This window comes from Mobula birostris, chromosome 31, assembly GCF_030028105.1.
Source record: "Mobula birostris isolate sMobBir1 chromosome 31, sMobBir1.hap1, whole genome shotgun sequence".
Taxonomy (NCBI): Eukaryota; Metazoa; Chordata; class Chondrichthyes; order Myliobatiformes; family Myliobatidae; genus Mobula; species Mobula birostris.
The window spans coordinates 3691867-3836045 of NC_092400.1; the positions used below are offsets into that span (position 1 = coordinate 3691867).

At 42.5% G+C, this 144179-nt stretch overlaps 4 protein-coding genes across 5 annotated transcripts; 1 reads left to right on the plus strand and 3 right to left on the minus strand.

The window, feature by feature from the left end:
• Window positions 1–9090: 9090 nt before the first annotated feature.
• LOC140190811 (solute carrier family 2, facilitated glucose transporter member 11-like) lies at window positions 9091–48368 on the minus strand. Of its 2 annotated transcripts, none has more exons than XM_072247677.1 (13): window positions 48224–48368; window positions 40870–40998; window positions 36560–36658; window positions 36314–36474; window positions 32733–32857; window positions 31311–31440; window positions 29413–29561; window positions 22274–22461; window positions 20730–20840; window positions 18362–18463; window positions 15620–15695; window positions 14697–14821; window positions 9091–12079 (listed from the first exon to the last, which is right to left on the minus strand). In XM_072247677.1, the coding sequence occupies exons 2-13, from the start codon at window positions 40876–40878 to the stop codon at window positions 11927–11929; spliced, it is 1428 nt and encodes a 475-aa protein (XP_072103778.1). In that variant the 5' UTR covers window positions 40879–40998; window positions 48224–48368; the 3' UTR covers window positions 9091–11926. The 2 variants fall into 2 exon arrangements, with proteins under 2 accessions (XP_072103778.1, XP_072103777.1); XM_072247676.1 differs by having other exon boundaries at window positions 14697–14824.
• An 8254-nt stretch (window positions 48369–56622) lies between these two features.
• Window positions 56623–85556, minus strand: LOC140190706 (solute carrier family 2, facilitated glucose transporter member 11-like). Its single transcript, XM_072247524.1, has 12 exons — window positions 85551–85556; window positions 84674–84772; window positions 84428–84588; window positions 81651–81775; window positions 79710–79839; window positions 76237–76385; window positions 73255–73442; window positions 70590–70700; window positions 68172–68273; window positions 66684–66759; window positions 65761–65888; window positions 56623–56796 (listed from the first exon to the last, which is right to left on the minus strand). Exons 1-12 carry the CDS (start codon window positions 85554–85556, stop codon window positions 56623–56625), a joined length of 1449 nt encoding a protein of 482 aa, XP_072103625.1.
• Window positions 85557–93098: 7542 nt separating this feature from the next.
• Window positions 93099–104760, minus strand: LOC140190769 (phospholipase A2, minor isoenzyme-like). Its single transcript, XM_072247603.1, has 4 exons — window positions 104727–104760; window positions 104471–104630; window positions 103654–103778; window positions 93099–93214 (listed from the first exon to the last, which is right to left on the minus strand). Exons 1-4 carry the CDS (start codon window positions 104758–104760, stop codon window positions 93099–93101), a joined length of 435 nt encoding a protein of 144 aa, XP_072103704.1.
• Window positions 104761–122107: 17347 nt separating this feature from the next.
• Window positions 122108–130515, plus strand: LOC140190790 (phospholipase A2, minor isoenzyme-like). The gene is made up of 4 exons (XM_072247627.1): window positions 122108–122141; window positions 122240–122399; window positions 123091–123215; window positions 130397–130515. Exons 1-4 carry the CDS (start codon window positions 122108–122110, stop codon window positions 130513–130515), a joined length of 438 nt encoding a protein of 145 aa, XP_072103728.1.
• The last annotated feature ends 13664 nt before the right edge of the window (window positions 130516–144179 follow it).

Here is a 144179-nt window from a genome sequence, read left to right on the forward strand (position 1 = left end):
ATTCCGTCTACTAAAACTGTTAAGCAGAAGTAGAAATGCTTTAAATAGATACAACCATAGAAAGTGGTATTCCGGTGGTGAAAATAGAGAGGACGGGGCTGAATACAAAGTGGAATTCAGGTGGTGGGATTAGAAACAACGGGGCTGAATACGACGTGGTATTCCAGTGGTGGGATTAGAGAGGACAGGACTGAATACAAAGTGGAATTCCGGTGGTGGGATTAGAGACAATGGGGCCGAATATAAAGTGGTATTCCAGTGGAGGGATTAGAGAGGATGGGACTGAATACAAAGTGGAATTCCGGTGGAGAAAATAGAGAGGACGGGACTGAATATAAAGTGGTATTCTGGTGGTGGGATTAGAGAGGACCATGCAGAATACAAAGTGGTATTCCAGTGATGGGATTAGAGAGGACAGAGCTAAATACACATTTTAGCCCAAATGACCAATTAGCCTACCAACTGGTATGTCTTTGGACTGTGGGAAGAAACCAGAGCACCCTGAGGAAACCCACACGGCCACAGGGAGAACGTACAAACTCCTTACAGTCAGTGGCAGGAATTGAACCTGTGACACCTGTACTGCAAAGTGTTGTACTAACCACAATGCAACCATGCTGATCCCTACTGGGCAGACATTTTGGGTCTCATTCACACACCGCAGTCAGGAGCCTATTACAGCTTCCATTCTCAACACAAAAATATTCATCACAGGAAGGGACGTGGTCTCCTAACTCTTGGGGATGGGCCATCGAAAGGTCAATTTCAGGAACACTGGCAACTCCCTTCATCCAAATTTTCTTGGCCAGGTACTTTGGTTTCACAGCTCTCAGGGGCCATACTCTCATATATAACTCATTTTGAGGGTTTTAGCTGCTCCTCTACTCAAATAAATGATCATACAGTCACTGTGAAGAGCAAAGAAAAAAGTTGCACGGTGAAGTGTTTCACAAATCTCCATGCAGTCACGCTGAATGTTGTATCAAACACTTCTCAAACTGTTTCATTAAAATGATCCATTATTTTGGGAGTGATAACTAAATCAGCGATGGAGCTAACTAAGGTGGCTTGGTAATCCCAGCTCATCCTACTGGTCCTGGTTCCATCATGGTATTACTTGCTCTGTCACATTAATCTAGAGAAGAAGATGGCGTCAGCAACCAACGCGATCAAAGACGATGTCCTTCAGACTGTTCACAACTCTACTTCTTTACTTCTTCTTTCAAATATGATTCTGCTACGAAGCTGTGTGTGATTGGAACCCGTGATGTAGACTTTGTACTTTATAGTTTCGTTATTCATTAACTCTCCCCAGAGCCTTGCTGCTCCCTAGTAACCTGGGGTGATTCATCCATCCAAAATGCATCCTGCTTGAGATAAAGTCTGAAATTCATTTCCTTGTTCACCTTCCCAGTCAATGTAAATCCTACTACAAACTCTGACTGCCTCCTTCGCCGTTCACTACATCACCAGTCTTGGTATCACCTGCAAACTAACTCATCGTGCTGCCTTCATTCTCTTCCACCTCATGGTGAACAACAGGAGACCCACCACCAATCCCTGCAGTTTACAATCTGTTACAGACTTTAGTCAACTAAAGCTAATTGTTTCCAATTTTCTACCTCACCCCAAATCGCATATGGATCAGCCTACCAAGCACGACCCTGTCTAAAGCCTTACTGAAGTCCTATATTCACTGCCCTGTTCTCATCATATCTCCTCAAGAAATATTAAATTTTTGAGACATGATCTCCCATAAATGAAACCATGCTGGCTATCACTAATCAGCCAGTTTCACAGTCCTCCAGCTAGAATAGGTTCCTTCAACCACTACCCTCTGTCTTCTTTGGGTAAACAAATTCCAAGTCCAAATGGCAAATTCACCATGGATCCCATGCATCTTAATCTGAGCCTCCCATGAATAGCTTTATTAAATGCCTTACTAAAATCCATATAGACATCCACAGCTCTACCTTCATCAATCACCCGTGTCAAAGAACTCAATCAAGTTAGGAAGACACATCTTTCCTACATAAAGCCTTGCTGGCTCTCCCTCATTGGGCCATGGTTCTCCAAATGCTCATAAATTCTATCCCTAATAATTCTCTCTCATAACTTCCCTACCACTGATGTGAGACTCACTTGTTACAGTTTCCAGGATCATCCCTGGATTGCTTCTTGAAAAATGGAACAATAATAGCTACTTGCCAGCCTTCCGTGACCTTTGCCTCAGGCGAGAGAGGAAATGAAGATATTGGTCAAGCCCCAGTAATCTCTTCACTTGCCTTTCTCAATAACCTGAGGTACATCCCATCAGGTCCTGAGGACCTATCCACCTTAATACTCTTTAAGAGCCCTAGCACTACCTCTTCCTTTAGGTCAAAGTGCCCTCACATATCAATACACTCAGCATTGAGCACCCCATCCTCCACGTCCTTCTCCTTGGTAAATATTGATATAAAGTACTCATTAATGACCTCACCCACATCCTCCACATCTAAGCATTTATTCTTGAATGATCCTACCCTCTCCCCAGTTATCCTTGTGCTTTTGATGTGTGTATAAAATGCCTTTGGATTCTCTTTAATCCTACTTGCCAAGGCCTTTTCATGCCCCTCCTGGCTTATTCCCATACTGTAAAAGCACTAGATGGGATCAAGTTTGTCAAATGAGTCCAAGAATGTTTCATTAATTGGTACGTTGAAGTCCCAGTGAGAGATACTTGATCTGCTGTTAGGGAATGAGACAGAGCAGGTGACAGAAGTTTGTATAGGGAACACTTTACATCTAGTAAACACAATGCCATTAGTTTCAAAGTAAGTATCCAAAGAGATGGGTCTGGTCCACAGGTTGAGATTATAAATCAGAGAAAGGCCAATTTTGAGAGTGTCAGAAATGATTTGGCAAGTGTGGATTGGGACGGGCTGATTTCTGGCAAATATGTACTTGGTAAGTGGGAGGCCTTCAGACGTGAAATTTTGAGAGTACAAAGCTTGTCTGCAATTATAAAAATGAAAGATAAAGATCATGTGTTGGGAACCTTCGTTTTCAAAAGATATTGAGGCCCTGGTTAACAGAAAAAATGGCGGTGCTAAGCAGGTGTAGGCAGATAGGAACAAGTGAGGTGCTTATGGAGTATAAGAAATGCAAGAGAACACTTAAAAAATAAATCAGGAGGACTAAAAGACGGCATGAAATTGCCCTGGCAGACAAGGTGAAGCAGAGTTCTAAGGGATTCTCCAGATATGTTAAAAGTAAAAGGATTGTAAGGGACAAAATTGGTCCTCTGTAAGATCTGAACAGTAATCCATGTGTGGAGGCAAAACAGATGGGGGAGATCTTAAATAAATTAGTTGCATCCATATTTACTCAGGAGACAACACCGAGTCTGTAGAGGCAAAGTGGCATCAACTACATGGACCCGATGTAGATTACAGAGGGTGGGGTGTTTGCTGTCCTGAGGCAAATCAGGGTGGATAAATCCCCAGGGTCTGACAAGCTGTTCCCTCAGACCCTATGTGAGGCAAATGCAGAAATTGCTGGGGCCCTAGCAGAGATATTTAAATCATCCTTAGCAACAGGAGAAGTACCAGAGGATTAGAGAATAGCTAATGTTGTTCCACTGCTGAAGAAAGGCTCTAAACATATACTAGGAAATTATAGGCCAGTGAGCCTGACATCTGTTGTGGGAAAGTTATTGGAAAGTATTCTAAAGACCAGTTATATAAATATTTGGATAGACATGGACTGATTAAGGAGAGTCAGCATGGTTTTGTTGTGCTGGGTTATGTCTAACCAATCTTATAGAGATTTTTGAGGAAGTTACCAAGAAAGCGGATGTTGCCTACATGGACTTTATCAAAGCATTTGACAAGGTCTCGCATGACAGGTTGGTCAAGAATATTCAGACGCTTGACATTCAAGATAAGCTAGTCAATTGGATTAGACATTGGCTTTGTGGGAAAAGCCAGAGGGATGTAGTATATGGTTTGCTCTCTGACTGGAAGCCTGTGACTAGTGGTGAGCCATAGGGATCAGTGCTGCGCCCATTGTTGTTTGTCATCTATTTCGGTGATATGTGGTTAACTGGATCAGCAAATGTGCAGATGACACCAAGACTGGGGGTGTAGTGGAGAGTGAGGAAGGCTATTATGGGTTGCAGAGGGATCTGGATCAGCTGGAAAAATGGGCTGAGGAGTGGCAGTGGAATTTAATGCAGACATGTGCGAGGTGTTGCACATCGGTAGGAAGAACCAGGACAGGTCTTACGCAGTGAAGAGCTGGGCACTGAGGAGTGTGGTAGAACAAAGGGACCTGGGAATACAAGTCCACAATTCATGGAAAGTAGCGTCATACACAGACAGGGTTGCAGAGAAAGCTCTTGGCACATTGGCCTTCATAAATCAAAGTACTCGGCACAGGAATGGGATGTTATGTTGACAGACATCCCACCTCTCCTGAAAGTTCTGGGAGTCTCCCGCATATGGATAGTGGCTCCCTGATGCGAGGAAATTATATACAATATCCCGGAAATAGATTTTTTTGAGAGGGAGAGCGAGCATCCTGATTGGTCTCTGTTTGTGCTAAGAGTAGTCCCAAACCACCGGGCAGTGAGGAAACAATATGATTTGGTGATATGAAATTATATGAGTCAGCTGCACCTTTCCTCATTCCCTGAAACGCACTGTTGAATTTCAAGGCACGCAAGGTCATCAGTGACCCGAGACGTGCAAAGGAATGGGTCCGTGACCCATTTGTGAATGTCTCTGGTGAATCATCCATGTCAGCGCGGGAAAAAGATCAACTCCTCGAGCTTGCAAATGACGGTGGGCTGAAAAGTATATTTGACATAACATCTCTGCTGGCATTCTGGATCAAAGACAAGGCTAAATATCCTGAGAGAGCCATGGAGGCACTGAAAACGTGGCTTCCATTTCCAGACATCCCACCCTGCAAAAACTCATTTCAGGGAGGTAGCATCCCCGCCCCCCGCAACCCCATATCCCCCCACCCCACCAAGGTCGACTTCCAAGGGTGTATATAATACTTTGTTTAGGGATTTTATCTAATCTGTAAGCCAAGTTGGGTATATGCAGAAATGTGACATTAAAATATGTACTTATATTATATTATATTATCATGTTTATTCTTTTACAACTTTAAGCAAGTCTACAGGGAGTTTGGCCTCATCACACAGGACATCAATAGAGTAGCTCCTTGGCAGCCGGCCAGCTAGTTTAAATAACGTTAGCTGCGCTAATGAACGAATGACACCTGTTAAACTCACCTCAACCTGCCTTTTACATTTTAACCCACCATGGGCAATAGAAAAGTCACTGTTGCAAACAGTGCAGCGAGCAACACCGTCATCATTTTTGAGGTCGACTGTAAAGCCCGCCCACAGAGAGAACTGATAGGTCTACTTAGCAGGGGTCCGCAATTGTTTTTGCACGGCAGACCAGTTTAATATTGACAATATTCTGGTGGACCGGCCGACTGGGGGTGGGGTGTTAATCACAACCAGAATATAGGTGATAAGTCAATCGCATCATAACATTTTAAGTAATGTTTGGATATTAAACACACAGCGCATATTTTCCCCGTATGAACATATAGAATCATTGCAACACACCAATATCGCTGAATCAGTGGGAGCCCTGGGCTTGTTTTCCTGCAACAAGACCGTCCTATCGAGGGGTGATGGGAGACAGCGATACTCGAAGGGGGTTCCTTGTGTCCAGTCTATTCCGCAATTTAGTTTTAGTTGCATTCATTGCAGAAAACTCCGCTTCGCAGAGATATGTTGGAAATGGAAGCAACGTTTTCAGTACTTTCGTGGCCATCTCAGGATATTCAGCCCTGTCTTTGATCCAGAATGCCGGCAGAGATGTTATGTCAAACATACTTTTCAGCCCACCGTCATTTGCAAGCTCGGAGAGTTGATCTTTTTCCCGCGCTGACATGGATGATTCACCGGGGACATTCACAAATGGGTCACGGACCCATTCCTTTGCACGTCTCGGGTCACTGATGACCTCACGTGTATTAAAATTCAACAGTGCGTGACAGGGAATGAGGAAAGGTGCAGCTGACTCATACCGTTTCATATCGCCAAATCATATTGTTTCCTCGCTGCCCGGTGGTTGGGAACCACTCTTAGCACGAAGAGAGACCAATCATGATGCTCGCTCTCCCTTTCAAAAAAATCTATTTCCGGGATTTTGTATATAATTCCCGGGCGTCAGGCAGCCACTATCCATATGTGGGAGACTCCCGGAACTGCCGGGAGAGGTGGTATGTCTGCATTTCCAACATATCTCTGTGAAGCGGAGTCTTCTGCAATGCATGCAATGAAAACAAAATTGTGGAATGGATTGGACATAAGGAACCCGCTTCGAGTATCGCTGTCTCCCATCACCCCTCGATAGGACCGCGTTGTTGCAGGAAAACAAGCCCAGGGCTCCCACTGATTCAGCGATATTGGTGTGTTGCAATGATTTTATATGTTCATACGGGGAAAATATGCGCTGTGTTTAATATCCAAAAGTGACAGCGACCACGAGCGAGAGCAAGAGCAAGAGAGTTCCAAAAAAAATCAAGTGTCAGAGTGTTCCAAAAAAAGAAAATATAAAACGTACGTCACCCCAGACTACATTAAAGTGTACCCCTGCCTAATAGGGGTCAAAAATAATGACAGTGTTGCTCACTGCACTGTTTGCAATAGTGACTTTTCTATTGCCCATGGTGCCCGTGGGGGTAGGGAGGATATGGGGTTGCGGGGGGCAGGGGCTGCTACCTCCCTGAAATGAGTTTTTGCAGGTTGGGATGTCTGTGTTGAAGTTGTACAAGACATCGGTGAGGCCTAATTTGGTGTACTGTATGCCGTTTTGGTCACCTACCCACAGGAAAGATGTAAATGAGGTTGAAAGAGTACAGAGAAAATGAGGACGATGCTGGGTCTGGAGGACCTGAGTTATAAGGAAAAATGGAATAGGTCATGATTTTATTCCTTAGAACGTAGAAGATTGAGAGGAGATTTGATACAAAATTATGAGGGGTATAGATAGGGTAAATACAAGCAGAGTTTTTCCACTGAGGTTGGGTGGGACTATAATCAGAGGTCATGGGTTAATTAGATTAGATTAAATTAGATTCAACTTTATTGTCATTGTGCTGAGTACAGATACAAAGCCAATGAAATGCAGTTAGCATCTAACCAGAAGTGCAAAAGAATACCATTATTTAAAAAATAACTGTGAATAAAAAGTAAGTGCTACAGCACACAAATATAAAAGTACTGAGACAGTACAATATGGGTGCAATACTGCTTGGCGCTGAGATGTGAGGTTCAGCAGGGTCACAGCCTCAGGGAAGAAGTTCTTCCTGTGCCTGCTGGTGCGGGACCGGAGGCTCCTGTAGCGCCTACCGGATGGGAGGAGAGTAAAAAGTCCATGGTTAGGGTGAGATGCATCCCTGATAATGCTTTTCGCCCTGCCCAAGCAGTGTTTATGGTAGATAATGGTGGGCAATTGGGTGCCAATAATCTGCTGGGCAGTTTCCACCACATGCTGGAGTGCTTTGCAGTCTGATACGGGACAATTGCCACACCACACCGAGACTCAGTTGGTGAGTATGCTCTCAATGGTACAGCGGTAAAAGTCCGTCAGTATCCTGGGACAGAGGTGAGCTTTCTTGATGCTCTGCAGGAAATAAAGGCGTTGTCTGTAAATTACAGTGAATGGTAAAATGGGGTATCACAACAGCGTAGCAGTTAGCGTGATGCTATTCAGCTCAGGGAGTCAGAGTTCAATTCCGATGTCATCTGTAAGGAGTCTGTACATCCTTCCAGTGGAATGCGCAGGTTTTCTGTGGGTGCTCCAGTTTTCACACTATAGTCTAAAGACATTCCGGTCGGTAGATTAATTAGTCATTACACGTAAATTTTCCCATGATTAGGCCAGGGTTCAATCGGGGGTTGCTGGGGTGGTGCGGCTCGAACGGCAAGGAGGGCCTACTCCATACTATAACTCCAAATAAAAATGTTTGGTGCAGTGTTTTTCAAGAAAATAATAACCCACCCGGCGCCCTGCCATTGACGGTGGCCCATCTGCTGCACAAGCAAGAATGCTGGCCAGTGGAGTGTTCTTCTCTTTGAAAAAATTGCTCAACAATCCAAAAATATTGACTCCCCTTTGTATCTGTTTCTTGTCCCCTTGAACCACGCTTTCATCGCAAACAGAACTAAGAAACAAAGATTAGTTGCCTGGCAAATTTGACTCACCCAAATGCAGAACAAATTCTCTTGTCCTAAGAATGTTGCACGTCTTCCACAATCTTCGACATTTCATCTATTCATCTTTGAACGGTTGTCACCGAGTGGAGTTGTTTTATTTGGTTTGGTGGCCTAACCCTACTCAAAACCTCTTACAGCTGGCAGAATCAGTTCTTCTCTCTCTCTCTTTCATACGCACACACAGACTCTTTCATTCTACCATCCTATCTCCTATTTCTTCACCCTTTGCTCACACCGTAACCTCCTGTTCTCACTCTCCTTTCTCCCCACTCATATAAAATGGCTGGCAGCAGAGTGAAAAGGTGCTTCCATGGCATCAAGTATGTCTGTATGGGATGTTGAGCATGCACCTCTTGTTCCCCAAGTAAGGTGGGTGGGCAATATTGCTCCCCTGGGGGCAGGAGTTTCTAAGACTGCAATAAATATAAAGGGTTCAGGTGGTAGCAAAGGAGGTAGTCTTATTCAGATCCAAATCACTCCAAATCTTTCACAATGTACCTAGTCAGCATTTGTTTCAACCACCCAATCCCTTCACCGCAAATCCTTGTTTGTTTTAAATAAACTGCTTTTCCATTAAAAGATAAGTCACAAATTATACTCTTCATTGGAAAGAAAACCTAACTTTACTGTAACTGATGTATTATAATACTGGTGCTTGGCATCGTTACAAGGAAATGAAACTTTAACAAATATTCCTTAATTTCACACTGTTCAGTTGATATGTTCATTGTTCAGAGGTTGGCTTTATATCCAACCTTTCAGAAATTATACTTTAAATAATTTAACGTTACAATTACTTCAACAGGCACTTCAATAATTTATTGATGCAGGCATTGAGGATATTGATACATGTGGTAGGCTCTTCAAAGGCTATTTTAGTAGCAATTGGCATAAATCAGGAAGGTGGCAAAGTTGAAAAATTACATCTTCAGCTTCACAATTCCAGCATGCTTCAGTGCAATGGCTTATTTACTAAACGCCACTTTTCATTCACAGATTATCTATATGTACAGCACTGCTAGAGGTTCTTTCCCATGCACTTGTGTCTTCTAATCTATGATTCAGCTTCTATGCTTTAAAGAACACAAGGAAGACTACAGTGTGCTTAACTTGTATAATTTAAAATGTATAAATAATATTATACAGTTTTATTGGTATTTTATACTGTGCACCATATAAATGTCCTTACATTTGGAGAGAATGAATTACCATTTTCAATGTCAAATTTTGATTGTGAAGCAATTGGTTTTCCTGCTGTTATACAGATTCTCCCAGCATCCCAGAAGTATGAGAGTCACAGATCATTGTGAATTGAGCTGAGCTGTGGCCAGTGGATTCAAAGCTACTCAACTACAGATGCTCCCAGCTAGCATGTCGTGGATTCGCATGGCCCCATCATCAGCTCACGACAAGCTTAGTGTCTGATGCCGGCGTATCCACCTCTTGGGCTGAATTGCCAAGTATTATGCTGAAGGGTCCACCTATCTGACTGAACACTGAGTTGTCCTCACCGAACTCACTCAAACATTCTCCAAGCTGCTGCCCAACTTCATTGAAATATTTGAAAGTTTAAAACAACTAATACAATCTGAAAAATAAGCTTACAAGTTGTTCACCTTTTTTGAAAATAGATATTTCAATATTAAAACATCACTAAGATTATTTGCTTTCTTGATTCAAATCATCTTTTCAAGTTGTATTTATTTTTCAGTACTTGATTTTTATCTTTTTAATGATATGTTTGAATGTGCATTTAATAAACATTGAAATAATTTAATGTTTTTATGTGACTTTGTACATCAGAGATACTGAAAAAGTTTTCATTTTTAACTATATTGCTGAGATATTTAAAAATAATACATTCTAAAAGATGAGGTCTTTGGAAGCACTTTGATTGGTTTGCCTCCTTTCAGGGTCTATCAGTAAGTTCCAGAATTTCGGGTTGTGGCCTCACTGTGGGGTCAGTCAGACTCTGTAAATGGACACATGCATCTGCACCAGGCCAGTATAGGAACGGAGAGTGCAAATCCAGATGTAAATTGAGCACAATATGGCCCATCTCATCTTCAACAAGTCTTCTAAACACCTGCCATCTCTCTCACCCTTCTTTTTGACAACACAATGCTGAGGACCACTGTTGAAAGTCGGATAGGTGTACTTGGGCAGGTAGAAACAGAGATATCCCTTTGAGGAAACAACAAGCAGGAAAGTCAAAGGAGAATCAGTGGATGTTGTTGACTTGGATTTTGAGAATGCCTTTGTCGCTGTGGGGCTCTAAGCAAGGTAAGAGCCCATTGCATTACAGGATAGACACTGTCAAGGATAACAAGATTGGCTGACTCGTAGGAGGCAAAGAATGAGAATAAAGGAGGCCTTTTCTGGTTGGCTGTCAGTGACAAAATGATGTTCCACAGGGGTCGGTGTTTCATATTATATATTAATGACGTGGGTGACAGAGTTGATGGCTTTGTGGCCACGTGTGTGAATGATACAAAGGTAGGTGGAGGGGCAGGTAGGGCTGAGGAAACAGGGAGTCTGCAGAAGGACTAAGGCAGATTAGAAAAATGGTCAAAGTGGCAAATGGAATACGGTGTAGAGAAATGTATGGCTGTGCACTTTGGTAGAAGGAATAAAGGCATATTTTCTAAATGGAAAGCAAATTCAGAAATCAAGGTGCAAAGGGACTTGGGAATCCTCATGCAGCATTCTCGAAAGGTTAACTAGCAGGCGTAAGGAAGGGAAATGCCATGGTAGCATTCTTTTTGAGAGGATTAGAATATAAAAGCAAGGATGTAATGCTGCGGCTTTATAAAGCATTAGACAGACCACATTTTGAATACTGTGAGCAGTTTTGGGCCCCATATATAAAAAAAGATGAGCTAGCATCGGAGAGTCCAGAGGAGGTTTGTAAGATTGATCCCAGGATCGAAAGAGTTGATGGATGAGGAATGTTTGATAGCTCTGGGACTGTATTTGCTGAGTTTAGAAGGTGGAGAGATCTCACTGAAGCCTACTGAATATTGAAAGGCCTGTACAGAATGGACATGGAGAGAGAATTTCCAATAGTGGAGAGTCTGTAACCACAGGGAACAGCCTCAGAATACAAGGATGTTCCTTTAGACCAGAGAGGGGGAATTTATTTAGCCAGAGAGCGGTGAATCTGTGGAATTCATTGCCACAGGTGGTTGTGGAGCTAAGTCATTTGTATATTTAAAGCAGAGGTTGATAGGTTCTTGATTAGTATCCATCATTGTCAAGAAGTCCTTCATGACTTTGGATTCCCCATTATAATTATTGCCTAACCAGATGAGTATTTCCAGCATTTCCTGTCATTAAGTTCAAAAGCTACAGAGGCTCCCAGGCTATGGATGGCCTGATTTGTGGAAATGTGATGTACATTTGTAAAACATTTATCTAGATAGCAATAATAATGTTCTGTGGTGACGTGTGCAGCAAATCAGCCTCCACAGAAGCACATCAGTAGAGACTTGCTAAGATTCACCAGCCTCCAGATGATGAATTTTCTTCTCTCTCAAGTCCTGAATGTTTAAATCCTTATTTTAAGAAAGGAACCCTTGGTTGTTTATGTTTTGACAGGCTTTAACGTAGTTTCTTTGCTTTATCTTCACCGGTCTACTTGAGCCCTCTGGCATTTTGCTTATGAAACTCTTTGGAAATTTCAAGAAAGGTCTTTCCTTTTGTTTCGGGCAGGAAAATTCCAATAAAGACAACGAAGAGGAAGCTAAGGAAAAGGAATGGCACATAGCAGAAACTGCCCAGCCCCTCCTGAAAGAGAGAAAGACAGGGTGAGGGCAGCACAACAGATTTTCATTACAGAATCAAAGCAACTTCATCATTTACTACTGTCTTTTTGCCTCACCCTTAAATGATTTTTTATTAAACTTTTTAATTTTCTGGAATCTGGGCATTACAAGGAGGCAAGTTAACGCCTATTTCTAACTGCCCTTGAGAAGAAGGCAGTCAGCTGCCTTCTTGAATAACTGCAGTCCCTCTGCTGAAGGGGAGAGAAGTCCAGCATTTAGACACAGCAGCAATGAAGTGCCAGTGATATATTTCCCAGCAGGGATGGTGAGTCTTGCTATTCCTGTTCCTGTTCTTCATACAACCCAGCAACAATAATATAATTTGCATCAGGATTGAATCCCCTTCAGATGGCATGTTTTCCAAAGAGCTGGCGGTGCGGTGGGGAAAGAGAGCATTTTATTTTGAATAGACAAGGATTGATTACAAAGATCCTGCAGAATTCCACAAGAGCTTTTGTATCCCTGATGATCTTATTCCATCTTCAGCAGAGGCCACTGCTTCATGCTGTTACACCCCGATCAAAGGGGATCAGTGTAGATGGATGTTTACAAAGGGCCTGTTTCTTTGCTGCTCAGTCACCATCACTCAAGAAGGCATTGCTGTTTAGGTAATTGACCTTGCCTTGCAGAGGTTCTACACGTGTTTGTTTTAACACAAAGTAACACACAAAAAGTGCTGAAGGAACTCAACAGGTCAGGCAACGTCTGCAAAGGTGAATAAGCAGTCAGTGTTTTGGGCCGAGACACTTCATCAGGATCTTTATTCCATTTCTAATATCTGCAAAAGCTCCTGTGTTTTCCCTTTTTAACAATTCTTCTTACCTCCCCTTGAATAACATAGTCACCACTGAACCATTATTCCATCCTCCTGGACCTCTTCCATCCAGAAATGTCACCCTTCATCTCACACACCTATCTCTAATTCTTTTCTAATATCCTCGAGCATCAGCCTCATTGGAGCTGTTGACTTAGCTTATTCTGGCCTCGGCTTTCCTTCTGCCTTAACTCTATTTTACAAAAAAAAATCAATGTTTTCATATTCACATTCTTTCCATATCCAGGACATGCTCTCTTTTCCTTATTACCACTGGGGAAAGAGAAACAGGAGCCTGAAGACTCATGCTAAACATTTTAGGAACAGCTTCTTCCCCTTTGTCATTAAATTTCTGAATGACCTAAGAACCTCTGAATGGTACCTCGCTATTCCTCTTTTAAACTATTTTTTTCTTTTTTGTATTTTACACAGGTTGAGTACCCCTTATCTGAAATTCCAAAATTCAAAAACCTCCAAGATCTGAAATTTTTCCGAGGACTGACATGACATCACCAATGGAAAGTTCCGACAAGGTGCTGGGAAGGTTCCCAGGCGATGTGCCAGTCTCTGAGCACCACAGAAATTTCAGAGAAGTGACCTCACGTATGTAATGAAGAGAAGTTAATGAAAAATAGGAAAACACCGCATAAAGTGAACAATGAAGATCTCGACCATGAGTGGATTCGCCAGTGTCTGTGTGAACATATGCCTCTTAATGGTATGCTGATCATGAAACAAGCAATGATCTATCACGACAAACTGAAAATTGAAGGCAATTGTGAATATTCAGCAGGCTGGTTGCAGAAAGGCACAGCGTTAAATTCTTACAGATTATCTAAAGTTGAAAAGTCTGCTGATCATGAAGCAGTAAAGAAATTCATCGAAGAGCTTTGCTGATGAAAATCTAACACCAGAACAAGTCTACAAAGCTGATTGTTTTTATGCCTGGCATAAAACCTAAAAAAATACAAATATAATGCACTATAACATTTTAATCAAAACATGACATCATAGGTGGAGACTGAAAACCTGTTGTTGTTTGTTGTTGTTCAACAGCTGAATCAGGAATTCTCCTGCTGCTGCTTTTCTTACCCTGCACACATATATTTCCATTTAATGTATATTAATTGTATAGAACAACTTTTACTATTAAGTACCCATGTGTGATGAGCAAGTGCAAGACAAGGATTGCTTACCAGTAGTACACAAATTCAGAGTCGGAAAGGATGGCAATCCCAAGCTGTCTCATTATATATTAAAAACTCGGAAACACTCCCGCCCCCAAGCATTTTGGATAAGGGGCACTCAACCCGTAGTGAGTTTTATGTCTTGCATTGTACTTCTGCCACAGATTTCACAACGTATGTCAGTGATAATAAACTTGATTCTTATTTTGTCCAAAAGAACTTCACAGCATAACTTTCCAGACTTGTTATCTGCAACAGTTTGACAAGTGCCGACAATAGTTGCACGATTCACATCTACTCATGCACTTCACCCATCCTATTATTACGCTTGCCGTTCATTAAACTCACTTAGTATCCTTTCTCTTTCTTCCTTCTCTTTCCCAGTACCCTAAAACTTACCACTTCCTATTTTTCCCCATCCCGATGAATTCTCATTGACCTGAACTGTTAACTATTTCCCTGCCACCATACCTGGTCATTTCTCATCACTTTCCATTTTTACAATATAGACTATTTATAGAGATAAAAATGATTAATTTGTTCCAATATTAAACATTGTTAACATTCATGATACTTACAACAAAAAATGGGAACGTTAACCCAATAATAATAAAATTTATCCAGAAAAGGAATCCACTGATCATATAAGCTGAAGGCCTTGCAGTCTGGTCAAAGATCTCCATCGGGATGATCCCAGTTACCCCTGCTAGAGGCAGAGAAATCACAATAATGTTACTCTAAACATAAGGACATCAGTAACTCCTGGCAATTATTCAGATTCTACTTATCACATGCAGGAAAGAATAAACACTATTATCACAAGACTGCTACATCATTAGCAACACCAACTATACAGTTAATAATTACGCCATCTGCAGCCGTCTAGACACTTCTATATCAGGAGACTGAGAAATTTCAGTGCAGGGAGTAGAATACATCTATTATTAATCCTATACTGGGCAATGAGTTGGAGGTAGAAATATTCTCAAAATAATTTTTTTTATTCAGAAAAAGACTATTTAAAAGGCAGGGGGAACAGAAACTAGAGCTACTTTTCCCTATAAAGTGGAGGAATTTAATCAGAAAACAGTGAGTGAAGGACAGGTACATACAAATTATACACACTAAGTTAATCACTGAGCCTGACTGATAGGCAGCCTAGCCAATCATCTCTACTGTGGTTGTAGCACTGATACCTCATGCATTGAATACATCTTCCACAAAGTGCTCACTAACAGATCAAGCAGGTCAAACTGGAGGATGCAACATGGTTTTTTTCCATTAAAATGGTTACACTTGATTCATCCCTCCCATCATTTCCATATTTCTGACCAAAGTATCTTCAGTAACTTCATCTTTTATATCTAAACTCCACAAAAACAGCTCACTTATTTTGCAGTTTTGAAGGACTCACGATGAAATATTAACTTTTAATGTCAGCAACTGCTGCATTTTGTCAACAATTGGAATTTTCTTTATAGACTATAATACAGAGTCTTACCTGGGCCAATTCCAAAGCTTAAGATGGATGCAAAGATGGAAATGACACTCACATATGGCATCCAGCTAATCTTGTCCTAGTTCAAGACAGATCACATGAGTTAAACATGCAGGGTTGTTTTTCCACTAGTCATTAGACAGGTTAATTCTAACAGTACAACTGAAAACATGATCAGGGATGAAGTTCAGAGCCCTCAACTGAATTTGAGTTCCTTTTCTTGCAACAACTGACCTACTCAAGCTTTGGTTCTGTTTTGATTTGGTTGTGCTAGCTATGGGAAGATATGCAACAATCAGTCTTATCACCTATAGTTACCATTATTTATTTGTTTGAAGATACAGTGTGAAACAGGCCTTCGAGCCACACCGCCCAGCCACACACTAATTTAACCCTCCCTAATCATGGGACAATTCACAATGACCAATTAACCACGCGCTCTCTCTAGATACCTTTCAGTAATCAGTGCTCCAGCTGTCATTCACTAGATTTAAGAAAGTGGAGTAGGAACAAACCTTGAGATCCTTCAGGCCTGATCCGCTACTCAATGAGATTGTGATTAACCTAAACTTGAATTTGGCTCCACTTCCCTGCCTGCTCCTTATAACTTTTGACTATCCTACATTTCAAACATCTGTCCACCTGTGCTTTGAATACATTCAGTGATTCAGCCTCCATTGCGCTGGGGTAAAGAATTCCAAAGAAATAATCCTCATAAAGAAGAAATACATCCCAATCTACATCCTAAAAAGGCAATTTCTGAAACTACTAGTTCTAGATTCTAGACTCTAACCTGTACATCTCCTTCAGAGTCTTTCAGATTTTCAATGAGACTACATCTCATTCTCCTGAATCTCAGGATACTATATCATCCAATCTGCTTAGTCTTCACTAATATAATAACCATTTAATCCTAGTAAATCTCTTCTGAACTGCCTCCAAAACAAACATATCCTTCCTTAAATAAGGAGCGCTAAACTGTAGCCAGTGCTCCAAATCTATTCTCACTATTGCTCTGTGCGCTAACAGCACAAGTTCTTCTATGATGGCTCCTTCTGTTTGCTTTCTTTACATCTGGGACCATTTCTCAAGAAATAAATGCAACCGGTTAAGCCCTTACCCTGCAGCCACCCATCACACATGTAAAGCCTGAGTGAATGCCCTGTTAACAACCTCCCCCTCCCACACCCTGCACTGGACACTTTTCACTTTCCATTGCTGCTGTTGCATGGCTGAATGACATAAACTGAGGTGCACAGGGACTTGCGAGTCCTCGTGCAGGATTCCCTGAAGGTTAATTTGCAGGTTGAGTCAGTAGCAAGGAAGGCAAATGCAACGTTAGCATTCTTTTCGAGAGGTGAGGCCTCACTCGGAGTATTGTGAGCAGTTTTGGGCCCCTTTTCTAAGAAAGAATGTGCTGGCATTGGAAAGGGTTCAAAGGAGGTCTACAGAAATGATTCTGGGATTGTCATGAGAGGATCATTCAATGGCTTTGGGCCTCTACTCACTGGAATTTAGAAGAATGAGAGGTGACCTCATTGAAACCTATTGAATGCTGAAAGGTCTTGATAGACTGGATGTGGAGAGGATGTTTCCTCAGGTGGGGAGTCTAAGACCAGAGGACACAGCCTCAGAATGAGGGGGAGTCATTTTAGAACACAGATGAGGAGGAATTTCTTTAATCAGAGAGTGGAGGATCTGTGGAATTCATTGCCACAGGCGGCTGTGGAGGCCAATTCATTGGGTATATTGAAAGCAGAGGTTGATAGGGTCTTGACTGGCCAGGACGTGAAGGGATATGGGGAAAAGAAAGCAGATTGGGGCTGAGAGGGAAAATGGATCAGCCGTGATGAAATGGCAGAGCAGACTTGGTGAGTTAGATGCTCCTGCAGCTTATGATCTTAACTTGAACTGTACGTGATGCCACTCATTTTAATGAGAGGCAAAGCTGGAAGAAAAGCAATTCAATTGTTTTTAAGTGTTTTCTTGCATAATGTGTTTGTTTTTTTATTTACTATAATTGTTTTAATAAATTTGAACACAGTTGTAACATAATGATTAACTATTTTTTCATGTTTCTGACGTTTAGAAATGTCTGAGATTTTCACAAACATTTGGGCAGCTTTACAGCTCATCAGCCATTTCAAACAGCTTTCCCAGCTGTCGGTGGGATTTGCACTCAGGAGATCTTGTATTATCATGCACAACCTCATTCATCAGGATTGACCTGAAGGTCTCTGTTCAAAATGAGAATGATTTCAGTAGGTAGGTGAATGAGAAATTCTGGATTTTTAAAAGTAAATTGTATAACTTTCAATCTGAATGACCTGAAGCACAAGTTTTTTCCCCCTTGTTTTCCTTTTGGGTTAAATACATAAAGATTTTTTTTAAAGTCAAAGCTTCATGACATTGAATGGTTGAACATGCTCCTCATTACATTAACCTGATAATCAACCCCAAGTTGCTAAACATGGAGCTGGACATTAAAAGCCCTGAAGAGATGTCAAATCAAAAAATTCCTCAACTTCTTTATTTTGGTGTCATTCTAGTCAGCTAGATACCATGAGAACTCCTGGATGGGAATTTTGGTATCAATGCTATTCACAAGTTTTTCTACTTCTAATCACTTTAAATAAAGAAGAATATGGAGATAAAAATTATCTCTGAAATAGGAATCACGCCCTGAAAATTGATTAATTCCAACCTGACTCTCCTTTTAACTCTGAAAAAGAGACTGTGACTCACTTGGAGAGCCAATGAGATGGTGAAAAATATTCCACAGATGACCATCAGACCGTAACCTCCCATAAGCAGCAGCCTGCGCCCAACTTGGTCAACGAACAGATTCTAATGGAGGGAACTCAGATGTTAGAACACGTTAATAATACATCTGCAAGAAAGAACCCTTGGGCATGACGTGATGACTCTGTCAGAATCGTGTATGCTGCCCATTAAATTGCAAAACGCACAGTGCAGCATAAAGCCAAGTCCGTGGTTCAGCTGGACCCTGACTCTGAAGATCAGAGTGATCTGCCGTCACACAGGGTCTGGTATTGTCATACAACATGGAAGCAGGCCCCCCTGCCCACTACATCGATGCCGACCAGTGGAACTACCCTTGACAAAGCCACCTGGCTGCCCTTAATTACTCCCTTTTACCCAGATGTCAGGCCTACAGATCTATAACTACCAGGCTTCTTCCTGAAAACACGGACCACATTTGCTGTCTCCCAGTCACATGGCTAAAGGAGATTTTAAAATTTCAGCCTGAACCCCAGCAATCTCTTCCCTTGTTTCCCCACAGTATCTGAGGATAAACCTCATCTGGCCAGAGGGTCTACCTTCAAGTCCACTAAGACAAAGTAGAGGAGGCTGCATCGGGAGTACTGGACACAATAGACAAACCCAGCAGGCTCGCAGATAAAGTGTTGCCTCATGTGGAAGGGCTGTTTGGAGGTGAATGGGCAGGTGTAGCACTTGGACAGCTTGTAGAGATTGGTGCTGGGAGGGAGATTGGGCAGGGACGAAAGGACAACAGAATCACGGAGGGACCGATCCCTGTGGGAAGCAGAGAGCGGGGGGGGGGGGGGAGAGAGAGGTTAAGATGTTCTTAGTTGTAGGATCCCTTCGAAGATGGAGAATGTTGCAGAGGATGGTGTGTTGAATGCTGGCGCTCATAGGGTGGTAGGTAAGGATAAGCGGAGCTCTATCACTGTTAAGGTGGCAGGAAGATGGGGTGAGTGCAGATGTTCGTGAAATGGAGATGTAGATGAGGGCAGGATCAATGGTGGAGGAAGGGAAACTCCATTCTCTGATGTCCTGCAATGGAAAGCTGCGTCCTGGGAACAAATGCAGCGGAGATGAAGGAATTGAGAAAGGGGAATAGCATTTTTACGGGAGACAGAACAGGAAGAGGTATAGTCAAGATAACCATAGGAATCGGCAGGTTTATAAAAGATGTCGGTAACAGTTTGCCCCCAGAGATGGGGACAGAGGTTGAGAAAGGAGAGGGAGGTATTTGTAATTGTCTATAGGTCAGGTTGGGTACAGAAAAATTGCAAACCTCAAGGCTTCGGTTGGTATGAGTCAGACATCTACCAACCCAAGTTCCACTTTTGCAGATTAATTTTACATATTGTTTTGACATTTTCTTTGTCCCTAACAATTACAAATCCCTGTAAGATCTTCTCTCAGGTGAACGTCTTTCATGATGAAAAGCCCAGTCTCTGCAATCTTATAGCACACACACTTAAAACTGGCAACCTACCCTTAAAACTGACAAACAGCTTATTCTCCTTGTCTGGTAAATAAATGCAAGCTGTGGTTTCATTGCCTCCAACTTTGAATCTCTCTCTCTCTCTCAGGTCACCAAAAGCCAGCCAGAAATTGGAATGTAACTGATGCACTGAGCAATTTTATCATCATCTCCTTATAGAACAGCCGACTGTTTTGACTATTTAAAATTCCCACTGGCTTAATTGATTGCAATCGGCAGCAGGTCTCTCACTTTGTCTTTTCCATCCACATGCTTAAAATCTTTTAGTGTCATTTGCGGAGGTAATTCCTGCTGAGAGAGAGATATACACCCGTCCTAAAGCAGCTTTCATAGTAACATTTTTTTTGTTTTTATTCGTGGATTATCCCATATTCAACTAGAGCGGTTCATAATGTAATGTGCACCACCTTTGAATCTTCGTTTTACTCAGAGCTCAGCAGAATCACATTTGTATTATTCTTTAACACTTTCCAGACTGTTTATTATCTATCCTGCAATGTGTTTCACACATTTTGAGCAATGCACTTCACCCAGTTAATTTTACTGCAGGTATTCCTTCCCTCTTGGATCCCTCCTACACATTACACACTTGCATTCTTCAGCCTATATATTACAGTGTATCACACACTTCATTTCTTTAAATTGAAAATTAGGAAAGATCTTGGAGAACTTTTAAGTTGCTTGCAACTAATCATAAGCCTATATAAAAAGTGGGAAGGTGACTTTACCCTGGGGCTATTTGATTCTCTCTAATTTGTGTATGAATGGATTTGAAGTATTTAATAATAGGAGTCAAACAAAACAATGAGAACCTTAATTAAAAAAAACATTACGCACACTTGTCAATGCAGTAACAAGCTCACAGCACCCAGTTCCAATAGTGACGTACGGGATGTTTTTGTCAGAAATTCCCACAGCACGAAACACATATGCAGCGTAGTAGTACATCTGTTGGGGCAAAAGGAATCAAAACTCTGAATCCAACCAGATATAACCTGTTTCTGCTAACACGTCAGACCAGGCAAATAGTCATAGTCATAGTCATACTTTATTGATCCCGCGGAAAATTGGTTTTCGTTACAGTTGCACCATAAATAATCAATAGTAATAGAACCATAAATAGTTAAATAGTAATATGTAAATTATGCCAGTAAATTATGAAATAAGTCCAGGACCAGCCTATTGGCTCCGGGTGTCTGACCCTCCAAGGGAGGAGTTGTAAAGTTTGATGGCCACAGGCAGGAATGACTTCCTATGACGCTCATGTGTTGCATCTCGGTGGAATGAGTCTCTGGCTGAATGTACTCCTGTGCCCAACCAGTACATTATGTAGTGGATGGGAGACATTGTCCAAGATGATACAATCACAAAGCCGATTTGCTGTCCCCATGAAAGAGTCTATTAAGACTTGATATATAGTGTGATTTGCTCTCTCCTGTCATACACAGTGTTATGTAAAATATACATGCTCAGCTAATTCAAGTGTTTATATTGTTATGCAAGATGCCCACAAAATACTATTCACTGTAATATACGGTGTGTTATATACTATATGGTATATTCTAATGTATTCGATGATCTATTCTCTGAGTTGTTTGATGTCCTTTCACTTTAACAGTTGATGTGATTTTTTTGCAATCTTGTTCCCAGGTAGTTTGTGTTTTGAAGTTTTTTGACTCTCATATTGGTCTCTTCCTTTACGGCCATTCCTCAGAAACTCCTTGGCAGGTGGGCGCCGTGAACGTTGAAGTTGAAATACAAATTTGATACTAATTTATACTGAAATTTCCTTTCAGTCACACGTAAACAAAGTGGGCAATAGTAAGCCAAACCAGTGAGACACACTTCCAGACAATAATGTTTTGTCCATTTTTCTGTACACTTTGCATCAAATATCAATTCCTTTGCCAACACAACAGAATCCATTGGAATTCAAGTGTGTCACAACTACAAATATATCTCTTGTTGTAGATCTACATATTAATCCATTTTAACATGTCCATGCCTCACTGAATTCTAAATACGTCGCCCTGAGGGAGTCCAGCAGAAGCTCGCAGATCTCTCATTCACATCCTTATCTTTTTGTGCTGCCACCTTCAAAGAGATGTCTTTGTGAATGCCGAGTTGTTTTGTTTACCCAGCCCATAAAGTTGTACCATTTGAGGTACATTGCCTCTCTACTGGTGCCCGTCCTCAAAGCCTCCCGAAATGGAGATGTAAAAGTGCCTTGTGAAATGCAGTCATGCAGTCCTGCATCCAGCATGTGCTTGAGAAAATGGAGCTTACATTTTAATGCCATCCATTTGATTAACGATTAGACAGCCACTATTGCTATTATATATTTCCAGTGTAAAACTTCCTTTGGACCTCATCCTACTTACAGCGTCATTCCCACATAACTGTATGGCACAGCCCAGCACAGTGGTGATCATCAGCTGCCTTCGGACACTACGGTCTAGGAACATGTCCCATATTTTCTTGACATTTTCACCTTCAAGTGCAGATTGCTCTTCCAACATTTCATCTATTTCTGACGTCAGGTTGGCATCGCCATGCAGCTGTCTTAGCGCTGCAAAAATAGAGAGGGTGATGTTACTGGCAATCAGAGGGCCAATCATGGTCTGAGGTATTTGCCAATGGTCATGCATTGCACTTCTCTCACATGAGGCAACTGTGAATGTTCTACAGGATGGGCCAGGTCCTGCTAACCCAGAATTTCCAAATGCCGTCCCCCCAGTTAATCTCACTAGCTTTGTGCACCGTACAGGCCAGAAACACGAGGCTCCACCAAAGGACTCTAGAGGAAGTTCAGCCGCAAAGCAAAACTAACGCAATGCACGCAAGTCAACAAGTCCTTCACTTCCACATGTAGCAGTGGACACACAGAAGTCCAGGTAAATGGCTTAATGTGGTGAGATCCAGCTATTAATAATGAAATTAATTTCTCTTCCCTATAAAAAAAACAAATGATCTAAATTAATTAATTTATTTATTTACAGAAAAGATCCTTCTGTCTCAACAAGCTGCACTGCCCAGCGACCATCTATTTAACACTGGCTTAATCACAGGACAATTTAAAATGACCAAATAACCTACTAACCGCTACATCTTTGGACTGTGGGAGGAAACCAGAGCACCTGGAGGAAACCCTTGTATTCACGGGAAGAACGTAGAAACTTTCTTACAGAGGATGCTGGAATTGAACTCTGAACTCCAACGCCCTGAGCTGCAATAGCGTCACACTAACCACTATGCTACCGTGGCTTCACTAGTGCAGGCTAGTTTCATTGAAACTAGCCTTAACAGTTTTCCATGATGAAGAGGGTGCCAGATTTCAATGATGCTTTGTGTGAACTGTCCCCTCATGAGGAGTGACTTGTTAGAAGCGTACAAGGTATTAAGAGGCATAGAACAAGTCGATATCCAGACTTTTCCCCAGTGCAGAAATAACTACTATGAGGGGCACAATCTTAAGGTGATTGGAGGACAGTACAGGGGAGATATCAGAGGCAAGTCAGAGACTGGCGAGTGCATGGAATGCTCTGCCAGGGGTAATGGTAGAGGCAGATAGATACATTAGGGACATTTAAGAAACTTTTAGATAGGTACATGGATGACAGAAAAATGGAGGGTGTGTGTGTGTGTGTGTGTGTGTGTGTGTGTGTGTGTGTGTGTGTGTGTGTGTGTGTGTGTGTGTGTGTGTGTGTGTGTGTGTGTGTGTGTGTATACGTACATTGATTTTAGGTTAGGTTAAATGGCGCAACATTATAGGCCAAAGGGCCTGTTCTGTGCTGTAATGTTCTATTTTATCATCCCTAATTCTGAATTCCCTCTCCAAACGTAGCAGTTTCTCCTTATCTTTCCTACTAACCCTTCAATATGTTCAGTTTCTTTATAAAATGTTAAAGGTTGCTATAATCAGAAATTTAGGCACTTCAGCTCTCTTCATAAATTACTTCTGGGAGATACTGTGCCTTATAAAAGCATTCAGCCCCAACCCTTTGTTCATATAAATAAGTACTGCAACCAGGGATTTTGATCAATTTAACTCAGAATTTGTATTTGTGAATCACCTGCTCTTTTTTTTCCACAATACTGCCCAAAAACAGGAAAAACTAAAAAATTCAAAACCTGTAATGTCAGCATTTCAAAAGTATTCATTCCTCTTTGCTCAGTACTTAATACAACCAAGAGGTGGTGGTGGGAGGCAGAAGGATGGTTACAGCATTGCCTTGAGTCAGTGGACTGGCCAAGTCAGCTGTGGACGGCTGTGTCCCAATGACATCATTCCATACTTCCTCCGATCAGAAGCCCTGGATGAACAAGGAAATCCAGAACCTGCTGAGAACCAGATCAGAGGCATTCCGATCTGAAGATCAGGAATGCTACAAGAGGTGCAGGTATGATCTCTGGAAAGCCACCCCTCAGGCAAAGTGGAGATTCCAGACAATACTGGAATCAATGAGGGATGCTCGACAGCTGCGGCAATGTTTGAATGCCATAGTCTCCTACAAAGCTAAATCTTGTGACACAAGGGCACAGAGCTTTGCATCCAGATGAACTCAATGCCTTCTCTGCTCGCTTTGACCACCAGAACAGTGAGGAACCATCGCATACCCCCATGTCTCCCAATGATCCTTTGGTCTCAGTATCTGAAGATGTCTTCCAGAGAGTGAGTCCAAGGAAAGCATCCGGTCTGGATGGAGTATCTGGCCGAATGCTGAAGACCTGTGCCGACCAACTGGCTGGTGTATTCACGGATATCTTCAGCCTCTCACTCCAGCAGTGTGTGGTACCCACCTGCCTAAAGCAGGCTTCAATCATAGCCAGTGCCCAAGAAGAGCATGGTAACCTGTCTAAATTACTATCACCCAGTGGCACTTACATCCACAGTGATGAAGTGTTTTGAGAGGCTGGTGTTGAAGCATTTCAGCTCCTGTCTGAATGGTGACTTGGATCCACTCCAATTAGCCTACTGAAGGAACAGGTCTACAGTGGAGGCCATCTCATTGGCTCTTCACACAACCCTGGAACATGTGGACAGCAGAGATGCATACATCAAGGTGCTCTTTATCAATTACGGCTCAGCATTTAATACCGTCATCCCCTCAGAACTAATCAGTAAACTCCAAGACCTGGGCTTCAATACCCCCTTGTGCAATTGGATCCTGGATTTCCTCACCTGTAGACCCCAGTCAGTTCGGATTCGCAAAAACATCTCCCCTGCAATCTCCATCAGCACAGGAGCACCACAAGGCCCTGCTTTACTCATTTTACACCTATAACTGTGTGGCAAAGTACAGATCCAACACCAGATACAAGTTAGCATTCATTTCAAGAGGTCTAGAATACAAGAGCAGGGATGTGATGCTGAGGCTTTATAAGGCACTGGTGAGGCCTCACCTTGAGTATTGTGAACAGTTTTGGACCCCTCATCTTAGAAAAGATGTGCTGGCATTGGAGAGGGTTCAGAGGAGGTTCACAAGGATGATTCCGATAACATAAGGGTTATCATACGAGGAACGTTTGACAGCTCTGGGTCTGTACTCGCTGGAATTTAGGTTGAGGGGGAATTTCATTGAAATCTTTCGAATATTGAAAGGCCTAGATAGGAGATGTGGAAAAGATGTTTCCCATGGTGGGGGAGTCTAGGATAGAGGCCTCAGGATAGAGGAGCGTCCATTTAAAACAGAGATGCTGAGAAAGTTCTTTAGCCAGGGGGTGGTGAATTTGTGTAATTTGTTACCACAGGCAGCTGTGGAGGCCAGGTCGTTGGCTATATTTAAGGCAGAGATTGCTAGGTTCTTGTTTGGACACGGCATTGAAGGTTATGGGGAGAAGGCTGGGGAGTGGGGCTGAGGAGGAGAGAAAAGGATCAGCCATAATTTGAATAGCAGGGCAGACTTGATGGACCAAATGGCTTAATTCTGCTCCTATATCTTATGCTCTTATGGGTAAAGCCCTCACAACCATTGAGCACATCTACATGAAACGCTGCCCATCCAGGCCATGCTCTGTTTCTGCTGCTGCCATCAGGTAGAAGATACAGGAGCCTCAGGACTCGCACCACTAGGTTCAAGAACAGTTACTACCCCTCAACCATCAGGCTCTTAAACAAAAGGGAATAGCTACACTTATTCAAGAACTTTGTTATATTGTTATTTCATGTTCAGTATTTATTGCTATTACTTTTACTTTGAACCGCCTTGCGTCACTATTATCAGCCAGTAGTCTCTTTGGATAAGTCTCTAGTAGCTTTGCACAACGTGATGCAACAAGACTTGTCCATTCCTCCTTGCAAAATTGCTCAAGATGTGCCAGGTTAGGTAGGGAGCGGCAGTGGACAGCAACCTTAAGGTCTTGTCAGAGATGTTCAATTGGGTTAAGCTCAAAACTCTGAGTAGGCTACTCAAGGACATCAATTTTCATCATTTGAAGCCACTCCCCAGTGGATCTGGCAGTGTTCTTTGGGTCGTTATACTGCTGAAAACAAACTTACTCCTCATTTTAAGCTTCCTGGCAGAGGATAGCAGGTTTTTATCCAGGATCTCACTGTATTTAGCAGCTTTCACTTTCCCATCAATCCTGACCAGACTTTCAGTCCCTGCTAGTGAAAAGCATCCCCATAACATGATGCCATCCCCACCACTGTCTACCGTAGGAATGGTGTTACCCGGCTGATGCGCAGTATTAGATTTACACCCTATGTGCTGAGGTAAAAATAGTCCACTTTAATCTCATCCAGCTACAAGACCTTCTTCTACATCTAAGTGACAATCTGCGAAGATTTTACGAGCAAGGATATGTTTTTTTTAAAAAGCCAGGGCTCCTCCCTTGCCAATCTTCCACAAATCCCTTTTCTGTGCAAGGCTTCAGAGATTGTGGAGCCATGAACTTCATCTTCAGTTGGAGCCAATGACTTCGGCACCTCACTCAGCCTGACTGCTGGCATCACAGTAGCCTCTTTCACAAGGGCTATTCTTACTTATTTATTTAATATCTTACATCCAAAGGAGTAAAAGTCTTTATGTTGTGTCTCCATCACAATGTCCAAGAAATAAAGAGGGGAATGTAGGAGGATATTGGCCAAACTCTAAGGTTGTATACATGTCTGTACAGTCTGATATGTGACCAGTCAAATCTAGCAGCCTCATGAACTGCCTTGAGGATATAAAGTGTTGGATGGCACAAAACTTCTCACAGCTGAATGAAGGCAAGTCTGAAGTTGTCCTATTTTGCCCCCCTGACTCCATCAAAGTGATTACCAACAGTCTTGGTAACCTGTCCACCCGTGTCAAACCCCACGTTAAATCCCTCGCTGTGATATTTGATTCCGCCTTTAAGTTTGACAAGCAAGTTAATGCAGTAGTAAAAGCCAGTTTTTTCCAGCTTCGTACTATTGCCAAAATCAAGTTGTTTCTCTCTTTCAAAGATCTCGAGAAAGTCACCCACGCCCTTGTATCCTCCCGCTTGGACTACTCCAACTCCCTGTATACTGGGACTAGTCAGTCGTCCCTCTCCCGTCTGCAACTGGTCCAGAACGCCACAGCCAGGCTCCTGACAGGTGCCCGGAAGAGGGACCATGTCACTTCTATCCTGGCCTCTCTCCACTGGCTGCCAGTGTGGCTTATAATTGATTTTAAGGTTCTCCTGTTTGTTTATAAAGCCCGAAATGAGCTGGCCCCCTCCGATATCGCAGACCTTCTAACCCCTTATTCTATTTCCAGGTCCCTCAGGTCGGCTTACTTGGGGCTCCTGGCTGTCCCGCGATCTAAATTTAAGCTCAGGGGTGACTGCACCTTTGCTATTGCAGTCCCTGGACTGTGGAACAGAATTCCCCTCCCTATCAGAGCTGCCCCCTCTATTGACTCTTTTAAATCCAGGCTCAAATCTTACCTTTATTCACTAGCGTTTGAATCTTCCTGATGTGGCTGATTTTTGGCTTGTGCCTCGGCTCATGTGTTGTTTATTTTGTGCCTATAAGCTGTGTGCCTCGTTGTTTATATCTGTGGTTCTTGTATTTGTGATTTTAGCTACCTGTTATGCTTTGTACAGCACTTTGGTCAACATGGGTTGTTTTTAAATGTGCTTTATAAATAAATTTGACTTGACTTGACTTGATAAATCTGATGGTCTGGTGAGAGAAGCTGTCTCTGAGCCTGTTGACCCTCACCTTGATGCTGCCGTACAGTTTGCCAGACAGTAGCAGCTGAGAGAGTTTGTGTTCGGGGTGGCTGAAATCCCTGATGATCTTCCAGGCCCTTTTTATGCACCAGCTGCTGTAAATGTTCTGAATAGAGGGAAGTTCACACCCACAGATACACTGGGCTGTCCGCACCATTCTCTGCAGTACCCTGCGATTGAGGGAAGTACAGTTCCCGTACCAGGCAGTGATGCAGCCAGTCAGGATGCTCTCAGTTGTGCCCCTGTAGTCCTGAGGATTTGGGGACTCATGCTGAACCTTTTCAGCTGTCTGAGGTGAAAGAGGCGCTGTTGTGCTTTTTTCACCACACAGCCGGTATGTACAGTCCAGGTGAGATCCTCGGTGATGTGTATTCTGAGGAATTTGAAACTACCCACTCTCTCAACTACTCTGGAAACTAAGTTTAGAGGGGTGGCCTGACCTAGGCAGAGTGGCTGTGGTTTCATACTTTTCCCACTTCTTCACGATGGACTGCACTGAGCCCGAGGCATGTTCAGTGCCTTAGAGATGGCCTTGTACCCTTTCCCAGATAATCATTTCCCCAACTTGCCTTGAATGCTTTTGTCACATTGGTTTGACCTGTTGAAAATCTACCATCCTATTGGACATTACTGAGAGAGGGTGATCCTCCAGTTTTCTACAATCAGCAAAATGGGTGAGTTGGTAAGGTGAAATGCAGTCCTGCACCTGAGGAAAGTTAGCGCAGTATTTACAAAGGGGATGAATACTTTATCAGCTTCACAATGTTGAGTGTTTTTAGTTTTTAGTAAATTGTTGACAAGTTTTGGAACTTTTCTTTTGATTTCACATGATGCACATGCATTGTGGATTAGTTTAGAAAATCCTACTTGAATATATTTCAAATTTAGAAAATGAGGCAGTAAAGTGTGAAAATAGTTGTGGGGGCTGAATACTTTTTTCAAGGTACTGTATATGTCTTAATATCAAGTGAAGCTGCAGAAGAACATCAGAAATAGGAGCAGGAATAAGCTACTTGTCCCTCTCTTCACAACTGATCTGTGCTGGCCTCAACTCCTCCTCCATAACCTCCAAAAACCTGAAAGAGTAAATGCCCTTATCGTCTAATACGTAGAATGACCAGTCCAAAGAGTACATGAAGACCAGCAGATGAGGTATCAAAGGGCTGGTTGATCCCACTGGACCCATTCACCATCAGGACAAAGCTTCCTGCACTAGAAAATGAAAGCAGCTTCTTTTACTGTAGTACAAGCCATGCCTCTGACCACTGGTTATCCAACTTTCTCCATCATCCCCAAAGCAAAGGATAATGGCGTATATTCTCTTAGCATTTCTCACCCTTCATGCACATATCCTTGTCCTCCTTGTTGATCAGCAAGTACCTGGGACTTTCTGGGCACCACGGAAGAGTGGCCAGCTGGATTAGAGCTGGTACTGCAGAGGCTGACAGCAGGATGGGCCATGTTTCTTCCCTGCCAAGTACCTCACTGCAAACATAATTATAAAATGACTTTACTTGCTTAAGAATACAAATAGTACCGCCAACCAACATAGCAGCAGCATGTGAAAAGGGTCATCAGTGGTTCTGGGTCTGTTGTTGTTTGTCATTTATATTAATGATCTGGATGACAATGTGGTAAACTGGATCAGCAAATTTATAGGCAAGGCCAAGATTGCAGATGTACTGGATAGTGAGGAAGACAATCGAAGCTTGCATCAGCTGTAAAATAGCAGATGGATTTAATTCAGTCAAGTATGAGAGTGTTTGGGAGGGCCGACCAAGGTCGGTCTTACACAGTCAATAGTAGGGCACTGAGGAGCGCGGAATAACAGAGGGATCTGGGAATACTGGTCCATACTTCCTTGAAAGCAGCGTCACAGGTAGAAAGGATCATAAAGAAAGCTTTTGGCACATTGATTTATGAAGGCCAAGGTATTGAGTACAGAAGATGGGATTGTTATGTTGAAGTTGTGTAAGAGGCAAGGCCAAATTTGGAATATTGTGTGCAGTTTTGGTCACCCATCTACAGGAAAGATGCAAGTACGATTGAAAGAATGCAGAGAAAAAATTTACAAGCATGTTGCCAGGACTTGATGACCTGAGTTATAGGGAACGGTTGCAAAGGTTTGGACTTTATTCCCTGCAGCGTAGAAGATTGAGGGGAGATTTGATAGAGGTATACAAAATTATGAAGGGTATAGATAGGGTAAATGCAAATAGGCTTTTTCTGCTAAGGTTAGGTGGGACTACAACTAGAGGTCATAGGTTAAGGATGAAAGGTGAAATGCTTAACAGGAACATGAAAGGGAACTTCTTCACTCAGAGGGTAATGAGAGTGCAGAATGAGCTGCCAGCACAAGTGGTGGATGCGGGATCAATCTCAACACTTAAGAGAAATTTGGATGGGTTCATGGATGAAGGGGTTATGGAGGTCTATGGTCTGGGTGCAGGTCGATGGGACTAGACAGATTAACGGTTCAGCACAGACTAGATGGGCTGAAGGGCCTGTTTCTGTGCTGTACTCTACCTATGACAGGCATCTGGGAGTGTATTAAAGACTGTATTCTAATCTAATGCCACACAACTGTTAGTGAGCACGATGAATAGCGCAGCAGGATTCTCTGGGGATTGGATAGTTTGTACATTTACACTTTAGGGTGTAGCTGCAGCTTTTGCAGTTCTTAATCAAAAGTTCACATGTTGCAGGGATACAAAGTGAGAAGATCTCTTTTTTGGTGCCTTCATCTTTTCAATTAACTTACTTAGCAAACAACTGCATTTAAATAACAATTTTTTAATATAATCAAACATCCAGGGCCATTTATGGAAATTGCTATCAAGCAGAGTTTGACAATGTGAAAAAATGAAGGTGACAGATGAGGCAACCAAAACCTCTGCCATAGTAGGAACGTCCTCAAGAAATAGAGACACAAAGAGAGATGGAAAGATGGAAAGGTTTCCCGAGCAAATTCCAGAGTTTGGGCACAGACCTCAATGTTTAGTCCCTGGGTGTACTGGGGCTGAGGAGAAGAGGGAAAAAAAGGATCAGCCATGATTGAATGGTGGAGCAGACTCGATGGGCCAGATGGCCTAATTCTGCTCCTGTGGCTTATGGTCTTACACTCTTCTTTACAACTACATTGTGAGCAATAGATTTTATTCAGGTTTTGACATGAGCATTAAGGTACACTAGAGCAATCATCTATATTGTAAATAAGGAAATGGTAGAACTTACCTAAGACCTAAAACCTGCCCAGTCACTAATCCCGCTGCAGTGAACGGAGCATATGACAAGGCCACTGTGCCTCGTATCTTCTTTGGTGCACTCTCACCGAGGTACATGGGGTTGATATTCACTCCCACACCTCAAGAATAAAAGCAAACGTTAGTTGCATGAAGTACAGATTTTAAAATAACAAATTTTACAACATTTGTCAGTGATATTAAAACTGATTCTGGCAGAGATACTGAGCCCAACAGAATTGGATATTTCGGTCTATTTTTATTTCTAGTTTTCCCCAAGTACAATTTTCCATTAATATGTTCTATCTATAAACCAATTCAACAACCCACTGTCTTTACAATTTGTGTGTCAGCTTTTGTAAATCATCTGCACTTCTTTCAACCTTTCTTTCTCCTTGTTGGAGCTTTTCCCTGCCTCTACTGAAGGGAAGATGATTCCTCATGGAAAGTCTTAATGTTAATCCATTTAACCACATGGAGGAGAAAGAGATCACAGCACGGTCCAGACAATGTCCAGAGAAACCCCGTTTCCAGCAGTTTCAGAGGGCATTGATCATGACTGTGAACAACCTCCCCAACGGAATTTACACAGTTCACAGAAAAGTACAGTACAGAATAAGACCTTCAGCACACGATGTCTGCGCCGAATATGATGCCACATTAAACTAAATATCTTCTACCTGCAACTTATCCGCCTCATCCTCAGGCCAACTGCTCCTGATGACTTTTAAATCTAGAAATTCCATACAAGGAAAGGTAGATTGTCTCACACCAGACCAGAAAAGAGCAAAGGGTCACTGTGGCTGAGACGTTTGACAAAATTAACAGCCAGGTGTTTTTTTTTCCACATTGCCCTACAACATTAAGGGAGGCCATTTGTCCCAGCAAGTCCATGCCAGCTCTCAGAACAACCCTTTCAATCACATTCACTCACTTGTTTCTCTCTCACATGTCCACTAACTTCTCCCTGAACCTCCAATTTCCCATCTAACACAAAGGGCTACAATTAACCAACGTGTCAAAGGAGAAATGCAAGGGAACCAGAGCACTGGGGGAAACCCACACAGACAGAGGAAGAACGTGCAAACTCCGACAGTGCCAGAGATCAGCATTCAACCCACCTAATTGTGCACTATGCCACCCATTATGAAGATATTCTCAAGTGAGATAGAGTACTAAACTTTAAAATCAGCCACGACAGTGTGTCTAACTTACATGAACAAATTAAAGAACTGGTTAACTTACCACAAAACTTAATTGAACTTTAGATTTCAATAACTTGTAAGAAAACTGCGGTGTGAGAGCAATCCCTATCCCATTCCCACTGCTACACCAGCCTATAACATCAGGTACATTTCCTCTGTAAATAAGTGGCATGAATAAAAACTTAATATCCCGAAACAAAAGTGACAACCTGAGCTTATTCCAGTAAAAAATCTCCCAATTAAAATCATTTCAAAGGATTTGGCCATCTTGCTCAGTCCCATCAGCAAAGTACCAACGAGCACAAAAATATTGCTCAGTAGCAGCGAATTCCTCCTGAGAGAAGAGAAATGGAAATCAGTTAGTAAAATGTGTTGGCAGTGTTGTTATGTTAATAATAGCAGCAAACATGTTCTGCTCAGAGCTAGTTAACTTCATACTGCAAGGTATGAATGGTAGTCTTGACTCGCTAACAACATAGCCTACAACCAGGAACAGGCCCTTCAGTCGGTAATGTTGTGCAGAACTAAATTAATAATCAAATGTCCAAGTAAACTAATCCCTCCTCCCTAAACAATGCTCCTGTCCTAATTCATGCACCTAAGAGCGTCTTAGAATGTCTTCAGAAGTCCATTCACCAGCCCTTCACAATAGTAATAAACGCTGAACAATTTTCAGCAAAATACCTGACGACAAGTAGGTGAGAAAGTGCAGGCCGAAGTAAGCTACTCAGCCCCCAACCCATTCAAATATTAATGCTCAAAATCATCTGTGCCAATTCCCCATAATTCAATAAAATGTTTAAAAAGTATATCCCCAGTTTCTACAAGTCTCAAGAGTACAGAATTCTAGAGACTCATCATTCTCTGCGAGAAGTTGGTCCTGTGGAGTTATAAATAACCTCATAACCATCTCCCCCTGTTCAAGATTTTCCCACTGTGACATCTACCCTGTCGTGCTCCCTAAGGGTCTAGAATATTTCAGTAAGATCACCCCTCATTTTCCCGAATTCTGCAGAAAATTTCATTTGCCAATTGTGATAGGATAAGCCTCTCATCTCGGTAATTAGCCTTGTGGATCTCCTTTTCACTGTCTCTCTAATGCTTTCTTAAATAACACCAAAACAGGTGTGGCCTCACCAGTACAATGTATAATTATTATCAATACTTCTCTGTTTCCAATACACACCCTCTCGCAGTCAGGGCCAACATGGCATTTGCCTTCCTAAGCAGTTGCTGTACCTGTCTGCTAACGTCCTACCATCCATACACAAGAACACTCAGATCCTTCTGTACTTCATTCATCTACAGTCTTTCCCAAACCATCAAAAGAGATGATATTCACTTGAGTCGGTAATGGACTAATTTACTCACACAGATGAGAAAAGGAAACATCTCACAGATCTCTAGCAAACTGCCAAGGATAAAATAGACAGTACAAAGTCAGGTTTGGCAAGAAGAGTATGCATATGTAAGACAAGTTTTTGCACTGTACCTCGATATGTGTGACAATAATAGAACAATTTAGCATTCATATTGTCATGGGTATGACTGTTGATTTATAAAGGACTGCCAGAGATCTGTACATAGATTAAACCATGTCATCATCCAGCAAGTTGTCTAAAATCAGTTAGAATTAAAGAGAACTGAACAGGTGAGTATCATTTAAGGTTTAAAAGGAACTGTGTTAATGGAAATAGCAGATTAATATCTAATGAGGTGTAGCTTCAATGAACTATTGGAGTATTATGATCTTTGACCTGTTTTACCTCATTTGGAAGGTTTCAGATCATATTCAGAACGTGTAGTATCAGTGACCTATTGCAGAAGAAATGTCACATTTACCAATCAGTTACCTGCATATGACCTTTCTGGAGGATAAGGAAGGAGCAAAAAGAGGAATATTACCACCCAATCCTTCAAAAGTCCATGAAGGTAGCATAATCTCAATACCCAAATGTCAGCAGATTATCATAAACAATTGCTCATGAAAGAGAAAGGTGTGAGAATAGGAAATAATTACGAATATATGGAGTAAAAAGTCGGAGACAAGCAAACAAATAATATCTTCCCTACAATCTGAGCTCAATCTGAACTTTAATTTGCGGACTGTTGACAGATACAGGATGGTCACTAGCAATGCCAGGCACTTGTGTTTTCACACAATTCATAACTGTACTCTAATTCCCTGGTGCTCAGACATGTCTTGAACTTTCTGGAGTGTTGTTAAATGACATGGAAGGTGAAAACATTCACACTGGCCTGCAGAGCGTTGGTTTCCAAAGCTGGGGCAAGACTCTTGAGCTGATTGTGGGGCAGTGAAAACGGGCCACCAGATCTGCTCTTTCAAATAACACTTTGCAGATCTTATCACTGAGTGTTATTGGTGAACTTCATACCTGAAAAGACTTGTGCAGGCTGGGGGAGAGAAGTAAGAGGAACACTATCACCCAACTTCCTAACCTCGATTAGCTCACTCTTTCTTGCTCAAGTAACATTCTCAGCTGCCAACTAGCAGTGGGAGAGAGAAACAGGCCACTTCAACAGACTCAGCGAGGACAATTTAAAGCCCTAAAAGCAGCTGGTTTTGGGTTGGGTAAGATGTAAAGGATTTCAGATCTGACTCCAAACTGTTGTGAACTCTCCCAGTTCCAGCTTTTACAAGTGTGGGAAAGAACAGCAATCTAGTAACTTGCCCAAAGTGGTTGCTGGATATTTTATTGAGGCTGCTAGTGATTATAGAAAAATAGAAAATAGGTGCAGGAGTAGGCCATTCGGCCCTTCGAGCCTGCATTGCCATTCAGTACGATCATGGCTGATCATCCAACTCAGAACCCTGTACCTGCCCTCTCTCCATACCCCCTGATCCCTGTAGCCACAAGGGCCATATCTAACTCCCTCTTAAATATAGCCAATGAACTGGCTTCAACTGTTTCCTGTGGCAGAGAATTCCACAGATTAGTCAGCTATCCCAGGCCAAGGGTGAAAAGATAAACACCAAAAGGTTACGTGGACCTGTACCATCTTCCAGAGTAAACAGGATTCCCGTTCTTCCGTCCCTGCATTCATTATTCCAGACTCTAGACGTTTGTTCCAACATTGGACCTGTCTGTACCTGCCCTTTATGCACAAGTAGTATTCTGTGCCATCTTTGAGTACTCGTGAATTTTCTGTTCAAATATGTGTCATCATGAAATTGGACCAGGCATTTACTGTCATAGTTCACCTTTACAGAAGTTTTGGTTCCCCATCCAGTTTTGTTGATCACATGATTCAATGTGTTGGCCTCATTTTAATAGTATAATAACAGAGGATGGATAAACAGGACACACAGTACAACCTTCATAAATAACTGACAAAGAACCAAATTAGTGAAACCTACAGAGATTACAGTCACTCCCTGTGAAATTGTGTTTATATACAGCCCTGTTTTAAAAAAACTCAGTAGTAGCAACCCTTTATAAGTTATGGTGGAAGTCAGCAGACCCTCCATCTATGACACAATGCTGTACTGATTGCTGGGGACGATTGATCCATGTGCTCTTACTCCCTCTCTTCCTCATTTCCCATTACTCCTAGATTCCATCATCTCCGTGGCTTCCTCAGGGAAAAAGATGTGGCATCGGGACGACCTTAAGTCAGCCACAGAAGAAAAATCAGAAACTCGCCTGGCTCTTGGTCCACATTCACAAATTAACACTTGGCCATGGGGAGGTCATTCCACCACTCATAAGACATAATGATAGATTTCGTTGGGTAATAGTTAAGCCAACATTCCTACTGCAGTTCATACCTGCCACAGGTTATGGCCATGGGTCCAGCAATAAGTGCACCGACCACTCCTCCAACACAGAAGGCAGTTATGATGATAGTCCAGAGCAGTGTGATTACTTCGCTTTCCAGAGGTTTGCCATAACGCTCAATCCAGGTTTCATTGATGAACATTTGAATAAACTGCAATGGTGAATTAAAACAAAGTCCAATGTTGATTCTGCAAGTGCTACCAATCATTTCAAGTTGACCATAGCTCTGGACTCACGGTTGTTGGTGCATTAATGATCGTCAGGTTCAAGCCAAACTGGAAGGTGCCACCAATGCAGGCAGCAAAGATGGTCAGGAGGAGACCCCTCATTTGCAGCTAAAAGGAATAAAAAAGAAAATGGAAAGGCTTACTTCCCAGCAAGGCTTATCCACACCTACACTCAGAGTTTCACTAACAGTATCGTCAGAGCAACATTATCAGGTGATTTGTCCTTCTCCATGCTCATTACTGCCAAGTTTGCGAGTAATCAAGTGCGAGTGGGTCACAAACTGTGAAGCCGCTGAGTCTGAGGGTATAACCTGCTTCAGTTTCACCACTCTTACAGCTGCACCAGCAATGAGTCTCAGTGCTTCAATTCCAACGTTTGGGAATACAAGAAGCTGCAGACAGTACTGGCCTCCACTATGCCTCTCATCAGGGGCACATCCCTTCCCCACTATCTGTAGTAACTACAGGAGGTGCTGTCTGAAGGCGGCAACATCTGTCAACAAAGATCCCCATCACCTGGGCCATGTCGTCCTTTTGCAACCACCATTGAGCAGAAGGTATAGAAGCTGCAAGTCCCTCCCACCAAGTTCAGAAACAGCTACTTCCCTTCAACTATTTGGTTCTTGAACTAACTGACAAAACCTTAATCATTACAATTTATCTGCATTATGAACAATTGCCACTAAAATAGACTTTTTTTTTGCTCTAATTGTAAACCTGGTAAGATGGCGGCGCACTCAGATGCAGCAGCCTCTTGGGGACCAAGGATTTTTCTGTCTTTTTTGCACAATTGCAAGATAATGCTGGACACCAAGAACTTGAAGCATGACAGGTTTACCCCATCAGAAGCTGGTCACTGGCAGAGAAGTTGGACTTGGCGCAGACTGTGTTACAGCCTGCCAGACAGGCATCAGTCAGTGCGCGAAGGCAGTGTGCAGTCTAACAGAAAAGATTGTCTTGGATGTATCTCTTGCAATCACAGACCCTGATGGACATCGGTAATGTAAACTGGTGCAAGTCTGTTTCCTTTGTTTATTAGTGAGACAGACGGTGGCGGGAGCCGTGTGGCCTCAGTTGTAGCATGGACTTGGCCTCAGGCCGTGGGCTTGCCTGTTGTAGCAATTCAGCAGTGGAGACACTGAAGGCAGTGCAGCGAGGTATCCATGTTGAGTTGGGGGCCGCACCCTCTCACCTGTGCTGCCAACCCATGTTCAGTCGGTGGAAGGACAGGCTGGATTGCGTATATACGTCCATCTGCGGACTGCTGAAAACCACTTGCTCCTGCTGATAACACCCGTGCACCATCAAGTTTTCAAGACATACTTCTCAGTGACTTGGGCCATATAATATTTTCTGTGTGACTGTATGTTTACTTGCTATCCTATATGTGCCATGTGCTGTGTATGACCGTTGATAATGTGTTTTGAACCTTAGCCTAGGAGGAACACCGTTTTATTTGGCTGTATTCATGTGTATTCTTGTCTGGTTGAATAAAAAGTTTGACCACTTGCAGGGATAAACCAGGCAGAAAACTAATTAATAACAGGGAAGTTCTTAGAAAGTAATCTGAGAAACAGGATTGAAAGATAGAGTTAAATAGACATAGCCAGCATAGTTTTGTTGTGATGGTGGGGCAGTTTGACTCAATTTTTGGAAAAAATATGTGAATGTCTCCTATTGATTACAAGAGGCAAGATTTTTTTTTGTGATTGGAAGCCTCTGGAGAGTGAAGCACACAGTTTTCTCACTGTTATACACATTAATGATTTAGATATGAATGTAGGAGGTATAATTTGTGTTTGTGATATTGGTGATGTTTTTGATAACGAGAGTGGTTAAATGTTGTAGAATCAATTGGAAAGACGGGCAGAACAAAGGCAGATGGAACTTAATCTTGGTAAATGTGGTGTGATGCATTTTTGAGGGCCAGTCAGACGAGGCCATGCAGAATAAATGGCAAAACCCCAGTCAGTACTGAGGAACAGATAGACCTTGGTGTTAACATCCAAGGATACTTGTAGGTATCAGCACATATAGAGAAGGTGAAGGTGGCACATGGTATACTTACCTTCATATACAGAAAACATAAGAGCAAGGTGTTTATGATACATTTGTCAGGCCAAAGAAGAAGCACTGTGTACAGGTCTGGTCATCACACCATAGGAAGAATGCAATTGCACGGGAGAGGGTGCAGAAGAGATTCACCAGGATTTCAGTTGCAAGGGTGGACTAGGCTGGGTTTGCTTTCCTTGGGATGAATGAAGCAAGCATGCAAAATTGCACAGCTATATATAGGGAAGAGAATAAGAAACATTTCCTCACAGCAGAGTTGTCTAAAACTATAGCCATAAGTTTAGAGGAAACATATGTTTCACCCAGTATGGTTGGAATGTGAAACATACTGACCGGGTAGTGGAGGCAGATAATTCTAAAACATCATAGTGAGTTCTTGTATCACCAAGGCTATAGACCAAGCACTGGCAAATGAAATTAGTACAGATAGTCAACATGGTCACGTTGAGCTGAAGGCCCATTACTGGGCTCTATGAACATGACTCATACGCAAAATTGGTGGGTCACACTGCTGATAGTGGATCAAACATTGTAAAATATTTAACACATCAAAAGAAACAAGGAAGCAAATAATGAACATGTACAATCTTGACATGAAAACGTCTGATTCTTGCTCATCTCATCTAGACAAAGGGAAAAGCAACTGAACGATGAACTCACAGTCCCCACCTTACTCAGTATAAGATTGAACCCCAAATATTAACATGTCGACTCCTCCAACATGTGATCCGTGAGTGACAACAAAACACTCCTACAGTATAGAAGCAATCTGATGGTAAATGAGAAGGGAAGGAGAATTCATGTCAAGCTGGTTAAAGTTTTAACCCAATCTTGTATCCTTCCAAAACTTTGCTCAGCAGTATGATGTAAAAAAAAGCACTGACCCCTTATCAACTGTTAGATTTAATAATCTAGTGTAAATCTAGTATTTACATAACAACACTTTTGCTCTATTTCACTAAAAGCAATTTTACTTCACAACTTAATCAAGTATACAACTATCTTTTACTGGAATGGCCCAACTGATGTATTAAAGAGGAGGGGATGTCTCAAGCTGTGTGACAGAGTTTTCGTGGCCGCTCTGCAGCGCAGAGATGGAGTTGCCAATTACAAAACCAGATTGTTTAGACAGCAAATACAGTCAAAATTGTGCAAATCATTGGTGAGTTTGGGAAGGCAATAAACTGCTTAAGTGATAGGTAAGTGTAAAAAAAGTATTTTAAAATTCATTCCTTGTTATTTTAGGATACAGCGGCAAGAGGTATCGGCAAACAAAGGAGGCAGCACTGTAGGTGTTTGAAAGACTATCAGAAATTGCTTTATTAGAGTGAAACAAAGAATACAGAAAGAAAGAAAAATGACCCTCACTCAGCAGTAGTCATAACCTAGCCTAGAAAACTTCCACTTGCATAAAGAAATTGTCCCTTTTTAAACATAACATAATGTTATGTACTTTTCCTAGCAAGTACATTTTTTGCCACTATCTGCATTCAAGGCTGCAGACTGGTACTCACACCACTTTCACATCCCAGACTAACAGCATTTTGTCTTCCAAGCATCCACTTGCTGTGAGCCATTTTAGCATATACCAAGGAGGAATCAAATTTAACTCTTTCTTCACAGTAGGGCGACAGTACACGAGAGTGGTTACATCAAAAGCAGTGAATACAGAGCAGTAACTTACAGTAAGCCACTGTTTCACCCATGAATTATCAGGGTGAAAATTAAAAGCTAGTGATAAATCTCCTATTCTTGCCTGTAAACGTAGTACGGGGGGCGGGAGAGCAGGCTCTAAATGTAATTGGGCAGACTGCGATAGCGGGAAGGGACAATGCATTTGAAGTTCCAGTACAAGATGAAACAGGGCGGTGCGTTTTTTGTTCACATCACACTTACCCTTCCACATCCAATTCATGTCTACAATTACCCACAGGACAACCACGCTACTGATGTCTCTGGAATTATTATGTTTCACGGCTCAAAAAATGGACTTTCACTTAAAAGTCTCCCTGAACAAAGCTCAATGACTCAAAAAAATGGACAAAATCCTTTATTCCACAGACAGAATAAAGGATTTTGTCCACTTTTGAGCCATGAAACATTTGGTCCATAATAATTCAAAAAGACATCTGACTTCTCAAATGGCATTTCTAATACATTTTTCTATTTCTTCCATTACTTTAATATTATTAATCTGACATCACCACTCAATGTAATTTCCATCAATAGTTGTACAAATAACTTACCAAATCCATTTATAGACTTTTCCTGCAAGATGGTTAGGTGAGAAGTCAAGACTTAAGGAAGAGGCAGCATCAAGGCTAAACAAGAAGCAGGAAAATCAAGCCTCCTTTATAAATCCAGAGCTGAATGACCTGTTGTATTAAAGACAAAACACTTGAACTTGAGAGAGATGTTGAACACTATCTCATCTTCAAAGCTGTAATGTGCATTCCCCCCGTTGCCCAACATCCACTGAATGGGTGACAAAGACAAAAAAATAACACGCTCCTCCACATTAAATCACCACCTAAACAACCCCCCAATATATCATCCCATTGTGTTTCTTATTACATAGATTTATAAACTTATAATGACACAGGAGACCCTTTGACCCAGAGGAGCAATCCCGTAATCCCATTTTCCCTCTTTATTTCCCAGAACCCTGCAACTTGCTTCCTATCACACAGTTAACACACTGAATGGTGATTTTACAGTAGCCGTATGCTACTAAATTGTCAACAAGTGGGAGAAAACTGGTGCCCCCAGAGGAATCTTTTGGTTACAAGAACATGTGTAACTCTGCACAGACAGTGCCTGAGAAGCAAACTCTAATCCCTGGGACACTAACTGCAACTCCAATGTACAAATGTCTTTTACAGATACTTGTGAAAGAGATGTTCAATATGGCAGGAACCAAATTACTTGCGACATGAAAAGAAGGCAAAAGGAACTAAAATGACTTAAGTGAACCAAATGAACAGAAAAAAGGTCATTTGAACCTCTTCTACTGCAGGGACAATCTGTACAAAAGGGATGGGCTACATCTTAACTGGAGGGGAACCAATATCCTGGCTGAAAGATTTGCTGGTATGACTCGGAAGGTTTTACACTAGCTTGGCAGGGTATGGGAACCAGTATAGCAGGTCAGAAAGTGGAGGAATTGAATGGTAGGTAGGTGTCATGACCAGTAAGAACAGGCAGGAGCAAAGTGATGGGATGGATTGGTTGTGGTGTGTCTTTCAATGATAGTATTGTGGGTAAGGGTGATAAAACAGAGCATGGATCAGTACATGGGACTATGAATTTGTCATCATAAAAGAGACTTGGTTAAGAGAGGGACAGGAATTGTTGCTTAATTGTCCAGAGTTTTGATATTTGAGAAAAGTAGAGAAGCTGGTAAAAGGGAAGCACAGGTTGCGCTATTAATCAGGGACAATATCACAGTCGCACTCGGTGGGGACATAATGAAGGGTGAAACTCAAAAATATGAAAAAATTAAATGACTTTGATGGGATTGTACTACTGATACCAGCCACAACCACCACCGCCACCTTAAACAGCCACTGGGATACTGAGAAACAGACACGCGGGCAAATCAGGGAAAGATGGAAAAATGAAAGGATTGTTGTAGTGGATGACTTTAACTTCTCAAATGTAGACTACTGTAGATAACCCAAGAGGATGAGGGGTCATACTGGATCAGGTGTGTGACCTTTCAGTGAAAGAACAGTTTGGGAACGGCTTTAGGGTAGCTGTAGAAAAGGATAAGTGTGGACCCTGCAGGAGAGTACTAAATTGGAGCAGGACAAACTATGAGAGTGTTAGGCAGGAACTGAGATCAGATATGTTTTTTCAGGATCAAGCAATCCAAACATCTCCCTGTCAAACCAACCCAGGATTTGTGCCTTGCCTATGTGACTGCAGAGGGCAATTCCTATGATGCACCAGATCTCTATTCTATTCTCAACCATATAACCATATAACAATTTCAGCACAGAAACAGGCCATCTCGGCCCTTCTATTCCGTGCCAAACTAGGCAATGGCAAATAATTAGTGAAAAATATGATTTTCCATCAGCTATCAAACTATTCTGATGACATTTGTAAACACTGTGGAAGTGTACTTTATTTGCAGTAACAAAATGGAACCTGTATTGTACCGGAGTGCTTTGCCAATAGCGTTCACGAAGTAGGTCTGCAAATAACCCCACCAGTGGATCTGCACAGGATCCACGGACATGGGCAGGGGCACCATTCAGGCCAGAATCTTTCTGAAGCGTGGAAATGGAAGGGCGAAGACCAAATGGCAATGCATGGAACACGTTACAAGAAATTCCATGTTTGCTTTCACACACCAGAAATCCAGTTCCAGTGCTCCCTTTCAATTCTCCTGATGCACTGGGAAAGTTATCATTTTGTGTCAAACCTAAAAAATAAGTTAATTACAAGTGCAGAGGTATTAACAGAAATGACATCAGATAGTGCAGAAAATCTGCCAATTTGACACGAAAGTCTAGAGTGTACTAAATTTTTGGAGCCTTACTGAACTGACAGAAACCACAGGATTCCCGTATCTCTTTCTGCAAGCTGGTACTACTGATTCAGTGTGCCTCAGCTGGGGTTCCCGAAAAGGTCGCTAGGGGTTCCGAGAGAGATCGTGATTAAAAAATATTGCTTTTGCAACATGCAATGCTAGCACTTGCAGTGGTGGGCAGTGACTGAGTAGCTCCATTAGCAATCTCGTTAGAGGTCTCTCACCCCAGTATGGCAGTGCGCAGTAGGACCGTGTTTATTTGGTTGAGTCCATTCTCAATTTTTGACGCGAGATAGAGCAGGCCATTGACAATTGGTGAGTGCCCTACTGAATGGAGGGGAGGACAGTAGGCTGAGGAGGAGCATGAAGTGTATTTTCCAAGTATTGAACAGATTCGCCCAACTTGGGATGTGATGTCAGCCTCTCCCTCTGAACTACCTCCTCCAACCTCCACTTACACGCTGCCAACTAGCTTATAGGAGCAAACAAACTCTACCAGTGTAGTAGAAAATTGGAGGGAATTGTTCATTCTAAGGAAGGAATTTTTACGTGCAGTGAGAGGCTTTGCTTCTCTTGTTAAAAAAAAGAAAATCCTGATGTTGTCACAACACACTGTTTTCTTCACAGAGAGGTTGTAATGTCAAAAACCCTTGGAGATGAAATGAAAAAATTCTGGAGGATGCTACAAAAATGGTTAACTTCACTAAACAAAGACCAGTTCGTTTGAGACTGTTTAAAAAACTGTGGGAAAACCTGGACAAGCAGCACACCAATCTTCTGCTACATACAGAAATCCGGCTTAGCAAAGGAAGCATTCTCAACAGAGTGTTTGAGCTGAAAGGCGAATTGCAGGAGTACTTTCAAGAAAATAGTAAGTCAGATTTTGCTGAGTGCTGTGAAAATGAAGAATGGCCGCAGAAACTAGCCTACTTTGGAAACATTTTTCATCATATGAACCAGTTGAACAAATCTCTGCAAGACCCTGGAGAAAATGTTTTGACTTCAAGTGACATTGAATTTAAAAGAAAACTGAATCTTTGGAAAAATCACGTTGAAAAAGGAAATCTTGAAATGTTTCCACTTCTGCTTGGGCTTGAGAATGAGAAAGGATATCAGAAAGTCTCAAGTCTTATTGAAAACCAGCTGGAAGAACTTTAGAACAAAATTGAACAGTATTTTTCTCCCTTTCAGCGCAAGTGCGTGACTGGGGGAGGGGCCCTTTCTCTGAATCTTCTGCTCGGCCTGAGAACTTGACTTTGAGGGAAGAGGAAGAACTTGGTGAGCTACAGACCAACGTGCACTCAAGATGAGATTTACTGACCTGTCCCTGGAATAGTTCTGGATTTCTGTGAAAGAACAGTATCCTGCCATTCACAGAAAAGCAATGAACATTTTGCTGCAGTTTTCAACTTCTTACATGTGTGAGCAAGCTTTTTCTTGTTTAACAAACAGTAAGAGCAAGGACAGAAATTGTCTCATTTCAGTTGAAGGTGAAATCTGTGGGTACTTATCTCATGTTTGACCCAGAAATGAGTACTTGTGCAGCAAAAAACAAGTACATTTTTCACATGCTAGGCCTATACTTCAGTCTGATCATGTCACTTAGCAAGAAAATGTATAAAATTGTGTCTTGGGCTATATTTTTATTCATATTGCTTTGGGTTATGGCTTTTAGTAACTTTACTATTAAACCCATGTTGTAAATAATATTAATTAAAATCAATTTACAGCTTTAGTTAAATTAAATCTACCTTTAGAAAAATGTAATCCCATTTTGGCTTGAGCCAGTTTTTAACAGAAAAGTATTATAGAAACATAGAAACGTAGAAAATAGGTACAGGAGCAGGCCATTCGGCCCTTCGAGCCTGCACCGCCATTTATTATGATCATGGCTGATCATCCAACTCAGAACACCGCCCCAGCCTTCCCTCCATACCCCCTGATCCCATAGCCACAAGGGCCATATCTAACTCCCTCTTAAATATAGCCAATGAACTGGCCTCAACTGTTTCCTGTGGCAGAGAATTCCACAGATTCACCACTCTCTGTGTGAAGAAGTTTTTCCTAATCTCGGTCCTAAAAGGCTTCCCCTTTATCCTCAAACTGTGACTCCTTGTTCTGGACTTCCCCAACATCGGGAACAATCTTCCTGCATCTAGCCTGTCCAATCCCTTTAGGATTTTATACGTTTCACTCAGATCCCCCCTCAATCTTCTAAATTCCAACGAGTACAAGCCCAGTTCATCCAGTCTTTCTTCATATGAAAGTCCTGCCATCCCAGGAATCAATCTGGTGAACCTTCTCTGTACTCCCTCTATGGCAAGGATGTCTTTCCTCAGATTAGGGGACCAAAACTGCACACAATACTCCAGGTGTGGTCTCACCAAGGCCTTGTACAACTGTACAGTAGTACCTCCCTGCTCCTGTACCCGAATCCTCTTGCTACGAATGCCAGCATACCATTCACCTTTTTCACCGCCTGCTGTACCTGCATGCCCACTTTCAATGACTGGTGTATAATGACACCCAGGTCTTGTTGCACCTCCCCTTTTCCTAATCGGCCACCATTCAGATACTAATCTGTTTTCCCATTCTTGCCACCAAAGTGGATCTCCTCACGTTTATCCACATTAAATTGCATCTGCCATGAATTTGCCCACTCACCCAACCTATCCAAATCACTCTGCATCCTCTTAGCATCCTCCTCACAGCTGACACTGCCACCCAGCTTCATGTCATCCGCAAACTTGGAGATGCTGCATTTAATTCCCTCATCCAAGTCATTAATATATATTGTAAATAACTGGGGTCCCAGCACTGAGCCCTGCGGTACCCCACTAGTCACCGCCTGCCATTCTGAAAAGGTCCCGTTTATTCCCACTCTTTGTTTCCTGTCTGCTAACCAATTCTCCATCCACATCAATACCTTACCCCCAATACCGTGTGCTTTAAGTTTGCACACTAATCTCCTGTGTGGGACCTTGTCAAAAGCCTTTTGAAAACCCAAATATACCACACCCACTGGTTCTCCCCTATCCACTCTACTAGTTACATCCTCAAAAAATTCTATGAGATTCGTCAGACATGATTTTCCTTTCACAAATCCATGCTGACTTTGTCCGATGATTTCACCGCTTTCCAAATGTGCTGTTATCACATCTTTGATAACTGACTCCAGCACTTTCCCCACCACCGACGTTAGGCTAACCGGTCTATAATTCCCCGGTTTCTCTTTCCCTCCTTTTTTAAAAAGTGGGGTTACATTAACCACCCTCCAATCCTCAGGAACTAGTCCAGAATCTAACGAGTTTTGAAAAATTATCACTAATGCATCCACTATTTCTTGGGCTACTTCCTTAAGCACTCTAGGATGCAGACCATCTGGCCCTGGGGATTTATCTGCCTTCAATCCCTTCAATTTACCTAACACCACTTCCCTACTAACAAGTATTTCGCTCAGTTCCTCCATCTCACTGGACCCTCTGTCCCCTACTATTTCTGGAAGATTATTTATGTCCTCCTTAGTGAAGACAGAACCAAAGTAATTATTCAATTGGGCTGCCATGTCCTTGCTCCCCATAATCAATTCACCTGTTTCTGTCTGTAGGGAACCTACATTTGTCTTTACCAGTCTTTTCCTTTTTACATATCTATAAAAGCTTTTACAGTCAGTTTTTATGTTCCCTGCCAGTTTTCTCTCATAATCTTTTTTCCCCTTCCTAATTAAGCCCTTTGTCCTCCTCTGCTGATCTCTGAATTTCTCCCAGTCCTCAGGTGAGCCACTTTCTCTGGCTAATTTGTATGCTTCTTCTTTGGAATTGATACTATCCCTAATTTCCCTTGTCTGCCACGGGTGCACTACCTTCCTTGATTTATTCTTTTGCCAAACTGGGATGAACAATTGTTGTAGTTCATCCATGCAACCTTTAAATGCTTGCCATTGCATATCCACCGTCAATCCTTTAAGTGTCATTTGCCAGTCTATCTTAGCTAATTCACGTCTCATACCTTCAAAGTTACCCCTCTTTAAGTTCAGAACCTTTGTTTCTGAATTAACTATGTCACTCTCCATCTTAATGAAGAATTCCACCATATTATGGTCACTCTTACCCAAGGGGCCTCTCACGACAAGATTGCTAATTAACCCTTCCTCATTGCTCAAAACCCAGTCCAGAATAGCCTGCTCTCTAGTTGGTTCCTCGACATGTTGGTTCAAAAAACCATCCCGCATACATTCCAAGAAATCCTCTTCCTCAGCACCTTTACCAATTTGGTTCACCCAATCTACATGTAGATTGAAGTCACCCATTATAACTGCTGTTCCTTTATTGCACACATTTCTAATTTCCTGTTTAATACCATCTCCGACCTCACTACTACTGTTAGGTGGCCTGTACACAACTCCCACCAGCGTCTTCTGCTCCTTAGTGTTACGCAGCTCTACCCATATCGATTCCACATCTTCCCGGCTTATGTCCTTCCTTTCGATTGCGTTAATCTCTTCTTTAACCAGCAACACCACCCCACCTCCCCTTCCTTCATGTCTATCCCTCCTGAATATTGAATATCCCTCGGGAGAGATCAGGTTGTAGCCTCAGCTCATCACTCCCGTCAGCACACTGAAGAGGCGGAACGACTGGCAGAAATGCAGAATAGAGCAACGGGTAATGTGCAGAACAGCAACTATGGATGCAGAGGACCAACGCATGCATCAGGACACGGGCTACCTGGGGGACTGAGTCGGCACGTCGGGTTACAGCCTCTGTCGCCGGACCTCTGCTATCACTGTCAGTTTAGCATTCCGGTGCGCACTATTCCGGTATTTCTGCGGTCGTCGCTGTACTTATTACTTCCATGCGGTTTACACTGTCAAGTGCACACGAACAAGGAATGCCATTATGGGGGGGAGGGGACTACCTGAATCTATTTCTGCGGCTTTTCTCCATCACGGACACGGCAGGCTCGCTTCATCCGGAGCCGCCGGGCTGGTGTGCCGGCGTCGGCCCCACTCCCTCAGTCCCCGCAGTCCATGCTCAACCATCGCTGCAAGTCAGCAAACTCACCGGCATTCCTGACCGATCCTTCACTTTGCTCCTTCTTGTGTTATTTCTCCCAGTGATTTGCTGCCGTGTCCAGTCACCCGAGTCCGCGGGGCGGCCGCTGTGACCCTCCGGGCGGCAGGGGGCAGAGTCGCCGCTCCGCTATCACCCTCCGGGCGGCAGGGGACAGCGTTGCGGCGCCGCTGTCACCCTCCGGGCGGCAGGGGGCAGAGTCGCCACCCCGCTATCATCCTCCGGGCGGTGCTGGCCGCTGGGGTATTAATACGAAGTTAGGAAAGCGAGACGTTTCATCGCCACAACTTTTTCGTGATTCACTGGAATCTGTCGGGCCACGGAGTTACCGTGGAAACGGGATGTGACTGTCTCCCGGTGCGGTCCTGATGAAGAGTCTGGCCCGAAACGTCAACTTTTCTCTCTTTTCTGTAGAAGCTGCCCGACCTGATCTGCAGTTGTCTTCCCTGTGAGAAGTTTGATTGTAACCGTTGTTGGGTCTCCCTGAAGCCCGCTAACATAAGTTTTTTTTATCCAAAACGAACTTTATTACCAAACAAATATTTAAATGAATAAACCGTGCAGTGCCTTTTCATTCTTTACTTTCAAAGGCAATGCGTTCATGCTGTGTTACATTCCTGCACATCCATAGCACAAGCAACACACATCAAAGTTGCTGGTGAACGCCGGCAGCCAGGCAGCATCTCTAGGTCTCTGCTTGAGAGGTCGACTGTACCTCTTCCTATAGATGCTGCCTGGCCTGCTGCGTTCACCAGCAACTTTGATGTGTATTGCTTGAATTTCCAGCATCTGCAGAATTCCTCATGTTTGCATCCATCGCACAGTTGCCACACGTGGATAGATAGACATACTTTATTGATCCCGAAGGAAATTGGGTTTTGTTACAGTTGCACCAACCAAGAATAGAGTATAAGTATAGCAAATATAGCAATATAAAACCATAAATAATTAAATAATAATATGTAAATTATGCCAGTTGGAAATAAGTCCAGGACCAGCCTATTGGTTCAGGGTGTCTGACCCTCCAAGGAAGGAGTTGTAAAGTTTGATGGCCACAGGCGGGAATGACTTCCTATGACGCTCAGTGTTGCATCTTGGTGGAATGAGTCTCTGGCTGAATGTACTCCTGTGCCCAATCAGTCAGGTTTTTTATCACTAATGTACAGTATGTCGTGAAATGTGTGGGTTTTGAGGCAGCAGTAGAGTACAGTGCATAAAATATACTATATAAAAACACAGAGTCATAGAGAAGTATGACCTTTGGTCCACCTAGTCCATGCCAAAACCATTTAAGCTGTCTACTCCCATCAACCTACTCAGCCCTACATGTACCCGTCCAAACTTCTCTTAAACATTGAGATTGAGCTCACATACACAACTCGTGCTGGCAGCTCATCCACATTCTCAAGACTCCCTCAGTGAAGAAGTTTCCCCTCATGTTCCCCTTAAACTTTTCACCTTTAACCCATGACCTCTGGTTGTAGTCCCACCCCACCTCAGTGGAAAAAACCTGCTCACATTTCCCCTACCTATACCCCTAATAATTTTGTATACCTCCATCAAATCTTCTTTCAATCTCCTACATTATAAGGAATACAGTCCTAACCTATCCAATCTTTCCTTACAACTCAGGTCCTCCAGGCCCGGCAACATTCTTTTAAATCTTCTCTGTACTCTTTCAAACTTGTTCACGTTTTTCCTGTGGGTAGGTTTTGCTCACCAACGTCTTATACAACTTCAACATAATATCCCATCTTCTGTACTCAATACATTCATTTATGAAGGCCAATGTGCCAAAAGCTTCCTTTAATAACCCTATCTAATTGTGACACCACTTTCAATGAATTATGTACCTGTATTCCCAGATCCCTTTGTTCCACCACACTCCTCAATGCCCTACCGTTCACTGTGTAAGAGGAATTCAGATTGGTCCTACAGAAGTGAAAAACTTCACACTTGTCTGCATTAAACTCCATCTGCCACCTTTCAGCCCATTTTTCCAGCTGATGCAGATCCCTATGCAAGTCATGATAGCCTTCCCCGCTGTCCAATATAACCCCATTCTTAGTGTCGTACACAAATTTGCTAATCTAGTTAACCACGTTAGCATCCAGATCATTGATACAGATGACAAACAATAAAGGATCCAGCACTGATCCCTGCTGCACTCCATTAGTCACAGGCCTCCAGTCAGAGGCACCATCGACTACCACTCGCTGGCTTCTCCCGCAAAACCAATGTCTGATTCAAGAGGAGAAGATGGCGGTGCGACGCAGCGCACAGTGGCCTCTCCAGTGATCTGTTATCTGTCAAGTAGGGTGCCGTGCACAATTCTGATTTGATGGAGACAGACGTGAGAGCACGGAGGAACATCCGGTGAAACTTCTGGAATGCGTGTTTCACTGCCGCTGCTACTGTGTGATCCAGGATCTCCGGAGGAGAAGGCCCCGAGTCCTCGGCTTTGCCTGTTGCTCGGTGGCCGGGGCGGGGTCGAAGCACTTGGCAGAGATGGTGCTCAGTGCCCGGTGCCGGAGGGCTGGTCGGAGGCTGGAAGTCTTCGGACGGACTCAGAGTCGGCTGTGGTTGGGTGCTTCGAATGCATCGGCAAGTTTGCGGCGCTGGAGATTTATGGCAGGGAGAGTTTCTCCATTCTACCGTCTGCGTGAATGATGGGCTATCGGGACTTTGAGACGTTTTTTACCGTGCCCATGGTCTGTTCTTCATCAAATTACGGTATTGCTTTGCACTGTTGTAACTATATGTTATTATTATGTGGTTTTTGTCAGTTTTAGTCTTGGTCTGTCCTGTGTTTCTGTGATATCATACTGGAGGAACATTGTATCATTTCTTAATGCATGCATTTCTAAATGACAATAAACGAGGACTGAGTGTCCTCATAATCTAATAATTTACTACCTCATCTTGAATGCTGAGCAGCTGAATGTTCTTGACCAACCTCCCATGCAGGACCTTGTCAAAAACCTTTCTAAAGTCCATGTAGACAACATCCACTGCCTTGCCTTCATCCATGTTCCTGGGAATACAGATACAAAATTCCCTAAAAGTGTCGTCACAGGTAGATAGGGTCGTAAAGAGAGCTTTTGGTACATTGGCCTTTATTAATCGAAGTATTGAGTATAAGAGCTGGAATGTTATGATGAGGTTGTATAAGGCATTGGTGAGGCCGAATCTGGAATATTGTGTTCAGTTTTGGTCACCAAATTACAGGAAGGATATAAATAAGGTTGAAAGAGTGCAGAGAAGGTTTACAAGGATGTTGCCGGGACTTGAGAAACTCAGTTACAGAGAAAGGTTGAATAGGTTAGGACTTTATTCCCTGGAGCGTAGAAGAATGAGGGGAGAGTTGATAGAGGTATATAAAATTATGATGGGTATAGATAGAGTGAATGCAAGCAGGCTTTTTCCACTGAGGCAAGGGGAGAAAAAAACCAGAGGACATGGGTTAAGGGTGAGGGGGGAAAAGTTTAAAGGGAACATTAGGGGGGGCTTCTTCACACAGAAAGTGGTGGGAGTATGGAATGAGCTGCCAGATGAGGTGGTAAATGTGGGTTCTTTTGTAACATTTAAGAATAAATTGGACAGATACATAGATGGGAGGTGTATGGAGGGATATGGTCCATGTGCAGGTCAGTGGGACTAGGCAGAAAATGGTTCAGCACAGCCAAGAAGGGCCAAAAGGCCTGTTTCTGTGCTGTAGTTTCTATGGTTTCTATGGTTTTTATTTTGGCTCCACAAATGGATTACCATTCTGATCTTCCAGAGAACTAGTTTTGTCCCTTGTAATCCTTTTGCTCTTTTCCCTAAGGATTCTCCTTCACCTTGTCTCTGGAACAACCTGTGCCTTCTTTTTGCCCTCCTGATTTCTTTCTGAAGTGTTCTCTTGCATTTCTAATACTGCATAAGCACCTCATTTGTTCCTACTTGACTAAACCTGCTATGCACCTCCTTTTTTCTCTTAACCAGGGCCTCAATATCTCTCAAAGATCAAGGTTCCCAACACTTGCTATCTTTACTTTCTATTCTGACACACACACACGTACAAGCTTCGCACTTGCAATTTTGCTTTTGAAGGCCTCCCACTTACCAAGTACACATTTGCCAGCAAACAGCCTGTCCCAATCCACACTTGCCAGATCCTTTCTGATACCATCAAAATTAGCCTTTCTCCAACTTAGAATCTCAATCCACAGACCAAATTTACCTTTTTGCATATGTACTTTGAAACTAGTGGCAATCGGATCACTAACTGCAAAGTGTTCCAATACACAGACTTCTGTCGCCTGCCCTGTCTCACTCCCAAATAGCAGATCCAGTATCGCACTCTCTCTCGTTGGGACTTCTACGTACTGATGAAGAAGACTTTCCTGAAATATTGACTGTTCCTTCCACTCCATAGGTGCTGCCTGACCTGCTGAATTTCTCCAACATTCAGTGTGTGATTTCCTGATTCTGCATAATCTCTAGCGTTCATGTATTTTTATTCCTTGTGCTCTGCCTCAAAAGTACGCATACAGAATGATCTGTCTGGATCCCATAGCAAAGTCAAGCTATTCACTGTATGTTGGTACATGTGACAATAATAAACTATTTACAATTACAGTTACTATAGTTCCCTACCCATAAGACATTGGGGCAGAATGAGGCCCTTTGGCCCTTTGAACCAGCTCCGCCATTCCATCATGGATGATTTATTATCTCTCTCAACCCTCTCCTACCTTCTCCCCATAACCTTTTTATACTTACTAATCAAAAACATATCAATCTTCACTTTAAATATACCCATTGACTTGGCCTCCAAAGCCATCTGTGGCAATGAATTCTACAGATTCACCCCACTCTGGCTAGCGAAATTCCTCCTCATCTCTGTTCTGATGGGATGACTTGTATTCTGAGGCAGTGCCATCTGGTCCTAGACTCCCCCACTATAGAAAATATCCTCTCCACATCCAGTCTATCAAGACCTTTCAGTGTTTGATAGGCTTCAATGAGATCCCCCTTCATTCTTCCAAACTCCAGTGAGTACAGGCCCAGAGCCATCAAACACTCCTCATATGTAACCCTTTTATTCGCAGGATCGTTCTACTGAACTTCCTCTGGACCCTCTCCAATGCCAGCACATGCTTTCTTAGATAAGGAGCCCAAAACTACTCACAATACTCCAAGTGTGGTATGACCAATGCCTTATAAAGTCTCAGCATTGCGTCTTTATTTTATATTCTAGTCCACTTGAAATGAATGCTAACATCGCATTTGCTTTCCTCATCACCGACTCAGTCTGCAAGTGAACCCTCAGGGAACCTTGCATGAGGATCCTCTGGCCACTTCAGCCTCTGATTTCTGAATCTGCTCCCTGTTCAGAAAATAGTCTATGCCTTTATTCCTTCTACCAGAGTGTACGAGCATACACTTCCCAACACTGTATTCCATCTGTCACTTCTTTGTCCGAACTCAGAATCTGTCTAAACCCTTTTGCAGACTCCCTGCTTCCTCAACACTATCTGCCCCTCAAACTATCTTCATATCATCCACAAGTTAGGCCACAAAGCCATCAATTCCATCATCCAAATCACCGACATGCCACAGGAAAGTAAGTGGTCCCAGACCTGATGAAAGATCTTGGCCTGAAACATCAACTGTTTATTCGTTTTCATGGACGCTGCCTGACCTGTTGAGTTCCTCCACCATTTTGTGTGCTGCTCTGGATTTCCAGCACTTGCAGAACCTCTTGTGCTTATGGCCTATAATTTCCTTTCTTTTGCCTGTCTTCCTTCTTAAGGATTGGAGTGACATTTCTGATTTTCCAGTCCTCCATAACTATTCCAGAATCCAGTAATTCTTAAAGGATTGCTACTAATGCCTCCAGAATCTCTTCAGCTACCTCTTTCAGAACCCGGGGGTATAGTCCATCTGGTTTAGGTGACTTATCTACCGTCAGACCTTTCAGTTTCCCAAGAACCTTCTGCCTAGTATTGGCAACTTCACATACTTCTGCTCCCTGGCTCTCAAATTTCTGGCATACTGCTGGTATCTTCCACGGTGAAGACTGACACAAAATACTCATCCAGCTCATCTGTCATTTTTTTATCCTCCAGTACGACCTCCTCAGCATCATTTTACAGAGGTCCGATATCCACTCTTGCCTATCTTTTACTCTTTAATATCTGAAAAAAAATGTTGGTATTCTCTTTTATATTATTGGCAAGCTTACCTTCATATTTCATCTTTTCTTTCCTTAGTACTTTCTAGTTGCCATTTGCTTGTTTTTGAAAGCATCCCAACCCTTTAGTTTCCCTTTAATTTTTGCTCTATTATATGCCCTCTCTTTTGCTTCTAGGTTGTCTTTCACTTCCCTTGTCACCGATGGTTGCCTCATCTTCCCTTTAGAATGCTCCTTCTTCTTTGGGATGTATCTACCCTGCGACTTCTGGATTGTTCCCAGAAACTCCATCTGTTGCTGCTCCGCTATCATCTCTCCCAACGTCCCCTTCCAATCCATTTTGTCCAGCTCTTTGCTAATGTCTCTGTAGTTCCCTTCAGTCCACTCTAGTAGTGATATGTCTGATCTTAGCATCTCCTTCTCAAAGTGCAGGGTGAATTCAATCACATTATAATCATTAACTCCTAAGGGTTCCTTTACCTTAACCTCCCTAATGAAATCTGATTCATTACACAACACCGAATCCAGGATTACCTTTAACCTCGTGGGCTCAACTGCAATCTCGCAGGCTTTCAGCAAATTCCCTATCCAGCACCAACCTGATTTTCACAATCTACCTGCATATTGAAATCCCTCATGGCTATCGTGACTTTGCCCTTTTTACACGTCTCCTCCTTTTATGGATTTAATTTAATTTTTTAGCAACAGGAGCACCCCACCCCCTCTGCCTACCTGTCCATCCTTATGATACACTGTGTATGCTCGGATGTTGGGCACCCAGCCGTGATCTTCTTTCAGCAACAACTCAGTGATGCTCACAATGTCATCGCTGCCAATTTCTAACTGCACTACAAGATCATCTACCTTATCCTGTGTACTGTGTGCATTCAAATATACCATCTTCAGTCCTGTACTCATCATCCTTTTCAATCTTGCCCCACTGTGCAGAAAGTTACATTTTTATTCCTTTCTAAACTTTTTGTTTTTTTAAATTTATTCTGAAGACTTTTGTAACCTCTCCTGCACTCTCCTTCTCTTTTATTTTATTCTCATTTTTCCAACTGTTGAACTGGTGAACCTACTATTTGGCTTAAAGGCACTCTTTACCCCTTCCCACTGACTGCAATTTTGTCCTATCATCTGCCTGCCCTTCTTTATGGTCTCACTACACACTGCACCTACTGGTATACCGACTGTCCCATCCTCTGCCCTATCACTCCAGTTCACATCCTTCTGCCAAATTAGTTTAAACCCTCCGCAACAACTCAGCAAATCTACCCACAAGGATACTGGTTCTTCTCGATTTCAAGTGCACCTCATCCTTTAATACAGGTAATACCTTCCCCAGATGAGATCCCAATGTTCCAGAAATCTGAAACCCTACCCCCTGCACCAATTCCTCAGCCACACATTCATTTGCCAGATGATCCTATTCTTACCCTCACTGGCACATGCCACAGGCCACAAACCAGAGATTACTATCCTTGAGCTGCTGCTTTTCGGCTTTCTACCTAGCTCCCTGTATTCTCCTTTTAGATCCTCATCCCTTTTCCGACCTGTGTTATGTGTACCAATATGTACCACGACTTCTGGCTGTTTTCCCTCCCCTTTTAGAACACTGTGGACCCAGACTGAGACATCCCCTGACCCTGGCACCTGTGCCCCTGCTTGTCCACTGTACAGCTAAGTCACTCACAGAACCGTGTGCACAGTGAACATCCATTTCAAGTCACGAGAGATCACCATTGTTGTTTTATTGGGATTCCCTAATCTGCCCTCCAGACTGAAGCTCAGATCATTAACAACGCCGACTGTGTCTGAAGTTCTTGGGCCCTTAGCTCCCGGAGGAGCATAGATCACTGGTGGCCTTTCATCTTCATCGTCCCCTGTTCTGAGCCAGTTCCTCAAGATAACAGAATCCGTTTTCAAAGTGGAGAATTTTTTTTATTATTATTGAACTAAATGGTTACATTTTTAAAATCATTTTGCATAATTAATGTCCTCCTCAACCAGTCCTGAAGCATTAGCTTCCTAACATCAACATGGAAAAAATGCAAAATATTTCAATATTCATTTCTTTTCTCCCATGCAAGTGAAGAAAAGCAGACACTAAAGAGAAAAGAGAGGCCAGTTGACAAAGGATGTCACACAATGATACTATTAATACAGTTATCTGTTTGGTGCTCATGACATTATCTTTCTCTCTTGGCTTTCAGGAACTTGCTGACGATTCTTCCAGTTGAGTCTTAAAGTTGCGCCTGTGAAATATCTGAGAAATTTCCAAAAAGGTTTTCCCTTTTGTTTCTGGCAGGAAACATCCAATGAAAATAGCCGCAAATAAGCTGAATGAAAGAAATGGCATATAGCAGAAACTGCCCAGAGCTTCCTGAAAGACAGAAAGACAGAGTCAGTGCCCTTTGGTAGTATACTGCTTAAATGCATTAGCCGTTACATGTTTGTCTTGCAATGTCCATACTTTCAACTAACCTTAAACACAAGAGATTCTGCAATACTGGAAATCTTGGAGCAATGCGCTCAAAATGCTGGAGGATCTCAGCAGGTTAGGCGGCGTCTACAGCATAGAGAGGAATAATGAGTCAACGTTTCAGGCCGAGACTCCTTATCGCTTTCTATAGACATTTCCTAAGTTTCTCTAGAATCTTGTGTGTTACACATCTAATCTTGTTCAACATCTCCTAAAGATAATCAGTTTGAAACGTTTATGTTTTTCACTCTCCACGGATGCTGAGAACTTGGAGCACTCGGTTTATTTTTTCTTATTTTAAGTTATTCTTCAAGTGCAACTTCAAAGTTCTTGTTTGGACCCTCAGCAGAAGCTGATAGAGCTTCCAGTACAACACTCGCAAGTTGGTTGACCTCAGCTTATAGTTGGATGGAAGCTGACATGTCAACTGTGACATACTCCATATGGTCTACAGGTGATGAAACTGAACTGGCTGCTGGAAGAGGTGGCTCCGAATTATGCACAAAACCATATGTATGATAGGACCTGGACTCTGTCCACGTTTACATTGCAGTCCTGCTTTATAGCATTGTGCACATCCATCTGTGGTCTATTTCTTCAAAGTCTCAAAAGTCCTCCACAGTAGAACTTCTGTGTAACACTGCCCTCTGCAAAGCCGCCACATGAGCTAACCTTCCCCTTGCTATGGCTTTTGACCAGCTCATGGCCGGAGACTGCGTGTGCCAGCCCCACTTCCAGACAAGTCTCTACAATATGCAAGATCCCTGTATTTCAACTAGTGACTAAAGGGGACTATGGAGCCATCAGGGAGGAGCTGGCCAAAGTTGACTGGAAAGATGACAGTGGAACAACAATGGCAGGTATTTCTGGGAATAATACAGAAGGTGCAGGATCAGTTTATTCCAAAGAGGAAGAAAGATTCTAAGGGGAGTATACACTGGAATTTAGAAGGATGAGAAGGGATCTGATTGAAACATGTAAGATTATTAAGGGATTGGACAGGCTAGAGGCAGGAAACATGTTCCCGATGTTGGGGGAGCCCAGAACCAGAGGCCACAGTTTAAGAATAAGGGGTAGACAATTTAGAACGGAGTTGAGGAAAAACTTTTTCACACAGAGGGTTGTGGATCTGCGGAATGCTCTGCCTCAGAAGGCAGTGGAGGCCAGTTCTCTGGATTCTTTCAGGAAAGAGTTAGATAGAGCTCTTAAAGATAGCGGAGTCAAGGGATATGGGGAGAAGGCAGGAAAAGGGTACTGATTGTGGATAATCAGCCATGATCACAGTGAATGGCGGTGCTGACTCGAAGGGCCGAATGGCCTACTCCTGCACCTATTGTCTATTGTCTATTGACTAAGAGTGTGACACTGAGTGACAAATTGCCAGATGGCACAGTAGAGGGGGAGGCCATTTGGCCCACTGTGCCAAGACTGATCTCTTATTTGGAATAATGTGTTCAGTTCCTGTCGCCCCATTAGAGAAAGGATGCAGAAGCTCTCGAGAGGGTTGTGACAAGAATACACATAGATTAAGATGTAGCTGTCCTGTGCTGGCACCAGTGGGATCAGCAGTTGGTCTGCCACCTGTCTTCAGGAGAGAGAGAGATAAGGAAAACAATGGAGCAGCATTTGGAGATGTGTAATGAAGGGGAAGGAGGGCTGTCAAGATCTGGTCCCCCTTTGAACCCTGAACTGTTTGAAGTGATGGACAGGCGATACCCCAGCAGGGGGATAAAAAGGGACAGGTTCGCTAAGGCAGACACACACACGACACCCGAGGTAACGAGACCCTGGATGCGGTGCGCCTCTCACAAGTCGGTGGGAAGCTTTTGGACGGCTGGTCGCGGGATCAAGCCATAGACGCTCAGGGTGGAAAGGCACGATCGGTGGGAACCTGGTGTGTGTCCACCCTTGCCTGGATGCCAGGTTCAGCGCAGGGAAACGATTGCATCTGGAAACGGAGGGGTCACGGTCGGTGACCTCAGATGACATCACAAAGGACTCGCCCGAAAGCTGACTGTGAAGGTCTGTGTGGAAGTCGTTTTGAATATTCATTCGTTTTGCTCTCTCTCTCCTTCCCCCCACTGTCCATCGCCACGGCAGCGATTACTGCGAACTGAACTGAACTAAATTGAACCGAACTTTGCGTCACTTTGAAGCTGGTCACTTACCCCTAGACAACGATAGAGCTTGATTGATCCTGTTATCTTAATTCTGTGTACATGTATGTTTATCATTGCTGAACTGTTGATTTCATTATCCTTTTGATTAGAGTACTGTGTTGCTTGTTTCTTTAATAAAACTTTCTTAGTTCTAGTAATCCAGACTCCAACTGAGTGATCCATTTCTGCTGGTGAGAGGCACACCGCTTCCAGGGTCTCGTTACCTCGGGTGTCGTGTGTGTGTCTGCCTTAGCGAACCTGTCCCTTTTTATCCCCCTGCTGGGGTATCGCCTGTCCATCACTTCAAACAGTTCAGGGTTCAAAGGGGGAGCCGATCTTGACAGCTCTCCTTCCCCTTCATTACACATCTCCAAATGCAGCTCCATTGTTTTCCTTATCTCTCTATCTCCTGAAGACAGGTGGCAGACCAACTGCTGATCCCACTGGTGCCAGCACAGGACAGCTACATCTTGATCTATGTGTATTCTTGTCACAGGGTGCAGAGATTTACCAGGAGAATATTTATGAGGAAAGGTTGAGCAAGCTGGGGTTTTTCTCTTTGGAGTGAAGGAGGATGAAAGGTGACTTGATCGGGCGTATAAGGTAAGAGGCATAGGCTGAGTGAATAGCCAGAGACTTTATCCCACAGTGAAAATAGCTAATACAAGAAGGCATAAATTTAAGATGACTGGAGGAAAGTATGGGGGAACGTCAGGAGAAGTTTTTTTACATAGTGAGTGCATGGACACGATATCAAGGCTGGTGGCAGAGGTAGGTACATTAGAGGCATTTTAAAAACTCTTAAGAGAGGCACATGGATGATATAAAAATGGAAGGCTATTTAGGAGGGAAGAGTTAAATTGATGTTAGAGTTGCTTAAAAGTTTGGCACAACATTGTGAGCCAAGAAGCCTGTACAATGTTGTAGTGTTCAATTGTTCTATGCTCTATATTCTTTATATCCTCTTGATGTTGAACAGTCACTTCGTCAGGAGATAGTTTTGGCCAACTGAAAGAAAAAAGCAGCAAGGTGTGGACTTACATCTGTACAAATACCTAAATGGAGAAATTAAACTTTCCAGGTTAGATTTGTAAAATTAATAAAGAAACTTAAATTGTTTTTTCTCTCTGTTGAATCAGAAAACTGTGACTCCTGATCACTGATGGAAATTTATGATCCATAAGGTTACATTGAACGAATCAACCTGGTTCCAAGGACTGGCAGAAGAGAAAGCTGTTCACAGGATCTAAGAGCCGAGAAGCGGTCGTCAAGATACAGCAAAGAACCATAGGAAGGCAGTCAGTCAGTTAGCACTTCACAGCCAGTCAGGAACTGATTAAGTGCTTACAGCAGAGGGTGGTTGGGTTGAGGAGCTGGAGCTGAGAGCAATGGCACCATGTTGGAAAGGGCAGCCACTCAGGAAAGTATACTCAGCCCAGACTGACTTGCTGAGAAATATTTGTACACAGCTAAACAACTGAAATGATGTAACCCTAATGTAAAATAAATAAAGGTTAGTCTTGCGAGACCATGGATCTGCACCTGGAAAGTCTTCATTCTCCAGGGCGCAGGCCTGGGCAAGGTTGTATGGAAGACAGGCAGTTGCCCATGCGGTAGTCTCCCCTCTCCACGACACTGATATTGTCCAAGGGAAGGGCATTAGTACCCATACAGCTTGGCACCAGCGTCATCGCAGAGCAATGTGTGATTAAGTGCCTTGCTCAAAGGCACAACACGCTGCCTCGGCTGGGGCTCGAACTTACGACCTTCAGATTGCTAGTCGAATGCCTTAACCACTTGGCCACGTGCTCATACAATGTGAAATAACAATTTGTAATTACAATGAGAGATTGATAGATGTAATGTACTATGTCAATGAATTTAATGACCATGAATGGTTGTGTGTGACCCTCTGCAAGAAAGAGGGAACCTAGTGATTGCTTTGTGTGTCGTGCACAGGTCATGGTAGAATAGTTAGTAGCTGAGCAAGCTGCTGTATGTGGATTCAAGATTGTCTAATGTCATTTCCAATGCACAGGTGTAAAAGAGAATGAAATACTTGTCAATACGAGGAATTCTGCAGATGCTGGAAATTCAAGCAACACATATCAAAGCCTCCTCTGCTGTAAAGATGAAGCCACACTCAGGTTGGAGGAACAACACCTTATATTCCGTCTGGGTAGCCTCCAACCTAGTGGCATGAACATTGACTTCTCTAACTTCTGCTAATGCCCCACCTCCCCCTTGTACCCCATCCGTTATTTATTTATATACACACATTCTTTCTCTCTCTCTCCTTTTTCTACCTCTGTTCCTCTGACTATACCCCTTGCCCATCCTCTGGGTTTTTCCCCCCTCCCCCTTTTCCTTCTCCCTGGGCCTCCTGTTCCATGATCCTCTCATATCCCTTTTGCCAATCACCTGTCCAGCTCTTGGCTCCATCCCTCCCCCTCCTGTCTCCTCCTATCATTTTGGATCTCCCCCTCCCCCTCCCACTTTCAAATCTCTTACTAGCTCTTCCTTCAGTTAGTCCTGACGAAGGGTCTCAGCCGGAAACGTCGACTGTACCTCCTCCTAGGGATGCTGCCTGGCCTGCTGCGTTCACCAGCAACTATGAAATACTTGTGGTGGGGGGTGTGGAGGGGTAGGTTAGTGGACAGAGGTTGTGTTCAGCTTTACTGCTTGGGGAAAGTAACTGTTTTTGAGTCTGGTGGTCCTGGAATGGATGCTATGTAGCCTCCTCCCTGATAGGAGTGAGTGAGGTCCCTCGTGAAGTGACTGGCCTTTTCCTGGCACCCTTCTGTATCCGTGTCATTGATGGTGGGTAGGCCAGTGCCAGTGGTGTGTTGGGCATTTTGACTACACATTGTGGAGCCTTCCTGTCTGCCACAATGCAGTGGTTAAGTCATTGGCAGTGCTGCCTGAAGGAGAAATAATGGATGGAAAATTCAGATACATTCTGATTGACAGAAGCTGTTGGCAGATGGAAGTGTGGTGCACAGAGCAGTGCATCTAAGTAGTGGTCTTGCCGATGGCAATGCCATTTGAACACGCATTCACTGACTTCTACCATTCTGAAAGCACGGACACACTTGTGGGCTGCCTAGCTCGATCCTTGCTGATTTGATTTGACAGAAATGATGAGTTTCACTGTATGTTTCGATGTTTTCGATCTTTATCTACAGGAATGTCAGCGGCTGCTCCAGCTCCAAGAGCCTGTCTCAGCCAATACTGTAAAGCTTGTGCATTTACTCTCGCCTGATCTCCAACCTCCCTCAGATTTTCCCTTTCCTGCCTCATCTCCTCACCTCCTCTGCAGTACTGTTTGGGGTCCATTTGATTTCTGATCAAACCACCTGAGATGCTAACTTCCACTCCCTCCACAAATGCTGCCTGACCTGAGGAATTCCAGGATTTTCTGTTTTAAGTGCAATTTCTAGACTTTGCAATGTTTTGAACTATAACTAAAGAAGGGTTTTCTGCTTTCATTTCAGACATTGGTGTGTTTATGGTTAGTTCCAAGAATGGGTACAAAATCATCCACAAACAATTCAAAAAACTGGTGATTGAATCCATCCTCTGTTTTTTATCTGTTTCATTTCATCACAATAGAATGGCGACTGAGTGAATCTTCAATGGAATAGCGACTGGGTGAATTTTCAATGGAATGGTGACTGGGTGAATCTTCAATAGAATGGTGACTGGGAGAATCTTCAATGAAATATCAACTTGGTGAATCTTCAATGGAATAGTGACTGGGTGAATTTTCAATGGAATGGTGACTGGGTGAATCTTCAATAGAATGGTGACTGGGAGAATCTTCAATGGAATAGTGACTGGGTGAATCTTTAATGGAATAGCAACTGGGTAAATCTTCAATGGAATAGTGACTGGGTGAATCTTCAATGGAATAGCGACTGGGTGAATATTCAATAGGATGGTGACTGGGAGAATCTTCAATGGAATAGTGACTGGGTGAATCTTCAATGGAATGTCAACTTGGTAAATCTTCAATGGAATAGTGACTGGGTGAATCTTCAATGGAATAGCGACTGGGTGAATCTTCAATGGAATAGTGACTGGGTGAACCTTCAATAGAATGGTGACTGGGTGAATCTTCAATGGAATAGTGACTGGATGAATCTTCAATGGAATAGTGACTGGGTGACTCTTCAATGGAATGGCGACTGGGTGAATCTTCAATGGAATAGTGACTGGGTGAATCTTCAATGGAATAGTGAAAGGGCGAATCTTCAATAGGATGGTGACTGGGAGAATCTTCAATGGAATAGTGACTGGGTGAATCTTCAATGGAATGTCAACTTGGTAAATCTTCAATGGAATAGTGACTGGGTGAATCTTCAATGGAATAGCGACTGGGTGAATCTTCAATGGAATAGTGACTGGGTGAATCTTCAATAGAATGGTGACTGGGTGAATCTTCAATGGAATAGTGACTGGATGAATCTTCAATGGAATAGTGACTGGGTGAATCTTCAATGGAATGGCGACTGGGTGAACCTTCAATGGAATAGCGACTGGGTGAATCTTCAATGGAATAGTGAAAGGGTGAATCAATGGAATAGCGACTGGGTGAATCTTCAATAGGATGGTGACTGGGAGAATCTTCAATGGAATAGTGACTGAGTGAATTTTCAATGGAATAGTGACTGGGTGAATCTTCAAAGGAATGGTGACTGGGTGAATCTTCAGTGCAATAGCGACCGGGTGAATCTTCAATGGAATAGTGACCGGGTGAATCTTCAATGCAATAGCAACTGGGTGAATCTTCAATGGAATAGTGACTGAGTGAATCTTCAATGGAATAGTGACTGGATGAATCTTCAATAGAATGGTGACTGGGTGAATCTTCAATGGAATAGTGACTCGATGAATCTTCAATGGAATAGTGACTGGGTGAATCTTCAATGGAATGGCGACTGGGTGAATCTTCAATAGAATGGTGACTGGGAGAATCTTCAATGGAATATCAACTTGGTGAATCTTCAATGGAATAGCGACTGGGTGAATCTTCAATGAAATAGTGACAGGGTGAATCTTCAATAGAATGGTGACTGGGTGAATCTTCAATGGAATAGTGACTGGATGAATCTTCAATGGAATAGTGACTGGGTGAATCTTCAATGGAATGGCGACTGGGTGAACCTTCAATGGAATAGCGACTGGGTGAATCTTCAATGGAATAGTGAAAGGGTGAATCAATGGAATAGCGACTGGGTGAATCTTCAATAGGATGGTGACTGGGAGAATCTTCAATGGAATAGTGACTGAGTGAATTTTCAATGGAATAGTGACTGGGTGAATCTTCAAAGGAATGGTGACTGGGTGAATCTTCAGTGCAATAGCGACCGGGTGAATCTTCAATGGAATAGTGACCGGGTGAATCTTCAATGCAATAGCAACTGGGTGAATCTTCAATGGAATAGTGACTGAGTGAATCTTCAATGGAATAGTGACTGGATGAATCTTCAATAGAATGGTGACTGGGTGAATCTTCAATGGAATAGTGACTCGATGAATCTTCAATGGAATAGTGACTGGGTGAATCTTCAATGGAATGGCGACTGGGTGAATCTTCAATAGAATGGTGACTGGGAGAATCTTCAATGGAATATCAACTTGGTGAATCTTCAATGGAATAGCGACTGGGTGAATCTTCAATGAAATAGTGACAGGGTGAATCTTCAATAGAATGGTGACTGGGTGAATCTTCAATGGAATAGTGACTGGATGAATCTTCACTAGAATGGTGACTGGGTGGATTTTCAATGGAATAGTGACTGGATGAATCTTCAATGGAATAGTGACTGGGTGAATCTTCAATGGAATAGTGACTGGATGAATCTTCAATGGAATCGTGACTGGGTGAATCTTCAATGGAATGGTGACTGGGTGAATCTTCAATGGAATAGCGACTGGGTGAATCTTCAATGGAATAGTGACTGGGTGAATCTTCAATGGAATAGCGACTTGGTGAATCTTCAATGGAATGGTGACTGGGTGAATTTTCAATGGAATGGTGACTGGGTGAATCTTCAGTGGAATAGTGACAGGGTGAATCTTCAATGGAATGGCGACTGCGTGAATCTTCAATGGAATTGCAACAGGGTGAGTCTTCAATGGAATAATGACTGGGTAAATATTCAATGGAAATGTGACTAGGTGACTCTTCAATGGAATGGTGACTGGGTGAGTCTTCAATGGAATAATAACTGGGTAAATCTTCAATGGAAATGTGACTAGGTGACTCTTCAATGGAATGGTGACTGGGTGAGTCTTCAATGGAATAATGACTGGGTAAATCTTCAATGGAAATGTGACTAGGTGACTCTTCAATGGATTGGTGACTGGGTGAGTCTTCAATCCTCCAGTGTGGGTGTGGGCAACTGGAAGATACAGATTTGGTCTGTGCCTATGGGTAGTAAGAACAGAACTAAGGCAGGGTGGGACATTATTAAAGCATGTCACTTCAGCAAAACTTCCAACAGAATGAATCAATAATACAGCTTGTAAAGAACGAGATAGAAAAAATCCAAATTAGTGAATAATTATTATTGGTATATGGAAGAAATGTTCCCTCCCCTATGCAAGAAACTTCCAAAAAGGACATGTGGTGCAACGTAGAATATTTAGCAAAATCTTTATAGTTTGTGCCACAAAATTCAATTGCATTCAGGACACTTACAACAAGAAATGGAAAAGTCAGACCAACTATAATGAGGTTTATCCAGAACAGGGAGCCAGTGATCATGTAGGCGGCTGGCCGTGCAGTCTGGTCGAAGATTTCCATCGGGATGACTGCAGACACACCAGCTAAGACATAGAAAAGAAAGAATTTACAAGTTGAGTGGAACTAAAATACATGATATTGAAATATAGTGAAACATTCTTGGTGGATAGTCAACGGGGAAGAGTGCACCTTGCAGACTGAGTTTTTACAACTGAATGTTCTGTATGTATATTGGACGTGGAATTGCATCAGGTGGGGTAGGGAGAGCATTCTAGTTCTGAAGTAAAGTGGGTTGGAGTGGCAGATGCAATGTGAGCATGTCTCTACCCCCTGGGTCCCACTGGAATATGGGAGTCTAGTGAAGGTAAGCAAATCCACACGGGGCTACACAACTGCAAAATCCATTTCCCACACACATCTAAATTCCAACTGCTCCATGCCCCTCCTGTTTCTGGGAAGTTCAAAGCACCTGTTTCACTTTTCTTAGGCTCTTCTCATCCCTCCAGCTAACATAAAGTTCCACAATGTCCCTTGGTGACTTGGCTATTCCTATTTATATCTTTCTTGAACCATTCATTTTATTTCTACCCCATTTTAGACATCTAATCTTTTGCCATCCTCACTATCATAGCTTAATTCCTTTTATTCTATATTTTTACCCATGTTTAGAACTTGTCTTATTTACAGTTATGTTGAAAATCATCAAGTTGAAACATTAATTCTGTTTCTTGGTCACTTTCTTTGCACAGACGCTGCCTGACCCAGTGAATATTCCCAGCATTTTTTTTTAGCTTTTACATCAGATATTTTGTAATTGCCTTGTTCTCTTTTGATTTTGTTTCTCTGTGTAAGATAAAAAGTTTAATAGCAGTAATGACCTGGGCCAATTCCAAAGCTTAAGAACGATGCAAAGATACAGGCCATGCTGAGGAACGGTGCCCAACTGATCTTGTCCTGGGTCAGTAGAGAGGGAGAATCAATTAGACAGGTAAGGCACAGTCCTTTTCCTAATTGCAACATATTGTCAGGATTAGTACTCATTGACAATATGATACTCATCTCTCAATTCAAAAGTCATGCTTCACTTGCCACTTCACGTCAAAAAGGCAAACCAGGCCTCTACGTTGCAGCACAGTGTTAAGGAAGTGGATCCATTATTCCTCCCAGTCCAAACATACATGGTTGCAGATTTTTAACTTCAATGTAAGTTGGCTATCTGATATAAAAATGTCTCATTTTCATTTCCCATTGAAGCATTTTTCTTGTATTTCTCACTTAACTCAATCCAGCAACTCAAGCACAACATCTTCCACTGAGAACAAATCACGGTCCTGGCCTTGGATCTGATTTTTCCTCAGGGTGGATTATAAAAGTCTATGCTATGCTCAGCACTACACAAGTCCATAAATATTTTGGTCTGTCAATGCCCGCTTTTACACACAGCAATAACTGTTTGCATATATGTATTTAACGTAGCAAGACACTTCACCGGGGCCATTATGAAACAGAAGAAGTTGACTCCAAATGATCAAAGGAAATATTAAGGCAGGTGATGCAATCTTTGGTCAAAGAGCATCTTGATGGATGGCAGAAAGAAACAGAAGATTTGGGGAGCTAGTTCGATATAAGGAACATCTTCTGGTGTAAATACCAGTGGTGGAATAGTTAAATCAAGAGCTGAGCTAAGGGGCTGAATTAAAGGAGCCCCGATGTCCAAGAGATTTACAGGACTGTGGAAGGTTAAAGATAGAAGGGAACTCAAGGTCAAGCAGGGATTTCAAAGTAAGGATGAAAATTTTAGAATGTATGTAAGGCTTAACTCGGTGCTGGTGCATGTCAGTAAACACAAGGGCAATGGATGAGTGGCATAGTCGGAGTAACATGCTGGTCTTTAATGACCTTAGAGAACAGAAGAATAAAGGTCAGTCAGGAATATGTTGTAATAATAGAGCCTACAACTCAATAGACTTTAATGAGAGTTTTATCAGCAGCTTGAAGTGAATTAGGCAGTGAAATAAAGATCAAGAATAGCCCATTCACTTTGTCAGACCGATTCCTTTGAGTATTTTATCCCTCCCATTCTAGTTTGTAACTTCACCCCGCCCCTCCCCCGACACAATAGCTATTGTTCTGACACCTCACAGGGAAATGTGGCCCATTGATAAGTTGGAATCTTAACCTATCCCCAAGAGCACAAAATTGAGCAAAGGTTCCCATCCATAGTTGGGAATTCTTAAAACGCGACCTTCATACGGATATGAACACACCAGATAAATGTGCTCCAGTTAGTGGGAACTTAACAGGAAAACAGTTGAAATCCAACATGACTTGTCCCTTTTACCAGTGAGGAAGAGGCTATGACATACCTGAAGAGTCAAGGAGATGGTGAACAATATTCCACAAGCAGCCATCAGACTATAGCCCCCGATAAGCAGCACCTTGCGCCCAGTCCGGTCAATGAACAGATTCTAATGGAGGAAAATCAATGTCGTCATTGGATGCTGCTCAAAGTAATCACCCTTCGAAGGCTTACAGTGCAGATCAAGGCACCAATATGCAAGGAATGCCCGAGGGGGATCTGAAGAGCACAGAATTACTGTAAAAGTTTTCATAATTCAGAGGATTGACAGGAACTACTTAAAGCACTTTAAAAGTTGTTTTTCTAGTGTTTCCAGTTGCAACAGCCAGAGATTGGAGAGAAAGAGCCATCAGTATTTTGGCAGGCACAGTTCGAAGATGTGATATGGAATAAACAGTACAGTCCTTGAGGATTCATGTGCATGTACCTCTGATATGTGACGTTTCTACAGATGTACCATGGAGAGCATACTGACTGGTTACATCTCCGCTTGGCTTGGAAGCCACAATGCACAGGATCAGTAAAAAACTGCAGAGGGTTGTAAACTCAGCCGTCATGGTACTAGCCTTCCCGCCATCCAGGCTATCTTCAATAGTGATGCCTCAGGATCCTCACCATCCAGGACATGTCCTCTTCTCGTTGCTACCATGAGGGAAAAGGGTCAGGAAGGAGTCCGAAGATAAAACACTCAAAGTTTCGGGAACAGTTTCTTTCCACCTGCCATCAGATTTCTGAATAGACCATGAAAACATACCTCACTTTTTGCTCCCTTTTTCAGTCGGTTTCAATAGGTACATTTAATGTCAGAGAAATGTATACAATATACCTCCTGAAATTCTTTCTCTTTGCAAACATCCACGAAAACAGAGGAGTGCCCCATACTTCCATATTTATTTTTAAAATATTTCTTATTATGACTTATAGTTTTTTATCTATTGCACTATACTGCTGCCATAAAACAACAGATTTCATGGAATATGTCAGTGATAATAAAGCTGATTCTGATTCTAAGATGTTAGGATATATTGAGTGGATATTTTCTTCGTGGATCTTAATAAGGTGATTGAGAAAGTCCCTCATCCAGAAGATTAAGATACATGGGATAAATGGAAATATTGAAAGAGGAGTTCATAAAACATGAGAGATCTTAGGCTTTGTAATACATGAACAGGGCAAATTTCTTTGGAAACAGAATACCGTACTGATGCTGAAAATCCAAAATAAAAGCAGAAAATGTTGAAAATACTCAGCAGGTTTTAGGAGAGAAAGAAGCAGCCTCGTAATTGTTCAAATTGAAACAAGGGAAGAGAGAAATCAGACCGGTTCGTTGCAGAGGAAGGTGGACGATAACAAAGGGAATACCTGTTATAAGGAGGAAAGCAAGAGAGACAGAACACTGCGAGTCACAGAGTAAATCCCATCGACCACTACCCGCTACCTTCTATGGGCACGCTGATCCGAAATTTGAGGGACAGAACAAAGTAAATGGTGAGCGAGGATGTTAAAGGCTTGTTAATTCTAGAAGATGCGTCTGGAGGCACCTCTTTCTCCCTTATTAGGGAGAGTGAGAGCCTGTGGTTAGTCGAATACCGGGTGAACAATGTAGTCTTTGAGCTCACTGCAAGTCTGTGTCTTTACTGTTGCTTTGCTCACGCTTGAGTGCTCCGTGGCGGGTGCTGATGCTTTTTTTCCCTGGTAGGGGGAGGGTGGATCGTTGCTTGCTGCCAGCTATGTGCGGGAGGGAGGGGAGCTGTGGGGGGGGGGCTTCGGGGTTCATTCATTCTTTGGGGCGTTCCTCTTTTCGTGGATGGTTGCGAAGAAAGGCAATTCAGGATGTATATTGTATACATTTCTCTGACAGTAAATGTACCTTTGAAACCTTTGAAACCTTTGGCAATGGGACTTGTAAGAAGAGGTGAGTGAAATTAGCCATTTGTTTGAGTTGATCAGAGGAATTTCTAGACCATTAAGTCTCATTTAGTAGGAAATATTGTCTTCCTTCAAGGCACAGTGCAGTGTACAGGCTGGGATAAGTCAGACTCATGATTGCTCTAGTGCTCTCCAAATTAGATATTTTGATGTATCACATTTAATCTGCACAGGTCTCTAGTATATTTTAAAATATTTTTTATCCGACCCAATGTTGATGTTATCTAGCATGATCTCACCTCCGCACTATCTTTAGGCAGCATGAATCAGTCTGTGTATAATTTCAGTGACAGGGGAATCACTGACATATTTAAATTCAGAGGACACTGCCTGAAACTTAGCCGAGATGAAAGATGGCAGAACAGCCAACACTGGTGCGGCTCAGTCCTGCGATTAAAGTCAAAAAAACTTGAGAGTTGGAAATTAGATTTGATTGAGATTGTCATAACCTAACAGAATTATGAGAAAAATTGGTTCATAGTGAAACAGTACATACACTTGTCAACGAGGTAGTGAACTCACAGCACCCAGTTCCAATAGTGACATACTGGATCTTTTCATCCGGAATTCCTGCAGCACAGAACACATATACAGCGTAGTAATACATCTGTCAGAAAAAAAGAAATTAGATTCTGAATCCAGCAAAATATAGTCAGAATAACGCATTGGACAGGCAGTAAATTCATGTAATTTAGTTTTCTTTACAAAATGCATAAATTCAATGATGATAGTGCTATTATACAATCACATTACAAACAAAAACCAGACAAGTCATGTCTAACAGACTGAACAAACACATTCCAATTCTCATCGAGGTTGGGAACCCACATGTGCTCTAAGTGAGATACGAACTCACAGCCTTGGCATTTCTCGATAACGTGCTGTGTTCTGATTGTGCCAGTAGATAACAAGTTCAAAGTGTGACTGTGAAATGGGGAATCAGTTATTCCATTGTTTAACTCTAGAATCTGCAGCACCTAATAACTGGTTGTTTATGTAAAACTGAGTCTGTGTGGATGCTCCAGACGGTGTGACTGACCGTGATGCATTGAGAGTGTAAAGACATTGTGCAGGTACACACAGTAACTAACCTGGGGGTTGAAGAGACGTCTCGGCAATGGAGTAAAGCATTTGGTGGAAACAGTATGAAATACAGGGTCAAGCCATTCAGTAACCAGCTCCGGCCACCAACCCCAGGCCGCAATTTTACATGCAATATGATGGTGGCTGTTCTCTTGCTTGCAATGTCAATCGGTCTCTGTCTTGAATGTAACAAGTGTCCAAGCCTCCACAGCCCTCTTGGGTGGGGAATTCTGAAGGTTTTACAAGTCCATTCTACTGGAAAGGGGGAATAAACGAGATGCGGCTTGGAAAGATACTAAAGATGCTTGCCGAATGGCCTACTTCTGCTCCTTTGTCTTATGGTCTTGTCTTATGGAAATACAAGGTTTAATGGTTAACTTCCTGGTTCAGTAATCCAGCAGCCTAGATGAATGACCTGTAGGCACAAATCTAGTCTTCCGGGCTGGAGAATTCAGAATGACGAGGCACAGCCTGGTGGAATGCCAGGTAAAAGAAATGTCTTCATTCAGAGGCAGGTGGATCTGTGCAATTCTCCACCGCAGAGGCAGCAGAGACAAACTCATCAAGACACTACATTTAACGTTGAAACAGAAGAAGGGACACTGAGCGGGACATGTGCCTTCTTGTGGATTGGGAACAGGGTGCAGACGTCTGTTACCTACTCCTGCTCTTAGTTACCTCATATCTGTCTTCAAATGCCATTGTAGCTGGGAAATCTAAAGCATTGACCTAAATTAATCTGGAACTAAAACCTGGAATCAGAATTGACAAACAAGAAACTAAAGATAAGTGAGGTCAGCTTTATTTATCGCGTGCACATGGAAACATACAGTGAAATGCGTCATTTCCATCAAATCAAATCAGTGAGGATTGTGCTGGGCAGCCCACGAGTGTCCCAGCACCACGCCCACAGCTCACTAGCCCTAACCTGTAGGTCTTTGGAAAGTGAGGGAAAACTAGAGCATCTTAAGAAAAGTTTGATGTCACAGGGAGAACGTACAAACTCCTCATAGCTAGTGGCAGGAATTGAACCCAGATCTTACAACTGGCCACTGTACGAGGTTGTGCTAACCACTACACTACCCTGCCACCCCAGAACTACAAAGCCAAAGGGTTCATGGATACCCCGTTCCCTGTTCCCACCTTCTCGCCAAGTTCCTTAATCCCTTCCGTATTAAGTGTATTCAGGAAGTTGGATATAGAGTTTTTCATGACGATTTGTTCTCTGCTACCTAGCCCTGATAAAGCTGTACTTCAGTCCCACAACAAGCAAAACCACACACAAAATGCTGGAGTGACCCACGGGTCAGGTAGCTTCTATGGAAGTGAATAGATAGTTGATGTTTCGGGCCGAGACCCATAGATAGTGTAACACAGGCTCAGGTTGCCTCGAGCGTTACAGATGATTCACACCGGTGCACAGAGTTGATCTTCTGTTATGGACTTGGATTCAGTCCAGCCCCTAGGGTCCATCCCACCGGAGTAATCCCATCAGTCTCATTCCTGACCTCGGAGAGGCACAAGACAGCAGGCGCTGGAACCCGGAGCTGCAAGCAGGCTGCGGGAGGAGCTCTGCGGATCGAGCAGCGTCTGCGGCAAGGAGGGATCGTCAATGTTTCCTGAGGCAGGGCTTTCGTCTAAAGTATCGACAGCTCCTTTCCTTCCACAGGCGCTGTTGCATCCACTGAGTTCCTCAGCAGATCATTTGCTACTCCAATCCCACTCTTTCCTCCTCCTCGCCTCCACTTACTCTCTCACAATCACTAGTTCAGATCCTCAGCAGAGCATTTGTTACTCCAATCTCACTCTTTCTTCCTTGTCACCTCCACTTACTCTCTCACAATTGCTATTTGCACCCTTTCATTAGTCTAGCCTAACTAGAGGGAATTAAGTTGCCAGCACTTCTTCAGGTTTTAGGAGGAAATTGGAGCACAGAACAGAAAGAAAGCATAAATCCCACACAGACAGCGGCTGAGGTGAGGGCTGTACTCATACTGCCAGAGCTATGGGGCAGCCGCACTGACTGCAGTGACTGGCTTTTAAGAGCTGAGCTTCCCCTGGATCTCAATGCTACTTACAGCATCGTTGCCACATAACTGGAAGGCACTGCCCAGCAGAAAGGTTATGATCATCTGCCACCGGACGGCTCTGTCCTGGAACAGCTCCCAGATTCTCTTTGCCCTTTGACCTTCAAGCACAGCCTGCTCCTCCAGCACTTCGTCCATTTCTGCCGTGATGTCGATATTGCTGTGCAGCCTCCTCAGAGCTGCGTAAACAGAAAGTGTGATGCTAGATCGTTAATGATTCAGCTCCTCCTTTTTGACCATCTAAATCTCCAACAATACAAAGATCTTGGTGACAAAAAAGCATCTGCTGTCTGAAGTGAGTTCATCAGGAGGTGACCCCCTTGGAAACCCCTGTGAAAATGAACAATAAGCACCCAGAGCAAACCGGGCTATCGGGATTGTGTGGCGTGGGGGACGGGGGACTCGTACTGGAGTATTGAGAGGGTAAAGTCAGATTTATGGATATCTGATTCAGATTCAGATCTATTTATCACTTGTACAGTGAAATGTGTCATTTGCATTAACAACCGACAGCCCTAGGGATGAGCTGGATGCAACCCTAAGTGTGGCCACACATTCCAGCGCCAACTTAGCATGTCCACAATGTTCAACAGAACACAACGAGCAACAAAACAACAGCAAAACAAGCCTCTTTCCTACCTCCCACACACCCACCCACACGGACAGTCCCACTCTAGCGGAGGCCTCGAGTCTCCAGGCCTCAGCCATCAGGCATTGAATTCTGAACTTCCAATTGACCGACGGGCTCAGTCGTTAGTATTGACCCCTGGACAAGCCAATGATGGGACCTGAACTCTGGGCACACTGATTCAAGTCAAGTCAAGTCAAGTCACTTTTTATTGTCATTTCGACCATAACTGCTGGCACAGTTCACAGTAAAAACGAGACAACGTTTTTCAGGATCATGGTGCTACATGAACAATACAAAAACTACACTGAACTACATGAAACAACACAAAAACTACACTAGACTACAGACCTACCCAGGACTGCATAAAGTGCACAAAACAGTGCAGGCATTACAATAAATAATAAACAAGACAATAGACACAGCAGAGGGCAGTAGGTTGGTGTCAGTCCAGGCTCTGGGTATTGAGGAGTCTGATGGCTTGGGGGAAGAAACTGTTACATAGTCTGGTCATGAGAGCCCGAATACTTCTGTGCCTTTTGCCAGATGGCAGGAGGGAGAAGAGTTTGTATGAGGGGTGTGTGGGGTCCTTCATAATGCTGTTTGCTTTGCGGATGCAGCGTGAGGTGTAAATGTCTGTAATGGCAGGAAGAGAGACCCTGATGATCTTCTCAGCTGACCTCACTATCCGCTGCAGGGTTTTGCGATCCGAGATGGTGCAATTTCTGAACCAGGCAGTGATGCAGCTGCTCAGGATGCTCTGAAGACAACCTCTGTAGAATGTGGTGAGGATGGGGGGTGGGAGATGGACTTTTCTCAGCCTTCGCAGAAAGTAGAGACACTGCTGGGCTTTCTTTGTTATGGAGCTGGTGTTGAGGGACCAGGTGAGATTCTCCGCCAGGTGAACACCAAGAAATTTGGTGCTCTTAACAATCTTTACGGAGGAGTCGTCGATGTTCAGCGGAGAGTGTCGTTCCGTGTCCTCCTGAAGTCAACAACCATCTCTTTTCTTCTGTTCACATTCAGAGACAGGTTGCTGGCTCTGCACCAGTCCGTTATCCACCGCACCTCCTCTCTGTATGCTGACTCATCGTTCTTGCTGATGAGACCCACCATGGTCGTGTCATCGGCGAACTTGATGATGCAGTTCGAGCTGTGTGTTGCAGCAGTCGTGGGTCAGCAGAGTGAACAACAGTGGACTGAGCACACAGCCCTGGGGGACCCCGTGCTCAGTGTGATGGTGTTGGAGATACTGCTCCCGATCCGGACTGACTGACCGATTGCCTAGCCCTTGTGCCCCCTGCTCACACAGACATCCGATCCCATAGATCTAGGACATTCCGATATCCAGTGCTCTGGCTTTTGAGTGCGGAGAAGGCAAGGACTCAGGATGGTCTTCACATCCACATCGCTGGCCCTCTGGCCAATGTGGATTATTGCTTAAGACGCCTGCGTTTCTCCGAGTACGAGCTCTTAGAGTTCATGCCGCCTCGAGGCAGGGTGAAGAATGCTCTGCCAACGTTCAGTGGAGTCAGGACCGGTTGGGTGCGTGGATATGGAGATGGTTCTTTGACTGCCGTTACTGTGTCCAAGTCGTATTATTGAAGCTCTCCATTCAACGTGAGATAGCCACATTTCACGTCATTGTGCTAAGTGCTAAGCACTGCTCTCTGTGAGGAGTTTGTACGTTCACCCCATGGGCAGTGTGGCTTTCCTCTGCCTGCCCCGGTTTCCTCCCACAGTCCACAGACATAGCACTTGGTCGGCTAATTGCTGATTGTAAATTGTGCTGTGACTAAACTAGGGTTAAATCAGGCGTTGCTGGGTGGCGTGGCTGGAAGGGACCATTCCAGGCTGTCTTTCAATTAATAAATAAGTTAAAAGGATTTACAAATTCTCAAGATTCCCAAGCCTCCATATAACAAAGGCACGAACTTCACTTTGAGAGTGCTCAGCTCAACTCTTCCATGCGGCAAAAACAAAAGGAGCTCCACTCCCTCCAGCCGAGGTACATCCAAGGCCAGGAATTGGAAATGGTGAATCCCCAGAATCATGACAGTGTGTGTCCTCAGCACCTAGAGGAGGGAGTGAGGACAAATGAAGGAGAAGAGGGTGGCTGGAGAGAGAGGGGATAGGAGGGGAGGGTGAAGGAAAGAGGAGAAGGTAGTGAGGACAGATGGAGGAATGGAATGCAAATGGGGAACCCATTGATGGAACAGAGGAAGTGAGAATGGTCTTCTGTTCACTTGAGAGCATCAACTGCCTCTGAGTCTGTTGATCCATTTTCTTTCTTGCTTTCCCACAGTCAACAAAAAGAACTGCTTGCTTCCCTCGGCACCACTTACCCTTCATGTGGGAGTTCTCATCTTTCCTGTTGATGAGCAGGTGCCTGGGACTCTCCGGGCACCATGGAAGCATGGCCAGCTGGATCAGGGCTAGCACAGCACAGGACGCCAGCAACAGAGGCCACCACTCATCTGAGCCCAAAATCTCTCTGCAAGTCATATCACAACACAGATTCACTTGTGCTCACCTTGTGCATTGTGTGGGTGCTGCGATGGAACAACACTGGAACGCTGTTCCTCTGAATATTCCTCAGTTCACAGAGATTTACTTAAAACTTACATTAGATTTGAACAGGATAAATGACCCAAACAATATTACTTTATGCTTTGACAATAATCATTAAAGTCTCTCTATTGTCTACCTTTTGCCCTACTATGACGTTTCTCTATTTTTTTTGCACACTCTTTTCTTCATGTCTTGTATAATTATGTACTATTGCCTGAATCCCTGTGCCTGGGATTCTGCTACAAACAGGCTTCCCACTGTGATTGTAACCCCACCATACCTGTGCATGTGAAAATAAACTCGACTCGACTGGATAACTTGGCCTTTAGACCTTTAGTACCTGGCGTCAAGGAGCGGGTGTTGTTAAGCACCAGATACCATGACGATATGATGGGACTTGGGATAAATGTAGGGTACTTTCCTTAGTTAACGTCACTATATAAATGCTGGCAAATTATTGTTGATGAGGCAGATGATTACATTCAGAGGATTATGGGTCCATGTGAGGAGGAGAATGGGTTATTTAGGATAATGAAAGAGCAGATTATTATTTAAAATGATAAAAATTTGCAATGTGCTGTTGTGTAGAGGGACTTGGGAGTGTTTGTGCATGAATCACAAAAGGTTGGTCTGCAGGTGCAGCAGAGTATCAAGAAGGCAAATGGTTTGTTGGTCTTCACTGCTAGAGGGATTGAATTTAAGAGCAGGGAGGTTATGCTGCAGCTGTACGGGCTACTAGTGAGGCCGCACCTGGAGTACTGCGTGCAGTTCTGGTCTCCTTACTTGAGGAAGGATAAACTGGCTTTGGAGGCAGTGCAGAAGAGATTCACCAGGTTGATTCCAGAGATGAGAGGGTTAGACTATGAGGAGAAATTGAGTTGCCTGGGTCTGTACTCACAGGAACTCAGAAGAATGAGAGGAGATCTTATAGAAATATATAAAATGATGAAAGGAATAGATAAGATAGAGGCAGGAAAGTTGTTTCCACTGGTAGGTGAGACTAGAACTAGGGGAGATAGCCTCAAGATTTGGGAGAGTAGATTTAGGATGAAGATGAAGAGGAACTACTTTTCCCAGAGAGTGATGAATCTGTGGAATTCTCTGCCCAATGAAGCAGTGGAGGCTACCTCAGTAAATATATTTAAGACAAGGTTGGATAGATTTTTGTATAGTAGGGGAATTAGGGGTTATGGGGAAAAGGCAGGTAGGTGGAGATGAGTCCATGGCCAGATCAGCCATGATCTTATTGAATGGCAGGGGAGGCTCGATGGGCCGGATGGCCTACTCCTGCTACTATTCCTTATGTTCTTATACACATCCAGGGTTGTAGGGAACAAAAGAACGAATCCACGGAATAATTAAAAAACGGGTCCACAAGTTACACAGGGCCCTTGACTAGGAGAGCAGTGTTGGTGGAAGAGTGGAGGAGTCGAATTATTGTGTGCAAATGTATGTGTGCATGTGTGTGGGGGTGTGTGCAAGTCTGTCAGGATCATGGGACTGTGGCATGGGTGGGTGCAGGCACAGAGGGATGGGTCGCAGAGACAAAGTAATCCCAGGTTCATCTGGGTGGCTCCTACTGGCTTTTCTGTAGGGCTGAGGATTTCAGGATGAGCCCAAGATGTTGTGGTGCTGATGTGCCAGCTCCACTGGAGTTGGAACCCTGGAGGGAATGCTGGATTCAGGTTGAGTCCAGGGGGCTGTCAGGTGTGTTCCAGGGGTGAAGAACTATGGGGCCTAAGTGAGTGTTACCTTGGAGAGGAGGCAAGTGTGATAGGAAAGCCAGCTAATGGGCCATAGTCCTTGCATTGTCTGTGAGGTGCGTACTGGGGGTTACAGGGAAAGATCTGAAACACAGCCCTGGTCTGCGAGTGTTGGACAGCTCGACTGCTTTGAGCTGCTTCTCTGAACTGATTCTAAGACCTACAGATGAACTTTCAAGGCCTCATGCTCTCAGTACAACTTTTATTTGCAGTTTGTCTTCTTTTGGACATTACTTATCCGCCAGTCTTTGCTTATGTACAGTTTTTAGTAAAGTTCTATTGTATTTCCTTTTTTTGAGAATGCCTGCAACAAAATGGTGAACCATATGTTGTTAGATAATAAATGTACTTTGAAACTTGAGGTGTTTGAGACAAAGGGAGGCTGACCTCACGGGAGGTTCAGCACACGGAATGTAGGTCAAAAGTTCCTGTCCAAACGGATGGAGTTCTGGGAATACGGAACAATAGGGGTCAGGCTGAGCTCTTGTTGGGGCAATGCTGGTTTGGAGTCTCACATGGTAACAGGAGATGGGCAGGCCTGGCTACTGGGTTTCGTAATCAAGGTGGTAACAAGTAGAGGGGTGGGCACAATATGGAGTGCACATCAAATTTAATGTCTACTTCAAGTCAAGTCAAGCTTGTTGTCACTTAACTACAGTATATACACGTGTATAATGTATATAGAAATGAGACGACATTTCTCCACAGCAGGGTGTACACAGTGGTACACAGAACACACAGCAGCTTATGAAGGTAAGGATAAAATCCACAGATGAAGCATGCATAAATAATGAACTAGGTGCATAAATTAAATGCTGTAAGGGACAGAACAGATTAACCGGTGACACTTCGAATACAATGCAGCAGGGTGTTCAGAAGCCTAATGGCCTGAGTGAAGAATCTGTTTCCCATCCTGATCGTTCTTGTTTTTATGCATCAGAGTCTCCTGCTTGATGGTAGAAAGTCAAAGAGGGTGCTGGATGGATGTGTGGGATCCTTGTTAATACTAAGGTCCCTGTGTACACAGCGCTCCTGATAAATGTTCCCAATGGGTGGTAGGGAGACCCCTATGATCCTCTCAGCTGTTCTCATAGCCCATTTTAGGGACTTCCAGTCCGATGCTCGGCTGCTCCCAGACCAGATGGAGATGCAACTTGTCAGGATGCTCTGAATGGTGCTCCTGTAAAATGCAGCTGAGATAGGGGCACAGGTAAGATGGTGAAGATTTCACTACATGTGTGATCTTGCTGAATGTTGTGCCGATCTTTTAACCCATTCTAAGATCTAACTAACCCTTCCCTCATATAGCCCTCTATTGTTCTATCATCCTTCTGCCTATCTAAGAGTTTCTTAAATGCCCCTAATGTATTTGCCTCTCTCAAAAATGACTATGATTTTGTCTCCTATGTCTCTATATAATTGTCTAGTCTGAAACATCTACCCAACACCCAGGGATGGAAGAAATGTAAAATCCTAGAACCTACCTCAGTCCTATGAACTGTCCCACCACCAATCCTGCTGCAGTAAATGGAGCAAACGAGAGGGCCACTGTCCCACGGATCTCCTTTGGAGCACTCTCACCGAGATACAAGGGATTAATGTTGAATCCCACGCCTGAAGAGCAAAGGGGAATGAAGATACTCTTCACTCATACACTTACTGAAAGTTTATCACATTACACTCATCACATTCCACATTCAACTTGCAAGTTTGTATTCTTGGCATTAGGTGAGACACTGAAATTTTAGCATTGCATTATAAAGCTTCATTCCATGGAAGAAGCCACACAGTGCATACAACCAGTGAGTCCCACTTCTTTGCTCTTCCCCTGAGGCTGCTGTGGCTTTCTGACATCTCCTGGAAGGATCATACCTCCAATCCCAGACTTCTTACACTCACTGAGACGCCAGTCACCCTTGCATCGAATCAGCAAAAAAGGCTGTGCTAGCTTGAGCATTTACTCTGGAGATGGATTGCCAGATCATCAAGGATAAACTGGAAGGTTAGTCTGTGGGAAGGAAAAGATCTGAGGGGAGTTCAGTTTAAAGACGATTTGAAAAGGTAATTGGAAACTCTCAACATTGATTCTGACAAGGGTGAAAATGGAGTTAAAGGCAACAGAGAATGGACACATTGGCTGTTAGAAAGGATAAAAGATTAGTTAAGAATAATTACAGGAGTAGGGGTTGCCAGTTATTTGTGGACTTTGGGGTTTGCTTTTGTTGGAGTCACCCCGCTCTTCAAGCCCAAGGTGAGTCCTTTCTGCATCAGTTGTGCTTGTCAGAAACCTTTGAGGTAGTGTTCATTCAATGTACAGCATATTTCCACCTTAATTAAACAAAACAGACGTAATAACAAGGGGAATTGAGTATAGGAGCAAAGAGGTCCTTCTGCAGTTGTACAGGACCCTGGTGAGACTACACCTGGAATATTGTGTACAGTTTTGGTCTCCAAATTTGAGGAAGGACATTCTAGCTATTGAGGGAGTGCAGCGTAGGATCACGAGGTTCATTCCCAGGAGGCAGGAAACATGTTCCCGATGTTGGGGGAGCCCAGAACCAGAGGCCACAGTTTAAGAATAAGGGGTAGACCATTTAGAACGGAGTTCAGGAAAAACTTTTTCACACAGAGGGTTGTGGTTCTGTGGAATGTTCTGCCTCAGAAGGCAGTGGCGGCCAATTCTCTGGATTCTTTCAAGAAAGAGTTAGATAGAGCTCTTAAAGGTAGCGGAGTGAAGGGATATGGGGAGAAGGCAGGAAAAGGGTACTGATTGTGGATGATCAGCCATGATTATAGTGAATGGTGGTGCTGGCTCAAAGGGCTGATTGGCCTACTCCTGCACCTATTGTCTATTGTAATAACCTGATAATATTTTACAGGGTGACGATCCTACTTTATCTTATAGTCCTACTATGTCGATACAGTAGATGAGTGAACATACAGAATAACATATTTTAAACTACTAAATCACACGTGGTACTTATACTTGTTATTTGTGTGCATTAAAGAGTTCTGTAACAAGTGGGAGACTACTTCGGACGGAGTGTATTAAAAACAGGGTGGTATCTCCACTGGACAAGGCCAGAATGGTAAGTTATTGTTTTTTTTATTTCATTAAAGATACAGCACAATAACAGTCCCATCTTGTTTAGGAGCCCACACTGCCCAATTACACCCATATGATCATTAACCTAGCAGCCACATGGCTTTGGAATGTGGAAGGAAACCGGATCATCTAGAGGAACGTACAAGCTCTGCATTCTTCAGCAGAATACACAGACAGTGGCTGGAATTGAATCTGGGTCTCTGGGTCACTGGCTCCAGAATAACATAAAGCTAAGTGCTACGCTATCGTTTCTCCCCAATACGTTATGCTATTTTCCCAAGGCCATTTCCTACTCCCTGCTTTGAAAGAAAATAGATACCTGAGTTTACTCCAGAAAAGAATCTTCCAATTATGATCATCTCAAAGGATTTGGCTGTTCTGCTCAGACCCATCAGCAACGCACCAATGAGCACGAAAACATTGCTCAGTAACAGTGAATTCCTCCTGTGTAGGAACAATTTAACAGTCAGAGAGTGTCACGTGATTTCCATATTTTCATAATAATGTAATTATGAGATCCAATCTGATCTGGATTTGAACGTATTAAGTCAGAAAAGTGCTCCAAACAAGTTTATATACGAGTGCATCCGAGTGCATTTGGGTGTATCACAGCTCAGTGACTGCAAGGAACTGCAGAGAGTTGTGTGACATTGGGTTTGCTGACTGCGAACTTCTAACCTGAAGTGAAGACCTTAAGCCCTAAACAGCCATGAGTACTCTCACTAAAGGGAGGTCCTACTGTAACCACCCAATCTTCAAAGAATAGTTTACTTCCCTGTTTATTCTCCGTGGTGAGTTTAGCTGCCAATACCCACTATTTGAATGGTGGGTCCCCTCTCCCTACCAAAGTGAAGATACTTCCAGCTAACAAAGTAGATTAAAACACAGTTCATTTATATTCAGTGATACATGTTTAAATTCAAGCAACTTTCTTAAAACACATTTAAAGCTCAGAGAGAATTTTTACCTTAAACATTTCCAGATTATGAACCATTTCTAAAACACAAACCACATAGCATTTCTAAATCACAAAGTATAAAGGATCTCCAAAACACAGGTACAACTCCTATAAACTAAAATGACATACCACGGTACAGACAAACAAATCGTCTGTCGCAGAAACCAAAGCTGGAAGAATGGATTCTAGTTTACCCTGTGTTCCTTTCACATTTTTTCCTGATGCTCTTTCCCCATTCCGAATAAGACTGAACTGCTTTCTACATTTATAATCCTTTTCTCCACTTGGGTGATTTCACACATATATGATATTTCCTCAGATATCCTTTTAACACAAATGGTCTAAAACCATCTTGGAGATATAGATCTCAATTAATACTGAAAATGCTGTGAAGCTAACGTCCTTCTGTACATAAAATCTTTGAATTATAAACACATCAGTTATTGATATGCTAAATTGTATTAGCCATCTATTTGGCAATGTAAAAGTCAGGTTGTCTGTTTGAACCAAGCCAAATTAAACAACCCATTATCTTATATTACACCTTGAGCAGTAATAAAGCAGGTACAGTGAGCTAGCAATCTGCTACATAGACAGAGCTTGTTTGCAAAGCTATGTTTTTAACCTCAAGCTAATCATTGCTATACATTTACATTTTAAAAACTGAAGAGTCGCTCCCTAAACAAAGCAATATTACTTTGGAAGTTTACCTATCATTGTTTTTGGTCTAACCAAGTCGCAGATGCTGTTTAGAAAACTGAGATTAGCAAACAACCAAGGAGTGAATATCCATCACAGTTGTGGACAGAGCTCAGCACATAATGGAAATCAGCCTCCCATCCATGGACTCTGTCGAAACTTCCTGCTGCCTCAGTAAAGTATCCAACATAATCAAAGATTCCAGGCACCCCAGGCATTCTTTCTTCTCCCATCTTCATCGGGCAGAAGATACAAAGTGGGAAAGTAGGTGCCACCAGGTTCAAGAACAGCTTCTATCCCACTGTTATAAAACCATGGAATGGTTCCCTAGTTCGACAAGATAGACTCTTGACCTCACAGTCTACATCATCTACCTGCTACCTGCACGGAACATTCTCTGTAACACTTCATTCTGCATTCTGTTATTGTTTTAACTTGTGCTACCTCAATGGACTGTTGTTAATGAATTGATCTGTATGAATAATATGCAAGGCAAGTTTTTCACTTTACCTTGGTAATGTGACTATAATAAACCAATTTACCAATTTAATTTTGCATCATTCCATAACCTACAAGTATATCAGTTCCTCTACCTTCTTGTAGTTATTGTGAGGCCTATAGTCTAACCCCATTGATTCCACATTTAAACTTTGCCAATTTTAAATTTAACAATTTAAGAGAACATTTATTGAAATTCTCAGCAACAAATGTTTTAATGTCTCAGAGCCTGTAAGATTAGAAAAGGCTGTTTTCTCATTGAAGGATTTAACCTTATCGGGTGATAGAACAACAGCCAAATTAACCTCTGATCCCAGAAGTCAAAATTTAATCAGGTGTCATCTTACTGGAATTCCAAATTTCAGGGAATTGCAAGAATGGGGCAGGAGGTTAATGAAGAAGAGGGTGACAGAGGATGGATGGATGGATAGATGGAGGGAGTAGATGGGAAAGGAAAGAAGGAATAGCTGGAGGAAGAACACTGGGAAGGATGAGGATGCGAATGCAGAATGGAAGATGAAGAAGCTAGGTTGACTTGGATATGGCTAATGATATAGGGAGACTATGAAGAGAAAGGTAATAGGTGGAAAAGTAAAAAGAGAATTGAGATAAAGTGTGGCAGCACACTGGAAGTAGAGAATTCAGAGGGAGATGGAAACACTGAAGATGGGGAAGAAAACAAAGGATTGCAGTCGAGAGGACCATGTTGTAAAGATGGAGGAAGGAGGATAGAAGACAGAGTAAGGGTGAATGGAGGACAGGATGCAGTGAGGAGATATCATGGTGGGAGAAAGACGTGGGAGTGAAATCAAATCTTTACGTGTTTGGGAGTTGGAAATTACAAATAACCTCAACAAGTCTTACCCCCTAATAAATGCAAATAGAAGTGGATATATCTGGATATCAGAATTCAACAAGCACATTTCTTTCATGATTCATACCTTCCAAATGTTATGGCCATGGGTCCAGCAATAAGAGCCCCAACCAGTCCTCCAACAGAGTAAGTGGCCACGATAAGGGTCCAGAAAAATGTAATGACCCTGTTCTCCAGCTGTGTATTGTAGCGTTTGGTCCAGGTCTCATTGATGAACTTCTGGACAAACTGATTAAAAGTTACAGATCTAGTTTTGGTTTTACAAATTTGGAGAACACCAATGTTTCTTTGTTGACCATAACTGTGGACTCACGGTTGTTGGTGCATTAATGATCGTCAGGTTCAAGCCAAACTGGAAGGTGCCACCAATGCAGGCAGAAAAGATGGTCAGGAGGAGACCCCGAATCTGCAGCTAAAGGAACAAAAAGAAAGCAAAGAGGATTATTTTCTGTAGGCACCATTTATTTTGAAAGGAAGATAAGAGCAGACATTTAATCAAGACTTTCACATCCCAAAACGAGCAGCCGAAGTTTTACTGCAGCTACAACCGAGAAATTCAATCACTTTTCTGTTTTGTTGGGCAAACTGCATTTGTCTGAATTTTATAGTAATTTGTTTGTGCTATTCACCAGTGACTTGCTTCTACATTATGGTATTCTTTTCAACACTGCTTATTCCAATATTGTATCTTTCAGCTGATTGCTGAGCTGAGAAATTCAAGAGTGTAGGAAGGGATTTGCTTTGATAGGATTGGGTAGGATATTTCAGTTGTATGAAATCATGAGTGTTACCCAAAATGGTACTTGGAGCTTTGAGCAGCAGCAAATCAGAGGTCATAAGCCTGAGAAAACATAATTCACCCATGTTCACCGAATGAGTGAATAGGCAGTGATTTGCAGCGGTTTGGAGCTTTGAGCAGCAGCAAATTGGAGATCGGAAGCCTGAGAAAACATAGTTCACTCAGATTCACAATTGAATAGAAAAAGTAGAAAATCATGGCAGTTTCGTGCTTTGTTCAGGTGCCAATCAGAATTTGGGATTGATTGGCAACATCAAATTAAAATAAGGCAGGGTCAAGCGGAGCAGCCATTGTTGGAGTGGTCAGTGTTGGAGTGGAGATTTTTTTAGGCTTTAACCGTTTGAGGCTTCAGTGAGTGAAGGCAAAAAAGCTGTAGGTGGAGTTCCCCCACCTCCATGGTTTATTGTTCTTCCTACTTTATATATGATCAGTTAGAACAGGATAGTGGAAATGTTCCTCTTGTGGGATGTGGGAAGACAGGGAGACCTCCAGTATCTCTGATGACTACGCCTGTAAGAAGTGCATCCAGCTATGGCTTCTAACCGTACGCGCTAAGGAGTTGGTGCTGGAACTGGATGAACTCTAGATCATATGGGAGGGAGGATGAGAGAGTGATAGATAGGGCATGTAGAGAGGTATATACACCCAAGGTGCAGGACACAGGAAGCTGGGTGGCTGTCGGGAAGGGGAAAGGGATTAAACAGCCAGTGCAGAATACTCAAGTGGCCATCCCCCCAAACGACAGATATACCACTATGGATACTGTTGGGGGGGTGTGGGGGGCGGGGAATGACCTAGCAGAGGAAAGTCACAGAAATTAGGTCTCTAGCACTGAGTCTGACTCTGCGATTCAGAAGGGAAAGGAGGAGAAGAGGTGAGCTGTGGTGACAGGGATTTGTTAGGGGAGTAGAAAGGAGGTTCTGTGGACGAGAATGAAATTCCTGGATGGTATGTTGCCTCCAGGGTGTCAACGTCCACGATATCTCAGATTGAGTCCTCAGTAAGCTTAAGTGAGAAAGTGAACAGCCAGAAGCTGTGGTCCATGTAGAAACCAATGACGTAGGTAGGACAAGTGATGAGTTTCTGCAAAGTGAGTTCAGGGAGTTAGGTGCTAAGTTAAATGGCAGGATCCCCAGGGTTGTGATATTAGGATTTCCACCTGTGCCACGTGCTAGAGAGACAAGAAATCGGCAGATTACAGTTTAACACATGGCTAAGCAGTTGGGCATAAGATTTTTGGATCATTAGGCTGTCTTACAGGGAAGGTGAGTCCTTTACAGAAGGGATGGTTTGCACCTGAACTGGAAGGGGACTAATATTCTAGTGGGAAGGTTTGCTAGTGCTGTACGGTGCAATTTAAACTGGAGTTTCAGGAGGGTGGGAACCAGAGTGCCATAACAGATAGCGGAGAGGTTGCGGAGGCAGATGTTGGTAAATCCTCACACAGTCAGGAATCAAAAGATTGAGCGTGGTGTGACTAGTGTCCTGAACTGCGTATATTTCAATGCAGAAGTATCATACAGAAGGTGGATGAGCTCAGGGCATGGATCAACACATGGAATTATGATATTATAGCCATTAGTGGTTGCAGGAGAGGCAGGACTGACAGCTTAATATTCCAGGGTTGCGTTGTTTTAGACGTGATAGAGTGGGAGGGATTAGAGGAGGAGGGATGGCGTTACTAGTAGGGAAATTTCATGGCAGTGTTCAGTCAGGATAGACTGGAGAACTGGTCTAGTGAGGTGTTGTGGGTGGAACTGAGAAATGAGAAGTGTATGACCACATTAACGGGGTTTTATTAGAGACCGTGCAACAGTCGTAGGGATATAGAGGGACAAATTTTTAAAGAGATTGCAGACTGTTGCAAGAAACATAAGGTTGTTGTAGCCGGTGATTTTAACTTTCCACATATTGACTGGGACTCCAATACTGTAAAAGGACTAGATGGGATAGAGTTTGTCAAATGTGTTTGGAAAAGTCTTCTTCATCAGTGCGTAGAAGTCCCAACGAGAGAGCGTGCGATACTGGATCTGCTAATAGGGAAAGAGACAGGGCAGGCGACAGAAGTCTGTGTAGGGGAACATTTTGCATCTAGTGATCTGAATGCCATTAGTTTCAAAGTACGTATGCAAAAAGGTAAGTTTGGTCTGTGGATTGAGATTCTAAATTGGAGAAAGACCAATTTTGCTGGTACCAGAAACAACCTGGCAAATGTGGATTGGGACAGGCTGTTTTCTGGCAAATGTGTACTTGGAAAGTGGGAGGCCTTCAAATGTGAAATTCTGAGAGTACAGATCTTGTACGTGCATGTCAGAATAACAGGTGTATGGAACCTTGGTTATCAAGGGAAATTAAGGCCCTGGTTAAGAAAAAAAAAGGAGGGGCACAGTAGGAATAGATACAAAGGAGCAAATGATTTACTTACGGAGTATAGGAAATACAAGCGAATACTTATGAAGGAAATTAGGAGGGCCAAAAGAAGGGATGAAGTTGCTCCAGAGACAAGGTGAAGGAGAATCCTAAGGGATTCTACAGTTATGTTAAGAGCAAAAGGGTTGCAAGGAACAAAACTGGTCTCTGCAAAAATCAGAATGGTAATCTATTCAGGGAGCCAAAAGAGGTGGGGAAGATTTTGAATGATTTCTTTACATCTGTGTATACTCAGGAGATAGGCACAGAGTTTCGAGAAGTGAGGCAAAGTGACGTCAACTTCATGGGCTCTGTACAGATTACAGAGGAGGAGGTGTTTGTTGTCCTGAGGCAAATCAGTGTGGATAATTCCCCAGGCCCTGACAATCTGTTCCCCCGGACACTGTGGGAGGCAAGTGCAGAGATTGTCAGGGCCCTAGTAGAGATATTTAAATCATCCCTATTGACTGGAGGATTGGAGGGTAGCCAGCATTGTTCCACTGCTTAAGAAAGACTCTAAAAATAAACCAAGAAGTTATAGACCGGTAAGGTTGACATCAGTCATGGGAAAGTTATTGGAAGATATTCTAAGGGACCAAATGCAAAATTATTTAGATAGACATGGACTGATTAAGGATAGTCAGAATGGCTTTGTGAGTGGCTGGTCACGTCTAAACAATCTTACAGAGATTTTTGAGAAAGTTATCAGGGAAGTTGATGAAGACAAGGCAGTGGATGTTGTCTAAATGGACTTTAACAAGGCTTTTGATAAGGTCCCGCATGGGAGTTTGGTCAAAAAGGTTTAGGTGCTCAGCATTCAAGGTGAGATAGTAAATTTGATTAGACATTGGTTTGTGGGAGAAGCCTAAGATTCGTAGTAGATAGTTGCCTCTCTGACTGGAAGTCTGTGACTTGTGAGTGCTGCAGGAATCAGTGCTGGGTCTGTTGTTGTGTGTCATCTATTTCAACGATCTGTATGATAATGTGGTTAACTGGATCAGCAAATTTGCATATGACACCAAATCCTCCTGGGAGTGGGGGAGAGGATGGCGGCACGACGACAGTGCACGCGGCCACTTCGGTGATGAATATCTGTTATTTGTCAAGTAGGGGACCATGCACAATCCTGATATGATGGAGACAGACGTGAGAGCACAGCTGAACATCTGGAAAACTTCTGAAATGCCCGCTTCGCTGCCCCTGCTACTGTGTGGTAACCGGAATCTCCGGAGCTGAAAGCCTCAAAATCCTCGGCTTTGCATGTTTCAACGGCCAGGGTGAGGTCGAAGGTGCTCGGCAGAGGATGGTGCTCAGGAGGCTGTATCGGAGAGGCTGCTCGGAAGCTCGGAGTTTTTGGACGGATAGACTCAGGGTCGGCTGGGGTCGGCTGCTTCCAAGGCTTCGGCAAGTTGACGGTGCCTGGAGGTTTATGGCAGGGAGTTTCTCCCTTTTACTGCCTGCTATCGGGGACTCAGGAGTCGATCGACTCAGGACTTTGAGACTTTTTTTTACTGTGCCTATGGTCTGTTCTTTATCATAGTCATAGTCATAGCCATAGTCATACTTTATTGATCTCGGGGGAAACTGGATTTTCGTTACAGTTGCTCCATAAATAATAAATAGTAATAAAACTATAAATAGTTAAATAGTAATATGTAAATTATGCCAGGAAATAAGTCCAGGACCAGCCTATTGGCTCAGGGTCAAAGTTGCTGGTGAACATAGCAGGCCAGGCAGCATCTCTAGGAAGAGGTACAGTCGACATTTCAGGCTGAGACCCTTCGTCAGGACTAACTGAAGGAAAAGCTAGTAAGAGATTTGAAAGTGGGAGCGGGAGAGGGAGATCCAAAATGATAGGAGAAGACAGGAGGGGGAGGGATGGAGCCAAGAGCTGGACAGGTGATTGGCAAAAGGGATATGAGAGGATCATGGGACAGGAGGCCGAGGAAGAAAGACAAGGGGGGAAAAACCCGGAGGATGGGCAAGGGGTATAGTCAGAGGGACAGAGGGAGAAAAAGGAGAGAGAGAGAAAGAATGTGTGTATATAAATAAATAACGGATGGGGTACGAGGGGGAGGTGGGGCATCAGCGGAAGTTAGAGAAGTCAATGTTCATGCCATCAGGTTGGAGGCTACCCAGACGGAATATAAGGTGTTGTTCCTCCAACCTGAGTGTGGCTTCATCTTTACAGTAGAGGAGGCCGTGGATAGACAGGTCAGAATGGGAACTGTAACATTTTAATTCCACATCCCATTCCCAGTCACCAGTATCTGTTATAGGTTCATACAGCATGGAAAGGTTCTTGATTAGTCAGGTTGTCAAAGGTTACAGGGATAAGACAGGACAAAGGGGTTGAGAGGGATAATAAATCAGTCATGATGCAGTGGCAGAACAGACGTGATGGCATGGACGGTCTAATTCTGCTCCATGGACTTATGGTCTTATGGCCCAACTCATCCATATTGTCCGGTGTAAATGTCGTTAAGATGTTGTGATTGTACCCATTGTTACAACTTCCTCTGGCAGCTCATTTAGTACCCACCATCCACTGTGTTAAACTTCCTCCTCTGGTCTCCTTTTATTTGTTCCCCTCTCACCTTTAACCATCTGTATGTCCTCCAGTTTTAGACGCTCCTATCCTGGGAAGAAGGCTGTAACCATTCACCCTATCTATGCCTTTCATGTATAACAAACCCACATAGGTATACCCCCAAGCCTCATGTACTCCTTGCAGAAAAATCCCAGCCTATCCAATTTCTCTTTCTCATAATTTTTTCTACACCCTTCTCAATTTATCAACATCCTTCCTCAACCTAGGTGACCAGAACTGCGCATGGTATTTGAAGTGTAGTCTTAGCAATGTCTTGAACAGCTGGGACATGTGTCGAGCATCTTTTAGGTACATGTTATAACAAACAACAAATTAACTCAGAGTGGATCAATCATTGCTACAAGGGAAGGCTACCATGGCACAAGGGCCAGTACGAGCTTCAATAAAACAGACCACATAATCACTCATTTATAGTATTAAGTCAAATTCAAGGACATTCAGCTTAATCAGTGTTTTTGGCATTCTTCCAATTACGCATCTGCTTGTCTTTCTGTAGTTTGTCATATACTCAAGGTCCATCAGCATAATGTTGTATGAACACTATTGCCCAAGCACTTTGGTACAATACAGGTTCCACTTTGTTACAGACAAAATTGCCATTTTGTTACTACAGGTAAAGTACCTTTCCACATCCCCTTCTTTTTGTCCTTTCATGACTACAGTGCACCTCACAAATATTGTAATTGAAATATGTATATATGTATCTAATCCAGTGATAGTTTCAAAAGCTAATTCAAAACTCCCTTTTCATCCATCCATTTTAATGAGTACCCATTCCTTTCCTTAATATCCTCTCCTTCATCCTGTTATTTCACACAAAAATTGTAAAAGAATAACAAATTTTCCTTGGGATGATTTCTTTCAATAAATATTTGGCTAGTGCATCATTCCTTCAACAAAGAGCTGCTTCAACCCACCGTGAAGAAAACATCAAGAATGACTAATACATATTTATATCCTTCACACAAAGGTAATTCTATGAAATCCATCTGTAAATTCATGAAAGGTCTATCAGAGCATGGTGTATGAGATCCTTCGAAATTCACTAGATTCCCTGGAGTCTGTGAAATACATATCATACATTATTCATAAATTTGATTTGCAGCATTTGATAAACTAGGGGCATGCCATGTTTGATTTATATGATCTATCAATCCCCTCTTCAGCCTCCAGGGAAAGATTTCCCGCCAAGTCATAATAAGCTGTACAGTGAAGATAACGGTGTCACTTACTGAGTTATAGATCTGAACAGAATCTAGAGAACTCTCCAGAGGCTTTCAAGGCACTCTCGTAAAAATGTTCCAAACTCCTTGATAAGTGGTTAATGAGTAACTGCACTTATACAAAATAGATTGACTACTACTGAAATAGTATAGCCACAATGGCTCCCTGGTAAGTCCCTCAGGAGTGTAGGTAATAGTAGCTCGCATTTTACATAATAAATCTCTTCCACATGAGTTCACAAGCACATCCGGAGAAAGTGAAAAGGTATGATATAATCCTGGTCTCCTATGCTAAATTCCACCGGTCTGACTTCAAGACATTAGTAGTCTGTCCACTGTTTGGGAAGGACAGAATGCAATTCAGGCCAAAGGAGACTAGCAATAATACAAATTGTGGGTTTCATAGCCTGCCCTTTCAGCAGTCCTGAATATTGTTCCGTTTTCTATGCTATCCTCTGTATATATTCCTCTGCAGAATCACCTCAACCTTCTTGTGTCCCCATAATCTTAGACAAAATTAGCCTTTTTTGGAAAGTCAGCCTGCAATGCATCATACATATTTTTTTTTAAAAATCTTCATTTGGTGTGATGGCAGCTCCTGGCCTGGCACTGTTATGGTGTTCTTGAAAGTCCTGAAATTTAACCTCAAAATATGAAATTAGGGCTAACCATTGCCTCGTTAAGGTATCCAAACCCATAATACTAGGTCCTTGACACAAAACAATAGTTTTAAGTTTCTAACTAGCTATTTCCAAACCTGTCTCAAAGTCTCCTGCTGTCCATGGTCAATATATACCCCTTGGTTCCCTGTCCATAATTCTTCCACTGATCTTTTGCCTTAATTATTAAACATATCCCATGATGGTGTCCCCTTATAAGCACATGGGTGGTGGGGAGTGGGGAGGGGTGGTAATGGAATAGGTGAAGGTTTTGTCTGAGTTGTGCCTGTGGGATGGAAACACTCCAGGAGAAGTCCCAGCCTGTGCTTCCCGTCCTTTGACTGGTTTTCCTCGTTGTGGTACATGTGGTGTGATACAAGAGTGAGACGCCAGGCATGTTTCAATGCTCTCAAATCAGGTTTAATTGATTATAGAAGATACCTGCCCACCACCTTAATATTATGAGTGCCACCAGCAACGTCATTGCAAACAATCTCCGAGTATAATCACAACTGGATTTCCAAGTGCAGCTTCCAATCGTTATTGTGTTTAGACACCCTGTAAGGAACCAACTGAGCATCTGTTGTGGGCCATCCCAAAGTTTTCATCACCTTAATGTGAACAGATTTTTCCTCAGGTTCCACAGCTGAGGCTTTAAGGAAAGCCTGGGTTGAGGGAATGATTATCATCCCAATTAAAATTTATTCCTGGTTGTTCAATGGGATTTGTTTTAGTGAAAATATCAGCAAAATGGACATGATACTTTCAAATTTTGGTTTATAAAGTAACCAGTATGTGCTTTCATTGGGAGAGAGTTTAAAGTGATGAAGAGCTTTATCTTTCTGAGTGGCACAAATAATGTAAGACAGGATAGGGAGTGTTGGATTTAAATCAGATTATTGATTATAGTAACATAGTTAATATGGAGTTCAAAGATGTTTGAGCTCCTGGAAATAAAACAGATGACACAATTTGGAAGGAAAGTATTTGTTAGATAAAGACAAGAAAAATCATAACCACATGGTCAGATCGACCTCCTATTTGCAGCGAGATTGACTGATGCCTTTATTCTCAGGGTTGTATTTTGCTTTCGAGAAGCAGATGGCCGCATTTCGATCACATTCACAGATAAACTTCTCACAGTGACTTTTACCTGAAAGGAAGCATATTGAAAATAATCCATTATATTAATGATACAGTATTTGCCTTGGATTATGAAAGAATGAAAGATAATTTTAAATTTTAATATATTTTGATAATTCAACTTCCATCTATATATTATGTGTAACATTCTAATCTTTATATAAATGTTCTGTAAATCATTTAAAATACTAATTGTAATTTGGGTTTTTAATTTCATTGTGATGACCTCATCATTTCTAGAGTCAATGGATCCTTTTAAACTGATGTCAGACTTGTATTGACATCAGAATAACACATCCTATGAAGATCTACACCACAATCATAGCTGAGTTATTGTGGAAAAGATTCTAGAAAAGTCCCTGGTGACCCCTAGCCCTTCACCACTGAGTGGCTCCAAGCAGCAGCCTTGGATCTTGCCTCTGACTCTGAGGTTTCAGTCCCACTGCAGTGACATTAACACAAACTGCAAGAGTGATATTCCACTGTGCTCCTGAGGGAGAAGTGACTCCATCTCTCTCCTGACTGTTAAACTGAGCATATTTTTCATCTGTCTGGTGAGGAGATTGTATGTAACAAAAGAGCTTGGGAGAACCTTCTTTTAATGTGATCAGAATTGTCCTGCAAATATCAGCTCAGATATTTTATCTGGTCATGGTTCCATTGGGATCTTGCTGCAATCAAACTGGTCACAACATTTCTATTGCATTCTGTAAAATGCTGAGGTGAAGTGATGCAAAAATATTCCTCCTTTTATTCATCTGAATCCATTTTCTGTGGGTGAATTTTGAAACCACAGCAGGGATCACAGGACAGATATGAAGAGGGTGTTTCCTGTACTGATGGGAAATAGAACCAGGGGTCACTGGCGCAGATTAAGGGCAAGCCATTGAGGGTTCAAACTGGGGGAAGATCCTGTGCCAGGGGGCTGTGGATGCCATGAATTCACTCAAAACTGAAGCTGATTGAAATTGATAAATTGGAGGAATCTGGGAATATTGAGATAAGTCAGGAAAAATTGTTGAGCAAGAAGATAAACCTATATCTTGACAAATAGTGCAGCAGGCATTCAGAGCCAAATATTTACTCAATCTACTATTTCAAATGATTTTTGATGGTGTCAGTGCTACCAGACGGTACTTACTCATCAATAATGCTCAGTTCATAATTTGCTCTCTGCATATGATCCAGCAATATCTGGGCCCTGACCACTAGCTGGTGAGTAACATTAACAACACACACGTGTCAGACAATAACCATCTTCAAATAAGGAGCGTAATTCAGCCATCTTTCACGTCCCTAGAGTCGTAAAGGTTTTGCAGCTCTGAGCCAGGCTCTTCGGCCCAACTCATCCATGCTGACCCACTGTCTTTCTATGCTATCCCATCTGTCTGCACTTGGCCCAGATTCCTCTAAAGCTTTCCAACTATCTTTGAAACATTGTAATTGTTCCCATCTCCTTTGCACCTTCTACATACCCAGCAGCCTCTGGGTGAACAAGTTGTTCCTTTTAAATCTTTTTCTACTCCCACGTTAAACCTAGACCTCTAGTTTTAGACTTTCCTGTCTTGGAAAACGGCTGTGATTGTTTATTTTATCTATGCCTCTCATAATTCTCAGGTGTGTATAGTCTTCCTTGGATTGGTTACCCTTTATGTCCCATAAGCTGCCTCAGGAAGGAGTTGTCCAGTATTAAGGATCCTCACCACCCAGTACATGCCCTCTTCTCATTGTTACCATCAGGAAGGAGGTACAGAAGCCTGAAGGCACACACTTCAAGAGCAGCTTCTTTCTCTCTGCCATCTGATTTCTAAATGGACATTAAACTTATGAACACTACCCCATTACTTTTTTAATTCCTTTTTTTGTACTACGTATTTAATTTAACTATTTAATAAACATATATGTAATTACTGCCATTCAGTTTATTTCTGTATGTATCAGGAGTGGAGAGAATGAGCAATTTCAAGTTCCTGGGTGTCAATATCTCTGACGACTTAACCAGGTCAGTACATATCGGTGCAGCTATAGAGAATATAGAAACATAGAAATTTAGAAACATAGAAACACAGAAACCCTACAACACAATACAGGCCCTCGGCCCATAAAGCTGTGGCGACCATGTCCTTCCCTTAAATATTACCTAGAGTTACCCATAGCCCTCTATTTTTCTAAGCTCCATGTATCTATCCAGGAGTCTGTTAAAATACCCTATCATGGGTCTTCCGCCTGTAGCTCAATGGAGTGATATATAAATGTTGTGGCTGCCTTTAATCCCTCCTTTTCCCCAGTCTAAACTTTGAATTATTCAACTTTTATTTTTTGGATCTGGGAGGGAAATAGTGGTCATTATGTCGTATCCTTTAAGAAGTGGAAAACAGCCTTTTGAACCCAGCAATGGAAAGGGAAAAACATCGAAAGAAAAATCAGAAGATATGCCTGCCTGGGCTGAGCGTTTGCAACGTGCGTTGATGGGTCTCGACAAGGAAATAGACAATAACACTTCTGAGTTGAAGTCGTTCCGACAGAGTTTACAGACTATTGAGGAAAATATTGTTTCCTTGAATACTGAGTTTAAAGAATCGAAATGTCAGATTGCGGATATTTCAACCCGATTGGAACAGACTCAACGCAAAATTGTCGATTTATACGCAAGGTTGCGTAGGAATAACATTCGTATTGTGGGTCTTCAAGAAGGCTCCGAGAATGGGAATTTATTGGATTACTTTGCCAATCTGTTTCAATCCCTGTCCTGGATATTCTATCTCAGCCTCCCGATATTGAAAGAGCTCACAGAATTTTCACTTCGTCAGATAAAGCTCGACCAATTTTAGTCAACTTTCTTCGCTTTAAAGTTAAAGACCAAATCATAAAATGTGAAAGAAAACAGAAAGTTTTTAAATTTAACGGTTCCGAGATCCGTTTTTATGAAGATTATCCATGGGAAGTTATGGAACAACGGATCAAATTCCTATCGGTCATGAAGATCGCTCACGAAAAAAGACTCTTTCCATCCCTGAGATACCCAGCGAGATTAAAGTTATTTCCTAAAGATTCAACCCTCGTGTCTTCTTGGATCCCCAAGCGGCATCGGATTTTGTCAACTCTATTGTGGAATCGGCTGATGTATGAAGGATATTAGATATTTCTGAATAATTTTCTGAAAGAAAACAGGCTTTGAAGATTTCGGTATGCTGAAGATATCCTTTGATCGATGAATTACTTAAAGAAGAGGTGATCTTCTTGGTTTGACTAAGAATGACTTTTTTTAAAGACTGTTTAGTATACGGAGTGTATTAATACAGTGGATAGATTGTGAACTGGTTTGATTATCTGTTTCTATTTTTCTTTTTCTTTATTAATTAAGTGATAGTTTGCTTACAGTTTATATAGGCTTTTTTCTTATATTGCGGAGTGTTTAGTAATAGATAATTAGCTTTGGTTCTTTTGTTAAATAAGGTAGTAAGTTAAAGAATAATGGCGCTGCTTTTCTCTCTTTAGAGATTAAACTCTTTGGGTTAGTAGTATTGCTTTGGCATCTTTGGAGACTGTTTTCGCATTCCCTTAGTTTATTTTCAATGATTAAGTATGAACATCTTTTTCTTTGCTGGGCTTTCTTATCTTAAGGTTACGTATTTTCGTTGTTATGGGGAGGGGGGAATTGGGAGAAAAAACTTCTAATTATTATTTAAATTGAGCAGCACGCGGAATTCCATTCTTAAGTCTTTTCTTGGGGATGCGTTCCGGCCTTTCTTTCTTTTGTCAGATTTCCTTCTTTGGGGATGGTGGGAGGTTTGGGGCTATTTTTGTATTTTGGGGTTTCTTGTGGGTTTTTTTTCCACACACACTTTTGGTATTTTTTCCCCATTATGGAGTTCCGGAGCATGCGCGTTTTCTATTTGGTTATATTCATCTCCGCCATCTTTGATTAGCCCGCGTGTTTGTTGTATTTAAGAATAATATCCAATGGTACTTAAACTGATAAACGTTATTAGTTGGAATGTACGTGGATGGAATCACCCTATTAAGCGAAAGAAGACATTTAAAGTTTTTAATCGATTCCAGCCCGATATAATTTTTGCTCAAGAAACGCATATCAGAATGGGCAATCAAAATAGATTTTTTAAAACATGGAAGGGCCTTCAATACCATGATACTTGTAAAAATAAAACAAAGGGAGTATCTATTTTTATTAAATCTAATTTTTTTTATTCAAGAAGACATTGTCTCAGATAATAATGGTAGATTTTTAATTATTAAAGGAACAATTTGTAATAGAAAAATTGTCCTAGTTAATCTATACAGACCTAATGTAGCTGATCCTTTTTTAAAAAATATGTTTGGTTTATTACCAGACTTAAGTGAATATATGCTGCTGACAGGAAGTGACTTCAACTGTTGGTTAAACCCTTTGATTGACAAGAGTTCAACCAATCAGCAGCTTCCGAGTCGTTCGGCAACACTTAATAATTCCTTTTTAATTGATTATGGTTTGATAGAAATCTGGAGAAATTTACATCCTAATGACAGAGATTATTCTTTTTATTCACATATTCATAATAAATATTCCAGAATTGATTATTTTATAGCTGATTTCCGATTTTTGTCCAAAGTCCAGAAATGTGAATATGATGCTATTGCAGTCTCGGATCATGCACCCTTAAGCTTAACTTTTGAGTTAAATGATGTTAGTAATGTAAACTTGCCTTGGCGCTTTCCAAAGAATTTATTACAAAGTTCGGACTTTGTCAAATTTATAGAGATTCAGATAAAAGATTTCTTTCTTCTTAATAATACAGGAGATGTCTCGAAATTGATTATATGGGATACACTTAAAACATATTTGCGAGGTCCGATAATATCTTATTTGACTAAACTCAAGAAACAGACAAAAATAGAGTTAGATAGAATTTCAAAACTAATTAAAGATCTGGATAATACTTATGCAGTTTCCTCTAATGTTGATTTATTTAAACAAAGGGTTGAACTTCAATCACAATATAATTTACTATTAACTTATCCTATTGAAAGAAATTTGCTTAATTTAAAAAGTCAATTTTATATGTTTGGAGATAAAAGTAACAAGCTATTAGCGTCTCAACTTAAAGCAGTTAGAGCTAAAAGACAAATTTTAAAAATTCGTAAGGGAGATGGTAATTTAGCTTGTAATTATGAAGATATTAATAACATTTTTCAAGACTATTACAGTCAACTCTATAAATCTCAGTTTCCAGCTGCCTTTTTACAAAAGATTGATTTTCCTAGAATATTTGTTGAAGATCAGCAAATTCTTGATGCTCCTTTTACTGAAAGAGAAATTCAGAAAGCTATTCTTTCAATGCAGTCTGGTAAAGCTCCTGGATTGGATGGTTTTACTGTAGGATTTTATAAAAAATTTGAACATTTGCTTACTCCTTATATGTTGGAAATGCTTAAAGATTCTTTTCTGCTAAGAGAGTTACCTTCCACATTTTATGAAGCTTCTATTTCTTCAATTCTTAAGAAAGATAAAGACCCTACTGATTGTGCTTCATATAGACATATTTCATTATTAAATGTGGATGCCAAAATTCTTTCAAAAATAATGGCTAATCGGATGGAGAATATACTAGCTAAGATTATTTCTCTGGATCAAACAGGTTTTATAAAAGGCCGTTATTCTTTTTCTAACACTCAGAGACTGTTAAATATTATCTACTCATCCCTCTCTAAGACTCCCCAATGTGTTGTTTCTCCAGATGCTGAAAAGGCATTTGATAGAGTTGAATGGAAATATCTATTTAAAGTTTTAGAGAAATTTAGCTTTGGTACTAATTTTAATAAATGGATTAGATTGATATATAAAAGCTCTATTGCCACTGTTATCACTAATAACTGTAGATCCCCCTTTTTCCAACCTTCCCAGGGTACGAGACAAGGATGTCCGTTAAGTCCTCTGTTATTTAATTTGATGTTGGAACCTTTGGCTATTGCACTTTGTGAAGCTAAACATATTCAAGGAATTTCTATAAATGGGGCTATTCATAAGATCTCCCTTTATGCGGATGATCTTTTGGTTTATGTTTCGAATCCTGAAGAACCTATTCCTAGTTTAGTGAAATTATTAAATGAATTTAGATTGTTTTCAGGATATAAGTTAAACCTGCATAAAAGTGAATTATTTCCTTTAAATGATTCTGCTTCTGTATATGATGACATTCCTCTAAAAGTTACGGATTCGTTTAAATATTTAGGTATTATCATCACTAAAAATTATGGAGACCTTTATAGAGCTAATATAGTTCCTTTAGTGGATTTTATGAAGCAATTTTTTTGTAGATGGAATCCACTTACACTTTCGTTAGCAGGTCGAATTCAGGCACTTAAAATGATGATTTTACCAAAATTTTTATATGTATTTCAAAATATTCCTAATTTTCTAACTATGAAGTTTTTTGATCAGGTTGACTCTATTATTTCATCTTTTGTTTGGAATAATAAAAGACCAAGAATTGGAAAATGTCATTTACAAAAATTAAAAAAGGATGGAGGTCTTACTTTGCCTGATTTAAGAATGTATTACTGGGCGGTTAATATATGTTATGCGTGTTCTTGGTTATATTGGACTGATAAAAAGGGACGACCATCTTGGGTTGATGTGAAATTGAAAATTGTGAAACAATTTCATTTAACTTCGTTATCAGGAGCTCCTTTACCTGTACAATTAGCCAAAATTTCTATTCTAAATATAAATCCTATGATTAATCAATCATTACGAAGCTGGTACCAGTTTCGTAAGTTTTTTAATCTTAAAAAATTTCACCTTTTTAGTTTAATTTATCAAAACTATTTATTTAAGCCTTCACTTAGTGATCCTACCTTTTCTCTTTGGAGGAATAAAGGAATTTTTTCCTTTATGGACTTGTTTCAAGAAAGCCGATTGATGTCCTTTGAGAAATTAGTAACCAAATACTTTCTCTCATATTCACATTTTTGCAATATCTTCAGGTCAGACATTTCTTACAAGAATATTTAAGTAATTTTCATATATACAAGACTCTGACCTGTTAGACATTATTTTAAAAATGAACCCTTTAGTGAAACGTTTTATTGGGAAAATTTATAATTTACTATTACAACGAGATAACTATTCTCTACTTAAGATTAAGCAAGATTGGGAAAGAGAGCTTAACGTGACCTTGATAACAGAAGATTGGTTGCGAATTTTGAAGCTGGTTAACTCTTCTTCGAATTGTGCCAGTCATTCCCTAATTCAATTTAAAATTGTACATCATTATTATTTGACAAAGGAGAGATCGTCTAAAACATTTCCTAATGTAAATAGTCAGTGTGATAGATGCAAAACTGAGATAGCTATATTGACACATATGTTTTGGTCGTGTTCGGTATTGAAACAATTTTGGAAATCTATTTTTTCTACAATTTCTAAAGCTTTAAAAATTAATTTACAACCTAATAAATTGACAGTTTTGTTTGGTATAATTCCTCAACATATTCATGGTATTTCTATATCAGACCAATACGTAACTGAATTTGTCACATTATTGGCTAGAAGGGCTATTTTATTGAAATGGAAAGATGCCTCTGCTCCCACTTTGATACAATGGTTCTCTCAGGTGATGTTATGTCTTAGTTTGGAAAAAATTAGAAGTCGAACTTTTGATCCCAGATTTGACTTTGAGAAAAGGTGGGGTTCTTTGGCCCGTTATTATCATTTGATTTGAGTTAATAAAGATGGTCCTTTTCTGATGCTTGGGTAAATGGATTTGGTTGGCGGATTGATGTCTTTTTTTTATGGAAGCTTGCATGGCATATAGCTTCGGGTTTGTGCTCCAAATGGGTTTTTTTTTCCCGTTTATTTTTGTTATTAGTGGTTCTCTTCTGTTTTAGTTAGTAGGGGATCTTTTTTTTCTTTCTTTCTTTTTTCCATAAAAAAAGGTTTAACATTTTGTTTCTTTATTATTCCTGATATACTGTTCAACTTGGTTGATAGTTTAACTCTTATTCTACATATGGATATGTTGTCTTGATTATTTTGATGTATTTTTCTCTGTTGTTGATTTTCAATAATAATGAATAAAAAGATTTAAAAAGAAAGAAAGAAAATACCCTATCGTACCCGTCTCCACCACCGCCGCCAGCAGCCCATTCCACCCTCTGTGTAAAAAACCTACCCCTGACATCTCCTCCGTACCTACTTCCAATCACCTTAAAACTGTGCCTTCTCGTGCTAGCTATTTCAGCCCTGGCAAAAAGCCTCTGACTATCAACACGATCAATGCCTCTCATCATCTTTTACACCTCTATCAGGTCACCTCTCATCCTCCGTCTCTCCAAGGAAAAAAGGCCGAGGTCATTCAAACTATTCTCATAAGGCATGCTCCCCAATCCAGGCCACATCCTTGTAAATCTCCTCAGCACCCTTTCTATGGTTTCCACATCCTTCCTGTAGTGAGGTGACTAGAACTGAGCACAGTACTCCAAGTGGGGTCTGACCAGGGTCCTATATAGCTGCAATATTACCTCTCAGCTCTTAAACTCAATCCCACGATTGATGAAGGCCAATGCACAGTATGCTTTCTTAACCACAGAAGGCAAGACAGCAGCTATATTTCATTTGGAGTTTGAGGAAATTTGGTTTGTCAACTAAAACGCTCAAAAATTTCTCCAAGTGTTCTGACTGTCTGCATCACCGTCTGGTATGTGGGAGGGGGCTACTGCACAAGATCGAATTAAGTTGCAGAAACCTGTAGAATTAGTCAGCTCCATCATGCGTACCAGCCTCTGTAGTATCCAAGGCATCTTCAAGAGCAATGCCCCAGGAAGGTGGCATCCATTATTAAGGACCCCATCACCCAGGACATGCCCTCTTCTCATTGTTACCATCACAGAGGAGGTACAGAAGCCTGAAGACACACACTCAGCAATTCAGGAACAGTTTCTTCCCCTCTGCCATCCGATTTCTAAATGGACATTGAACCCATGAACACCACCTCACTACTTCTTTATTTCTGTTATTTTGCACTACGTGTTTTACCTCAATTATTTAATAGACATGTGTATAAAAGAAAAGCACCTCGTGCTTTCCCGGCATATATGATGAATAAACTCTTCTTGGGCTTCCAGCTGGGTATCGGTATTGATTATCACTGATGTTTTGATGACGTCAGATATAATTGATACCTGTACTTAGCTAGAAGTCCAAGAAGAGTTTATTAGACATATATACTTAATGTTACTCATATTTTTTCTGTATATTTATTTATCATGTATTTCATTGTACTGCTGCTGTAAAGTTAACAAATTCCACAACATGTGCTGGTGATATTAAACCTGATTCTGATTTGGATTCTAATTATTTTTCTTAGAACTCACTCACTTTGTATTGCAGGTGTCTCGTTTGGGATCAGACGCTCTCCTTGCATTTATCATTTTTATTCAATTTGGGTAACTGAGTCAGCACAGGATTTTCTCTGTCTTTCAGTGTAGTCGTTGACTTGGGGGTTAATGTTTTGCCTGGGCTCCGGGGCTGTTCTGAATTCCTATGTGCTCCAGGGTGTATGTCAGGGGAACTGTCCAGCCCCTCTTTGCTCAGTCATTGTGGGCCCTTGTCTGGTGAAACTCTGTCCGAGTTCTTCTGTGTACCTGAGCGATTTCTGTTTGTCAGGATTCTGCATAGCTTGCCTGAGTTCTTGTTAGTTTTCTTGCTTACTTTCTGTCTTAAATCTGTTGTTGTGTTTGAATTGCCAGAGTCTCTGTGATTTTGCACTGGGGTTCACTGGTGACCCTCACATATAATTCACCAAGATGCGTTAACGAGTGGTTCCAAGAGCAGGTCAGAACTTAAACATCCCATAAGAAGTGATTGATGTCTTACTGCCTGAAGCCTTTCCACCATCAGCCAGGAGTGGGATATCGCCCCAGTACCTGGGTGAGTGCAGCTCCCAAACACAGAAGGAGCTCGTCATTACTAGTGACAAAGGAACTGATTTCATTGCAACTCTGTCTGTATGGATGGCAGGAAAAACAAAGCTTTTCACTGTGGCCTGTTACCTGCGACAATAATAAACCAAATGAAATGATCTCTAGCAATATCCACTATCAGCATTCTGTGCTATTGTATAATTCAGCAGCCAGTGTATCTCAGCTAAATCTCCCAGACCAATAGCCTTTACCATCTAGAGAGACAGAGATCAGCATCACATACAGGTCCCTGCAAGTCTCACACCATCCAGACATGGAACATAACCTGTTCCTCCATCATCACTGGGTCTGAATGCTGGAGCTTCAGCACAAGAGCATTGTGGGAGAACCATCACCAGGGCAACTCCAGTGGTTCAAGATGGCAGCTCACCAGCACCTTCACAAAGGCGATGAGGGATGGACCAAAGTTGCTGACCATGGAAGCAGAGATAAAATTAAGGCAATCAGGCACTCTCCGATCATACTCACTTGTACATTCGAGTTTCCCTTTTGAGCAGCTGTACTTGTAATGTATCATTTTGGGTGAGTAGACTATTCTGCACTTCTCTTTTTCCTTAGCATCTTCATAACACTTGTCATGGGTCTGGCAGCACCTGTAAAATCACAGATAACGTTTAGTAGAAAACTCATGGACTAGAATTAACAGAACACTGTTACAGCAGCCTGCAGTGTCACACACTTCCCATGTAGAGCTAAGAGTCAGGAGGTGATCTGAGCTGAGGCAAACTGAGCAGGCTCATATCGTACCAGGGAGTTGGGGAGGAGCTTCACAGTGGGACGTGGAATCAGGATCTGTGGAGACTCAGGCAGGAATGTGGAAAAGAATTCCTCCAAGTGACATGACCACAATAGACCTGAGAAGGTGACCAATGTTTAGTTTTTCCCTTTTTCTATGGATTGTGTGTGTTCAACACCCAACAACAAGCAACAGACTGATCGACCAGCTGGTTGCCCTCTCTCCTTCCCTTCCTCGCTCCCTTACTAACGTAGCTACTGTGTCATGGTTCTCTCTTGTGCTGCCATGATCGAACCCCCTGTCCAATCCTCCAGAAGGACAGAATCCTCCCTGGGAGCAGCTGGCTCTGTCCTCGGTGTGTTCCACTAAACAGTCCTGAACTCCTGTACAGACCGGTGGCACTGCAAACCCAACACTATCCTCTGTACCATCACTGGGACTTCAGTGAAGATGCAATCCTGCTGCCTCTGACAATGAATGAGAAGATTTCCCTGTCCCTGGACTCCAACGGATGGTAACTGGCTCTGTAGAGATCGTCTGTCCACCTACCGGTCAAGGTCATCCACTGGTGTCCCAGATCCACCAGGTCCACAGTAACAGCCGTAGTCATTGAATCTCAGTAGTGGGCTGACGCCTGGTATGACGCATGAAATCATATTACTGAATTGAATGAGGTTCCTGGACTCAATGGAAGCACTCTCAGCACCAGCTACATCCGGAGAGAGAGGAACAGACAGACACAAACAGGTTAGAACATGAAGCAACCAACATCAAGGTAAGTGTCACTCGAGGAGAGTCTCCTTACCTGAGAGCAGAAGCAGGACAAACAGGCCCAACATTGTCGTTTGCTCTTCCCTGTCCTGGAAATCACACTTGTGAGGTTCAGTCCCTGGATTTTATATTGGGAGCTGATAACATGGATAAGATAAAGACAAGCTCTCATGTTGATACAGCTGGTCTCTATTTGACTGAGCTGGAGAGACAGAGCCAATCCTGACTGCTTCCGACTCTTCTCAGTGTGTGTGTGTGAATTTACATGTATATGTGTGTGTGCGTGTCCACGACTGTGTGTCCACATGTGTCAATTTACATGTATGTGTGTGTGTATGTGTCCACGTATGTGTTTGAGTGTGTGTCAATTTACATGTGTGTGTGCGTGTGTGTGAGACGGTGTTCTATTTTGAGTGTGTATAACTACCCCAAATGTGATCATGATGGGTCTCAGTGATTGAAACAGAGACACTAAACAGAGTCCACGACAATGGGTGATGGGCTGGAATTGTCACGGCACGAACTCTCGATAATTGGTATTAGAGTATGGAGAGGATATGGTGACCACCTCTGAAAATGAGACGAGTCGCTGTGGGACTTGCCCTGTGAGTTCCATGAGGTGGTGTTCTTCCTGGGGATTGGTGACTATGGTGGTGACCCCATCAATAAAAGAACCCCTCCCACCCTCCTTCCTCCAGATCCACTTTCCAGAGAGTGCTTGGGGACTGAATCAACAGAATCCCCTGTACTGAAATACAAAATGCATTAATTTCTGCACACTCTCTGCAGATACTGAACACACTGTGCCCCTTCCAACTTCATTGCTACAGCGAGGGATGATTTTACATTAGTGCTGCTGTGCAGACCCACAGGGGCATAAATAGACCCTTGGGGCCCCATTCTTCACATTAGTCTAACATAGTTCTGAGCGATCTCATGTGTGACCACCCACACTCTGTATGCTAGAACACAGTCACAGGCAGTACATGTATGTGATGATACTGGGTGTATCCATTTTATGATGATTGCTTATGAAGACATGTAGTCCTCTTTTATTGTCATTTAGTAATGCATGCATTAAGAAATGATACATTATTTCCTCCGGTGTAATATCACAAAACACAGGACAAACCAAGACTGAAAAAAACTGACAAAACCACATAATTATAACATATAGTTACAAACAGTGTAACAATACCATAACTTGATGAAGAAGTCCATGAACACAGTAAAGTTCAAAGTCTCTCAAATGTCCCGCATCTCACGCAGAGGGGAGAAGGAAGAAAAATTCTCCCTTCCATGCCCGACCACGGTCCGACTCTGAGTCATCCGAAAATTTCGAGCTCTGATCAGCTGTCCGACACTGAGTGCTGAGTGCCATCTCTGTCCGAATGATTCGACCTCCTTCTCGGTCGCCAAAAGCAGGCAAGGACGGGATTTTGAGGCCTAGCCTCCGAAAGATTCCTGACCGCACAGTAAAGACAGCAGCGAACGGGCGTTTCAGAAATTTCTCCAGATGTTCCTCTGTGCTTTCCCATCCATTCTCCGTCAAATCAGAATTGTCCACGGCCCCTATTTAACGATACGATATCATTTTTCACCGGAGAGCTGCACACGCGCAGGCGGGCTGCCATCTTCTCCTCCCGCCAGACAAGTTTATTGTCCTAAACTTAAGACGAGACCTTAAGCCTTAAAGTTATAGACAGCTACTAGCCTACTCACTTGAGAGAGGTTATACTGTAGCAATCTATAAGTCAAAGACTAATTTACTTATCTATTTTGGTCTCTTTTCTGAATGGGTTCAGCTGTGAATAATCACTATTTCGAGTGGTGGGACCACCCCTCACAACCAAGGAGGGGATACTTCCAGCTAACGAAGCAGATTAAACATCATTATTTTATTCTTAAAGAGCACATTTACTCTCTGTAGTAATTCCAACAGAGATTATAATTCTAAAAAAGATTTCCAGACACAAGTACCATTCTTACAAAAACTTTGCCATGAGTTGCAGAAAAACATGTCAGGGCCACAGAAAGGAGGCTTTCCGTAGTTGTAAGTCTCGGGCTGAGACTGAGGAGAAGATTCTATGTCTTCATCTCTGTCAGTCCTCACAACTCCACTTCCTTCTAAACTTTATATCCATTTTATTGCCATTCATCTAAATTCACCTCATTGGCCTGTGATGTTTTCACAACTGGATTTATCAGGTCAGATGGCAGGACCCTTAGATTAAAGTAGACAATGTGTTTTCTCCGGATTGGGTTCAAGTCTCAGGTAGGTTCCTGTCCCTGAACCCGCACATTATTTCTCAATGGGATACGGAAGTAGAATCATAGAGAAGTACAGAACAAAAATGGTCCATGCCGAAAACTATTAAACTGCCTACTCCCATCGACCTGCACCGGACCATAACCCTCCATACCCCTTCCATCCATGCACCGATCCAAACTTCTCTTAAATGTTGAAATCGAGCTCTCATGCACCACTTACGCTGGCAGCTCGTTCCACACTCTCACCACCCTCTGAGTGAAGAAGTTTCCCTTCATGTTCCCCTTAAACTTTTCACCTTTCACCCTTAACCCATGACCTCTGGTTGTAGTCTCACTCAACCTCAGTGGAAAACGCCTGCTTGCATTTACAATACCTAAGGACTAATAATTTTGTACATCTCTATCAAATCTCCTCTCAATCTTCTACGTTCTAAGGAATACTGTCCTAACCCATGTAATCTTTCCTTATAACTCAGGCCCTCAAGCTCCAGCAACACATCCTTGTAAATATTCTCTGTACTTGTTCAACCTTGTTTATAACTTTCCTGTTAGTAGGTGATCAAAACTGCACACAATACTCCAAATTGGGCCTCACCAACATCTTATACAACTTTCTTTATGACCCTATCAACCTGAGAGGCCACTTTCAATGAATTATGGATCCCTTTGCTCCACCGCACTCTTCTGTGCCGTACCATTCGGTGAGCTGCCTCCTAACCCTGCACCGGAAGATCAAACGCTCTCTTGAACTCAACCACGAGTTGGTGTAAGGACTGAGCTGTAGGGGGAACCTTGTTCTCACAGAGCGTTGAACAGGTGAATGGGGTCCGAGTGATTTACCATGTAAGCTAGTTTACGTATGCACATCATCACTGAACCGACCTGGCTGGGCTTGTAAAGTCAGCTCACACTGGGTCATAAACTTCCTGCAGCCGTTAGGGTCACCGGAGTATCTGCCTGGTGGAGGGATGCTCGGCTCTGATCCAGAATCAGCTGAAGCAATGGCTGAGACTGTGATGGGGAAGATGTGGGACATCCCGGAGTGGGATCATCGGTGCTGAAGGCTGTAAATTGCAGGCTCTATCCCTCCAGAAACGTTTTTAAGGTGAAAACATACGTAAAAGAAGTAAAAAAGCTTTTTGCTTGCCATCTGGAAGATGTCGACTATGGGAACGTTGTACGCTGGCACCATCTTGACCACCTTTTTCATGTTCTGAATTGATAGAAAGTGGGTGAGTGATCCATGAGTTTCAAAGGAGATTTGCCAAATTCTGAGATCCTATGATTTAGTGAGAGTAAAGAGAGAGTGAAAGAGAGAGAGAGAGAGAGAGAGAGAGGAGAGGGATAGAAAGAGAGAGTGAGTGTGGAGGAAAAAGAGAGCAGATGAGGCTGAGTTTCAAAAATGTTCCTTGAAGCTTGGCAGCTTTTGAGATTCTGTGATTCAGAGAGGGTGAGAATGAAGGTTGGATAGAGACCAGACAATAACAGAGATGAAGAGCAAGATAGGGATTTTGAATTCACTCTATGTTTGATGAAATAGACTGTGACCTAAGGAAAATTACTATTTTTTAATCTCAGACAAAGTTGCTTTGCTCGTGATGAGCTAAAGTTGGGAGGTGTTTTACCTTTCCTTTAACTATGATATTCCAATCCCTTGTTAGTTATCTGAACTATAGTTGGTGAAAACAAAACATGAACTGGGTCATGTACAATTCAGGAAGATATAATAAAACTCACATGGATTTGGAATATTGGCTCAAGGCTTTACAAATAGACAATACTGTTTTGGTAATTTTGCCAAATAGTTTGGGACCATTAGGAGGAATCATAAATGCTGTTTTCCTCAATAAGAATGGGGTTATTTTCTGTTTCTGACAAGCTGAACCAAACATAAATGGTCAATATTCCTGTTCAAACTGATCTTCTGGGGCAAGAGTTTGCTGGGAAAACTACTACTTATTTTAACTTAGTTACAGTAAGGAGCAATCTTTGTCTGGTACAATGCAAATGCACAGATCTAGTGATCACTTCTTACATATCACATGCAAATAATCAATAAAACTAAGAGCTGGAACACTAACTAAAAATGTGATTTGAATTGCTGAGTTTGTCAGATAGCAATAATCTGCAGCCTGAGAACAAAGGATTATAATGGAATAAAAAGGGAAATGAGGGGGCTGTGAATGAGTTGCCAGACACTGTTGGGTGGCAGATTTGAAGTTCAGCTGTCTGTCCCTGTTCCCGAGTAGAAACTTTGAACCTCACCCAAACAGGGTCAAACATACAGTGGTAGGTTGGGGTAGGGAAAGGGGACGTTCTGAGATTTGGAAGCCCAAAGCTGCATCATAGAATGGAAACTGCAGGGAGTGAAGAACCACATCTCTTTCTGTGTATTGCAGATGAAGTAATTCTGCGAGTATTGAGGGGAAGTGACAGGGAAGAATGGAGAGGGAGGTGATTAGTCATTAATTTACCAGGTTCCATGGTGGAACATCTGGTCCATCAGGACTCAGAGTGTCAGTCTACAGTGATCCAGATCAGAAACATTGAATAGGCTCCAGAGCATCAGTCAACTCTCCCATCCAGGATGGGCAAGTTCATTCCGATCACGTAGATGGACTGCTTCAAGTATCAGCAGAGTTGTGTCTCACATGAGAATATTTCTCCTGTTGTTCCTTGTGCCACCTCGGTCAACATAATGTCTTCACTTCCCTGGTCTTCTCCTGGCCTGGTCTGCCCTGATCCTTCAGGCTGTATTCCCCATTTGTCCCCAGCAGTGGAGAATCAGAGGGACGAAGTGAACATTCATCGTTAGTGGATGGTCTGGTGCCCCAACACTGCATGTGGGACTGGGAAAAGGTTGAATCATGTGGCTACACTCTCTATGGTTCCTGATGGGACTTCACTAGGTTATCACTGACACAGATGTTGTCATTTGGTTTCCACTCCGGCCATCTTGTCTACCTGGGATTAAACCGTGCTCATTGAGGCAAATCCAGTTTCCTTACCACAGCCGTCTTCAGTGACGACAGGAGAAACAACTCTCTCTCGGGGTTCTCACAGTCAGCAATGAATTGCTCTTCTTTGGTGCAACTCCATCACGTTTTGGGTTGTTTCCAGTGCTCCTTCGCAGTTCTTGAATCAGAATCAGGTTTATTATCACGAACGTACGTCGTACAGTATATATGTCAGATGTCATGGTCAACCTCTCAAAACACTTCATCACAGTGGATGTGAGTGAAGGACTTGATGATCAAATCCTTCATTCATTCTATTGTGGCTGTTGCATTTTCTGAGTATGCCCGCAAGAAAATGAATCTCAGGCTTGTATATTGTGCATATATATACTTCGAACTTTGAAATTTAATAGCTACGTACAAGACTTAAGATCTTGGCTTAAGTTTCGGACAATAAAATGGGTATACCCGATATCATCACATTCACTCCTGACATAGTTTCAGTTCTGCCTCCCCATGTCCTAGGGTGTGGAGTGTGTGTGGTCACACATTTGGATGCTTAATGCTCTGTTAAACTGATGTGAAGATTGGTGCCCTGTGGGTCTCTTTATGCCCCAACAGGGCTGTCAAACTGCTCCTTTGTGATACCCTCCCTCAATTTGACAATAAAGTTGCAAGGGTCAAGTTTTGATCAGTCAGTTTCGTGCTAATGCTGAGATGGGTGAAATTTAGGTTTCATTGGGTGATATTTGTTGGATCTGTTCCCCAACACTCTCTGGAAAGTGGAGCTGGAGGAAGGAGGGTGGGAGGGGTTCTTTTATCGACTGGGGTCACCACCATGGTCACCAATCCCCAGGAAGAGCACCACCTCCCTCTCCATCCCTCCATGACTCTTCCCATTCACACCTGAAAGTTCCTTAACCTTTAGGGCACAGAAAATGAGGCTCCATCATCACTACAGCTGCCATTCTGTGACAATATTCCTCTTACACGTTTGACCCCATTTAGTCGAGGTTCACATTCTGCTCAGGAGTTGGGATGAAGCAGAAAATATAGCTTATGGCCTGTTCAGCCCAATACCTCAAACACCAACCCAACACCCCGGCAACTCCCACCTTCACCCTCATTTCATCCCATTGTAAATCAACATTTTCTCACAAGTCAGCCAAAAAACCCAGTGCTTCAACTTTGGTTGTTTCAGTACAAATTCCGATTCTTATTGGTCAGAACTATTCATTTATGTTCGGTGAGATAAAGCTGAGCAGGTGTGTGCATTTGCATGGAATGAGATTCTAGACCTTCTGCAGCAGAATGAGGGATTTGCATTTTATTTATATCCAGAATGTATGGGGAACTGTTTATATGGAGCTGTACGTGACTGGAATGCAATTCAGATCAATTCCTCTGAATTGATTAGTATAGATAACTGACTAATAAAAAAATTAAGTTCTTATGATGTGGGGAAAGGTTCAAATGTCGTGCACGAGTTTTATACCAGGAATCATTCTACATGATGGAAGACTGTTAAAAGCTTAATTTTTCAGTGAATTGAAACAAGGTCGTCAAAGAAAAAGAAGAATGCAAAATGGCTGTGGCTCAGACACATATCTTAACGTCTGAAATCTGTAGGAATGCTGGAGGTTATTAATCCTACCGACACATCCAGGCACCCCAAATCAAACAAAACTCAATGGTCTTCATGTTTTGTCATTTTCCAATCTCTGGTTCTGAAACCTCTCATGCAACTCGCAGGGCAAGTCTCACAGTGACTCGTCTCATTTTCAGAGATATCACCACATCCTCGCCATATTGTGATACCAATTATCGAGAGTTCGTGCCGTGACAATTCCAGCCCATCACCCCGTCTCGTTCTGTATTCAGAGTCTATGTTTCAATCAGTGAGACCAGCCGTAATCCCATTTTGATCAGTCACACACACTCATAAAGAACACACTCTCACACATGCACACAAACACACAAATGCAGACAGTCATAAACACAGAGACATTATCCTACAAACACACAAACACACACACACAAACATACACACACACAAACACACACACACACACACACACACACACACACACACACACACACAGAAACACACACACACACACAAACACACACACACACACACACACACACACACACACACACACATACACACACACACACACAAACACATACACACACACACACACACACACACACACACACACACACACACAAACACACACACACACATACACACACACACACACACACACACACACACACACACACACACACACACACTATCCACAACAGCCCTAACCTTTGTGTCATCAGAAAATTTACTGACCCATCCCTCCAATTCTTCATCCAGGACACTTATAAAAATCACGAAGAGTAGGGGTCCCAAAACAGATCCCTGAGGCACACCACTGCATGCAGAATATGACCCGTCTACAACCACTCTTTGCCTTCTATGAGCAAGCCAGTTCTGGATCCACAAAGCAATGTCCCCTTGGTTCCCATGCATCCTAACTTTCTCAATTAGTCTTGTCTGGGGTACCTTGTCAAATCCCTTGCTGAAATCCATATACACTGCATCTACTGCTCTACCTTCATCAACGTGTTTAGTTACATCCTCAAAAAATTCAGTCAGGCTCGTAAGACACAACATGCCTTTGATAAAGCCATGCTGACTATTCCTAATCATATTATGCCCCTCCAAATGTTCAGAAATCCTGCCTCTCTGGATCTTCTCTATCGACTTACCAACCACTGAAGTGAGACTCACTGTTCTATAATTTCCTGGGCTATCTGTACTCCCTTTCTTAAATAATGGAACAACATCTGCAACCCTCCAATCCTCCAGAACCTCTCCCGTCCCCATTGATGATGCAACGATCATCGCCAGAGGCTCAGCAATCTCCTCCCTCACCTCCCAGAGTATCCTGGGGTATATCTTGTCTGGTCCCAGTGACTTATCCAACTTGATGCTTTCCAAAAGCTCCAGCACATCCTCTTTCTTAATGTCTCCATGCTCAAGCTTTTCAGTCCACTGTAAGTCATCCCTACAATCACCAAGATCCTTTTCCGCAGTGAATACTGAAGGAAAGTACTCATTAAGTACCTCTGCTATCTCCTCCGGTTCCATACACACTTTTCCACTGGGGTTTTCCTTAATCCTGTCCACTAAGGCCTTCTCATGGTACCTTCTGGCTCTCCTAATTTCATTTTTAAGCTGCTTCCTGCTAGAATTATAATCTTCTAGATCTCTATCATTACCTAGTTTTTTGAACCTTTCGTAAGCTCTTCTTTTCTTCTTGACTAGATTTACAACAGCCTTTGTACACCACAGTTCTTGTACCCTACCATCCTGCCCCTGACTCATTGGAACGTACTTATGCACAACTCCGTGCAAATATCCCCTGAACATTTGCCACATTTCTTCACTACATTTCCCTGAGAACATCAGTTCCCAATTTCTGCTTCCAAGTTCCTACCTGATGGCCTCATATTTCCCCTTACTCCAATTAAACACTTTCCCAACTTGTCTGTCCTATCCCTATCCAATGCTATGGCAAAGGAGATAGAATTGTGATCACTATCTCCAAAATGCTCTCCCACTGAGAGATCTGACACCTGATCAGGTTCATTTCCCAATACCAGATCAAGTACAACCTCTCCTCTTGTAGGCTTATCTACATATTGTGTCAAGAAACCTTCCTGAATACTCCTAACAAACTCCATCCTATCTAAACCCCTCGCTCTAGGGACATGCCAATTGGTATTTGGGAAATTAAAATCTCCGACCTCGACAACCCTGTTATTACACCTTTGCAAAATCTGTCTCCCTAGCTGCTCCGCAATGTCCCTGTTACTATTGGGTGGTCTATAAAAAATGCCCAGTAGAGCTATTGACCTCTTTCTGTTCCTAACTTCCACCACAGAGACTCGTAGACAATTCCTCCATGTCTTCCTCCTTTTCTGCAGCCGGGACACTATCTCTGATCAACAATGCCACACCTCTTTTGCCTCCCTCCCTGTTCTTTCTGAAACATCTAAAGCCTGGCACCTGAAATATCCATTCCTGCCCCTGCACCATCCAAGTCTCTGTTACAGCCGCAACATCATAGTTCCAAGTACTGATCCACACTCTAAACTTATCCGCTTTATTCATAATACTCCTTGCATTAAAATAGACACATCTCAAACCGTCCATCTGATTGCATCCACTCTCTATCACCTGCCTGTCATCCCTCTCACACTGTCTCCAAGTTTTCTCTATTTGTGAGCCAGCCACCTCTTCCTCCATCTCTTCAGTTTGGTTTGCACCCCCCAACAATACTAGTTTATCTCCCACCAATAGCCTTAGCAAACCTCCCTGCCAGGATATTGGCCCCCCTGGGATTCAAGTGCAACCCGTCCTTTTTGTACAGGTCACTCCTGCCCCAAAAGAGGTCCCAATGATCCAGAAATATGAATCCTTGACCCTGATCCAATCCCTCTGCCACACATTTATCCTCCACCTCACTCTGTTCCTATACTCACTGTCACGTGGCACAGAAAGTAATCCCGAGATTACTAGCTTTGTGGTCCTGCTTCTCAACTCCCTTCCTAACCCCCTGTAGTCTGCTTTCAGGACCTCCTCCCTTTTCCTGCCTATGTCGTTGGTACCAATATGTACCACGACCTCTGGCTGTTCACCTTCCCACTTCAGGATATCGTGGATGCGATCAGGAATATCTCAGACCCTGGCACCTGGGAGGCAAACTGCTATCTGTGCTTCTTTCCTGCATCCACAGAATCGCCTGTCTGACCCCCTAACTATAGAGTTCCCTATCACTGCTGCCTTCCTCTTCCTTTCCCTACCCTTCTGAGCCACAGGACCAGACTCTGTGCCAGAGGCACGGCCACTGTTGCTTCCCCCAGGTAGGCCGTCTCCCCCAGCAGTACTCAAACAGGAGTAGTTATTGTCAAGGAGTACAGCCACTGGGGCTCTCTCTAGCCTCTGACTCCTGCCCTTCGCTCTCCTGACTGTTACCTACTTGTCTGTCTCCCCAGGCCCTGGTGTGACTAACTGCCTATAGCTCCTCTCTATCACCTCCTCACTCTCCCTGACCAGACGGAGGTCATCGAGCTACATCTCCAGTTCCCTAACATGGTCCCTAAGGAGCTGCAGCTTGATGCACCTGGCACAGATGTGGCCGTCTGGAAGGCTGGGAGTCTCCCGGACTTTCCACATCTGACACCTAACACAGAACACCGGGTTCACACACATTCTTCCTGTCTGTATTCTACACAGGCAACCTACATTGCCTTGACCCATTATTGCCAAAGCCCTGTTGAGCCAAAGCCTTCCTACTCTGTCTCCCTCTACTCTGTCACATGCTATGTAAAGCTCTCTCCTTTTAAACTCTTCTCAGTGTTCTCTCTGGCTGATGTCCACGCGCCTACACAGTCATTCCCTGATCAAACTGCTGAAGAAATGAGCCTTGAGTACCTGCTGTCTATTTTTCTCTTTTCTCTCATCTCTCTATCTGTATCTCTCTCCCTCACCCTTTCCTTCCCTTCTCTCTATTTCTCTTCATCTCTCTCCCACTCTCTCTCTCACTCCTTCCCTCTTTCTCTCCATCTCTCTCTTTCTCTATCTCTCTCTTTCCCTTTATCTCGATTGCACAGCAGTCAGAAGCTAAAACAGGAGTGAATCTTTGCACATGCTCTCGAAGTCACCTGCTTCTGTTCTCTTCCATGAAAGTACCAGGTGACAGGCATCAGATGCTTCACTACCAGAATCAGGTTTAATATCACCGGCCTATGTCGTGAAATTTGTTGACTTTACAATGCAACACCTGATAATTGCTTAATGGGAATTTGGGAATGGTGCACTGACTTCAGAACAGGGCACTCTGCCTGGAATTTGGAAAGATGTTGATGTTTGACCTACTCCAATGGGGCAGACACCAGACTCATTGCGTTAAACAGCCTGACCACTTCCAGTTGTCCCCATTTGCTGAGGGACATCTAAGGTCCCCTTTAACACTTTCCCTCTTGTCTTAATTCTATGCCCGCTAGTTTGAGAGAAGGCAGCATCCATCATTGAGAATCCCCACCACCCAGGACATGCCCTCTTCACGCTGTTACTGTCGGGGAGGAGATACAGAAGCCTGAAGGCACACACTCAGCGATTCAGGAACAGCTTCTTCCCCTCTGCCACCCGATTCCTCAATGGACATTGAACCCATGAACACTACCTCACTACTTTGTTATTTCTGTTACAGTATTTTGTACTACTTGTTTTACCTTCACTATTTAACAGACATATAGATACCAAATGCCACTCAGGTTAATTCTCTATATTTATTTACCATGTATGGCATTGTACTGCTGACGTAAAGTTATGACATATGCCGGTGATGTTAACCTGATTCTGATTCTGACCCTGCAGTACAACCTCATTAATGTGATCACCGCCGTCTTACTTCTGGTTCAGTGTTGGAAATTCATTTGATGCTCTACTTGTTTATAAGCACATGGGTGGTGGGTGGTGGGGAGTGGGGAGGGGTGGTAATGGAATAGGTGAAGGTTTTGTCTGAGTTGTGCCTGTGGGATGGAAACACTCCAGGAGAAGTCCCAGCCTGTGCTTCCCGTCCTTTGACTGGTTTTCCTCGTTGTGGTACATGTGGTGTGATACAAGAGTGAGACGCCAGGCATGTTTCAATGCTCTCAAATCAGGTTTAATTGATTATAGAAGATACCTGCCCATCACCTTCATATTATGAGTGCCACCAGCAACGTCATTGCAAACAATCTCCGAGTATAATCACAACTGGATTTCCAAGTGCAGCTTCCAATCGTTATTGTGTTTAGACGCCCTGTAAGGAACCAACTGAGCATCTGTTGTGGGCCATCGCAAAGTTTTCATCACCTTGATGTGAACAGATTTTTCCTCAGGTTCCACAGCTGAGGCTTTAAGGAAAGCCTGGGCTGAGGGAATGATTATCATCCCATTTCAATTTATTCCTGGTTGTTCAATTGGATTCCCACGTGCTGCAGCATTGATATTTTAGTGAAAATATCGGCAAAATGGACATGATACTTTCAGATTTTGGTTTATAAAGTAACCAGTATGTGCTTTCATTGGGAGAAAGATTAAAGTGATGAAGAGCTTTATCTTTCTGAGTGGCACAAATAATGTAAGACAGGATAGGGAGTGTTGGATTTCAATCAGATTATTGATTATAGTAACATAGTTAATATGAATAAATAGATATGGCAAAGGGATTCTAGGGCAAGAGGGCACGACTTCAGGATTGAAGGACGTCCTTTTAGAACTGAAATGCGGAGAAATTACTTTAGTCAGAGGGTGATAAATCTGTGGAATTTGTTGCCACACGTGGCTGTGGAGCCCACATCACTGGGTGTATTTAAGGCAGAGATAGATAGGTTCTTGATTACCCAGGGCATCAAAGGGTATGGGGTGAAGGCAGGGGAATGGGGATGGCTGGATGAAGTGGATCAGTCCATGATTGAATGGTGGAGCAGACTCGATGGGCCAAATGGCCTACTTCTGCTCCTGTATCTGATGGTCTCTCTCTCTCTAACCTGCAAAATGAAATACAGGGCTGTGATCAGCTGTTCTCTCTTTGCTGGGTCCATATTAGTTTGTTAGGATTTGCAGCCACAAGTGTGAGGTTAGGGCCCAAGCACAGAGAGAGCGACTCCGAGGCAGATGAACAGATCACTAGTTTTTAGTGAGGACTGTGCAGGATAAAGGACAAATGCGAGGCCAACAGGCCCGTCAGAGAGTGAGAGGCAGTGAGAGAGAGTGAGAGAGAGAGTGTGAAAGACAGAGAGAGAGTGTAAGAGAGTGAGTGACAGAGAGGGAGTGAGAGAGAGTGTGAGAGAGAGAGTGAGAGAGTGAGAGAGACAGAGAGTGAGAGTGAGAGAGAAAGAGAGAGTGAGAGAAAGAGAGAGAGAGAGTGAGAGAGAGTGAGAGAGTGAGAGTGAGAGAGAGAGAGAGTGAGACAGAGAGAGAGTGAGAGTGAGACAGAGAGAGAGTGAAAGAATGAGACAGAGAGAGAGAGTGAGAGAGAGTGAGAGAGAGTGTGTGAGAGAGAGAGTGAGAGAGCGAGAGAGAGAGAGTGAGAGAGTGAGAGACAGAGAGTGAGTGAGAATAAGAGAGAGACAGTGAGAGAGTGAGAGAGACAGTGAGAGAGCAAGAGAGTGGGTGAGAGAGTGAGAGAGAGAGAGTGAGAGAGAGAGAGAGAGTGAGAGAGAGAGTGAGAGAGAAAGAGAGAGTGAGTGTGGAGGGAAAAGAGAGCAGATGAGGCTGAGTTTCAAAAATGTTCCTTGAAGCTTGGGAGCTTTTGAGGTCCTGTGATTCAGAGAGAGTGAGAATGACGGTTCGATAGAGACCAGATAATTACAGAGATGAAGAGCAAGATAGGGATTTTGAACTCACTGCATGTTTGATGAAATAGACTGTAGTCTATTCTTTTTTTAATCTGTAGTTGTTTTTTTAACTGTAGTTTTTTTAATCTTACACGAAGTAGCTTTGCTCGTGATGAGCTAAAGTTTGGAGGTGTTTTACCTCTCCTTTAACTATGATATTCCAATCCCTTTTTAGTTATCTGAACTATAGTTGGTGAAAACAAAACATGAACTGGGTCATGTACAATTCAGGAAGATATAATAAAACTCATATGGATTTGGAATATTGGCTCAAGGCTTTACAAATAGACAATACTGTTTTGGTAATTTTGCCAAATAGTTTGGGACAATTAGGAGGAATCATAAATGCTGTTTTCCTCAATAAGAATGGGGTTATTTTCTGTTTCTGACAAGCTGAACCAAACATAAATAGTCAATACTCCTGTTCAAACTGCTTTTCTGGAGCAAGAGTTCACTGGGAAAACTACTACTTATTTTAACTTAGTTACAGTAAGGAGCAGTCTTTGTCTCGTACAATGCGAATGCACAGATCTAGTGATCACTTCTTACACATGACATGCAAATAAGCAATAAAACTGCTAAGAGCTGGAACACTAACTAAAAATGTAATTCAAATTGCTGAGTTTGTCAGATAACAATAATCTGCAGCCTGAGAATAAAGGATTATAATGGAATAAAAAGGTAAATGTGGGGGCTGTGAATGAGTTGCCAGACACCGTTGGTTGGCAGATTTGAAGTTCAGCTGTCTGTCCCTGCTCCCAAGTAGAAACTTTGAACCTCACCCAAACAGGGTCAAACATACAGTGGTAGGTTGGGGTAGGGAAAGGGAACGTTCTGAGGTTTGGAAGCCCAAAGCTGCATCATAGAATGTAAACTGCAGGGAGTGAAGAGCCACATTTCCTTTTGTGTATTGCAGATGAAGTAATTCTGTGAGTATTGAGGAGAAGTGACAGGGAAGAATGGAGAGGAAGGTGACACAACCACAGTCATTAATTTACCAAATTCCATGGTGGAACATCCAGTCCATCAGGACTCAGAGTGTCAGTCTACAGTGATCCAGATCAGAAACATTGAATAGGCTCCAGAGCATCAGTCAGCTCTCCCATCCAGGATGGGCAAGTTGATTCCGATCACGTAGATGGACTGCTTCAAGTATCAGCAGAGTTGTGTCTCACATGAGAATATTTCTCCTGTTGTTCCTTGTGCCACCTTGGTCAACATAATGTCTTCACTTCCCTGGTCTTCTCCTGGCCTGGTCTGCCCTGATCCTTCAGGCTGTATTCCCCATTCGTCATCGGCAGTGGAGAATCAGAGGGACGAAGTGAACATTCATCATTAGTGGATGGTCTGGTGCCCCAACACTGCGTGTGGGACTGGGAAAAGGTTGAATCATGTGGCTACACTCTCTATAGTTCCTGATGGGACTGCACTGGGTTAGCAATGACACAGATGTTGTTATTTGGTTTCCACTCCGGCCATCTTGTCTACCAGGGAGTAAACTGTGCTCATTTAGGCAAATCCAGTTTCCTTACCACAGCCGTCTTCAGTGACGACAGGAGAAACAACTCTCTCTCGGGGTTCTCACAGTCAGCAATGAATTGCTCTTCTTTGGTGCAACTCTATTATGTTTTGTTTCCAGTGCTCCTTCGCAGTTCTTGAATCAGAATCAGGTTTATTATCACGGACGTACGTCGTACAGTATATATGTCAGATGTCATGGTCAACCTCTCAAAACACCAAAACACTTCATCACAGTGGATGTGAGTGAAGGACTTGATGAAGTCCCTCATTTATTCTATTGTGGTTGTTGGATTTTCTGAGTATGCCCACAAGAAAATGAATCTCCGGCTTGTATATAGTGTGTATATATATATATACTTTGAACTTTGAAATTTAATAGCTACGTACAAGACTTAAGATCTTGGCTTAAGTTTCGGACAATAAAATGGGTATACCCGATATCATCACATTCACTCCTGACATAGTTTCAGTTCTGCCTCCCCATGTCCTAGGGTGTGGAGTGTGTGTGGTCACACATTTGGATGCTTAATGCTCTGTTAAACTGATGTGAAGATTGGTGCCCTGTGGGTCTCTTTATGCCCCAACAGGGCTGTCAAACTGCTCCTTTGTGATACCCTCCCTCAATTTGACAATAAAGTTGCAAGGGTCAAGTTTTGATCAGTCAGTTTCGGGCACGTGCTGAGATGAGGGCAATTTAGGTTTCAGTGGGTGATATTTGTTGGACCTGTCCCCCAAACACTCTCTGGAAAGTGGAGCTGGAGGAAGGAGGGTGGGAGGGGTTCTTTTATTGATGGGGTTACCACCATGGTCACCAATCCCCAGGAAGAGCACCTCCTCCCTCTCCATCCCTCCATGACTCTTCCCGTTCACACCTGAAAGTTGCTTAACCTTTAGGTCACAGAAAATGAGGCTCCATCATCATTACAGCTGCCATTCAGTGACAATATTCCTCTTACACGTTTGACCCCAATTGGTCGAGGTTCACATTGTGCTCAGGAGTTCGGGTGAAGCAGGAAATATAGCTTATGACCTGTTCAGCCCAATACCTCAAACACCAACCCAACACCCCGACAATTCCCACCTTCACCTTCATTTCATCCCATTGTAAATCAACATTTTCTCACAAGTCAGCCAGAAAACCCAGTGCTTCAACTTTGGTTGTTTCAGAACAAATTCTGATTCTTATTGGTCAGAACTATTCATTTATGTTCGGTGAGATAAAGCTGAGCAGGTGTGTGCATTTGCATGGAATGAGATCCTAGATCTTCTTCAGCAGAATGAGGGATTTGCATTTTATTAATATCCAGTATGTATGGTGAACTGTTTATATGGAGCTGTGCGTGACTGGAATGGAATTTTGATCAATTCCTCTGAATTGATTAGTATAGATAATTTACTAATAAAAAAATTGTGTTCTTATTATTGAGGGAGAAGGTCAAAAGCCAAGCAGGTGCTTTACACCAGGAATCAGTCTACATGATGGAAGACTGTTAAAAGCTTAATTTTTCAGTGAATTGAAACAAGGTCGTCAAAGAAAAAGAAGAATGCAAAATGGCTGGGGCTCAGACACATATCTTAACGTCTGAAATCTGTAGGAATGCTGGAAGTTATTAATCCTGCAGACACATCCGGACACCCGAAATCAAACAAAACTCAATGGTCTTCATGTTTTGTCATTTTCCAATCTCTGGTTCTGAAACCTCTCATGCAACTCGCAGGGCAAGTCTCACAGTGACTCGTCTCATTTTCAGAGATATCACCACATCCTCGCCATATTGTGATACCAATTATCGAGAGTTCGTGCCGTGACAATTCCCCCCATCACCCCGTCTCGTTCTGTATTCAGAGTCTATGTTTCAATCAGTGAGACCCATCATGAGCGCACCTGACGTAGTTACACTCACTCATAACAGAACACAGTCTCACACACACACACACACACTCATACATGTAAATTGACAGACACACACACACACACACACACACACACACACACACACACACACACACACACACACACACACACACACACACACACACACACTGAGAAGAGCTGGAAGCAGTCAGGATTGGCTCCGTCTCTCCAGCTCAGTCAAATAGAGACCAGCTGTATCAACATGAGAGTTTGTCTTTATCTTATCCATGTTATCAGCTCCCAATATATAATCCAGGGACTGAACCTCACAAGTGTGATTTCCAGGACAGGGAAGAGCAACCAACAATGTTGGGCGTGTTTGTCCTGCTTCTGCTCTCAGGTAAGGAGACTCTCCTCGAGTGAGCCTTACTTTGATGTTGGTTGCTTCATGTTCTAACCTGTTTGTGTGTCTGTCTGTTCCTCTCTCTCCTGATGTAGCTGGTGCTGGGAGCACTTCCATTGAGTCCAGGAATCTTTATCAGTTCAATAAAATGATTAAATGTACCAACCCAGGCGTCATCCCACGACTAAGATTCAATAACTACGGCTGTTACTGTGGATATGGTGGATCTGGGACACCAGTGGATGACCTTGACCGGTAGGTGGACAGACGATCTCTACAGAGCCAGTTACCGTCCGTTGGAGTCCAGGGACAGGGAAATCTTCTCATTCATTGTCAGAGGCAGCAGGATTGCATCTTCACTGAAGTCCCAGTGATGGAACAGAGGGTAGTGCTGGGTTTGCAGTGCCACCGGTCTGTACAGGAGTTCAGGACTGTGTAGTGGAACACAGCAAGGACAGAGCAGCTGCTCCCAGGGAGGATTCTGTCCTTCTGGAGGATTCAACAGGGGGTTCGATCATGGCAGCACAAGAGAGAACCATGACACAGTAGCTACGTTAGTAACGGAGCGAGGAAGGGAAGGAGAGAGGGCAACCAGCTGGTCGATCAGTCTGTTGCTTGTTGTTGGGTGTTGAACACACACAATCCATAGAAAAAGGGAAAAACTAAACATTGGTCACCTTCTCAGGTCTATTGTGGTCATGTCACTTGGAGGAATTCTTTTCCACATTCCTGCCTGAGTCCTCACAGATCCTGATTCTACATCCCACTGTGAAGTTCCTCCCCAACTCCCTGGTACGATATGAGCCTGCTCAGTTACCCTCAGCTCAGATCACCTCCTGACTCTTAGCTCTACATGGGAAGTGTGTGACACTGGAGGCTGATGTAACAGTGTTCTGTTAACTCTAGTCCATGAGTTTTCTACTAAACGTTATCTGTGATTTTACAGGTGCTGCCAGACCCATGACAACTGTTATGGTGATGCTGAGGAAAAAGAGAAGTGCACATTTCTCTATTCACCCAAAATAATATATTACAAGTACAGCTGCTCAAGCGGGAAAATCGAATGTGATAGTGAGTATCATCGGAGAGTGTCTCATTGCCTTATGTATATCCTTGTTTCCATGGTCAGCAACTTTGGTCCATCCCTCATCGCCTTTGTGAAGGTGCTGGTGAGCTGCCATCTTGAACTACTGGAGTTGCCCTGGTGATGGTTCTCCCACAATGCTCTTGTGCTGAAGCTCCAGCATTCAGACCCAGTGATGATGGAGGAACAGGTTATGTTCCATGTCTGGATGGTGTGAGACTTGCAGGGACCTGTATGTGATGCTGATCTCTGTCTCTCTAGATGGTAAAGGCTATTGGTCTGGGAGATTTAGCTGAGATACACTGGCTGCTGAATTATACAATAGCACAGAATGCTGATAGTGGATATTGCTAGAGATCATTTCATTTGGTTTATTATTGTCGCAGGTAACAGGCCACAGTGAAAAGCTTTGTTTTTCCTGCCATCCATACAGACAGAGTTGCAATGAAATCAGTTCCTTTGTCACTAGTAATGACGAGCTCCTTCTGTGTTTGGGAGCTGCACTCACCCAGGTACTGGGGCGATATCCCACTCCTGGCTGATGGTGGAAAGGCTTCAGGCAGTAAGACATCAATCACTTCTTATGGGATGTTTAAGTTCTGACCTGCTCTTGGAACTACTCGTTAACGCATCTTGGTGAATTATATGTGAGGGTCACCAGTGAACCCCAGTGCAAAATCACAGAGACTCTGGCAATTCAAACACAACAACAGATTTAAGACAGAAAGTAAGCAAGAAAACTAACAAGAACTCAGGCAAGCTATGCAGAATCCTGACAAACAGAAATCACTCAGATTCACAGAAGAACTCGGACAGAGTTTCACCAGACAAGGGCCCACAATGACTGAGCAAAGAGGGGCTGGACAGTTCCCCTGACATACACCCTGGAGCACATAGGAATTCAGAACAGCCCGGGAGCCCAGGCAAAACATTAACCCCCAAGTCAACGACTACACTGAAAGACAGAGAAAATCCTGTGCTGACTCAGTTACCCAAATTGAATAAAAATGATAAATGCAAGGAGAGCGTCTGATCCCAAACGAGACACCTGCAATACAAAGTGAGTGAGTTCTAAGAAAAATAATTAGAATCTGAATCGGAATCAGGTTTAATATCACCAGCACATGTTGTGGAATTTGTTAACTTTACAGCAGCAGTACAATGAAATACACGATAAATAAATATACAGAAAAAATATGAGTAACATTAAGTATATATGTCTAATAAACTCTTCTTGGACTTCTAGCCAAGTACAGGTATCAATTATATCTGACGTCATCAAAACATCAGTGATAATCAATACCGATACCCAGCTGGAAGCCCAAGAAGAGTTTATTCATCATATATGCCGGGAAAGCACGAGGTGCTTTTCTTTTATACACATGTCTATTAAATAATTGAGGTAAAACACGTAGTGCAAAATAACAGAAATAAAGAAGTAGTGAGGTGGTGTTCACGGGTTCAATGTCCATTTAGAAATTGGATGGCAGAGGGGAAGAAACTGTTCCTGAATTGCTGAGTGTGTGTCTTCAGGCTTCTGTAGCTCCTCCGTGATGGTAACAATGAGGAGAGGGCATGTCCTGGGTGATGGGGTCCTTAATAATGGATGCCACCTTCCTGGGGCATCGCTCTTGAAGATGTCTTGGATACTACAGAGGCTGGTACGCATGACGGAGCTGATTAATTCTACAGGTTTCTGCAACTTAATTCGATCTTGTGCAGTAGCCCCCTCCCACATACCAGACGGTGATGCAGACAGTCAGAACACTTGGACAAATGTTTGAGTGTTTTAGTTGACAAACCAAATTTTCTCAAACTCCGAATGAAATATAGCTGCTGTCTTGCCTTCTGTGGTTAAGAAAGCATACTGTGCATTGGCCTTCATCAATCATGGGATTGAGTTTAGGAGCTGAGAGATAATGTTGCAGCTATATAGGACCCTGGTCAGACCCCACTTGGAGTACTGTGCTCAGTTCTAGTCACCTCACTACAGGAAGGATGTGGAAACCATCGAAAGGGTGCTGAGGAGATTTACAAGGATGTGGCCTGGATTGGGGAGCATGCCTTATGAGAATAGTTTGAGTGAATGTGGCCTTTTCCCCTTGCAGAAAGGGAGGATGAGAGGTGACCTGATAGAGGTGTAGAAGATGATGAGAGGCATTGATTGTGTAGATAGTCAGAGGCTTTTTCCCAGGGTTGAGATGGCTAACACGAGAGGGCACAGTTTTAAGGTGCTTGGAAGTAGGTACAGAGGAGATGTCAGGAGTAAGTTTTTTACGCAGAGAGTGGTGAGTGCGTGGAATGGGCTGCCGGCGATGGTGGTGGAGGCGGATACAATAGGGTCTTTTAAGAGACTCCTGGGCAGGTACATGGAGTTAGAAAAATAGAGGCCTACGGGTAACCCTAGGTAATTTCTAAGCTAAGAACATGTTCGGCACAGCTTTATGGACAGAGGGCCTGTATTGTACTATAGAGTTTCTATGTTTCTAAGTTTCTATGTTTCTATGTTCTCTATAGCTGCATCAAAATGTAGTGACCTGGTTAAGACCTCAGAGATATTGACACCCAGGAACTTGAAATTGCCCGTTTTCTCCATTCCTGATACATACAGAAATAAACTGAATGGCAGTAATTACATATATGTTTATTAAATAGTTAAATTAAATACGTAGTACAAAAAAAGGAATTAAAAAAGTAATGGGGTAGTGTTCATAAGTTTAATGTCCATTTAGAAATCAGATGGCAGAGAGAAAGAAGCTGCTCTTGAAGTGTGTGCCTTCAGGCTTCTGTACCTCCTTCCTGACGGTGACAATGAGAAGAGGGCATGTACTGGGTGGTGAGGATCCTTAATACTGGACAACTCCTTCCTGAGGCAGCTTATGGGACATAAAGGGTAACCAATCCAAGGAAGTCTGAATACCTGAGAAAAAACAACCCACATACTAACTGAAAAAAAATTTAAACGAGCCCCGGTTGTGATATTATGATTCCAGAACAGTGATGTTGGGGCCAAAGAGATGGTAATGACTGAAGATCAGTGGATGGAAAGGTCCCAGAGGAAATTTCAAGAGGCAGCATATACCAGCCTTTGATCTGGAAAACTGATGAGGGATAGTTTGCATAGTTTTCTACTTGTGAAATTGTGTTGTGATGGAATTTTTGGAGTGGTTATGTTGATGATTGAAAGGAAGGAATGTCATGAAATTTAGCAAGGCCTTTGACATGGTCCCGCAGACTGAGGAGTGTCCTTACAGAGGTTTATAGAATAATGAGAGGCATAGATAAAATAAACAATCACAGCCGTTTTCCAAGGCAGAAAAGTCTAAAACTAGAGGTCTAGGTTTAATGTGGGAGTAGAAAAAGATTTAAAAGGAACAACTTGTTCACCCAGAGGCTGCTGGGTATGTAGAAGGTGCAAAGGAGATGGGAACAATTACAATGTTTCAAAGATAGTTGGAAAGCTTTAGAGGAATCTGGGCCAAGTGCAGGCAGATGGGATAGCATAGAAAGACAGTGGGTCAGCATGGATGAGTTGGGCCGAAGAGCCTGGCTCAGAGCTGCAAAACCTTTTCGACTCTAGGGACGTGAAAGATGGCTGAATTACGCTCCTTATTTGAAGATGGTTATTGTCTGACACGTGTGTGTTGTTAATGTTACTCACCAGCTAGTGGTCAGGGACCAGATATTGCTGGATCATATGCAGAGAGCAAATTATGAACTGAGTATTATTGATGAGTAATTTATAATTATCATGGAAAAGGATAGAATCAAAGAGGACAGGAAAATTTTTAATTGGGGAAAGGCAAATTATGAGGCTATAAGTCTAGAACTTGCGGATGTGAATTGGGATGATGTTTTTGCAGGGAAATGTACTATGGACATGTGGTCGATGTTTAGAGATCTCTTGCGGGATGTAAGGGATAAATTTGTCCCGGTGAGGAAGATAAAGAATGGTAGGGTGAAGGAACCATGGGTGACAAGTGAGGTGGAAAATCTAGTCAGGAGGAAGAAGGCAGCATACATGTTTTTGCAGGGAAATGTACTATGGACATGTGGTCGATGTTTAGAGATCTCTTGCGGGATGTAAGGGATAAATTTGTCCCGGTGAGGAAGATAAAGAATGGTAGGGTGAAGGAACCATGGGTGACAAGTGAGGTGGAAAATCTAGTCAGGAGGAAGAAGGCAGCATACATGAGGTTTAGGAAGCAAGAATCAGATGGCTCTATTAAGGAATATAGGGAAGCAAGAAAGGAGCTTAAGAAGGGGCTGAGAAGAGCAAGAAGGGGGCATGCGAAGGTCTTGGCGAGTAGGGTAAAGGAAAACCCCAAGGCATTCTTCAATTATGTGAAGAAAAAAAGGATGACAGGGGTGAAGGTAGGACCGATTAGAGATAAAGGTGGGAAGATGTGCCTGGAGGCTGTGGAAGTGGGCGAGGTCCTCAATGAGTACTTCTCTTTGGTATTCACCAATGAGAGGGAACTTGATGATGGTAAGGACAATATGAGTGAGGTTGATGTTCTGGAGCATGCTGATATTAAGGGAGAGGAGGTGTTGGAGTTGTTAAAATACATTAGGACAGATGAGTTCCCGGGGCCTGATGGAATATTCCCCAGGCTGCTCCACGAGGCGAGAGAAGAGATTGCTGAGCCTCTGGCTAGGATCTTTATGTCCTCGTTGTCCACGGGAATGGTACCGGAGGATTGGAGGGAGGTGAATGTTGTTCCCTTGTTCAAAAAAGGTAGTAGGGATAGTCCGGGTAATTAAAGACCAGTGAGCCTTACGTCTGTGGTGGGAAAGCTGTTGGAAAAGATTCTTAGAGATAGGATCTATAGGCATTTAGAGAATCATGGTCTGATCAGGGACAGTCAGCATGGCTTTGTGAAGGGCAGATCGTGTCTAACAAGCCTGATAGAGTTCTTTGAGGAGGTGACCAGGTATATAGATGAGGGTAGTGCAGTGGATGTGATCTATATGGATTTTAGTAAGGCATTTGACAAGGTTCCACACGGTAGACTTATTCAGAAAGTTAGAAGGCATGGGATCCAGGGGAGTTTGGCCAGGTGGATTCAGAATTGGCTTGCCTGCAGAAGGCAGAGGGTGGTGGTGGAGGGAGTACATTCAGATTGGAGGATTGTGACTAGTGGTGTCCAACAAGGATCTGTTCTGGGACCTCTACTTTTCGTGATTTTTATTAACGACCTGGATGTGGGGGTAGAAGGGTGGGTTGGCAAGTTTGCAGACGACACAAAGATTGGTGGTGTTGTAGATAGTGTAGAGGATTGTCAAAGGTTGCAGAGAGACATTGATAGGATGCAGAAGTGGGCTGAGAAGTGGCAGATGGAGTTCAACCCGGAGAAGTGTGAGGTGGTACACTTTGGAAGGACAAACTCCAAGGCAGAGTACAAAGTAAATGGCAGGATACTTGGTAGTGTGGAGGAGCAGAGGGATCTCGGGGTACATGTCTGAAAGTTGCCTCACAGGTGGATAGGGTAGTTAAGAAAGCTTATGGGGTGTTAGCTTTCATAAGTCGAGGGATGGAGGTTAAGAGTCACGAGGTAATGATGCAGCTCTATAAAACTCTGGTTAGGCCACACTTGGAGTATTATGTCCAGTTCTGGTCACCTCACTATAAGAAGGATGTGGAAGCATTGGAAAGGGTACAGAGGAGATTTACCAGGATGCTGCCTGGTTTAGAGAGTATGCATTATGATCAGAGATTAAGGGAGCTAGGGCTTTACTCTTTGGGGAGAAGGAGGATGAGAGGAGACATGATAGAGGTGTACAAGATAATAAGAGAAATAGATAGAGTAGATAGCCAGCGCCTCTTCTCCAGGGCACCACTGCTCAATACAAGAGGACATGGCTTTAAGGTAAGGGGTGGGAAGTTCAAGGGGGATATTAGATGAAGGTTTTTTACTCGGAGAGTGGTTGGTGCGTGGAATGCACTGCCTGAGTCAGTGGTGGAGGCAGATACACTAGTGAAGTTTAAGAGACTACAGGACAGGTATATGGAGAAATCTAAGGTGGGGGCTTATATGGGAGGCAGGGTTTGAGGGTCGGCACAACATTGTGGGCCAAAGGGCCTGTACTGTGCTGTACTATTCTATGTTCTATGTATAAGTACCGTCTGGTAGCACTGACACAATCAAAAAGCATTTGAAATAGTAGATTGAGTAAATATTTCCTGACATATTTCAATATTCCCAGATTCCTACAATTTCCCAAATTTAATCAGCTTCAGTTTTGAGTGAATTCATGGCATCCACAGCCCTCTGGCACAGGATCTTCCCCCAGTTTGAACCCTCAATGGCTTGCCCTTAATCTGCGCCAGTGACCCCTGGTTCTATTTCCCATCAGTACAGGAAACACCTTCTCCATATCTGTCCTGTGATCCTTGCTGTGGTTTCAAAATTCACCCACAGAAAATGGATTCAGATGAATAAAAGGAGGAATATTTTTGCATCACTTCACCTCAGCATTTTACAGAATGCAATAGAAATGTTGTGACCAGTTTGATTGCAGCAAGATCCTAATGGAACCACGAGCAGATAAAATATCTGAGCTGATATTTGCAGGACAATTCTGATCACATTAAAAGAAGGTTCTCCCAAGCTCTTTTGTTACATACAATCTCCTCACTAGACAGATGAAAAATACGCTCAGTTTAACAGTCAGGAGAGAGATGGAGTCACTTCTCCCTCAGGAGCACAGTGGAATATCAGTCTTGCAGTTTGTGTTAATGCCACTGCAGTGGGACTGAAACCTCAGAGTCAGAGGCAAGATCCAAGGCTGCTGCTTGGAGCCACTCAGTGGTGAAGGGCTAGGGGGTCACCAGGGACTTTTCTAGAATTCTAGATTCAGCTATGATAGTGGTGTAGATCTTCATAGGATTTGTTATTCTGATGTCAATGCATGTCTGACATCAGTTTAAAAGCATCCATTGACTCTAGAAATGATGAGGTCATCACAATGAAATTAAAAACCCAAATTACAATTAACCCAAACTATTTACAGAACATTAATATAAAGATAAGAATGTTGCACATAATATATAGATGGAAGCTGAAATATCAAAATATATTAAAATATAAAAATATCTTTCATTCCTTCATAATCCAAAGCAAATATCATTAATATAATGGATTATTTTGAATATGCTTCCTTTCAGGTGGTAATGGTCACTGCGCGAAGTTTGTCTGTGAATGTGATCGAAATGCGGCCATCTGCTTCTCGAAAGCAAAATACAACCCTGAGAATAAAGGCATCAGTCAATCTCGCTGCAAATAGGAGGTCGATCTGACCATGTGGTTATGATTTTTCTTGACTTTATCTAACAAATACTTTCCTTCCAAATTGTGTCATCTGTTTTATTTCCAGGAACTCAAACATCTTTGAACTCCATATTAACTATGATACTATAATCAATAATCTGATTTAAATCCAACACTCCCTATCCTGTCTTACATTATTTGTGCCACTCAGAAAGATAAAGCTCTTCATCACTTTAATCTCTCTCCCAATGAAAGCACATACTGGTTACTTTATAAACCAAAATCTGAAAGTATCATGTCCATTTTGCCGATATTTTCACTAAAATATCAATGCTGCAGCACGTGGGAATCCAATTGAACAACCAGGAATAAATTTAATTGGGATGATAATCATTCCCTCAACCCAGGCTTTTCTTAAAGCCTCAGCTGTGGAACCTGAGGAAAAATCTGTTCACATCAAGGTGATGAAAACTTTGGGATGGCCCACAACAGATGCTCAGTTGGTTCCTTACAGGGCGTCTAAACACAATAACGATTGGAAGCTGCACTTGGAAATCCAGTTGTGATTATACTCGGAGATTGTTTGCAATGACGTTGCTGGTGGCACTCATAATATTAAGGTGATGGGCAGGTATCTTCTATAATCAATTAAACCTGATTTGAGAGCATTGAAACATGCCTGGCGTCTCACTCTTGTATCACACCACATGTACCACAACGAGGAAAACCAGTCAAAGCACGGGAAGCACAGGCTGGGACTTCTCCTGGAGTGTTTCCATCCCACAGGCACAACTCAGACAAAACCTTCACCTATTCCATTACCACCCCTCCCCACTCCCCACCACCCACCACCCATGTGCTTATAAACAAGTAGAGCATCAAATGAATTTCCAACACTGAACCAGAAGTAAGACGGCGGTGATCACATTAATGAGGTTGTACTGCAGGTTCAGAATCAGAATCAGGTTAACATCACCGGCATATGTCATAACTTTACGTCAGCAGTACAATGCCATACATGGTCAATAAATATAGAGAATTAACCTGAGTGGCATTTGGTATCTATATGTCTGTTAAATAGTGAAGGTAAAACAAGTAGTACAAAATACTGTAACAGAAATAACAAAGTAGTGAGGTAGTGTTCATGGGTTCAATGTCCATTGAGGAATCGGGTGGCAGAGGGGAAGAAGCTGTTCCTGAATCGCTGAGTGTGTGCCTTCAGGCTTCTGTATCTCCTTCCCGACAGTAACAGCATGAAGAGGGCATGTCCTGGGTGGTGGGGATTCTCAATGATGGATGCTGCCTTCTCTCAAACTAGCGGGCATAGAATTAAGACAAGAGGGAAAGTGTTAAAGAGGACCTTAGACATCCCTCAGCAAATGGGGTCAATTGGAAGTGGTCAGGCTGTTTAATGCAATGAGTCTAGCGTCTGCCCCATTGGAGTAGGTCAAACATTGACATCTTTCCAAATTCCAGGCAGAGTGCCCTGTTCTGAGGTCCCATTCCCTAATTCCCATTAAGCAATTATCAGGTATTGCATTGCAAGGTTAACAAATTTCACGACATAGGCCGGTGATACTAAACCTGATTCTGGTTGTGAAGCATCTGATGCCTGTCACCTGGTACTTTCATGGAAGAGAACAGAAGTAGGTGACTTCGAGAGCATGTGCAAGGATTCACTCCTGTTTTAGCTTCTGACTGCTGTGGAATTGATGGAGTTACAAATACAGGGAGGGAAAGGGAAAGAGAGAGAGAGGGAGGGAGAGAGATGAAGTGAGAGAGAGAAAGAGAGAGACAGAGAGAAAGAGGGAAGGAGTGAGGGAGAGAGGGAGAGAGATGAAGAGAAAAAGAAAGAAGGGAAGGAAAGGGTGAGGGAGAAAGATACAGATAGAGAGATGAGAGAAAAGAGAAAAATAGACAGCAGGTATTCAAGGCTCATTTCTTCAGCGGTTTGATCAGAGAATGACTGCGTAGGCGCGTGGACATCAGCCAGTGAAACGGTGAGAAGAGTTTAAAAGGATACAGCTTTACAGAGCGTGTGACAGAGTAGAGGGAGACAGAGTAGGAAGGCTTTGGCTCAACAGGGCTTCAGCAATAATGGGTCAAGGCAATGTAGGTTGCCTGTGTAGAATACAGACAGGAAGAATGTGTGTGAACCCGGTGTTCTGTGTTTGGTGTCAGAAGTGGGCAGTCCGGGAGACTCCCAGCCTCCCAGACGGCCACATCTGTGCCAGGTGCATCGAGCTGCAGCTCCTTAGGGACCGTGTTAGGGAACTGGAGATGCAGCTCGATGACCTCCATCTGGTCAGGGAGAGTGAGGAGGTGATAGAGAGGAGCTATAGGCAGTTAGTCACACCGGGGCCTTGGGAGACAGACAAGTAGGTAACAGTCAGGAGAGCAAAGGGCAGGAGTCAGAGGCTAGAGAGAACCCCAGTGGCTGTACCCCTTGACAATAACTACTCCTGTTTGAGTACTGTTGGGGTTAAACTAGTTTAAACTAGTATTGCTGGGGGCATGGGAACCAAACTGAAGAGATGAAGGAAGAGGTGGTTGGCTCACAAATAGAGAAAGCTTGGAGACAGTGTGAGAGGGATGACAGACAGGTGATAGAGAATGGACACAATCAGATGGACAGTTTGAGATGTGTCCATTTTAATGCGAGGGGTATTATGAACAAAGCGGATGAACTAGAGTGTGGATCAGTACTTGGAACTATGATGTTGTGGCTATTTCAGAGACTTGGATGGTGCAGGGGCAGGAATGGATACCTCAAGTGCCAGGCTTTAGATGTTTCTGAAAGGACAGGGAGGGAGGCAAAAGAGGTGTGGTATTGTTGATCAGAGATAGTGTCATGGCTGCAGAAAAGGAGGAAGACATGGAGGGATTGTCTACAAGTCTCTGTGGTGGAAGTCAGGAACAGGAAGAGGTCAATAACTCTACTGGGTATTTTTTATAGACCACCCAATAGTAAAAGGGAAATCGCAGAGCAGATATGGAGACAGATTCTGGAAAGGTGTAATAACAGGGTTGTCAAGGCCGGAGATTTTAATTTCCCAAATATCAATTGGCATGTCCCTAGAGCGAGGGGTTTAGATAGGGTGGAGTTTGTTTGGTATATTCAGGAAGGTTTCTTGACACAATATGTAGATAAGCCTACAAGAGGCTAGGCTGTACTTAATCTGTATTGGGAAATGAACCTGGTCAGGTGTCAGATCTCTCAGTGGGAGAGCATTTTGGAGATAGTGATCACAATTCTATCTCCTTTACCATAGCATTGGAGAGGGATAGGACAGACAAGTTAGGAAAGTTTTTAATTGGAGTAAGGGGAAATATGAGGCCATCAGGTAGGAACTTGGAAGCGTTAATTGGGAACTGATGTTCTCAGGGAAATGTAGGGAAGAAATGTGGCAAATGTTCAGGGGATATTTGCGTGGAGTTGTGCATAAGTACGTTCCAATGAGCCAGGGGCAGGATAGTAGGGTACAAGAACTGTGGTGTACAAAGGCTGTTGTAAATCTAGTCAAGAAGAAAAGAAGAGCTCACGAAAGGTTCAAAAAACTAGGTAATGATAGAGATGTAGAAGATTGTAAGTCTAACAGGAAGCAGCTTAATAATGAAATTAGGAGAGCCAGAAGGTGCCATGAGAAAGCCATAGCGGAGAGGATTAAGGAAAACCCCAGTGGAAAAGTGTGTATGGAACTGGAGGAGATAGCAGAGGTACTTAATGAGTACTTTGCTTCAGTATTCACTGCGGAAAAGGATCCTGGTGATTGTAGGGAAGACTTACAGTGGACTGAAAAGCTTGAACATGGAGATATTAAGAAAGAAGATGTACTGGAGCTTTTGGAAAGCATCAAGTTGGATAAGTCACTGGGACCAGACAAGATGTGCCCCAGGATACTCTGGGAGGTGAGGGAGGAGATTGCTGAGCCTCTGGCAATGATATTTGCATCATCACTGGGGATGGGAGAGGATCTGGAGGATTGGAGGGCTGCAGATGTTATTCCATTATTCAAGAAAGGGAGTAGAGATAGCCCAAGAAATTATAGAACAGTGAGTCTCACTTCAGTGGTTGGTAAGTCGATGGAGGAGACCCTGAGAGGCAGGATTTATGAACATGTGGAGGGGCATAATATGATTAGGAATAGTCAGCATGGTTTTGTCAAAGGCAGGTCATGTCTTACGAGCCTAATTGAATTTTTTGAGGATGTAATTAAACACCTTGATGAAGGTAGAGCAGTAGATGCAGTGTATATGGATTTCAGCAAGGCATTTGACAAGGTATCCCGGGCAAGGCTAATTGAGAAACTTAGGATGCATGGGGTCCAAGGGGACATTGCTTTGTGGATCCAGAAACAGCTTGCCCATGGAAGGCAAAGAGTGGTTGTAGACGGATCTTATTCTGCATGAAGGTCGGTGACCAGTGGTGTGCCTCAGGGATCTGTTTTGGGACCTCTACTCTTCGTGATTTTTATAAGTGACCTGGATGAAGGATTGGAGGGATGGGTCAGTAAATTTGCTGATGACACAAAGGTTAGCATTGTTGTGGATAGTGTGTGTGTGTGTGTGTGTGTGTGTGTGTGTGTGTGTGTGTGTGTATGTGTGTGTGTGTGTGTGTGTGTGTGTGTGTGTGTGTTTCTGTGTGTGTGTGTGTGTGTGTGTATGTTTGTGTGTGTGTGTTTGTGTGTTTGTAGGATAATGTCTCTGTGTTCATGACTGTCTGCATTTGTGTGTTTGTGTGCATGTGTGAGAGTATGTTCTTTATGAGTGTGTGTGACTGATCAAAATGGGATTACGGCTGGTCTCACTGATTGAAACATAGACACTGAATACAGAACGAGACGGGGTGATGGGCTGGAATTGTCACGACACGAACTCTCGATAATTGGTATCACAATATGGCGAGGATGTGGTGATATCTCTGAAAATGAGACGAGTCACTGTGAGACTTGCCCTGCGAGTTGCATGAGGAGGTTTCAGAACCAGAGATTGGAAAATGATAAAACATGAAGACCATTGAGTTTTGTTTGATTTGGGGTGCCTGGATGTGTCGGTAGGATTAATAACCTCCAGCATTCCTACAGATTTCAGACGTTAAGATATGTGTCTGAGCCACAGCCATTTTGCATTCTTCTTTTTCTTTGACGACCTTGTTTCAATTCACTGAAAAGTTAAGCTTTTAACAGTCTTCCATCATGTAGAATGATTCCTGGTGTAAAGCACCTGCTTGACTTTTGACCTTCTCCCTACATCAAAAGAACACAATTTTTTTTATTAGTCAGTTATCTATACTAATCAATTCAGAGGAATTGATCTGAATTCCATTCCAGTCACGCACAGCTCCATATAAACAGTTCCCCATACATACTGGATATAAATAAAATGCAAATCCCTCATTCTGCTGAAGAAGATCTAGAATCTCATTCCATGCAAATGCACACACCTGCTCAGCTTTATCTCACCGAACATAAATGATTAGTTCTGACCAATAAGAATCGGAATTTGTACTGAAACAACCAAAGTTGAAGCACTGGGTTTTTTGGCTGACTTGTGAGAAAATGTTGATTTACAATCGGATGAAATGAGGGTGAAGGTGGGAGTTGCCAGGGTGTTGGGTTGGTGTTTGAGGTATTGGATTGAACAGGTCATAAGCTATATTTCCTGCTTCATCCCAACTCCTGAGCACAATGTGAACCTCGACCAAATGGGGTCAAACTTATAAGACGAAAATTGTCACAGAATGGCAGCTGTAGTGATGATGGAGGCTCATTTTCTGTGCCCTAAAGGTTAAGGAACTTTCAGGTGTGAACGGGAAGAGTCATGGAGGGATGGAGAGGGAGGTGGTGCTCTTCCTGGGGTTTGGTGACTGTGGTGGTGACCCCATCAATAAAAGAACCCCTCCCACCCTCCTTCCTCCAGCTCCACTTTCCAGAGAGTGTTTGGGGACAGGTCCAACAAATATCACCCACTGAAACCTAAATTGCCCCCATCTCAGCACGTGCCCGAAACTGACTGATCAAAACTTGACCCTTGCAACTTTATTGTCAAATTGAGGGAGGGTATCACAAAGGGGCAGTTTGACAGCCCTGTTGGGGCATAAAGAGACCCACAGGGCACCAGTCTTCACATCAGTTTAACAGAGCATTAAGCATCCAAATGTGTGACCCCACACACTCCACACCCTAGGACATGGGGAGGCAGAACCAAAACCATGTCAGGAGTGAATGTGATGATATCGGGTATACCCATTTTATTGTCCTAAACAAGCCAAGATCTTAAGTCTTGTATGTAGCTATTAAATTTCAAAGTTCAAAGTATATATATGCACTATACACAAGCCTGAGATTCATTTTCTTGCGGGCACACTCAGAAAATCCAACAACCACAATAGAATGAATGAGGGACTTCATCAAGTCCTTCGCTCACATCCACTGTGATGAAGTGTGTTGAGAAGTTGACCATGACATCTGACATATATACTGTACGACGTACGTCCGTGATAATAAATCTGATTCTGATTCAAGAACTACAAAGGAGCACTGGAAACAACCCAATCATAATGGAGTTGCACCAAAGAAGAGCAATTCATTGCTGACTGTGAGAACCCCGAGAGAGAGTTGTTTCATCTGTCGTCACTGAAGACGGCTGTGGTAAGGAAACTGGATTTGCCTCAATGAGCATGGTTTACTCCCAGGTAGACAAGATGGCCGGAGTGGAAACCAAGTAACAACATCTGTGTCACTGCTAACCTAGTGCAGTCCCATCAGGAACCATAGAGAGTGTAGCCACATGATTCAACCTATTCTCAGTCCCACACGCAGTGTTGGGGCACCAGACCTTCCACTAACGATGAATGTTCACTTCGTCCCTCTGATTCTCCACTGCTGATGACGAATGGGGAATACAGCCTGAAGGATCAGGGCAGACCAGGCCAGGAGAAGACCAGGGAAGTGAAGACATTATGTTGACCAAGGTGGCACAAGGAACAACAGGAGAAATATTCTGATGTGAGACACAACTCTGCTGACACTTGAAGCAGTCCATCTACGTGATCGGAATGAACTTGCCCATCCTGGATGGGAGAGCTGACTGATGCTCTGGAGCCTATTCAATGTTTCTGATCTGGATCACTGTAGACTGACACTCTGAGTCCTGATGGACTGGATGTTCCACCATGGAACTTGGTAAATTAATGACTGTGGTTGTGTCACCCCCCTCTCCATTCTTCCCTGTCACTTCCCCTCAATACTCACAGAATTACTTCATCTGCAATACACAGAAGGAAATGTGGTTCTTCACTCCCTGTAGTTTCCATTCTATGATGCAGCTTTGGGCTTCCAAACCTCAGAACGTTCCCTTTCCCTACCCCAACCTACCACTGTATGTTTGACCCTGTTTGGGTGAGGTTCAAAGTTTCTACTCGGGAGCAGGGACAGACAGCTGAACTTGAAATCTGCCAAGCAACGGTGTCTGGCAACTCATTCACAGCCCGCACATTTGCCTTTTTATTCCATTATAATCCTTTGTTCTCATGGTGCAGATTATTGCTATCTGACAAACTCAGCAATTCAAATTACATTTTTAGTCAGTGTTCCAGCTCTTAGCAGTTTTATTGCTTATTTGCATGTGATGTGTAAGAAGTGATCACTAGATCTGTGCATTCGCATTGTACGAGACAAAGACTGCTCCTTACTGTAACTAAGTTAAAATAAGTAGTAGTTTTCCCAGCAAGCTCTTGCTCCAGAAGAGCAGTCTGAACAGGAAGAATAGAAGGTACAGAAATAACATTGCTGAATGTTTATGCTCCTCCAGGTTGTGAATGGTCATTTTATAGGCACATTTTTGACCTAATGGTCAGTTCTCAAGGGGTAGTAATTTGTGGAGGGGATTTTAATATTAGATTAAATCCTGTATTAGATTCTTCAAGAATAGTTACTCAGAATAAACCTCTGACTCGGAAAATGAATTTATTGATGGAGGAGTTGGGAATTATAGATGCGTGGAGGGAATTACACCCCACTAGTAAAGATTAGACACATTACTCTTTCCCTCATTCAGCCTATTCAAGGATAGACTATTTCTTTATCTTTAATACAGATAGACTCAGGATAAAAAACTGTAATATTGCAACAGTTGATCTGTCGGATCATAGCCCAGTCTCTATGTCTCTAATCCTGGAAAGGAAAATGAAGAAAACACTATGGCGGCTAAACTCACATATACTCAATAACCCAAAAATAATAGAGAGATTAAGGGGAGAAATCAAAGAATATCTAGACCTTAATGACACGAGAGAAACATCACCAGTGATCTTATGGGATACATTGAAAGCTGTACTGAGAGGGAAAATTATTTCCATTACCACTCACATGAAAAAAATCAATGCACAAAAATTAGCAGACCTTCAAGGAAAATTAAAACAACTTCAAGTTGTAGATAGCAACAAAATTAATTCAAATCTAAAACAGGAAATTAGGAAATTGCAAAGTGAAATTGACGATATTTATACATTGGAAGCTCAAAGAAATTTTCTCTACCTGAGACAAAAGAATTATGAAGTAGGAGGTAAATCAGCTAGATTATTAGCATATAAATTACAAAAACAACAAGCAGACAATACAATTCATAAAATAAAGAATCCAAAGACAAAGCTTGCGGAGAGTACAATAGGGAAAATTCAAGAGAGTTTTGAAACATATTATCGAGAGCTGTACTCCCAACCCCGGGCCCCCAATGAGCCCTATATAGACAGTTTATTGAATTCTTTAGATCTACCTAAACTTACAGATTTACAAAATGAAAGTTTATTAGAACCAGTAACTGCCAAAGAACTGAACGTGGCCATCTCTAGGTTAAAGGCTGGAAAGTCCCCAGGTTCTGATGGGTTTACCTCAGAGTGGTACAAGTCCCTGAAGTCACAGTTAGCCCCATTACTACTTAACACCTTTAATTGGATCTTGCAGAGAGGAGAAACTCCACCTTCCTGGAGAGAAGCGATTATTTCAGTTATTCCTAAAGAGGGTAAAGATAAACTAGAATGTGGCAATTATCGGCCAATTAGTGTTCTTAATTTAGATTACAAACTATTTACATCTATATTAGCGCGCAGATTGGAAAAGCTTTTACCTGGCCTAATCCATTTAGACCAGACTGGATTTATTCAACAAAGACAAACACAGGACAACATAAGGAGAACTCTGCACATATTAGAACAGGTTAATAAGAACGAGACAGAGACAATGGTAGTAGGATTAGATGCTGAGAAAGCTTTTGATTCGGTTAGTTGGGCATTCCTATACAGAGTGTTAGGAAGATTCGGCTTTCAAGAAAAGTTTATTAAAGTAATTCAGACTCTATATGACAGCCCTACAGCCCGAATTAAGATAAATGGGGACCTCTCTGACTCTTTCATCTTAGAGAGAGGCACTAGACAGGGACGCCCAATTTCTCCTCTCCTTTTTGCACTATATATTGAACCGCTTGCCCAACAAAGAAGACAGAGCGAAATCGTAAAAGGTATCAAGGTGGCAGGGATTGAACAGAAAGTGGCGTTATTCGCAGATGATGTTTTGGTCTATCTGAGTGAACCAGAAAAATCATTTATAGGATCGTTTACACTGTTGGATGACTTTGGGAAAATATCAGGTTATAAAATAAATGTAAAGAAAACGCAGGTTATGTCCCTAAGTTATACACCATCCAAAAAATTGCAGGATACATATGATCTTAAGTGGGAAGCTAAATCATTAAAATATTCAGGAATAACCCTGCCGAAGGATCTTTCAACGCTGTCACAGGTAAGTTATGGGCCATTAATCTCAGAGATAAAAGCAGATATGCATAGATGGAATCTTATCCCCTTTTTAAGTTTAAATTCAAGGATAAATACTATAAAAATGAACATTCTTCCTCGGTTACTGTATCTTTTCCGTACTTTACCTGTGGAGGTGGATGATAATCAAATCAGGGAATGGGACAAATGGATTCCCAGCTTCATTTGGCAAGGAAAGAAACCTAGAATTCGATATAACACCTTACAGTTAGGGAAGGAAGGCGGAGGTATGGTTCTTCCTTGCCTGAGAAATTATTTTTATGCCTACAGATAACTCCTCTATTATATTGGTGTAATAGGGAATATAAGGCTAGATGGAAGGAAATAGAATTTGGATTAGTTGACAGTTTTCCTCTACAGGCCTCAATAGCTGACAAAGGATTGATGGCCCAATTGGAAAAATTTTAAAACAGTTGGATAAATCTTACATTAAAGGTATGGCAGAAGGTGATTAATTCGTGTGGAATTAATAACATGTTAAAACTCTTCAGATGGTGTGCATATGATACCGAATTCCTTCCCAACAGAGGAGATAAAAGATTTGAATTATGGTAAAAGAAAGGTCTTACAACCTACCTCTCATTTATAGATAAAAGAGTATTACGAAGTTTCCAAATCCTGCAGGACAAACATGGCCTAGAACACAATGACTTCTTTAGGTACCTTCAAGTACGAAACTATGTTAACCAGAGTTGTAGATATACAGACCTATCAACAGTAGAATTAGAATTTTTCAAGATCCTGAATTCGGCTTGCAGTTCAATACCTAGTAAATCAGTTTCTCGAGTATATAATGCACTCTCCCATGCTAAAAATGTAAACACATTGTATATTAAAGAGAAGTGGGAGAAAGAAGCGGGGTTGGTACTTTCAGAGGAGGCTTGGGGGAAAATCTGCAGCTTTCAATGGTCCTCGACTAATTCTTTGACTTGGAGAGAACATTGTTGGAAAAATGTTATAAGATACTTCAAGACCCCATATCAGGAAAAATATAGAGATACAAATGTGATGTGTTGGAGAAGGTGCGGCTCCAAGGAGGCAAATCATTTTCATATTTTCTGGGATTGCCCTAAATTAAGTATATATTGGGAAAGTATTCATAGAACATTACTTAAGGTACTTAGGTCCCAGATACCTCTGAACTTTGAGACGCTCTATTTGGGGCATGTATTGTTTCTTGAACAGAAGGAAGATATAAAGTTGCTGCAGGCCCTCTTAGAGGCAAGTAAGAAATCAATCACTAGAAAGTGGCTAAATCCAATACCACCTACATTAGAAGATCGGCACGAAATTATCTTGGAAATATTTTAAATGGAAAAGTTGACTTACTCCCTGAGAATTCAAAAAGAAAAATTTTATCAAATCTGGAATAAATGGATTGAATATATAACCCCAATGCAAGCAGACTTTAGATGACTCTCCTAATGATTTATACTGCTCTTCTCATCAACACAGTAATATTGCTAACATAAGCACCCCTAGTCTAAATGTTTACTGTTTTTGTTTTCTTTTGGAAAATAGAGAATTAATACAAGTAAAGGAAAAGATTTCGGAAAGGGATAAAAAATGATAAAATTAAGTAAATAAGTACATAGGGATTGGATAATTATGTCTGGGGGCAGGAGCAAGCATGAACAAGTTAGGATATAAACACCTACAATGGTTGTTACATAGGCTTACATACAACATTTTGGACCAGAAGAGATTTATGGAAGCTATTATTACTATGTTTCTTAACAACTAATACCATTACTTGGCCTAATAGATTAGAATTACCACTGTACATAATTATCTATTTAAGTGTCTAATTTCCTTTTATATCATCTCAATGTGTACTTAAGAATGTATAAATAATTATAGTTTTATACATATAAAAAAATGGAAAAGGTTATAAGTGTGGAAAAAGTACATGATACTTGTGAATTCCTTATCCAAATAAAAATAGAACCCCCTATCAAAAAAAAAGAAATCTGTCAACCAACGGTGTCTGGCAACTCATTCACAGCCCCCTCATTTCTCTTTTTATTCCATTATAATCCTTTGTTCTCAGGCTGCAGGTTATTGCTATCTGACAAACTCAGCAATTCAAATTACATTTTTAGTTAGTGTTCCAGCTCTTAGCAGTGTTATTGCTAATTTGCATGTGATGTGTAAGAAGTGATCACTAGATCTGTGCATTCGCATTGTACGAGACAAAGACTGCTCCTTACTGTAACTAAGTTAAAATAAGTAGTAGTTTTCCCAGCAAGCTCTTGCTCCAGAAGAGCAGTTTGAACAGGAGTATTGACCATTTATGTTTGTTTCAGCTTGTCAGAAAGAGAAAATGAGCCCATTCTTATTGAGGAAAACAGCATTTATGATTCCTCCTAATTGTCCCAAAGTATTTGGCAAAATTACCAAAACAGTATTGTCTATTTTTAAAGCCTTGAGCCAATATTCCAAATCCGTGTGAGTTTTAATGTATCTTCCTGAATTGTACATGACCCAGTTCATGTTTTGTTTTTACCAACTATAATTCAGATAACTAACAAGGGATTGGAATAACATAGTTAAAGGAGAGGTAAAACACCTCCAAACCTTAGCTCATCACGAGCAAAGCAACTTTGCGTAAGATCTAAAAAACCACAATTTTCCTTAGGTCACGGTCTATTTCATCAAACATGGAGTGAATTCAAAATCCCTGTCTTGCTCTTCATCTCTGTTATTATCTGGTCTCTATCCGACCTTCATTCTCACTCTCTCTGAATCACAGAATCTCAAAAGCTGCCAAGCTTCAAGGAACATTTTTGAAACTCAGCCTCATCTGCTCTCTTTTCTCTCCACACTCACTCTCTCTTTCACTCTCTCTTTACTCTCACCAAATCACAGGATCTCAGAATTTGGCAAATCTCTTTTGAAACTCATGGATCACTCACCCACTTTCTCTCAATTCAGAACATGAAAAAGGTGGTCAAGATGGTGCCAGCGTACAACGTTCCCATAGTTGACATCTTCCAGATGGCAAACAAAATGCTTTTTTACTTCTTTTACGTCTGTTTTCACCTTAAAAATGTTTCTTGATGGATAGAGCCTGCAATTTACAGTTTGGAATATCCGAGAAGATTTCAGGAAGTGAGCTGGTGCTCTGACGGCCTCGATGTGAAGAAACCGAGACCGGTGTGAGCTGATGTTTGACTCCATTTCACCATTTAAAGTGTGAATTAATCACTGTTTAACCCGTAGAGGAAGACTGAGACATTGAGGCAAATGCAGAAGGCGAGCGAGAGTTTGGGCGATGACCGCCTGCCGTTTGGTCGCTGCCGGAGGAGGGTTCTGTGAGCGGCCTATCTGTGTGGCTTGCTGTGACAGGCGGGTAGGCCTCTGCACTCGTGTGGTGTCCCTCTCTTTCGATGAACGTTGGTGATATCGGAGGATGGCATTGTGGTTCTGTGTTTATGGATTGGACTATTGTGTTTATCGACTGTAGACTTCCTCAGAATGATGGTTTTTATATTCTGTGTTGTTTTATTGCCCGTCCCTTTTCCTACTGTTGTGCTAGGGGACTGGGTTTGGAGGCTGATGTTCTGTTGTGCTCTGTTAGTTTTTTGTGGGGGGGAAAGGTTGTTATTTTGGGGGTCGATGTTGTTCCATTTTGTACGGGGTTGAGGGATTGGGTTGGTGTTAATGATCAGGATGTCGTTCTTTTCTGTACAGGGTTGTGGATTTGATGTTTCTCTCTGAAAGACTTTCATGTTCTTCCTTTGTTTCGTGGCTATCTGGAGAAGGGAAATTTCAGAGTTGTATATAGATACATGCTTTGATAACAAATGAACCTTTGAACATTTGAATGTGACTTTCTCTCAAAAGTC

Bases quoted from the DNA above. Each gene is read 5' to 3' on its own strand.
- LOC140190769 (XM_072247603.1), bottom strand. From the start codon at position 104,760: ATGTTGGGCCTGTTTGTCCTGCTTCTGCTCTCAG. The intron at 104,631-104,726 runs GTAAGGAGACTC...CTCCGGATGTAG, and splicing joins TGTCCTGCTTCTGCTCTCAG to CTGGTGCTGAGAGTGCTTCC. The intron at 103,779-104,470 runs GTAGGTGGACAG...GTGATTTTACAG, and splicing joins CCAGTGGATGACCTTGACCG to GTGCTGCCAGACCCATGACA.
- LOC140190706 (XM_072247524.1), bottom strand. The intron at 65,889-66,683 runs GTCATTACTGCT...TCTATGTCTTAG, and splicing joins AAGCTTTGGAATTGGCCCAG to CTGGTGTGTCTGCAGTCATC. The intron at 56,797-65,760 runs GTAAGTGTCCTG...TCTGTCTTTCAG, and splicing joins TGACTTTTCCATTTCTTGTT to GAAGCTCTGGGCAGTTTCTG.
- LOC140190790 (XM_072247627.1), top strand. From the start codon at position 122,108: ATGTTGGGCGTGTTTGTCCTGCTTCTGCTCTCAG. The intron at 122,142-122,239 runs GTAAGGAGACTC...CTCCTGATGTAG, and splicing joins TGTCCTGCTTCTGCTCTCAG to CTGGTGCTGGGAGCACTTCC. The intron at 123,216-130,396 runs GTGAGTATCATC...GCTTCCTTTCAG, and splicing joins CGGGAAAATCGAATGTGATA to GTGGTAATGGTCACTGCGCG.
- LOC140190811 (XM_072247676.1), bottom strand. The intron at 29,562-31,310 runs GTAAGTTCTACC...TTATGTTTGCAG, and splicing joins GGGCAGGTTTTAGGTCTTAG to TGAGGTACTTGGCAGGGAAG. The intron at 22,462-29,412 runs GTGAGAAATGCT...CTATTTTTGCAG, and splicing joins CAAGGATATGTGCATGAAGG to CGCTAAGACAGCTGCATGGC.